General features: G+C 40.7%; 1 protein-coding gene across 4 annotated transcripts; it reads right to left on the bottom strand.

The window, feature by feature from the left end:
- Nucleotides 1-51,496: 51,496 nt before the first annotated feature.
- On the bottom strand, nucleotides 51,497-103,678 carry LOC131223647 (ubiquitin-activating enzyme E1 2-like). Of its 4 annotated transcripts, none has more exons than XM_058219100.1 (7): nucleotides 102,860-103,391; nucleotides 73,826-74,043; nucleotides 55,301-56,095; nucleotides 53,978-54,846; nucleotides 53,073-53,505; nucleotides 52,030-52,641; nucleotides 51,497-51,886 (listed from the first exon to the last, which is right to left on the bottom strand). In XM_058219100.1, the coding sequence occupies exons 1-6, from the start codon at nucleotides 103,308-103,310 to the stop codon at nucleotides 52,045-52,047; spliced, it is 3,363 nt and encodes a 1,120-aa protein (XP_058075083.1). In that variant the 5' UTR covers nucleotides 103,311-103,391; the 3' UTR covers nucleotides 51,497-51,886; nucleotides 52,030-52,044. The 4 variants fall into 4 exon arrangements, with proteins under 4 accessions (XP_058075083.1, XP_058075084.1, XP_058075085.1 ...); XM_058219101.1 differs by lacking the exon at nucleotides 51,497-51,886 and adding an exon at nucleotides 103,403-103,678 and having other exon boundaries at nucleotides 51,914-52,641; nucleotides 102,860-103,155; XM_058219102.1 differs by lacking the exon at nucleotides 51,497-51,886 and adding an exon at nucleotides 103,403-103,677 and having other exon boundaries at nucleotides 51,914-52,641; nucleotides 102,860-103,131.
- Between the last annotated feature and the right edge of the window lie 40,501 nt (nucleotides 103,679-144,179).

The following is a 144,179-nucleotide window of genomic DNA, read 5'->3' on the forward strand; positions in this document are numbered from 1 at the left end:
TACAGGTATTGAGTGGTCTAAGAAGGACGTCCAAATTTCTACATCAATAGTTTGACACCATCTATGGGAAGCGACATTGAAAGCCATTCCCATCACCTACAGTGATCCTGCGATGGCGAAAGGGAGAAAGAGAGCTCAGCCCGCTATTACTGCACACCGCCCTGCAGCGCGGAACAATCTGTAGACCATCGGGATTCACATTCCCAGCTTCAGGCTGATTCTGTGCCTGTAGGCCCATTGCGGCTGTCCCGGAACCAAGGAAGTTGGCTTATCTCCTTGGAGCATCAAGTCGAAGCATTAACTAGTAATATTGATCAAATAAGGTGAATATTAGAGCGACAGAATCCTCCTCCCGACCAGGGGGCTGAGGAGGCTGGTGCTCAGACAGCTAATGAAGTTTCTGCATCACCTCAAGCATATGTCAACTCCTAGAGGAATAAACAGACTCATGAGATACCAAGTTGTGCACCCTCCGATGCCTTAGGAACTGTTGCGCTGGATGCCTCCGAATTACGTCATACGTTGGAGATGAAGAGGCGCGTAAGACCCTCAAGATAGTGGCCGAGAACAAGGACCCCTGGGAAGTTGAACTCAACGAGTTACGATGTCAGATCGGTGACATACGACAAGGCTATCGCGCACATGCTCTGACCTCTATAGAAGATATGTTGGAGGAAACTGAGCCACCATTCACCAATGATATCATGCAAGTTCAGCCCCTATCCATATTCAGGAGGCCACATATTACTCTTTATTTCGGGTCCACCTAGCCGACTGAGCACCTAGAATCTTTCAAGGTGTAAATGAAGCATCATAGTGCCTCTACTGTGATGTACCGAGCATTCTCCTTGACTCTGTCAGGAGCAACTCGAAAATGGTTTCGACAATTGAAACCAAAGTCCGTCATCTCATTCACTCAGCTCAGCAAGGCCTTCATTACTGAATTCATTGGAGGAAAAGAAAGGCAAAAGCCAATAACTCACCTCCTCATCATCACTCAAAAGGAAGACGAGTTGTTGAAGGATTACATCAAACGTTTTAACTTAGAAGCAATGCAAGTAGAGGGCTACTCAGATTAGATTGTCCTAGCCGCTATGATGGCCAGCCTGAAGGAGGGGAGATTCCTCTTCTCGCTCAGCAAGAATCCCTCAACGACATTAGTTGATCTCCTCAACCAATCTCAGAAGTACTCCAATGCCAAGGAGCTTTTTAGCTCGCGAAAAGCCACCAGGAGTGGAGGGAGCTCGACCATGGAAAAACAGTCTATAAATGAACAAGCATCAGCTCCCAGCAATAAGTGTAGAAGAGACAATGATCCGACCAAGGGTCAAGCTCCGAGCAGATGACATGAGACCAAATTCTGCTCTTACATGCCCTCAAACTACGCCCAAGCAAGTCCTCATGGAAGTTCGGGACCGACTCCTCAAATAGCCAAACCAGAAGAAGACCGACACCGACAAGCGAGATAAACAGAAGTACTGCCATTTCTACCACAACCATGGCCATTCCAGCAACGATTGCTTTGACCTTAAATAAGAGATTGAGACCCCCATTCACAATGGACATCTACGGGAGTATGTCAGTGATTGCTTACCTCTAAGTGTGGAGGTTCGTAAGCAATATCCTGTAAATACAGGGTATCCCACAGGGAGATGAATTGCGAGAAGGAGAAAATCAAATGTAAAATAAACTAAGTAATAAAAACTAAACTGGTGATTTGATTTTGGAATTTTTGAATGGATGTAATTAACTGAATTAAAATAACACCTAAGCTTCAAAATTCCACACATAGGTTAATGTTTCAAAATCATGATGACTTGGATAACACAACTAGGATCTGAGCACTATGGTCAGCCTAATCAGAAAATAAAACAATTTAAATATTTTAATAAATGAAATAAATGATTAGAAAATCATGGATTTGCACCATTGATATATATTCTCAAGCGCCAATGATTTTAAGAATTCAATATCAATGAGATAATGAAAATCAAATAAATATAACAGGTTGAGAACCTCTCCTATCTAGGAAATCTAATTGATCTAAGGTAAGCCTATCCATCAATGTGGATCTCATATGATGGAAATAGAAACATATGGATCTCACATTAGGATAAAAAACTAAACCTAAACAATAGATAATATGCATACACCATTCTTCTCATCATTAAAACAATCAATCATCATAACTTAAAGAATTATTAAACCCATGTGTTTCCCTTCTAGCTTGGGCTAGAGGGAACTTAGAAAAACATAACTAGAATAGAAAAAGAAAGCAACAAGAAAGAAATAAATGCAAGTAAAAAAGATCTAAAAGGAAAAAAATAATTTATAAAGCTTAAATAAAATTGAAAACCCTCTAAAAATCCTAAATCTTGCTCTTGAATGCTTTGAATGATGCTTAGGAATGCCCTGAGAAGCCTTATTTATAAGTGGAGAACTCCAATTTTTGTACAAAGTTGAAAATTTCTAGAAACCTCCTCAAATTTATGCAGTTTTCTAAAATAGACTTCTTGCTGCACAGTTTGTTTAAATAGACTTCACTCTGTGTAATTTTTTAAAATAGACTTCAGAGTTTGAGAATACACTTTTTTAAGATGATTACATGATTCTTCACTTCAAATCTTTGATTCTCTTCATTCCTCACTTGGTTTTCTTAGATCTTTGGCATATAAATTCTTCAATCTTAGTCTCCTTAAGATTCATCCCTTACCTTGGTGATTCTTGAGCATCAAATCCATGCTTTTAGCACCCTTTTTCAATCCAAGCTCTTAAATTCACCTTGGAACACATACATGAGTAAAATATAACATTAAGCTGATTCATATTCATAAAACCAAGATATAAATGGGGAAAATTATGCAATATTTGAGTCTCAACAGTCAATTAGAAGGAAGAACGGTCGGATCGGAAGAACGAGCAGCCCAGTAATGGAAACAACAACGAGGCTATAGGAGAAATCCGCACCATCTTTGTTGGGTCTTCAGGAGGAGGAGACTCGAACCGAGTACGCAAAGCCTATGGTCGTAGCGTCAGCCATGGAAGTTCGGAACATCAAGTCCACCTCACCAACAGACCTTTACAGGAATAGAAAGTAATCCCCTGCGAGCTGACATTCGCTGAGGAGGACGCCCGAGAAATCCACAATCCCCATGACAATGCACTAATGGTGGCCATGACCATAGCCAACCGTAAAGTGTTTCACATTCTGGTGGACACAGGCAACTCGACCGACATCCTCTTCGCCAATGCCTTCAATAAAATGGGGGTTGAAAGGTCCCGACTCTGACCTGTCAAACTCCTTTCTTGGATTCGCAAGGGATAGAGTCACCTCTAAGGGATCCATACAGCTTTCGGTCACAGCAGGAGAGGGACAAAACTAGACAATGATGATGATTGAATTTCTTGTGGTTGATTGTCCTTCCGTCTACAATGTCATTCTTGGACGACCATCCCTCAATACTATGTGAGTTATAGTATCAACATACCACCTCACAATGAAGTTCTCGACTGAGCACGGTGTTAGATGGGTTAGAGGAGATCAGCTGGAAGCTCGACAGCACTACTCCATGACTTTAAGGACGCGGCAACGCACGATGGCCATCACTTCTCTTGATCCCCGGGAAGAGTTAGTCGAGAGGGGGTCTCCAGTGGAAGACCTCTTAGTTATCCTTCTCAGTGAGTCTGACCCAACATGCCACGCCAACGTATTTGCTTGGTCCCACCAAGACATGCCCAGTATCAGCCTGGAAATAATGGCCCACAAGCTGAACATTAATCCCGACCAGTGAGGTAAAAGCAACAAGCATTCAAACCAAAACGATATGCCATCATTGGAAAGGAGGTCCTCAAGCTCATGGAAGCCAGATTCATCGAGGAGATCTATTATCCCAACTGGATCGCCAATGTTGTCTTATTAAAAAATTCAATGGGAAATGAAGGGTCCATGTCAACTACACAGACCTAAACAAGGCATGTCCCAAGGATAGTTTTCCTCTTCTAAGGATCGACCAACTGGTCAACAGGAGCACATGGCATGACCTCCTGAGCTTCATAGATGCATACTCGGGTTACAATCAGATCGTCATGCACCCACACGACAAGCATAAGACCACCTTTATCACCAACAAGGGACTTTACTACTATAGAGTGATGCCTTTCAGACTAAAGAACGTTGGGGCTACATATCAGCAGCTGGTCAACAAGATGTTTACTCGGCAGATTGTGTAAGTGCTATAGTTTATAGCCCTTTTTATTGTCAAATTTGTGGTGCCAAAGACATTGTTATGTAGCTTGCATCTGTGAAAAACAGTGCTCTACTTAAGATCGGCTTTATTTGACAAGCACTATTCACAAGTCAAGAATCTCAAGAAGCTTTCAAGTTTGAGCTCCATCAAGACTTTAAGCTTTGCTACTTTCAAAAGTCTCTTGTCTCTAAGTTTCAATGTCCTTACTTCACTATTGAGGTATGGCTGACCTTAAGTTGACCTTTAGAGTAGGTCATTCTGGATACATAATTCATATGTTTTATATATGTGAGTTTAGGCTGTTCTAAGACTCGTCCTGGACTTTGTTCGACTAATCCTAGCACTGCTTCGACCTGTTTAAGAATTTCCTAGATCAGTCGTAAGTTTGTTACAAAATTCGGATATTCTCTGTTTGGCTTCGACTAGTCTTAGGGTTTGTTCGACTAGTCATATGAACAGTGTCGACTGTTTCTTTGACCTGTTGTAGAGCTACGACTCAATGTACAACGTTGAAGATTGGCTAGCTTTGACTAGTCATGTGAAACCTACGACCAGTCGAAGGGGACCTACGACCAGTCGTGAAACCGCCAGATCTTATCGCGCCCGAATTTTCAAATATTTGTTGGTTCTATGACCAATCGTAGAGGTCTTTAAACCAGTCGAAGACGTGATTTACTCACCTATAAATAGAGCACGAATCTCAAAATAAAAGAAAAAATTGAAGCTAATTTAATTCGGCCTTCTGAGATATAAGTCCGTGCTCCATTTTAAGTTAAGTGTGCATATTTAATATTCTCTTTCTTTAGCTTTCCTTATTTGATTTTGTTCTTGTATTCCAATCTTATTTGAAAAGTGAAATTGTTGTATTCCGTCTTTTTGGAATTAAAATCAAATAGAGCTACACCCAATTAGTTTAATTTAAAATCTGTTAGAACTTAGAACCATTACAAAGAGAGTATTGAACATTGAACTTTGACATTCAAATTTCTACTCTGACTTGGTTCTTCTGGGCTGCTACAACGAAGGAGAAAGTCAGGTATTTTATGTTTATGTAAATTACTTTTATTTGGTTTTCTTTTGGGATTTGCCAGAAAAATCTAATTGTATTGGTTATCTAAGGAGAGCCAGGAAAACTCAGAAGAGGGGTTTTTTTAATTGTGTAAGCCCACAGAGAAAAACACAATTGTGAAGGTTTTGGGTGAACCTGGAAAACCTATCTTTGATAGTGAACGCTGATATCCCCTATGTGAGGATATTAGGAGTGGAGTAGTGTTGTGTGGCTATTGTTGAACAGTTGGTGTACACACAGGCGAACCACTATAATTCTTTGTCTTGTGGTTTGAATGCTTGCTTAAGTTTTATATCTCTTTTCATTCAGATTTGTGGAATGTATGTGTGGATGTGAATGTTGTAAAATTTACATTTCAAGCATAGTGGGAATGTTGTAATAATTTAATTTTAAATTCCTGCAGTTTATTTCAATTCCTTGCTATTTATTTATTCCTCTCCGGTTTGAGTTTTTGATACAAAGGACATTCTAGAAATAAGGTTGTCCTGCTATAAACCTTTGGTTTTTATGGTGTAAGGTTGTCCTTAGAACTAAATTCGTATCAACCTCTCAATACTTGTTTAGTGATGTTGCTTTTATTTCAGCATTGTGATTTGATTTAGTTTATTTGGGTATCTATCTTTCTTTATTCCGCTGTTAAAGTTTTATTTTGGCATCGTCCTATTCACCCCCCTCTAGGATGTATAGCTAGGCCATTTCAAGTGGTATCAAAGCCTAATAGCTCGCTCTTATTACTTTTTATTTGGATTTAATTCCTGAGCTAATGATCTAAGCTATATATAAGATGTCAAATTTTGATAGCCTATCAGTCACTAAGCCTCCACCCTTTGATGGCTCCAACTATGCCTTTTGGAAAGCCAGGATGAGGATCTTCCTCAAATCAATGGATGAGAGTGTGTGGTAAGCCATAATGACTGAATGGAACCCACCTACCACTGAAGTGACTGGTATCGATGGTTCAAAATCAATGAGAGTAACTCCTTATTTCTCTTGGACCGCCCTTCAGAAAAATGAGAGTAGTGCCAATGCAAAAGCACTAAATGCAATCACTTGCGCACTATCACTGGATGAGTTCAAAAGAATCATATCCTGTGATACTACAAAGCAAGCCTAGGATATATTAGAAATGACACACGAGGGTACTACAATTGTCAAAAAATCTAAAGTCCAACTCCTCACAACTAAATTTGAAGAAATTCATATGGAGGAAAATGAAATGTTTATGGACTTTTACACTAAATTAAATGACATTGTAAACTCAATGTGGGGTCTTGGCGATAAAATCCCAGAAAGTAAAGTGTGTGTAAAGATAGTACGCTCACTTCCTAAACAGTTCAACTCTAAGGTAACTGCGATCCAGGAACTTCATAATACGGATAATATGAGGGTAGAAGAACTAGTTGGTTCTTTATAAACCTATGAGTTAAACTTTAAAGCTCCTAAAAGTAAATCTATCGTTCTTAAATCTTCTAAAGAAAACTCTGATTCTGAAGATAATATGGCTCTTTTAGCGAAAAAGTTTTACAAGATTTTCAAGAGTAAAAAGAGGGTTGATTTTCAAAAATCAAATGATAAGAAAAGATCAAAACCCAAATCTAAAACTTGGAAGTCTTTGAAAGATAGTCAATGTTACAACTGTTAAGAATATGGGCATTTAGTAAACAAGTGTCCTAAAAAGGACAAACCCGAAAAGAAGGGTATGTTGGCTACTTCGGATGAATCATCTAATTCTGAAGCTTCTTCTGAATCAGAAGATTCTGAAACCAAGCCAGGCAGTGAAGTTAAAGCCCTTATGACTCTAGCCAAATTCACTTTTTTAAATCATGATGATTCAACTAGCAAAGAAAATCTAAATAGTGATTATGAAAATGAAGATGATCTTCAAGATGCTTACAATGCCCTATACAAGGAAAGTTGTAAAATTGCTGTCAAACTTAAACTTCAAAAAGAAAAGTTTTTTAAACTCAAAGAATGTTTTAGAAAAATTCCAAATTTCAGAGTGTTTTGAAAAATCAAAATGTGATTTAGAATTCAAAACCTCCCTGATTGAAAATCTGAAATCTGAAAATGAGAGACTTAAAAATGAAGTATCTTCTCTTCTGAGTTTAAAGGATACATGGAAGTACGCCCAAGGAGATCCAAAGTTAGAAAAACTTTTATCTGGATCTAGAAAATGTGGCAACAGATCTGGGTTGGGCTATGATAAAAATGTTCTTCCTAAATAAAAGTATACTTCTCCTAAGTTTGTGAAATGAGAGTCCTCTAACTCAAAAGGGAAAAATACTAGTCAAGGTTTTTCTAAAAATACAAAAGCTTTTCAAAAACCTAGAGCCAGCTATGTCAACTTAAAAAATCAGAACAAAAACCCACTAGCTGAAAAGATAGTGGATTTACTCAAGGAGCTCTTAAAATCTAACTCAGTAGGTCATTCTTATAACAACAGTCAGAAGAAGACCAACTATACTCCTAAACCCAAAACAGTTCTGAAATGGGTTCCTAAAGTTGCCTGCTTGGTTGCTCACATCGCTTTCAAAGCAACAAGCCATTCAAAGTAGTACCTAGATAGTGGATGCTACAGGCATATGACAGGCGACAAGGCTTTATTCACCGATCTTAAATATATGACTAATGGGTCAGTTACTTTTGGTGATGGAAACAATTGCAAGATTATGGGCCAAGGTACGGTTCAACTCTGTAACCTTCCTTTGTTTAAAAATGTTTTGTATGTTGAAAGACTAAAACATAATCTTCTAAGCATATCACAAATTTGTGATAATAACCATAGTATTCGGTTTTCTAATCAAAGCTATGAGATTCTAAACAACAAGGGTTCAGTAATACTAACTGGACGTAGAACGTCTGAAAACTGCTATATTATTAGTGAATCCAGCTCATCTAATCAATCGTGTTACATGGTCCATACAGACGAGACTGATTTATGATACAAACTTCTTGGACATGTACACTACCAAAATCTATATAGATTGAGCAAACAAGAACTTATAAGAGGTCTACCCAAACTACAAAAATTAGATAAAATATGTGGTGAATGCCAGATTGGCAAACAAATGAGGAACTCACACAACAAGGTGAATTTCAATACCACATCAAGACCACTCAAGCTTCTCCATATGGATCTTGTAGGACCTACCAGGACGGAAAGTCGAGGTGGCAAAAGATATAACTTGGTAATAATAGATGACTTTACCAGATATACATGTGTTGTCTTCTTAAGGGACAAATCAGAAACCTTTGAAGAAGTGAAAAAGGTTCTTAAAAGGATTCAAACTGAAAAAGGTTCTCAAGTCAGTAAGATTTGTAGTGATCATGGATCTGAATTTGAGAATAGCGGTTTTGAGAAGTTCTGTAGCGACCAGAGAATATTAAATGAATTTTCAGCGCCCAAAACTCCACAACAAAATGGAATAGTTGAAAGGAAAAATAGAGTGCTTTAAGAAATGGCTAATGTCATGTTGAACAGTATGAAGCTCTCTAAGAATCTTTGGGCTGAAGCAGTCAATACAGCTTACTATATCATTAACTGAGTTTACACTAGTAAAGGTAATAATAAAACGGCTTACGAATTGTGGTTCGATAAAAAGCCTACTATCAAATACTTTCAAGTTTTTGGCAGCAAGTATTATATTTTACGAGATCGTGAATATCTGGGAAAGTTTGATACGAAGAGTGACGAAGGGATCTTTTTAGGATACTCTTTAAACAGTAGAGCTTATAGGGTTCTGAACAAAAGGACCGGTGTGATTCAAGAGTCTATCAATGTAATCATTGATGATCACTTAAACATACCAGTCTCAAATTCCATGCACAACAATGACTACAAAAAAAAATTTTCATTGATAAGAAAAATGCGTTTCACGAGTGCAAGAGGAGGAATACAAAAAGAGGCTAGTCCCCCGGAGGAGTTTGCTTGGCTTCCACTGAGGTCAACTACTCGATTTCAGCTAGAATTGAGCATTCGACTTCCGATTAGATCAGGTCCTGCTGAGGGCCAAGCTGATCATTACGGCCGAGACTGCCAAGTAGAGCAGTAGTGGCTCCCCTTGCTCGAGCTTGGCAAGCAACGGAGGTGATCCTCGGTACTGTTTGAGTTGTTGGAAGGCCAACTCACAGTCATCGGCCCATTATACCTTCTGTTTTCCTTTCAACTACTTAAAGAAAGTGAGAAACTTGTCAGTGGCTTGGGAGATGAAGCAATTGAGGTCAGTTATCCTTCTAGTGAGGTACTGAATTTCTTTCATCATCCTAGGCGAGCTCATATCAAGCAGATCTCGAATTTTGTCGAGATTTGCCTCAATCCCTCTTTGCCTTACAAGAAAGCCAATGAATTTTCCTGAGCTGACACTAAAGGCACACTTGCTCAGATTAAGCAAGCGAATATGTTTCTTCTAATCACTTTCAATGAGGGTCTCGACCACTTTCTTTAAGCAGTTGAAAGGAAAACAGAAGGTATAATAGACCGATAACTGTGAACAAGGCTTGCTCGTTCTTCTGATCCGACTATTCTTCCCTCCTACTGACATACTCCCGTAGATGTCCGTTGTGAATGAGGGTCTCAATCACTTCTTTAAGGTCGAAGCAATCGCTAGTGGAATGGCCATGGTCGTGATGGAAGTGGCAGTATTTCTGTTTATCTCACTTGTCGGCGTCAGTCTTCATCCGATTCAACCATTTAAGGAGTCATTTGTCCCGAACTTACATGAGGACTTGCTCAGGAGTAGCATTGAGGGGAGTGTAAGAGCGAAATCTACTTTCAGGTCGTCTGCTCAAACCTTGACCCCTGGTCGGATAATCGTCTTTTCTACGTTTGTTGCTAGGAGTCAATGCTTGTTCCTCTTTAGGTCATTTCTCCCTTGTCGAGCTCCCTCCACTCATGGTGGCTTTTCACAAGCTAAAAAACTCATTGGCATTGGAATGCATCTAAGCTCGATTGAGGTGATCGGCCAATGTCGTCAGGGGATTCTTGCCAAGTGAGAAAAGAAATCTCCCCTACTTCAAGCCTGTCATAATAGGGGCTAGGGCGATCTGATCTGAGTAGCCCTCCACTTGCATTGCTTACAAGTTGAAGCATTTGATGTAATCCTTCAACAGCTCGTCTTCCTTCTGAGTGATGGTGAGGAGGTAAGTTGTTGACTTTCACCTTTCTTTTCCTCCGATGAAGTTGGTAATGAAGGCCTTGTTGAGCTAAGTGAACAAGCTGACAGACTTTGGTTTTAACTGCCGAAACCATTTCCTAGCTGTTCCTGATAGATTTAAGTAGAATGATCAGTACATCACCACGGTAGAGGCACCATGAAGCTCCATTCACGCCTTGAAAGATTTTAGGTGCTCAGCTGGGTTGTTGGACCCGGAATAAGGAGTTATACGCGGCATCTTGAATCTGGACGAGAGCTGAGCTTGCATGATATCCTTGGTGAATGGTGGCTCAGTTTCCTCTAACATAGTTTCTATCGAGGTCGGAGTATGTGTGCGATAGGCTTGTCATATGTCGCTGATTTGACTGTAGCTCATTGAGTTTAGCTTCTCAGGAGTCCTTGTTCTTGGCTACTGTCTCAAGGGGCCTTACCACGCCTCTTCATCTCCAACGTATGACGTAAGTCAAAGGCAGCCAGCGCGGCAATTCCCTAGGCATGGGAGGATGCATAATTCAGTATCTCATAAGTTTGTTTGTTCCTCTAAGAGCCGATGGGTGCTTGAGGTGATGCAGAAACTTCACTAGCTGTTCGAGCATCGGCCTCCTCATCCCCCTGGTCGGGAGGAGGATTATATCACTCTAACATTCGCTTTATCTGATCAATATTACTAGTCAGTGCTTCGGCTTGATACTCCAGGGAGACAAGTTAACCTCTCCAGTTCTGGGACCGCTGCACTGGGCATGCAAGCGCGGAATCATCTTGAAGTTGGGAATGTGAATCCCGATGGTCCACAAACTATTCCGTGTGTGCATGGTTGTGTGTAGCAGCAGCGATCTGAGCTTTCTTTCTCCCTTTCACCATTACAGGATCGTTATAAGTGATGGGAATTGCTTTCAATGTCGTTTCCCACAAATGGCGCCAAACTATTGATGTAAAAATCTAGACTTCCTTCTTAGACCACTCGATACCTGTAAGAAAAGACAAAGATTGAGACCCTGGCTGTTGCAGGGGACCCTGTGATGCCAAAGTTAGACAGGCAAGCTAGGTCTAGTAGAATGTAGGGTTTTTTTGATGTGATTTGTACATTAGGTTATGTGTGCTTTTCACCACTGGAGATGCTCTTATTTATTGCTAAAAGGGGCGGTGGTGTAGATGGCTATCTCCCTGTTTAGTAGGTGCGCATTGTAGAAGGAATCATATCCCGATCGTGTCACAATTATCTTTTGAGATCTTCGGCTAAGATCTCGAGAAGATACGTGTCGCAGTTATCTTTCGAGATCTTCGGCTACGATCTCGAAGAGATCTCTTTAATAAGAACTAAGCAGTCATGTTTAGAGGAAACATGTATTAGGAGGCCAAGGTTGAGCATCCGAGGTGGCCTACATAGCCGTCCCAAAGAGTAGTTTGCCGACCTGGATCCTTTAGTGAGTTGTGGTTGAGTTCTCTCTCAACATCAGGCAAATCACCAACCTGCCGACCTGTATTTAGCAGTCGTGGTTGAGTTCTCTCTTAACATCAAGTAGTTTGCTGACCTGGATCCTCTAATGCAACTATATGCATCTAAATGTGACTAAATGATCCTATAGGACTCCATATGAGGGAAACTACACAACATTACTAAAATTCCAGCAACATAACTGCTCAAATAGTTTGTTAACAGAAAATCCAGCCATGAAAATTGGAGATTTTCTGACAACAGAAAATTCAGCAATCCATGTTGGGAATGGCAGGTCCTAAACATCCCTATATGATGAGATTTAATGCAAATTAAATGTGAGTAGACTAAACCCTGAACATGCAATGCAATCCCCTATGAAAAACCTAAGCTTTGATACCAAATTTGATGCAGGACAAGAAAATTAAATATGATATGCAAGATTTCAGGCTTTAGATCACACTAATTTTAGAACAATTACAAAAATTCTACATCCCACATAAAGTCAAGCATTCAATAAGGGGAATCTACAAGGGTATAAACCTACACATGTTAGGGCTTAATCAATTAAAATTATAGACCAAACAATACTCAAAGGAGAATAGATTCATCCACACAAGCAAAGGATTACTTTCCAATCCAAGGGATTCACATGTTTCAAATTGAAAAAATCTAGGATTTGCAAAAAAGTGGAATAGGACTTGGGATTTAGGATTATATAGGGTTAAGGTTAGGGAAAAAAGGTGATAGAGGAGTGAAAAATAAGAAAGAGAGAACCTGTAATCAGTCCACATGTGTGGACAGCAGGCTAGCATGACACGCGTGTGTGGATTATGTCGCACATGTGTGGGGTCCACAAACTCAAAAAGGGCCAACTAGTGCTTGGTCGGCCAGCGATGGGCCACCCACACACCAAGTTTCAGGGCAATCGAATGATTAGTTTGAGCATGGTGCTCCACCGAAGTTTCAACCCTCCTACAGTGCCTAATTCTGAAAATCTGCTGTAGAGAAGGATTGGCTGCAAAATAATGGTGGATTTGAAGAGTGGCTGTGGGAGATGATGAATTTAAAGGGTAGGAGGTGGGGGCGATTTGGGATGGATGTGGCTTCGCACCACGGTAGTTAGCCCTTCGAAGAAGGAAGGGTTTCGCACCCAATTAGATTTTCACAACTCAGATAATTAGAGAAGCAGGAAAATGTAAAATTTTATTAATAATCTTCAATCCCCAAAAACCTAAAAGGGGTTGCTTATTTATAAAAAAAAAATCTTATACCCCAAAAGTCGTGCCATGTGCACATACTATTACTTAGAGACGAAGTAATTAATCAAAAATAACAACTAATCAAAGTAATCTAAACCATTCATAATGTTCCTAATAATGATAATAAGCAAAACTCAAAGTCCTAGATCATCTATAGTAATGGGGCCACAATCATGAGATCCAATGGTGGGATCCACATGATGATCAGGTCCACCCCGAGGAACTAAAACACGGTCATTTAACTAGGAGGCCCTTCATGGACGTCGTTATCGATCCAGATCAAAGGTGGGGCCCTCCTTCTCCTCACATACGTGTGCACAAGATGTCCCCATCAACTCTCCCCGACTGCGAAGATTTTGCCACTGGCGAAACAAAACTCCTTAACTACTCTAAGATGTCAGGATCAACGCGTTAAAGCTCCTCCTCAGTGAGTCACGTACTATCTGAAGTTGGGCGTGACTTCCACTTAACCAGGTACTTTTGAAACCAGCCGTCCGACGTTGATACTATTTGATGGTCCAAGATATCTTCTATCTCCTCTCTGAGTGTGGAAAGGATAGGTATGTGATGTAGAGGCTGGAAAGAAGAGTCGGGAAGAGGTTATGGATTAAGAAAAATGTCTGGAGAATCAGGATGGTTAGGTGAGAGGCTGGACAATGTATCAAAGGTCCCCTGAAATGCAACTAGATCCTTCACATTGAATGTGGAACTAATTTCCATGGAAGGTGCAAGATCTACCACATACGCATTAAGACCATTTCATTTTATAATTTTGCATGGTCCAGTGTTATACGTGTGTAATTAAAGAACGACTCTCTGAGGGTACTGCTCTGGCCCGATGCGGACCATCACAGAGTCCCCTACATTGAATTCCTTGAAACGTTTATATTAGTCTACAGAAAGTTTATAATGTTCATTACTAGTAGTGATCTTTCACCTGATTTCTTGATGCAATGAATGAATATGATGCATAAAAGACTCTACAAACTCTAATGGCTTATGGGACAGTGACATAGGGACATGATCAATAGGCTTCTTTAGATTATAATCGATAACGACTTCAAAAGGACTTAAACCTATAGACCTATTGACAAAACTATTAAATGCAAACTCAATTATAGGTAATGTGGTGTCCCACGTCCTATTGTGCTCCCCTACTAAATATCTGAGCAAACTCCCTAAGTGTCATGCCCCGAACTCAGAAACTGGGCTCACAAAATTCTCAATCACCGAATTTAGCGCCGACAGCCTTCGTAGTACCCCATTCTCGGCTCCCGGCACCCATACACCAAGTTCCGATCCTGGGATGCTACAAGGAGGATTTTAAACATGATTTTAATTCTGTACAAGCATAACCATAAGCATAACCAACGAACAATAACCACAAGAACACCATCACAAAATCCATGTTCAAAAACTTTTAAGCATAATGTGTATAAAAGGGAAATACAAGATGATGATAATAACAGAAACTCCAAAAGCTCGACTGCACGCTCCAACTCTGACGAGGCTATGGCTGCGTCCTGGCGTCGCCTGCACGCATCGATTGTGCATAAGCTTATAAAAAGCTTAGAGGGTGGTGTAAGTGTGTGCGCAATATAAGCGTGCTCAGAATACAAGGTCAGAGTAATGCGAAATCATAGTGATGAGTACATGAATGCAATCAGCCGTACCAAGGCTATGCGGTGCAAGATATGAATGTTATTAGCCATAACACAGCCATGCGATGCGAGATGCAACTCAAGCATGTCAATCCTCATCATATATCAATACAGTTCTCATTTTAGATAATCATTGGGGTTTAGTACACTCCAAATGGCACTGCCGCTCTCCTAGTCGCACAGTTCAAGTGAGCGTAAGAAACCTCACTATCTGCTTGGCCAATAGTCTGCCAATACCTATCCAGCACGTCGATAGCGGACCCATTCACAAGCTGGTCAAACTCAGCCTAGTATTGCCCCCTACTCTCAAGTGAGTAAGGCCATACCCCTTTCCAACCGACCACGACACAATGGGAGACGCGGCCTCCTGGTATTCGACCCTCGTGCGCTCATATATCACTCGATCTCGACATTGGAGTCAACCTCTGGTACCATTGGGTTTGGGAATTTTCACCTAGGGACATCTATGGCACCCCGATGCTTAGTAACAATATTTTTGGTATCTGATCCTGCCATCCACGATGTGTCTGTGGAGGTCATAACCCTAATGTCGCTGGGCATATAGTAATCATGTCATACAAATGTGAAGTGCATGAATCACACTACCAGTCATGCAACAATCCTGCGCGTACCGCGCGCTCATGAAGGGCAATTCCGCCTATCAGGGAGCCCATAAATAATCTACCCAAAGGCATATGCTATGACCAGTCACTCCTCATATCAAGCATACATATGATGCGTATGAGCATCAATCATGGATCTATACTAAACAAGTTATGTGGTGTTGGGCTCTGTTCATAACGGAGATGGGCCTAGACGGCCTACACATTACAAGTATGGGTTTATCAATGGGCCCTAGGGAGAGTGGTAATGCGGACATTTAACCAACATTATCTATACAATGTGGACGTCAAACCATCAATGCTCCCAAGGTGTAGCCCGCTATAAATGTCAACACATATACCATGGTGGAATCACACTACAATGGGCCTTATGTTCATCCTATTGGGCCTCGACCCATGGGCCTCCAATACATTAAATGGGCCTCATACCATGGGTCTCATATATATCAAAGTGGGCCTCAGTGGGTGGGCCACAAATACATCAAGTCGGGCCTAATCACATGGGCCTTGCATATGTCACAATGGGCCTTATAACGTGGGCCTCATATCTATTAAGGCGGCCTCAACAACGGGCCTCATACAAATCAAGGTGGGCCTCAACAATGGGCCATAAATATGGTAAGTGGGCCACACCACATGGGCCACATGTATATCAAATGGGCCACACTCAAATATAAGTGGTGATAAGGATTTCCACCATTAGAATTCCCAAGGGTTTAATGGTGGACGTTCAAACCCACTGTTTCTATACTGTGGTCCACCTGATCCTAAATCTGTCTTTTATATATATATATATATATATATATAATTTTTTTTCCATCACAGGCCTTAAAATAATCTCCAAAATGATTGGACGGTTTGGATGAAACATATGCATCATAGTGGATCCCATAGGGATGGAAAGGATGGATGGCATAGATGAGGTACATACCTCATCGTGGGGCCCACACTACGGAAGGTGTGGATTACAGTACATACATCAGTGAGTCCCATGTGGGGCCCACCGTAACTTTTATTTCCCACCCAGCCTCTTGACAAGGTCACACAGACATGGAGGCCCATCATAATGTTTGTTTTCCACCCAATCTATTAATAAGGTCACACGTACCTGGGGCCCACCATAATGTTTATTTGCACCCCAAGCTGGTGATAAGGTCACATGGACCTGGGGCCCACCGTCATGTTTATTTTCCTCCAATTTGTTGATAAGGTCACATGGACCTGGGGCCCACCATCATGTTTATTTTCCTCCAATCTGTTGATAAGTTCACATTGACCTGGGGCCCACCTAATATTTATCTGCCATCCAAACTGTTGATAAGGTCACAAGACCTGAATGAATAGGAAAAATAAATTTCATATTTGATCCGAAACTTCTGCAACCCATAAGGGTTTCAATGGTAGGCATCCAATCCAACTGTTTCTGGTGATGTGGGTCACCTAAGCTTCACATGAAGCTGATTTTGGGGGGGGATCACTGTCCCAAAAGGGACCTACCCAATACACGGAGTGGATGATCCACAACCATCATGGTGGGGCCCACGGTTGGGACCGTGGGTCCCTACTAGTCCGTCCGCACGCAGCAACCGAACGCTGCTTAAATATAATTATTTTTTTTGAAAAATCAGTTTTTCTGTGGTTTTTCCATGGTAGGGCCCGCATCAGGGAAATCTGCCCCGCCCATTGGTCTCTATAGCTCAATACAAACCCATCAAGGCCAATATTCGATGGGTTTTGGTGTACAGAAAATCTCAGAGTGTATTTCAACAATAAAAGTACTATTCTCTATGTTATGGCCCACCAGGAAAAATCAGATTGGGTTCTTTTTTTGGCTCAACGCCTAAAATGATCTGAGGAAAAGGATGGTCGGCTTGGATTAAGTATATGCATTAAGGTGGGGCCTGCATGAGTGGCCCACCCCAAGTCTAGCTAGTTAGTACACACCCATGCCAGTACACGTCCTCCATGTTAACCACCCTAATGTCTTCACGTCCAGCGTCTAGGGATGCTGGACGGCAGAGATATAACACAAGCATCATGGTGGGTCCCACACGAACAACGTGGCCCACATGCATGTGTGTATAGTATATATATTACATATATTTTTGTCTAAGAGATGAGATCTCCCTAAAATGTGGTGGGCCACTCTGTCTGATGGATGGAGTAGATTTTACATAATTCGGTGGGACCCACTACATTCTAGGGAGAGGAAAAGGAGAGAGAAAGAGATATACGGTGAGATAGAGGGACCCCGCCACTATGGGCCCCTCTTAGTTAAATCACATGCATCAAAATGGGTCCCACCAACAAGTGGGCCCTAAAAATAAGAATAACGGTGGATCACCCACCTCTAAGCCTTCTCCTTGGTCCCTTAGCCTCCTTAGCTCCTTGCCTACACTTTTGATGGTGGTTGATGGGGTTTTGATGGTGGGGATGAGAGATGAGAGGGTCGGCCACACTTGTTATTTGGGAGAGAGGGAGCTTGGACGTGGGATGTTGCTTGGGAGATTTTTTTTGAGAAATGAGGGAGAGAGAGAAGTGATATGATGATAAGGATAGGTGATGGGTTGAGTGATGGGTTGTAAGAAAGGGATGGGTGGAGAGAGAGAGAGAGAGAGAGAGTTGACTTTGGGAATGGGAGAGATGGGTTGCTTGTACTTGGGTATGGCTTGTACTTGACTTGTACTTAACATGAGTGATTGATTAATTGATGGGACATGTTGTAGAGATTCCCTCGAAGTTCGCAACGCGTGGCGTTTCTTCAAAATAAACGCAGGGCCACATCTTCTAACCTGGGTATCGGTTCGATACACAAGTCGCGGCATTAGAACCGCGGCGACAACGCGGTCACTAAGATTCAAATCGAGCTAACATTGGTATGTAGGACTCGGCTTAGGATCGCGCAAATGTCAGATACGGGTCGAGGGTTGTCGAAATTCGACCGGGAGAACCCGCGGAAGCCTACGAAACCGTATAGACTGGGATACGGGTCTTACACTAGGCTCCTATTGACCACCTCAGTCTGACTATCAGTCTGAGGGTGGTAAGCAGAAAAAAATTGGAGCCTAGTATTCATCATATGTCATACTGTCTTCCAAAAATAACTCATGAATCGCACATCACGGTTAGACACTATGGTTTTTTGTAACCTGTGAAGTTTGACGACCTCACTAAAGAACAACTTTGCTACATGAGATGTGTCAGAGGTCTTAGAACAATGAATAAAGTGGGCCATTTTAGAAAAATGGTCCACGACAACAAATATAGAATCGTGTTTCCGAATAGTCTTGGGGAGTCTAAGCACAAAGTCCATACTGATATCCTTCTAAGGGATAAATAGAACTGGCTAAGGTGTGTATAGTCCTGTATTTTACTTATTTTGCTTTGCCAATTGACAAGTATGACATTGCCCTATAATTTTGGTCACGTCTCACTTGAAGCTTGCCCAATAAAACCTATCCTCCACTAAGGCAATGGCCTTGTCTCGACCAAAATGACCCACAACCCCTCTTGAATGTAATTCCCAGATAAGAAAATCATATGCATAAGCGATCACTCCTAAACAAGTATCCGTTTAAAATCAAGTACTCACTGCTAGCTCCTGACGGACTCTTTAACAATGATGCGTACACAACTCCAAAATCTGGACACTCAGAATAATCTTCTCTGACACACTCGAGGCCCGTGACTTCGACACTCATGGAATTAAGTAACGCGACTCGATGACTCAACGCGTCGGTAGGCTTATTCTCTACATCGGTCTTGTGCTTAAGCACAAAAGTGTACTCTTGAAGGAATTGAACCTACTTAGCATGACAATGGCTTAATTTCTTCTGAGAGTTCAAATATCTCAAGGCCTCGTGATTTGAGAATAAGACGAATTCTTGCTACAATAGATAATGACACCAGCGGAGCAGTGATTACACTACTGCATAGAATTCTTTGTCATAAGTGGAGTATTTTTACTTCTCCTCATTAAGTTTCTCACTAAAAAAGATGATAGGGTGCCCTTCCTGACTAAGTACTCCTCCTATGCCAACTTCTGACGCATCGCATAAGACTTCAAAAGCTTTCAAAAAATCCAGAAGTCGCATGACTGGAGCTTTGGTCATCCTGACCTTTATCTCCTTGAAGGCTTTCGAGGCTGCCTTCGTCCATTAAAACTCTCATTTTTTTTATGCGATCCGTGATGAGAGCCATAATGGAACTAAAACCTCGAATGAACTACCTATAAGAGGTGGCTAAGCCATGAAAGTCATGCACCTCATGAATATTGTGGGGTTTAGGCCAATTGACAATGGCTTTGACCTTCTCAAGATCTGCCAACACACCCTCAGCTGATATAACGAAACCTAAGAAGATAACACTATTAGACATAAATGCACACTTGTTTAGGTTGGCGTACAATTTCTCGGCTCTAAGGATCCCACAAACTTGCCTCAAATGGTTGAGGTATTGTTCTTTGGTCATGTTATAAATCAGGATATCGTCAAAGTAAACGAGCAGGAACTTCCCCTTGAAAGGCCTCAACACTTGGGTTATCACACGTATGAAAGTACTTGGGGCACTAGTCAACCCAAAAGGCATGACTAGCCACTCGTATAGCCCATCCTTCGTCTTGAAGGCTATCTTCCACTGATCACTAAGGCATACACGAATTTAGTGATAACCACTTTTGAGATCAATTTTTGAGAAGATAGTAGCATTGGCCATCATATCCAATATATCATCAAGACGCGGTATGGAAAATCGATACGACTGTGATTTTATTAATGACTCTACCATCAACACACATCCTCCATTTGCCATCGTTCTTAGGTGTAAGAAGGGCGAGCACGGCATACAGGCTCATGCTCTCTCGAATGAAACCCTTTTCTAGGAGCTCATCAATCTATCTTTTTAACTCTACATGCTCCTTTATGTTCATTCTATAATGAAAGAGGTTTGGTAGAGTCGCCCCAGGGACTAAATCAATGGCGTGTTGTATATCCCTCATAGGGGGAAGCTCATTTGGTAGATCCCGAGGAAGGACATCATGGAACTCATCCGCTACCGAAATGGCTTTAGTAGGTAACTCTACACTAGCCTCTGATGCACTCTCCCTATCCACAAGAGTGTACACCACCTATTCTGACTCAGTCTCTCTCTTAAAGTCTTTGACATTTAAAATATGGAGAGGCTTAGACTTGGACTTCAACTCCTTCAATTCCTTCGAGCTGCTCACACTACTATTTATGGTGGACTCCTTTCCAATCGTGTTCTTGGGTAGAAGTGGATTTAGCTTGACTCTCTTGCCCTCAAATCATAATGTACACACATTTGAACAACCAAATATGGTGATATCTCTGTTATAGAGCCAGGGCCTACCTAAAATAATATGGTCAACATCCATGGGAATAACATCACACCAAAATGTGTCTTTATATGATCCAAACTGAATAGGAACAAGACAACAGTGTGAGAGAAGGATTGACTATAAAATAAAGGTGCATTTGAAGAGTGGATGTTATGGGAGATTATCAATATAAAGGGTAGGATGTGGGGCGATTTGGGATGGATGTGGCTTTGTACCATGGTAGTTAGCCCTTCGAAGAAAGGAGAGTTTCACACCCAATTAAATTTTCACAACTCAGAGAATTAGAGAAGTAGGAAAACGCAGAATTTTATTACTAATCTTTAATCGCCAAAAACCTACAAGGGGTAGCCTATTTATATGAAAACCCTATACCCCAAAAGTCGCGTCATGTGTGCACACTATTACTTAGAGACGAAATAATCAAAAATAATAACTAATCAAAGCAATCTAAACCATTCATGATGTTTCTAATAAAGATAATAAGAAAAACTCAAAATCCTAGATCATCTATGGTATTAGGCTACGATCATGTGATCCAATGGTGGGATCCACATGATGATCGGGTCCACCCCAAGGAACCAAAGTCCTCTAATTAGGAGGCCCTCCATGGACGTCGTCATCGATCCAGATCAAAGGTGGGGCCCTCCTCCTCCTTGCGTACATGCGTAGGGCGCATGCATGTATGCAAGATGTCCCCTTCAGAAAAGGTACTATGCGCTCGACCGCATGTTACCTTCCTATGAGGTCAAGTGCTAGTGGTACGTTATTCATTAGATTTAAAAATTTTAAACAAACGGGGAGATTTTATAGGGAAACTAGAGAAACAAATCTACCCCTCCACCTCTATCTCTCGTGTATTTTCTGCAAAAGCCTTGCACCCACCGTTGAAACCTTCTTAAGGTCCACTATGATGTTTATCTAAGATCCAACCTATTCATAAGTTAAGACATACATGACAGAAGGGAAAACATAAATTTCAGCTTGATCGAAATTAAACTTTTGTGGCGCTTAGAAATTTTTAATGGTGGGCGTCATCCACTGTTTTCTTTAGTGGGTCCATTCGAGCTTTGGATCTGACTCATTCTTTATCTCATGCCTTAAATTGATATCTCTAAGTGAATGAACGGTATGGATATAACACATACATCATGGTGGGTCCCACAAAACTTGGTGACGTAACTTGTCCATAGTTAATCCGCGTCCAGATAGCATTGGAGGGAAGCAGATTGGCTAGTGTGCCACACACCAGCTATATAGCTGGTGTAGATACGTGTTGTGCAAAGACGAGCATCGACGCTCCTCGAGCTTCGAGTTGTACGAACGGTTCAAAGGAGATTAAAGGTACATGGGCCCCATAATGATGTATTTATTATATCCACATTGTTCATCCATTTTTCGAGATAATTTTAGAGCATTAGACAAAAAATGAATCATATCCAAATCTCAAATGGACCATACCAAAAATAGTAGCAAGGATAATGATTTTCACCGTTAAAAAATTCGTAGGGCCCACCAAAACGTTTATTTTCCATCCAATCTGTTAATAAGGTCACAAATACATGGATGAAGAGGAAAAACAAATTTCATATTGATCTGAAACTTCAATGGTAGATGTTCAATATTCCACTGCTTTTTGCAGTGTGGTCCAATTGAGTGTTATATCCGTCTTATTTTTCAACGCAAGCCTTAAGACGAGCTCACAAAATGGATGGACAGTTTGGATATAGCACATACCTCATGATGGGACCCACAGAACTTTCTGACGTCAATACACCAGCTATATAGCTGGTGTGTTGTACACCAGCCAATCCGCTTCCACGTTGGAGTCCATTATGCCTTTTAATATATAAGTGGATGTACACGGATTAGATACTGACAGGTCGAGTAGTGAGTCGGCTACTGAAGTTACATCACCAAGTTCTGTGGGCCCCACTATGATGTATGTGTTACATCCACACCGTCCATTCATTTTAAGATATCATTTTAAGGCATGATTGTTGAAGGTCGAATATTGCATATTATCCCCCATTTATATCTTAATTTTATGAACATGATAATGTTGCAAGGTGAATTTAAGAGCTTGGATTGAAAAGGGTACTAAAAGCATGGATTTGATGCTCAAGAATCACCAAGGCAAGGGATGGATCTTAGGAGACCAAGATTGAAGAATTCACATGCCAAAGATTCAAGAAAACCAAGTGAGAAATGAAGAGAATTAAAGATTTGAAGTGAAGAAAGGGAATCCTAAAATCGTCCTGAAAAAGCATATTCTGAAACTCTGGGTCATTTTGTGAAATTGCACAGAGTTAAGTCTATTTTGAAAAACTGCGAAGAGTAAAGTCTATTTTAGCAAACTGCGTAAATTTGAGGTGGTTTCCAGATTTTTCAAATCAGTTTAAAGACAAGAGTTCCCCACTAATAAATAGGGCTTCTTAGCGCATTCCTAGGCATCATTCAAAGCATTCAAGAGCATGATTTAGGGTTTTTAGAGAGTTTTCAATTTTATTAAAGTTTTATAAAAAAAAATTTCTTTTAGATCTTTTCTATATTCATTTATTTCTTTCTTGTTGCTTTTCTATTTTTCAATTTAGTTAATTTTTCTGGTTCCCTCTAGCCCAAGCTAGAAGGGAAGCACATTGGTTTAATAATTTTATAAATTATGATGATTGATTGTTTTCAATGATGAGAAGAATGGTGTATGCATGTTATCAACTATCTAGGTTTAGGTTTTTTATCCTCACGTGAGATCCATATGTTTCCATGATATAAGATCCATATTGATGGATAGGCTTAACCTGGATTAGTTAGATTTTCTAGATGGGAGATGTTCTCAACCTACTACATTTCTTTGATTCATTATCTCATGGATATTGAATGCTTAAAATCACTGGTGCTTGGAAATATATATCAATGATGCTAATCCATAATTCTCTAATCTTTTATATCATTTATTAAAATATTTAAACTATTTTATTTTTCGATTAGGCTAACCATAGTGCTCAGATCCTAGTTGTGTTATCAAAGTCATCATGACTTATGGAATATTAACCTATGTGTGGAACTTTGAAGCTTGGGTGTTGTTTTCAAATTAATTGAATTCCATACATTTAAAACCTTCAAAATCATTTCGTTTGTTTAGTTTCCAGTACTTAGTTAATTTTACATTTGATTTTCTCATTCTCATAAATCATCTCCCTATGGGTCGACCCTGTATTCACAGGATATTACTTACGAACCTCTGCACTGGGAGGCAAGCAATTAGTTTTTAGCACCGTTGCCGGAGAGAGACGGAATTAGATTAGATCTGTGCAACAAGTGTTATGGTTGTCCTACAATTGCTGTTTGATCACAAAGATCATTCGTTGCATTAATTTTACTTTTGTTGATTTATTTTTTATTTTTGTTTTGTGGATTGAACTCTTATGGTTGGCTCTGCTGCCTAAGTTGTTAATTTATTTTGCTTTGTGGATTGAACCCTCATGGTCGACTTTGCTGCCTGGGTTGTTGATTTATTTTAGTCAGCTATGCCGCCTAGGTTGTTGGATAAATTTTTATTTTTACTTTAAGTATCATACTCGGTATTTGAAGTAGTGTTTTTTTTATATGGTGTGGATGGTTTATGTCCCGTTGGAGTATAGATCAAAACAATCGACTCTCCTCCAAAGGTGGACTAGTCTCAGGCCTTAATCATTCACTTAGGAGAGGCAGTCAACACCACTTGGATTCCATGGCAGACCCAGTTGATAATGTAAATCCAAATCTACCATATCCAACTATAAACAGAGAAAATCAATGTAATCCTCCTCTTGAGGATGAGAATGAAGTTCATAGGAATGTGTTACACCAACCATGGACTTTACGTGAACATCTATACCCTGAGAGATCATCTTTACTATCTTGCATTATGTTCTCTGCTCACACAGGGAACATTGATTTTAAACCAGGTGTGATTCAATTGATTCCTAAATTCAATGGCTTGGATTCTGAAAGCACCTACTTGCACCTCAAGGACTTTGAGGAAGTAATTGCAACATTACAAGTAAACAATGGCAATAGGGATGTACTCAAACTTATGTTATTCTTATTTTCTCTAAAGGATCAGGCCAAAGCATGGCTCAACTCTCTAAGACCTCATACCATCACTACATGGCAAGCCTTAAGTAGAGAGTTTTTTAAATAATTCTTTCCTGAGCACAAAACAAATGCACTGAAACAGGAAATCACGTTATTCTCCTAAAAGGGGAATGAACTATTTTTCCAAGCTTGGGAGCACTTCAAAGATCTTCTACTCACTTATTCACATCATGGTTATAAACCATGGCACTTGATTGATGCATTCTGAAAGGGGCTCACTGTGGATACCTGTCAGTTCATAGAGATGATGTGTGGTGGAACCTTTCTTGATAAAGATCATAATGAGGCTTGGGATTTTCTAGACATGTTAGCAGAGAATACTCAGACATGGGATGTCTCTACTAAACCGGACCAAACTAGACCCATTCCTAGAGAGAAAGCGGGGATGTATGTCTTAAGAGAGGAAGACGACCTTAATACAAAATTCGTTGCATCGGCTAAAAAGGTCAAAGCCTTGGAAATTAGGAAGGTTGATGCAATTAAAGCAAACACCTCCTTAGGTAATTTTTATAGCATTTGAGGTGGTTTAGACCATGACATAAAGGATTGTCCAATAATCTCAGTTGTACAAAATATCACGCATGAGCATGAGCAAGCAAATGCTATAAATAACTACCAAAGGTCAGTTATGCAACCAATGGGAAACATGTACAATCCAAATTGGCATAACCATCCTATATTAGTTGGAGGAATGGACCACAAATTAATGCGCCCAATGTACCTCAAGGTCCTCCACAAAACAACTTCTTTGGGACACCTAACAATGCACCATATGTGCCTCCATCAAAGCGATTATCTGTGGAGGATGCATTGACCGCATTCATGAACTCTCAAGCTCAAATGAATCAGCCTCTAATCCAATCAAATCAGGAATTAAAAACAGCAGTGGCTAGGATTGAGACTCTACTAAATGCTAGGAAAAAATGCACCCTTCCTTCTTAACCTGTGTCAAACCCTAGAAATGCACATTTCATTGGAGACTCAAATCCAAACGAGCTACATCATGAACAAGCTAAGGCCATCATTACCTTGAGAAGTGGAAAAGAGGTCAATAACAAGATAATGCAACTGGTAGAAATAATGAAGAATGAGCCACCGTCTCAAGAGAATGATGAACCACCTATGGTTTAAGATCCGCAACAACAAAAGGATAAAGAAACTAAGTCACATGGGCCTCCAGTTCCGTTCCCATCTAGACTTCGGAACACGACTATCCTCATGAAATATCAAGGGGTGTTGAATGTGCTCTAAAAGATTACTGTCAATATTCCTCTGCTTGATGTCATTAGACAAATTTCTTCATATGTTAAATATCTCAAGGACTTGTGCACTATAAAGAGGAAATTATGTGTATAAGAAGGCCTTCCTCACTGAGAAAGTGAGCGCTATCATTCAGAAAAGGGTCGTACCCAAATACAAAGTCTCAGGAAGTCCCACTATTCCTTGTATTATTAGAAATTTTTAAATTGAGCATGCTTTGCTAAATTTGGATGCTAGTGTCAACTTAGTAACTTATTCGGTTTACTAACAAATGGGGTTAGGTGAGCTTAAACCAACCACAATTATACTCCAACTCGCTGACCACTCCATTAAGGTACCAAGGGGAATCTTAGAGGGTGTGTTAGTCCAAGTGGAGAAATTTTACTTCCCTGTGGATTTTATTGTACTAAATACTGAACCATGTATAAATGCTAGCGCTCAAGTTCCCATTATTTTAGGCCGCCCATTCCTAGCAACTTCAAATGCAATCATCAATTGCATGAATGGAATGATGAAGTTATCTTTTGGTAACATGACCTTATAACTAAATATTTTCATTCTATGTAAGCAGCCCATAGACAATAATGAGATCCATGAGTTGAATTTTTTGAACTGTTTGATAAAGGAAGAGGAATTGAAACCTAGCCTATCTAAGGAATTTATTAAAGTCTTTAGGCTTGAAAAAATCTGATTTAGAAAAAGTGCTTGCTGAAATTTATGATGATAATGAGTGCACTACCACCCAAGACATTGGTATGTACCAATGGAGACCGCGCAATCAAATCTTATCTATCAAGGACTCGCGACCTCTGCCATCACCAACCAATGTTTCAAACCTTAATTTAAAACCACTACCAAATGAGCTTAAGTACGTATACTTAGGTGAAAATAAAACTTATCCTATGGTGATCTCTTCATTTTTAGACAAGGATCAAGAGAGTAAATTGTTGAATATTCAAAGGGACCACAAAGGAGCCTTGGGCTGGACCATTCCTAACATTAAGGGTATAAGCCCTTCCATATGCACCCATCGGATCCATCTCGATGAGGATGCCAAATCAATTAGACAACCTCAAAGGCGTCTCAATCCAAACATAATGGAAGTTGTAAAAAATGAGGTGATCAAATTGTTGGATGTGGGAATCATCTACTCAATATCCGATAGTGTTTGGGTGAGTCTAACTCAAGTAGTCCCAAAGAAATCTGAAATAACTATCATGTAAAATTCTAATAATGAACTCATACCAACACGTGTCATCACTAGTTGGCGTGTTTACATTGACTATTGAAAATTGAATACGGTCACAAAGAATGACCATTTTCCTCTACTATTCATTGATCAAGTTTTAGAGAAGGTAGCAGGTCACTCCTTCTATAGTTTCCTTGATGGATATTCCGGATATAACCAAAAAGAGATAGCCCTGAAAGGCCAAGAGAAAACTACGTTCACTTGTCCACTTTGTACTTTTGCTTTCAAACGGATGTCATTTGAATTATGCAATGCCCCAGCAACTTTTCAATGGTGTATGTTAAGTATTTTTTCAAATATAGTTAGGAAGTTTCTTGAAGTTTTCATGGATGATTTCTCTATATTTGGGAGTGGTTTTGAAGAATGCCTCAATAATTTATCTCTTGTCTTATCTAGGTGTGAAGAAAAGAAACCTTATCTTAAATTGGGAGAAGTGTCATTTCATAGTTCAACAGGGAATTTTTTTGGGCCATGTTATCTCCAAAAATGGAATCGAGGTAGATCGCTCAAAACTGGACATTATTATTAATATACCTATTCCCCGAACTATTAGAGATATTAGATCACTTCTAAGGCACGTCGGTTTCTATAAAAGATTCATCAAGGACTTTAATGTCATTACTAGACCCTTGCCTAATCTTCTTCAAAAGGATGTCCCATTTAAGTGGACGAATGAGTGTGCAAGTGCCTTTAATAAAATTAAATCATCCCTTACCACTACACCAATCATGTGTCCACCAGATTGGATATTTCCTTTTGAACTAATGTGTGATGCAAGTGATTATGCCATAGGGGCTGTTTTGGGCCAAAGGAAAGATAAACGGCCCTACGTTATTCATTATGAGAGTAGAACTCTAAACTCATCTCAAGTGAACTACTCAACAACTGAAAAATAGTAACTTCCAATAATTTTTGCTTTGGATAAGTTTAGGTCTTACTTACTGGGATCCAAAGTAGTCATTTTCACGGACCACTCCACTTTGAAATATTTGCTATCTAAGAAGGATGCAAAGTCGAGACTTTTGAGATGGATCCTCATACTCCAAGAATTTGATTTAGAGATTAAAAAAATAAGAAATGATCAGAAAACATAGTGGCCGATCACCTTTTCATATTAGTATTAGATGATTCCACTGAGGAGATGTATATCCAGGATACTTTCCCTGATGATCAATTATTTGCGATCTCCAAATTGCTTTGGTATGCGGATATAGTGAACTATCTTATGACGAAAAAAATGTGATATCATTGGAAGTCACAAGATAGGAAGTGTTTTGAAACCGAGGTTAGGAACTTCTTCTGGGATGACCCGTATTTATATAAATATGGGACTGATCAAATTTTTAGATGTTGTATCCCAGAGGATGAAGTTCAGAGTGTTATTTCCTTTTACCACATGGAAGCATGTGGTGGCCATTTTTTTACTAAGAAAACTACTACAAAATCCTATAGTGTGGTTTTTACTAGGCCATCATGTTTAAAGACACACACGCTTTCTATGTTGCTTGTCATATATGTCAAAGATTGGGAAGAGTGTCCCAGCACAACATGATGCATTTATCTCCTATTTTACTATTCAAATTTTTTTATTGTTAGGGTATTGATTTTATGGGCTCATTTCCATCTTCTTTTAGATTTCTTTATATATTGGTTGGTGTGGATTATATTTCCAAGTGGATTGAAGCAGTTCCAAGTAAGACCAATGACAACAAAGTGGTCATACGATTCCTCAAGGAAAATATTTTTTCTAGATTTGGAACTCCAAAAGCCATCATTTGTGATGGCGGGTCTCACTCTTGTAATGGAAAATTTGAGGCTTTGATGAAGAAATATGGCATCAAGCATAAAGTGAGCAACCCATACCACCCACAAACGAGTGGGCAAGCTAAGATTTCTAATCAGGAAATCAAAAACATTTTAGAGAAAACTATAAGGCCAGATAGGAAGGATTGGTCTCTCATACTATCCGATGCTTTATGGGCTTATAAGACTCCTTATAAGATCCCGATTGGAATGTCCCCATACAGATTGGTGTTTGGGAAGGCTTGCCACTTGCCTGTGGAATTAGAACATAGAGCCTACTGGGCAAGAAGGAAATTAAACTTTGATATGGACCAACCAAGTGGACAAAGAAAATTAGAGTTGAATGAATTAGAGGAGCTGAGGAGAGACTCCTATGAAAATTCTTAAATCTACAAAGAGAGGAGCAAAGCTTTTCATGACAAAAACATCCTGAGGAAGAATTTTGAACCTCAGCAAAAGGTCCTATTGTACAATTCCCATCTCCAGTTCTTTCCGGAAAAGTTAAGATCAAGATGGACAAGCCCCTCTATTGTGAAGAATGTTTATACTCATGGGGCTGTCGAAATTGAGAATCCACGTAATGGCAATGTGTATGAAGTTAATGGTCAGAGATTTAAGCCTTATGTAGAAAACTTTCATTTAGGAGAGGAGTTTGTCCCTCTTCATGAGCCAGAATATTCGGATTGATGCTCCTAGTCTGAAGGAGCATTTGTGTAGGATTTGCATAATATTCATTTTTATTTTTTATTTTTTTGTCACTCAGCATGTGTGTTTCTTCATGGCAAGTACTATCCACCCTTTCTTTTATTTTTATTATTCTCTGCATTACATGTATCATTACAGTGGGGACAATGTAGATTTTAGGTTAGGGGGTGTAGATAGTCATCCATGTGAGTGTGAGTTTTTTTTTTTAGGTTTTGAGTTTCTTTTTTAAGTTTATGAGAAACTTTTTCAACATTTTCAAAATAAAATTTTTATATATAAGAATGTGAACATGATATTATGTGAATTCCAAAGGCAAAGTTAATACTTATTCTAAGTTGATAGTAGTCAGAATTCTAATAACTGAAAATTATAGACTTGAGTTCGATTATCTAATCACTAGTTTAGAGTGAGTTGTAATTTAATGTACTAAATTCACAATACACCCTAACTAACTAAGTGAGGAATATGATATATGAACTAGAATAACAAATTTTGATTCAAATAAGGTTAAATGAACTAGTACCATTAACATATGCTTTAAACAGAGAATAGAAAAAAAAAAGTGATGGAAAAAGAAAATTTTATGAATGTAATGACCATAACAATCATGTCACTAATCCGGAGGTAGTATCCATTACTGTTACTATTACAATTATCATACCTTAGGTTATGAAGCAAACCCGATAGGAATTTTCATATAAGGGTGGTCTATAATAATGAGGATATGTTGATAAAAGAAGAAATAGCATGAAGGAAATAAGATAACTAGAGATTTCATATTCTTGGGATGATTGAAAGGAGTTATGATAGGGAACATGCATATTTCTCAAAGTTAGACTAGTATCACTGAGCACATAAGTATATTGGATCATAATTATTTTAAATTTTGATTAGATCTCTGAACTCAAGGATGTAATGGATTAAGAAATTGAAATTCTAACTAACTTCAGACTTAGGACAAGCGTTGATTTGTTTTGTAATTCATATGATGAATGGAAGCATAATTGTACTAAATACTTAAAGTCACTGGCGCTTAGGAATATATATTAATGGTGTTAATCCATGATTCTCTAATCTTTTATATATTTATTAAAATATTTAAACTGTTTTATTTTCTGATTAGGCTGACCATAGTGCACAGATCCTAGTTGTGTTATCAAAGTCATCATGACTTATGGAACATTAACCTATGTGTGGAACTTTGAAGCTTGGGTGTTGTTTTCAAATTAATTAAATTTCATACATTCAAAACCTTCAAAATCATTTCATTTGTTTAGTTTCCATTACTTAGTTAATTTTGCATTTGATTTTCTCATTCTCATAAACCATCTCCCTATGGGATCGACCCTGTATTCACAGGATATTGCTTATGAACCTCTGCACTTGGAGGCAAACAATCAATGATCCAAAGAATGAGGCAGATAAAAAGCTATAGTGGTCCCCACCACAGAAAATAGTGGGGAGAGTGATTCCCACTGTTGAAACTATCCCAAGGCCCACCATAATGTTTATTTGAAATCCAACCTGTTCGAAAAGTTAAAAAAGACTTGAAATAAGAGAAAACACAAATATCAGCTTGATCTAAAACTTTTATGGCCTTTAGAAGTTTTTAATGGTGGGTGTCACTGTCCCCACTGTTTTTTGTGCTAAGGTCCACTGGAGGTTTGGATTTAACTCATTCTTTGCATATTGCCCTAAAATAATCTCTCCAAATGGATGGAAGGTGTGGATACAAAACATACCTCATGGTGGGGCCCACCGAACTTGGTGACGTCACTTCAGTAGCGAGTCTCACTACTCAACCTATCAGTATCTAATCCGCACCTGAAGTGGATAGAAACAGTGTGAATTGAACTTCTATCATTAAGAAATTCTTAGGTGGTCAGGGTTGCACTGTGTTCGGTAAGGGCCAACCATAGTGTTTGTGGGAAATCCACCCTGTCCATCAGTTTTTGGAGATCATTTTAGGACATAGGGCCAAAAATGAGCCGGATCCAAGACTCAAGTAGGCCGCACTAAAGGAAAAGGTGGGTAGGGAAATTCCTACCGTTGAAACCTCCCTAGGTCGAAAGTGATGTTTCAATTGCATCCATTCCGTTCATAGCAATATTCCTACTAAGATGAACAGAAAACACAAATATTATCCTGATTTAAAACTTATGTGGCCCCATGAATATTTCAACCATGGACGTTCAATCCTCACATTTTCAGTCCATTTGAGTCTTGGATCCGGCTCATTTTCGGCCTCTTATCCTAAAATGATATGGAAAAATGGATGGACGGGGTGGATTTCAAAAAAAAAAAATCACTGTAGGCCCCACCTAAGTTTCTAGCACAAGGCTTGTTGTAGAAAATACGCACGAGAGACATAGAGGGAGAGGGGTATTTTAATAACCGGTTTCACCATTTTGTTTATCCTGTTTCCCTATAAAATCTCACCGTTTATTTAAAATTTTTACCATCCGACGAATAACATGTTGCCAACACTCGACCTCATGGGAAGGTAACATACGGTCGAGCGCATAGTAACTTTTCCCTACCATCCGACGAATAATGTGTTGCCAACACTCGACCTCATGGGAAGGTAACATACGGTCGAGCGCATAGTAACTTTTCCCTATATATATATATATATATATATATATATGGGGATCAAGATCTTCCAATAAAGAAAAAGAATCGGCTTCTAGATGTAAAGAATTTAAAAGAAAATAAGTTTAAAGAAGATAATACCTTGAGATGTAAAGAAGGTGAGAGAATGAGAAGATGGAAAATCACTTCCCTAGGCCTCACGCCCTCTTCTAATCATTGAAAGTTGAAAACAAAATCATCCAGCCTTGAAAAAGAAAAAGCTCTCTTTTTCATAATCATAACATAGCATTACCCCCTTAGGTTTAGGGTAAAACATCCTTATAAAATTGAAATTACATTAAATAGCCAAAATACCCCTACTAAAAAGTTTTTAAAAAAAAATCGCACAAAAAAATTTGTGCGTGTACTGTCTCAAAACTCAAATAAATAAAATATGCATAAAATAAACTTAAATCGAAGATGTCGGATGGTCCCCAATGATAGCACAATGAAGGTGAGCCACGACGATCTATTGGTCCAAATATCTCCTCTAAGCAACTTACACATGTTACGAACACATGTGTAAGGTCTTCAACCTCTAAAGACCCGACCCATACCCGTCATCTAATCACATTGACACGAGTAACGCACACCTCATGCGTTGATATATTTTGAATGGTCTAATATCCATATCAATTCCCCTCGACTAAGAAGAGCTCAACTTCAACAAGATAAAACTCTTGTGCCTTTCTAACAAATTTAGATCTAGCCTCTGCAACTCCACTTACGTTAACCATGTATAGTAAGATGATGGTTTGTTCTTCCACTTCACCAAGTACCTCTGACATCCACCGTCTCAAGTGGAAATAATTTACTCATTCACAATTTCTTCTCTTTTTTTAAATATAGTAGGCATAGGTGGTGTAGGTTGGGAAGAAAATTCAGAAATCGACCAATGGTTTGGAACAAAATTAGGGTCTATGGGATGTCTTGAACAGGGCATTAAATCAAGCACATTAAATGTTGAACTAATCCTCATACAAGCTGGAAGATCTATCACATACGCATTGGATACAATCTTTTTCAGAATCTTAAATGGTCCAAAACTGCATGTATGTAACTTCTTAACAGTACCTTAAAGGAACCATTGTGGTCTCATCCTCACCATTACATAATCACCCTCATTAAACTCTTGAATTTTACGATATAAGTCAACTAAAATTTTGTATTGTTCATTAGTAGCATTTATTCACATCATAATATCTACATGCAACTCATAAATGTGATGGAAAAATGATCAGCTGACTCTAAGGGCCTCTGGGTGACTGACATAGGTAACAAATTTATAAGCAGCCTAAGTTTATAACCACTAACAATCTCGAATGGACCCATACCCGTAAACCAATTAACTGAATTGTTATATGCAAACTCAGCGACAGGCAAGACTAAGTCTTAAGTTTTAATGTGTTCACCCACTAAACATTGTAGTAGGTTTCCGAGACTTCGATTCACAACCTCAATTTGGCAATTAGTTTGAGGATGGTCGGCAAACGAGAACTGGAGTCTCATGTCCATCATGTGTTATAATATCTTTCAAAAATAACTACTAAACCGGGCATCCCTGTTAGACACTATGGTCTTAAGCAAGCCATGTAATCGAACCATGCCCTCAAAGAAAATATTAGCTATATTAGACGTGTTTGAGGTTTTTGCACACAAGAGAAAGTAGGCCATTTTGGAGTAGTCCATGACTACGAAAATGGAATCATGCTTTTTAATTGTCTTGGGAAGCCCAAGCATGAAATCCATACTAATGTCTTGCCATTGTGCATGTGGCGCTGGCAATGGCGTGTATAATCTAGTATTTTACTTCTTCTATTTTGCCAATTGACATATTCTACATCGTCCTAAAATTTTGGCTACATCTTACTTGAAGCTTGGCCAATAAAATCATGGTGATGGTCTTATCTTGACCAAAATAGCTAATTGTGCATCAACATGAAGCTCTCAAACAAGGAAATTCCACAGGGAAGTACGAGGAATATAATGTCGGCCTCCTTTAAAAAGGAAGCCATCTTTGAACAGGAACTCACCCGAACTTATGCTGGTCACCTAAGAGTGACACTTATGTTCCCCCAAAATCTGGACACATGGGATACTCGTATTTCAATTGCTTAAACTCAACAACTTCTACACTCAAGGAGTTGAGCAATGTCACTTTCCTACTAAGGGCATCGGTTGGTTTGTTCTTGATCCCGGCTTTACTACTTTTTTTTGGGTTAGCTTGTTAGTACACACCCCACTGTCAGCACACACTCCACTGTTAGCCCCACTAAGGAATCAATACCAAGACCTCAGTGTTGAAATGAGGGTATCTTCACTTAGTCTACCACTTAAGTTATGGATCAGGGTGCATCCTGGCTTTACAACTTCTACACTCAAGGAGTTGAGCAATGTCACTCTCTTACTAAGGTCATCGACTAATTTATTCTTAATCCCAGTTTTACAACTTCTACACTCGAGGAGTTAAGCAATGTCACTCTCCTACTAAGGGCATCGGCTGGTTTGCTCTCGATCTCAGCTTTATGTTTTAGGACAAACGAATATTCTGGAAGAAACGCTACCCACTTGGCATGCCTTGGGTTAAGCTTCTTTTGGAAATTCAAATATCTCAAAGCCTTATTCAAATACCTCAAAGTCTCATGATCTAAAAACAAATCAAATTCTTGCGGCAGAAGATAATGATGTCAATGATGTAGCAACCGCATTACCGCATAAAATTCTTTGTCATAGGTAGAATACATTTGTTTCACCTCATTCAGTTTCTCATTGAAATAGGCAACTAGATGACCCTCTTGGCTTAGTACTCCTCTTATACCTACACCTAAAGCATCATACACCAGCTTAAAGATTTTAGAAAAATCTGAAAGACACATGATAGGAGTCTCTATCATCATGCCCTTAATATCTTTAAACTCCTTAGCTGAGGCCTTAGACCATATGAACTCCCCCTTTTTAATGCAATCAGTAATGGGAGTTATAATAGTGTTAAATCCTCGAATGAACCGACAATAAAATGTTACCAAGTCATGAAAGCTTCTCACATCATATATGTTTTGCAATTTAGGCCAGTCAACTATGGTTTTCACTTTTTCTGGATCTGCTCACATCCCTACAAATAACACTATGAACCCTAAGAAGACAACATTATCAGACATGAACGAACATTTCTCAAGGTTCGCACATAACCTCTCCTCCCTAAGGACACTACAAACTTGCATCAAGTAGTCGAGATGCAGCTCTTTAGTGGTAATATATATGAGAATGTCATCAAAATAAACTATTAAAAACTTCCCCATAAAGGGTCTCAAAACCTACGTCAACACACGTATAAAAGTACTGGGTGCTTTAGTCAAGTCAAAGGGCATAACCAACAACTCGTACAACCCATTGTTCATCTTGAGGGTTGTCTTCCACTCATCTTGTGGGTCTATGTGTATCTGGTGATATCCACTCTTGATATCTATCTTGAGAAAAAATGGTGGACCTGACCATCATGTCCAATATATTATCAAGCCTTAGTATTGGAAACCGATACTTGACCATGATCTTATTAATGGCCCTACTGTCCACACACAGCTGTCATGTACCATCTTTCTTAGGCGTTAACAGCACTGGTATGGCACACGGACTCATGTTCTCCTAAATGAAACCCTTTCGCTAAAGCTCATCTACATGCCTCTTCAAATCTACATGCTCTAAAGGATGAGTATGTTCGATGATGAATACATGTCTTTCTTAACATAAGAATATATAAATAATGAGACGAATGAATCAAAGCTAGACTTATATCTTAAAAAGCAAATCATAAGGCGTCATGACTCAAGCTTCAATGTTTTAGAGTGGTGCAAGATGAGAGTCAGTGAAGCAAAATACTTTACACCATCGGTGATGGCACCGAACATATTATCAATTCTAATTTCAACAATGGCATCAGAATCTACTTTTAGCATGGGGAGGATGGTCTTGAACAAGCATCAAAGTTCCATTTCACCAAAAATAGTTGAAGCACTAATTTATACAAAAGATTGGTTTCATCTAATTTAATGAGGTAATAATTTTGATATTGAGGAGGAGTAGGAGAACGAATCGCAAGATGCAACTACACATGCAACAACAGCAACGTGAAGGAAGTTAAGTTAAAATTATTGTTAATTTGTTGAAACTTGAAACTAATGTAATGTATTATGTGTACTTAGATGTAATGTTGATGGAGGTTATAAGCGCAATGCATCAATGACTTTTATTTCATTTTCATATTATGCTTTTGTTTATATTATAATTCATATTTTGTTACTTTTTTTATTTATCATATTTCATTTTTTCATATTTTATTATTACCAAAATACTAATTTCTCCAATACATAGAGTGTATATATGCATCAATTGAACCATCAACTGACATGTGGGACTATGGTTTCTTAGTCCACTCTCCAAAGTGTAAAAATTTGAAGATTTTGTGTCATTTATGTGGGGGCCAAGTTTGTTAACAAAATTAATCAGCCCATGTTACACTTATCATGTTGGGGTGGAGATGCAAAACTGTCATGCCCAAAACTAGGGAATCGGGCTCACTAAATTTTCAGCCGCCGAATTCAATGTCGACAGCCTTCATAGTACCCCATTCTCGACTCCTAGCTGGCATACGCCAAGTTCCGATCCTAAGATCCTACAGGAGGATTTTCATGGTGAATTTTTTTTTGTAAAGGAGCATAACCACAAGTATACCCAAGTCACAAAACATCATCACCACATATCCACTAATATAATCTTTGAGTACAGTGTTGTAAGGGAAATACATGATATAACAAAAATCTGAAAGATCAAGCACATGATCCTTCCACAATGTTATTGCAGTCTAGCATAACCTGCACATAAAGAACGTGCGTAAGCTTACTATGAAGCTTAGAAAGTGTATGCGTGTGTGCACAATGTATGTGCCAAGCATACAAATGTCAGGGTAAGCGGAAAAATGGAGGGCTAAACTAGCAAGTCCATAAATGATGTTAGCCATACCAAGGCTATGCAATGCAAGGCCTACCTGGTCGAATGTCATATGCCATATATGCAATGCAAACATGTTAATCTCAACTAGTTCACATATCAGAACAATTCGTCGCTGGAAACATCACCGGGGTCTAGTACACTCAAACACTGGTTGTCGCCCGATTGCACACATGACTAGAGGTGTACACGAACCAAGCTAGCTCAGTTAGCTCGCTCGACTCGACTTGAAAAAGATCGATTCGACTCAATTCGAAGCTGAGTTCGAACCGAGTCAAGCTGATTTTTCTAGCTCGAAAATGAGTTCAAGTTGGCCCCAGCTCGACTCGACTCTGATCAAACCCAGCTCGAATCGAACTCGGATCGAACTAGTTCGGTGACTCGGTTACTTTGATATTGAGTTGCTCACCAAGTGTTTGATGAAATGACTTAAAGAAGTGTGGCTGGTGGCAAGGAAGGTATGTATATGAAACCAACACCTTTTTTTCTTGATTTTTATGTCGCTTAGAAGGTGTTTGATAAAATACCTATAAAACTATTGTTGTCGTCTCAAATACAGTGAGATTTTGAAGGTGTAATCCAGTGTTTGTAAAAATGCTGCAATGGCGAACTCGGCTCGATCTTAGCTTGAACTGGCCTAAGCTGTTGACCGAACTAAGCCAACTGGCTAGTCAGGCTCAAGTACCGAGCCGAGCCGAGTTCGAGCTGAGGTCGGCTAGTGGCCGAGTCGAGTCGAGTTGAGGCCAGCTCGACTCGGTTCAACTCGATGTACACCACTACGCATGACCAAGTGAGTGGAAGAGACCTCATTATCTACATTGCTAGTGGTATATCAATGCCTACCTGGCTCGTCGACAGCGGACCAATTTGCGAGTTAGTCAAACTCAACCTAGCTTACAGCTCATACCCTCAGGCGGATAAGGTCACACCCCTTTTTAACCGACCATGACAGAGAGGGAGACACAGCCTATTGGTATTTGGCACTCGGGCGCTCATGTTATCCACTCGGTCTTAATATTTAAGCAGCTTACTGGTACCATAAGGGTTTACAAACTTTCACCATCCTGAGCGCCCAAGTGTTAGAACAGATATTTCTAGTGTCCAATCAGTCATCCATGATATGCCTGTGGAGGCCACAACCCTGATGTCGTTGGGGTGTAAAAGTGATCGTGACATACATATACAAAATGCACGAGTCATATTATCCAAGTTATGCACCAAACTTGCGCACATCGCGAGATCATGGGGGGCAACCCTATCTCATATGGGGTCTCCTAAGTATCTCAAGTCGAAAGGCGTATGTTATGATCAATCATCATCCATAACAAGTATACAAATGATGCGTATGAGCATATAAATGGGCTTGATATCAATTATACTAGAAATGTTATCAATGTGTCCTATCATGTTAAATATACCAGATGTTATCAAACATATCATGAGATAATTGGCTTTAATTGGTACATCATATATAAAAAGTGAGAACCTAACGACAGACCGCATTAGAAATATAGAGGTATATGTGGTATGGCCCCATGTTAGACTAACATCGGCTCCTCATGTAGCCTATAAGGCATGGGTAAAATACATACACCAAGACGGGGTCCACTGGGAGTGACTCGGATGGATACCCACATGTAGAACATATGTCCCACTAGGCTACCAATCTATTTGGATACATGGCCCACTAATGATATTCCAAAACAATCAGATTATTAACGACATCACTATAATTACTTTAACAGGATGATTTGCACCTTCTAATCATTGCTAATATAAACCAACGATTACAGATCATTGGTTAGTCACTAGGACGTGATCCTAAGCTTATGGCCCATCTGAGTATTAGGATTTCATCATTTCAAGCAAAGTATATCCCCCAACAGATTAATACAACCATAGTATTTACATTACATACACCCACTAATTAGAGATTTAAATCGATTTAATATCAAACCTTTACAAGTATATTATGCATATCACTTTAGGATAATATGGATTTTGAATTCAGTATGCCAAAAATAACTAAAATATAATGGATCCTGAATCCAAAGATTTCTAAGTCCAGTGGACATCGATTCTAAAGTCCAAGAGATCCCAAGTCCAAGAAATCCTGAGTCCGAGAGGTTTCTACCCCTGCAGTTCCTATGGCCTGGCCCACACAAGATTTGGATTGGCCTAAACTTTGGGCCCTGGCTCAACATGATCGGAAGAAAATGATGAAAGGCGTAGATGGTACATAAACATCAAGGTGGGTCCCATGAGTGGGGCCTAAGTGCTGCCAAATGGCAACACTCCATGTCCCTTTAATGTCATTAGTTTGATCCACCTAAGATTTGGATCACCCTAACTTTTGGGCTCCTGACCTAAAATGATATGGCCAAGCGGATGAATGGTGTGGATGAATCACGTACATCATGGGGGTCCCATGAGTGGGCCCCACTCCCCTACTAGCGTCCGCCCATCTGGGCGCTGGTAACAGTGCTGCTAGCATCCAGCAACCTTTTTTTATTTGGTCACACTATCGAGGAGAGCCTCACTTGGATAATCTATTCCGTTCACCGCGTAGACCAGCTCGAGAGCGTCCAATGGGCTCTACTTTGGACTGAAATGGACTTAAAGGGACTCTACAGTGGACCTTGGAAGATTTCAATATTAGGAGTTTGTTTCCCTCAATGCAGTCCACTTTAGTCTCGGATCTGACTCATTTTTTGGCCTATGGCCTAAAATGATCTGGAGAAGTCTATGGTTAGCTTAGATTAAATATATACATCAATATGGGTCCCACTTGTGAGACCATGCTCGGCTAGGATGGGTTAACGCCCATGCATGGCTACTTTTCGTATTATTATATATGTATTTTTTTTTTGATACATTGTTAAGGTGGGCCCCATGTGGATGATCTACTCCGTCCATCGTATTGGCCAGCTCGAACAGAGCCCAATAGGCATGAACTTGAGATGGTTTGGATTATCAGGGACCCTACAGCAGACATTGTAAGATTTCAACGTACAGAAAATGTTCTCCTCCTTGCGGTCCATTCGAGACTCCGCATCTGCGTCATTTGTTGGCTCATGCTCTAAAATAATCTAGAGAAAATGTTGGACTATGTTGATTAAACAGATACATCACGCTGGGATTCACAAGTGGAGGGCAGCCGTAAGAGGCTTCCACCCCTCACGTCATGTGGCAGCAGCAGCGCCCAGATGTCTCTCTCTTTTTTTCTTTTTTCTTTTTTTTTTTTGTTTTATGAGTAGGTGTCCACAATTGGATGATCCACTCCATTCATCATGTTGACCAGCTCTCCGTGGACCAAAGGACTCCGGGATTAGATAGGTTTCATCCCATACACATAACAGTGCGCCCTATAAAATTTTAACAGTGAGAGTAATTATCACCACTATTTTCCATGGTGTGGCCTAGTAGAAACTAAATCTAGGTAATATTTGGGCCCTATACATTAAATGATATGGCAAAGTCGATGGACGGAGTGGATGAAACATATACATCATGGTGGACCTCACGAGTTGGTCCCTCCTTTCGCATACAAGGTCCAGCGTCGCTGGACTTCCAGAGTCAGACCCTGAACGTTGTAATCCAATTTTGTTTGTTAGTTTTTTAAAAATAAAAAAAGGTCAGCTTGTTAGTACAAACCCATGTCAGTACACACACTCCATACTAGCCACCCCCGCTAGGGATCGATACCAAGACCTTAAGTGTTGAAGCGAGGTATCCCCAATTTTGTTTGTTTGTTTGTTTGTAAATTAAGCCTAGGTGGGGTACGTTTTGGACAATCCAACCTGCCCATCATCTTTACCACCACATGGTGGGCACAGAGAGCCTTGGATTAAGTTGATCTTGATATTTTTTATCTGGATTTACATGATCCAATCAATATGTTAAATGGTAATTAAATATCACGGCAGGCAACACAAGGTGGTCCACGCTGTCATAGCATGCAAGGCACGCTGCCTCACAGCATGGCCCACTTGTGGGCCCTACAATGGTCCACAATCATCAAAAGAAAAGAAAGAGGAAAGAAAGAAGGGAGAGATCGGACCATTGAATGGGCCCCCGCCGCTATGTGTGCCTCCGCACAAATATCACATGCACCAAGTGGGTCCAACCCTTGTGGGCCCGTGAAAAATGAAAGAAATGAAAATTAGAGAGTTTATCCTCCCTTACACTCACAATGGTGGATGGACAGTTGGATTGGGCCGGATCGTCGATCGGACGGCTCGATAGTGAATCTCCTCCCCTAAACTCCTATAACCTTCCCTCAATCTCTAACCTCTTGTGGGTGCACGAAAAAATGTACGAAGCTTCCATGCGTTGATGAAAACTACAAATAATAAAGAATGGATTTTGAGAGATGAGAAGATACAGAGACAAAGAAGAAAGAACAAAAAGGATAGAAGAGAAAGGAAACTATGGAAGAAGGAACATATGAAAGAGAAAGAAAGAAGGGGTCCATGGCTTTGTGCCGAACTGCACAAACCACATTGATTGTGCGGGTGCGCACAGACCCCCTTAATCCATGGCATTGTGCGACCCGCACAAAGCACATTGATTATGTGGGTGCGCGCAAACAATCTAGCTGGGACAAATTGAAGGCTTTGTGACCCGCGCAAAGGCCATGATGGTGTTGCGCGCACCTACACAGAGGAAAATCAATCTGAATGGTTCGGACGGTTGAGATTTGATGGAAGGTGGGTTCCATGGCACAAAGATCGAGGGTTTACACGTGTGGAGGCCTATAAATACTCCACTCCCGCTCTCATTTAAGGGCAACGAAAATTACAAAGAAGGTCAGAGCTCCAAGAAGAAGAAGACTTTGAAGGTATCGAAAAGGGAAAGAAGATAGAGGGAGAAGGCTTTGTGCCGGTCTGCGCAACAGCATTCCGACTCCCTTGGGTTTATTGCCGCGCAACAGCATGAATCCAAGGGAGTCAGAATGCTACCGAAATGATCAAATGAAATCGATCTTTCTTTCCTATGGGGATATGAGTTCAAGAATGAGATATAGGAGGATCATATTCGCACAATATTCTTCTTAATGAGATGACCAAATCACAAGCTAAAATGCTGTCGGATTTTATATTTGAACTCTTTCAATTCTTGTATTTCGAATATGCTATCTTAGAATCAAGGAAAATCAAAGGATGTAAATGAACTCAGTATGAATAATATGATGATTGTTCTCTTTGTTATGATTAAATAAGATAATTTCTCAAACCAAATGCTTTCGTTTCTTGTCAAAATAAAATGGCGACTCTACTGGGGAATTCTGTCTTATTTAAGATTAACTTGGAAAATTTTTCGAGAACTTTATCGAAGCTTGGCGTCTTGCTGACGCCAAAATGGTGACTCTCAACGGAAACATCCTCCCTTTCATCTCTAAGATAGAATATTTCACTATCTAAATATTAATCTTGATTTTATATTCTTGTATGAAAGAATCTGAAGAAAACAAAACTTCAAATTACAATCAATGGCAAGCATAATGAAGAAGACGAACTTCTACTTCACAGCGACCAGGTTTGTAATAGAGCATGCAACGAATCAACTTATAAATCACAAAGCCCAGCTTATTACAAATAAGAATGACAAGCCCCAAGTTATGGCCAGAGTCATATCTGCTTCGCCATTGGCACAAGAGGATGGGAATGATTGGATCGTCGTCTCGCATCGAAGATCAAGAGCCCGAAATATAGTAACTGCCAAGATGAATTCATCTCCACGTAAGATCAAGGGACTGGTAACATGAAATATGGCCAAAAACAATCCTGAACTCGCTCCTCCGGCCTTGTATCCAGGGAGATCTCTTCCTTCTCTGACATCACAAGACTTCCCTGCACTACCTGTTATGAAGACTCGATGGACAAGAGAAGAGAAAGGTAAAACACTAATGAATAATGCGGTTTCTGTTTCACCTCAAGACATGCCTCGACAGGAAATCTCGCGGTCGGCCGAATTCTGCAGAAGTACAGGAAAATCGAATGAAACTCCTCTTTCGATAAGTCCCGTCATATCGTTATATTCCCAATCCACTCCAACGATAGCTTCATCACGGAGCAAAGAAGCCGTTGTGCATATGGCAGGAATCAGTCAAGGTCCCCCACCAAATGTTGATGAACGTATGGTTGAGATGGTCGAAGCTCAAAGAATCTTGATAGAGGAACATCGAAGCCTCCGAGAACCTTTAGCTACTCTTACTCATAACGTAGCTAAAGCGACGGCCCCGCCGGTAATGGCCGCTATGAATGAACAAGAGCAACAACCCAAAGGTTCATTGCCACATAGAGTAGGATCGCCCGGATCTGCTCCGACTACTAGGGCAATGACAAGAGAGAAAATGAGATAGATGGTTACAGAAGTCATCAGAGAGCGCAAACATACTAGGAGATTCTGATACAGAACGTCGTATCCGAGAGAGGCTGAAGATGTTCCTTTTCCAGCTAATTTCAAGCATCCTGATTTTCAGAATTTTAACGAAGACAGATCGCCGAAAGAATATCTAATGCATTTCATCACCAGCATGAGAAACTTCTCTACAGTGCCGCAATACTGTCTTCGATTGTTTGGTTCCTCTTTGACAAGCAAGGCATTTCGATAGTATTCTAATCTAGCACCGGAATCAATAAGAACTTGGGAACAGATGCAAGACGCATTTATATCCAACTTCTTCTCATCAGAGCGTGACGTCAGTGTTGCGGAACTGACCATTGTCAGACAAAGAGAAAATGACCTTGTGGAGAAATTCATTGATAGGTGGAAGACTTTTGGGGCTTCATGCAAGCAATTGCCAGAAGAGACGGAACAAGTGAACATGTGTTTGAATTTTATGGAACCGGGAATTGCGTTCGAGCTCACAAGTACTAATATAAAAACTTTTCGAGATCTCGCAACAAAAGCCCATGCATTAGAACTGATGGCTAGGAAAATACCAGCATTTCAAATCAGAACAGACAGACGAGGATCAAATATATTAATGGTGAATACCGTTAATCAAGAAAAGAAAAGGAATACTTTTTATAATAAGCAAGAAACAAGAAAGAGAGAAGATTTGGGTCGGTATATAGATCGAGTAAATGACAAGCAGACGCGATCGTACGACTACCATAAAGAATATGATTTTGAAAAAGAAAATGTCATACCAATAATGGAACAATTATTGGCTGTTGGGACCATTCAATTACCACAGCCCAAATGTCTAAATATAAGAGATATTGCTGTTATTATCATTATGTGGGACACCCAATGAAAAATTGTTTTACACTAAAGGACATGTTACAAAGGATAATAAAAAAAGGTGAGATGGTAATAAAAAAGAATGAGAAGTGAGACAAGAAAATAACTATGAACGCAATATTTGCAAAAGATCCTTTGAAAAGCTGGAAAGATAAAGGGAAGACCGTTGCGGCAAGAGAATGGCCAGCTACGATAGGTTCCATAAAAAAACTCTTGTTATAATTCACGATTTGTTGGATCATCTTCTGAAGAAGCCAATAATGACTTAGCTTCTATTCCCCAAAGAGAAGATGAACCGGTCAGAGAATTCATCAGTTAATGGAGAACCTTGGGGGCACCAAGCTTACGGTTGGAGAAAGAAAAAAGAGAACGAATCAAGTTATGCATAGAAAGCATAAAACCAAATATTGCATTGAGTCATATTGGTTTGAATATACGCACCTTTCAGGACCTAATAGAAAAGGCAGACAATATAGAAGAAATCACCACAAAAATAAAGTCTTATAAAAGTGAGATATTTCAAAATCTTAAAAGAACTTCAATCAGTATACGGAAGAAGAAAGAAGACGAAGAATCAACAAGATGAACAAAGGAAATTTGGTAGAAGGGACACGAATAAATATATATCCAAGAAAATAAAGAGAGAATTCAGACAGTCTAAGGATTATAGGGGGTATTCGTTTGAAGAAGATGATATACTTCCTATGTTAAATAAATTGTTGGCAGCAGAGAAGATCAAGTTGTTATGGCCAAAACATCCAAAAGAGATGAAAATAGGTGAAAGTGACTATTGTTATTATCATCGTCTCCTCGGACATCAAACTGAGAATTGCTTCAATCTAAAGAATATATTGCAAGGAATAATTGATAATGGTGAAATAATCATAAGGAAAACATACGATGTAAGAGAGGAAATAAGAGCATACAAGCCTAATTGAAGCGATTTTTCATATCTTCGTAATTGGGATGCAAGAGTATAAATATTCGCGAAATTGGGGACAATTCTAATCTCGGATAGTCCGTGCGCAATGATAAGGCATCAATATATTTGTCAAAATTCACTGCATCAAGATTATTGCCTCTAAAGATCACTATGATTTTGATTACGAAGATTATCAGTACAATGTTTCCTAATCAAAAGGGGGCAAGACAAGTAAAAAGAGATGAAATAGTTTCAAAAGGCGAAGTTATGTATTCGTCTCCAAACATGAATGAATAAAAAGGCAGATTTCCAAGCATATCAAGTTCAAACATATTATCGTCAAGCGCCGACATATTATTGCCAAGCTGATACTCCATTCTGATCAAATTTTATAATATCATCAACAGCAGCAGGGGCAATATATCAATTATCTATTTGCTATCTTCAGCAAAGTTTATACGGTCAACCATATATATATATATAAATATCACGACAACGATGGCAATTTATCATTTACGGCAGCATACCCAAGCCCATACGGCCAACTATGCATAAGACCTACCATCATCAGCAATATATATATATATATATATATATATATATATATATATATATATATATATATATATATATATATAAGAGAAGTAAATGAAATAAGATAGGAAATATCGCTACGATAAACAAAATATCAATTTAATGCACAAGGTCCAAAAAGTCTACAACAGCCAGTCACGCGTGAGACCAATGTCATCTATATAGCTTCCGACAGCGTCACGGGGAAGGAAAAAAATGTCCTCCAGTGAATGGGTCCGACCTTGGAAAAATCGGGCAGCAATGTGCGCTCTTTGGCCATTATCCATAGATAGGTCAACCATGCATAAGACCCCCCCAAATCCCTGGTTTGATTTCAGTACTAACTCATAAGGAATGGTTTTTAGCCTACTCATTGACGGACTGGCGGCCTTGGATTTGGTACCCTAAGGTAGCCTTGCGCGCCCCATGAACTCTAGAGAGTTATTGCGGCCAACCCTGTGCGTAAATCCCACCAAGTTCACTGCCCCGGTAGCTTCACTGGACCCCTCTAATGGATTGCAGTTTGTAAACTCCCCGGCCGCGATAAGTCCAGCGAACTCATGAGAGTTACAGCGACCATTCGTGTAAGACCTAACTCCAACATGAGTCTAAGAAACTGTGCTTGCTCCACTACTCAAAAGCTTAAACTGTGTGTGAAAAAGTTAAGTCCAGTTAAGTCCAGTCAAGTCCAGTCAAGTCCCGTCAAGTCCAGTTAAGTCAAGTCATATACAGTCAAAGTATGTTAAGTCAAAAGTATACTAGCTTGAGCTTAAACTATGCGTAACATCAAAATGCTGTAGATACATTGATATTGTGAATGCATATGTTCACCTATTTTACTTAAAATATGCTCAAATATGCAATTACATGACATAATGATAATAAATCAAGAAAATCTTAAATACCAATTAGAGAAACATATAGAAATGTATTTTTCTTGAAACAGGTACAAATTACAACGGTAAATACTTCCAAAATGTTTACAACATCATTCTAAAGTTACCATTCTAAAGTTAAATTCTTCAAGATCGACTACGAGTCTTTAATTATAATATGCTTATCCTTCCGAAGAAAATAACAATGTCTTCCTGTCTCTTGCTCTCCTGACAACGAAGGAAGGTTATCTTGTAAGATCTGTAAAAGTAGAAGATGAAAATATGAAGAATTATCATTCTCTTCTAGATAATCTAAAAATTCAAATGTATTCTTGGGATTCAACACCAAATACTATCCATCCTTCAAGAGTATCAACAAGCTTTATTTCATAAATATTATCTTCTAAAGAAATCTTTATACAAAGTTGACCTGGAGAGGGGCATGATCTATTTCTTCAAAGTAAATTCATGCCTTGGTCTTTCTGTTAATCTCTTATGCATGGCGGAGGAATCAATATGGCACAATCAACTGGCTAATAATTGTGCACTAAGTAATATTAATGAGCCCATCAACGCATCCAACTATAAGAAGTATGAACTGGAGAATTATAGTTGGAATTATGAAGCGTGATCCAGTATGAACGTTCAAAAAGTTCATGAGGATTTGAATAAGTTCTTTCAGAATCAGCAAATGTCAAAGGAAAATACACTCTTAGCCAGCCTATGAAGAAATGCCAAGGAGCACAAAGTAGAAAAGACTCGGTGGTTGAACCTTTAGAGCCAGAAATGACATCTCCGAAAGCACGATATAACAAGCAAAGGATGCAACAAATACAATGCAAAGCATGATGACAAACACAAAGACGGAATGACTAAATCATTATCATATTGCAAATATTATAATAATTCTAAAAGCTTTCAATATGTTTCAAAATTATCAATACTTTATTAAACTAAATTGGAAAATTATGATATCTTAAGATATTAATTCTGATTAATTTGGCAGGAAAGATTACCATTCGAAATCCTGAATTATACATACTATGAATAAAGGAGTTAATCGAAGAGATTGTTGCAGCAAGAACAGCATTAAAAAACAATTCCCTAGCCATGGAGTTCAAAGAAAAAGTCACTAGAATTGATCGAAGAGATCGTTACAGTAAGAGCAACATTGATGGATAGTTCTCTGGTCAAGTTACTCAAAAATAAAGTCGTTATAGTTGTCACAGCGACAAGTTTTGATGAAAAGAAAAGAATTGCACAAACAAAGGGAGTCAAAATTATGATGGATACAATTGCAGTCCTATTCGTGGAAGGACGTTTTATCTGATTGACTATTATGAAAATAGAGTGCTTTCGTTGCTGCTATTATTCTCTCTATCGAGGCATTCACTTAGCACTTCTGAGTGGGGGCATTCAATCTTCTCTTCGAGTGCTAGCATTCAATCTTCTGTTTGAGTGCAGACATTCAATCTTCCATTCAAACCATTCAGTCAGTCTTTCGTCCAGGCCTGATCATTCAGTCATCCTTCGACTGTAAATCATTTGAGCTTGATTCCTTTAAGCATGATTCATTTGATAGTAATCTGTTTGAGCACGATCTTCCGTCTGAGCACATTTCATCTGGCTCTCCTTCAAACTCGACTATTGAAGTTCTCTGTTCAAACGATCCTTCTCTAACATGTAATCAGCTCTACATTCATGAAGAGTCCTTTGCCGGGAAAGGATTTTTGTGCAAAAGAAGATCGATCGTCCATTTGATTTCGTAAATCAATCAAAGAAGGATCGAGGGGGCATCTGTTCGTACACAAAAAATGTACGAACCTTCCATGTGTTGATGAAAACTACAAATGATAAAGAAGGGATTTTAAGATATGAGAAGATACAGAGACAAATAAGAAAGAACAAAAAGGATAAAAGAGAAAGGAAACTATGGAAGAAAGGAACATACGAAAGAGAAAGAAAGAAGGGGTCCATGGCTTTGTGCCGACCCGCGCAAACCACATTGATTGCGTGGGTCTGCACAGACCCCCTTAATCCATGGCGTTGTGCCGACCCACGCAAAGCACATTGATTGTGCGAGTGTGTGCAAACAATCTGGTTAGGACAAATTGAAGGCTTTGTGCCAAACCATGCAACAGCATGGTGTTGTGCGCACCTACACAGAGGAAAATCAGTCAAAATGGTTTGGACGGTTGAGATTTGATGAAAGGTGTGCCCCATGGCATAAAGATCGAGGGTTCGCACGTGTGGAGGCCTATAAATACCCCACTCCCCCTCTCATTTGAGGGCAACGAAAATTACGAAGAAGGTCAAAGCTCCAGGAAGAAGAAAACTTTGAAGGTATCGAGAAGGGAAAGAAGACGGAGGGAAAAGGCTTTGCGTCGGTCCGCGCAACAGCATGATGTTGTGCGGACCCGCGCAACACCGCACAACACAAACCCAAGGGAGTCGGAATGCTGCCGAAATGATCAGACGAAATTCGATCTTTCTTTCCTACAAGGATATGAGTTCAAGAAGGAGATATTGGATGATCATATTCGCATAATATTCCTCTCAATGAGATGACCAAATCGCAAGTTGAAATGCTGCCGAATTTGATATTCGAACTCTCTCAATTCTTGTATTTCGAATATGTTATCTTAGAATCAAGGGAAATCAAAGGATTTAAATGAACTCAGTATGAATAATATGATGATTGCTCTCTTTATAATTCTCTTTGTTATGATTAAATAAGATAATTTTCCAAACCAAATGCTTTCGTTTCTTGTCGAAACACCTCTCTTAAACACATCTCTCTCTTAAGCACTTCCCTGATCTCTCTCTCTCTCTCTCTCTCTCTCTCTCTCTCTCTCTCTCTCTCTCTCTCATCTCTTTTCTCTGACTTTCATTTGCTAGGAAATTTTGTAGAAATGAGAGAGGTTTGAAAGCTTTTGTGGTAGAAGTTTTTGGATAGATAGAGAATTATAAAAAGAGATAGGTAAATGGGAAGGAAAAAAAATGATGGCTACAATAGGTAAGAGTATAGGTTGCATAAGAAAGGCATAGGCTTGTTTAACTAATGGAAAGAGAGTGACATGAGTGATGGATGGGTTAATTGATGGCTTGATTGATGGATCGATGGATTTGACAACCATGGGATTTGTACAAGGGTCTGCGCTACGTGTACATTGCGTAGCCCACCTCGAGTTATGCCAAAAACTAAAACTTATAATCTGGGTAACACAATAAGGTGTCACACGACGTTGGAATCATGACGCCCGCGCCGTCGTTAAGGTAAAAGTTTCGAAATATTACGGTACTAAAATAGGGTCACAATCAAAATTCGCCAATCTAGTCCATCGAGAATGTGCCAGCACAGAAAACAAAGCATACAGAGATTTAATTAAGGTATGAGTCTTAAAAAAACTGTCCTAAAGCCCTAAAGAAACTCTAACTTCTTTTTCATACCCTTATTGATTCAAATAAAAAACCTTCTACTCTCAGTCCAAACTTTCAAGGCATAGGAGGAAGCCTGATTATTAACATTAGAAGATGAATAATTCCAACTCACCTTGAAACGTAGTATAAAAAAAAAAAACTATTAACCATCAAAGATGTCCTCCAAGACAACATGATGTTGAAGCGGGATCAAGCTGTACGAATAAAAATAATAAGAGTAACAAACCATCCAAATTTCCCTCCAGTCTTGGTGCATTTTATGAGATGTTGAGAACTACATATAAATATGCTCACATAAAAAATTTAAACAATCTAATTTAAACTATATAAGAGAACTATGAAAAACTTCATCTACCTTCTGATTAAGAGAGGTGAACGAGTATGTATTTTTAAAATTGGATAACAGCACGTGCTTGGCAAACGTATCTCCTCTCCCGTAGTAAATAATAATAAAAAATAAAAAATAAAAAAAAAAACCATCTAATATTATTTTGAGTTTGTATTTTTACTTTTCGATTTGTAAGTTAATTTTTAATTTTTAGTTTTACCGTGTTCTTGATTGAATGTTATGTACAACTACAACCTAAAACTCGAAAGCTCAGCCTCGAACTCGAATTCGAATTCAACTCAAAAACTCAAACTCGGCTCAATCTGGCCTGACATGCTGACCAAGCCGAGTCAAGCTAGCCAATTGGCTCAGTCACCAAGCCGAGCCAAACTCGAGATAGGGGTGGCTGTTGACCGAACCGAGCCAAACCGAGCTCAATGTCCAACTCTATTCATAAGCTTACACATAGCTCATCAAAGTCATGCGAAAAGGTTGGCTCATCATGAATATCATCTGTAACTAAAACCAGGTCGATCCAAGCAATGGGTAGGTCATACCACTCAAAAGAATGTACAACCAACAATCCAATCCAAGATACAGTCATCCGGGGCAGATCGGCCAACCTTCAGCGCATACCGGATTTCCTAAACATGTAACACATTGGCTGGAAATGATACGCGGTTCCATAAGCTTATGGTGCTGGTGCCAATCCTATTCATTCATCTACACTCTGCAGGAAAAATATGCTCTTTAAAAAAAAAAAAAAAATTTCAAGACCACACCATTGCCCCGAGCAGGGGCCCCAACCCTGAAAAATGACGGATCATGGCCTACCATCTTGCAAGGAGTACTAAGCCGGATCGCTTCTTTCTTTGTGGTTCCTTTGACTCTCAATTGAGGCAGCCTAGCAAAACAAGGGGAGATCACATGATAATATCAAACAGTCGCTGTGGTTTCCCTTGCACATAAGAATTTGATAAATATCCATCTAGTACATGTCCTCGGTAAAATCTAAACAGAATCAACAGAGATAACAAGTTGCCAGACCTGGCTGCTGACTCTCTACCGGAAGTATATGGATATCAAGGGGATGTCGATGTCATTGTCTTCGTCATCCTCGCAAGCCACTACAACATCCAAATGGCACCTGTATGAAGGAACCTCAACCTTGGCGATCTCCCTGGCCAGGTCCACAACCGGCCGGTCCATCCTCTCCCTGTGCCTCGGGAACATGCTGTTGTAAAGCAAGCACGTCCCGCATGAGATGCTGTAAGCATTCAGGCCCTTTTCTTGCAGCCACTGCAGCAACTCCCTCAGCGTCAAGTTCTGCCTGATGACCCACCGGTCCCACACCGTCCAGCTCATGTCCCGGTGCTTGATCACCTTGGGCGGGACTGGCTCAGCCATGGAGAAGAGAGGCAGCGCCAGGTTGGCGAACGTGTTCCTATAGTCCTCCAGCTTGTGCCCACCCCCCAACACTTTGTACAGCTCAAGGCAGACAAGACCGGTGGCCATTGCCGTGGAAGTCGCGATGGCGGGGATGATCCTCCCGGCAATGAACTTGGCTTTCAGCTTGTCGACTTCAGGGATGCTGTAGTTCCTCGCCCGCATATTTGCAAGCCCAGCTATGAAGTCCATGTGGTAGTTTGTATCGTCATCCTGCACAGAGACAAATAAAGCATATAGAGACTGGATGATCAAACAGGAGTGTACATGATCCAGTTTGGAGAAAAAGCATTACAGGACCCTAAGTCTTGGTAAACATAAAATTTTGCTGATGCTTTCAATTCCATATATGCAAGCCCCGATAGTGATCCAGACTGTTGATCTGACGGACCCTACCATCCGTTAGGGATGCCCCAGAAGTATGGTAGATTGCAATGTGGAATTTTGCTGGTTCTGTCTTCACCATAATATGTTTTGTCGGCCCCTGATAAAAAGGGTTTAGGACCAACAAATCTAGGAGATTCTTGGGGCATTTCCCATCCACTGGGACCGCTCATATAAACGGAAGAGCTTCATAGAAATGAAAAGTTTGCTGATTGCTCAGGACTCAAAAAGTAATTCCTCTCTATGAGAAAAGGGTGAACCTTCTCAAACTGTATCGGTTTCATCCGGAACCCAGACGGCAGCTTCTTAGCACACTCTTCCACCTTGACAATCAGATCGTTAATAACAGCAGCATCATCAGCAGAGGCGGCAGTAATGCTAGTCGCTTTCTCATCAGTCTCAATCTTTACCCCTTCCCTGGGACAGAACTCAGGGACTATCACTTTATCCACAGCATCAGCCAATTTATTCGGGTTCTTGGCCCAGTCAGGTATAGGGATCCCGAATGTCTCGGCACGTAGTATCGATGCTGCCATGATGAAGTGAAGGTGGCCAGGATCAGATGACGAGAATTCAAGAGGTCGGGGAAAACGCTTGGGAGCTGACCAAAAAGGTGCCCCTGTGCTGGTGGCAGCGTCTTCAGGGAAAGTAAAAGTCAACTGCTTCACGCGGTTAGTGAAGTAGTCTTCAAACCTGGTTTGAATAAGGTTACAATGGTCAGTAACAGACAGTATTATAGAGTGAACAGTGTGCGGAGATGACTGCCACTGTATCACACGTCAGTAATAACGAATAGAAAATGAGTAGAAAATCTTTGCTAAATCCAACCTCTTGCTTGACGCATAGGCGCCTGATGCCTGTGTGGAACATCCCAACCTTGCATTAGATGGGCTTTCCCTGTCGATGATCTGGCCCGAAAATCAGGCCACTAAACCCATCAGGTAGACAAAACAATGAACTGTTTAAAACCAAAAAAAATAAAAAATCCGCCAATGCCCCTGCCTGATGAGTGGACCAATGAGATTTTTTAGCCAGGGTCATCTGTGAAAAGCCCAGATGTTTCACACAACATGCAGGTTGCCAGGTGTCAGATGTGTACGTTTAGAGGTGACTGTCGAATCATATGGGCTTAGCAAAAGACTTGTGAAGTAATCATATATTGTACTTTAGTCGGGCCCAGGTAATGCAGTCTTGAAATGCTTCACATCTCTCCTTGTCGAGGCACTCAATAACACGTTCCAAGAGATCCCTGGCCTGAGCATCGCCTGCAGTTCTCATTGCAGTAACATATTCACTTGGATTGGAAAGAAAGCTGTTTACTTCAGCTGGTGTTTTCTCGAGCAAGCCCTCAAACTCAGAGCGGGCCCATGTTAGGCAGTGATCAATGTTATGCGGAAAGGAGTGAACTGTGCACATGGGTGCCTGCTTCTCGGGTGGATCTCTGGAGGCCCCATAATTTTCAGTCAGATGAGGGATGACCATCTGCGTATTGCATTTGGCACCCAAAGTTCCAGACTCCAACAGCGGCTTCTGGAAATACAAGCACCTCATATCCATATAAATCCTGGCATTCACATTATCCAGTGCATTAACAACAGCATCAAGACTCTCCCAAAATGCATCATCAAACACATTTTCAGTCTCTGGGGATGCACGGTTTTGCAGGGCCTGTATACGGAGACGAGGATTGATAGAACCAGCAACAGAAGCAGCAACGGTTGACTTCGCCTGCCCAATATTCCAATCACGGAATAGAAATTGTCTGCTGAGATTACTCTTCTCGATGACATCATCATCCGTTATGGTTAACTTCCCTTCACTACTGCAACAAATGCCCATCAGAGCTAAATTCTTCAAAAACTCACATCCAAGCGCACCAGATCCCACAATGAATACTTTAGCATCTTCGAGCTTTTTCTGAAGCTTGTATCCGAACACTGAGATTTGTGCATCATAACGACTATTTAATGGCTTCAAATCGCCAGGTTCCAATGGCTCAGTTGGAAGAGACTCAACAGAGTCAAAGTAAAAGAACTGACAAGGAAAAACACATGCATGTAAGAAGAAGAACACAAGCAAATAGAACTTCCGGAAGAAACGTGAAGGATACTGGTGCCAAGACAGGAAAAATGAAATCAAAGGCACATTTGCAAGACCTGGGCCATTCATTGGGTGGGGCCCACCATGACCATGCCACAGCCCAAATATCACGCTAGTCCTCATCAGACAGGACATTCATGTATGAGAGTAATGGAAAGGAGCAGTGGTTCTACATTCGACATGAACGCATCCTCGCTGATGAGTGACCAGTTTTATTTTTTTTTTATTTTTTTACTTCATTTCTTTATTTTTCCAGGGTATTGTCAAGGCTGGTCCCACCAGGTGAATGGACAGGATATCCCAAAAGTGTGCTAGGTTGGCATGTGTGCCATAAGATCATCTTCATTAATCCTATCCTTAAAGAGTTCAGAAAATTTGAAGTTTTCACCTGAAAGAGTGGATGGAACTTCCCAGAGCAAGCTTTCACAACCTCTTGTCCAACAATACCACCAAACATGGCAGCCATGGGATTTAGAACTGCCCTGGAGCCATGTGCAAAATGCCGCAGAAGCTTCTTATCAATCTCTTCCAATCTACCATCTCCCAAGCTATCATTGATACTTGTAGCCAAATCTATAAGCCTCTCAGCATCCTCCTCTGACCCAGCAACAGGAAAACGTCCCATTTCACAAATAAACCTATCCAGAGATTGAAACGCTAAGTGTAGCAAAGGTGGACGGTCAAACTTGGAGAAGTCGCTGAGGAGGAAATCGCCAGGATCTTTGAGAGCGTCTCTTAAGGGTTTGAAGCACAACACCTTGGACTGCTTCACTTGCGTGACAATACCGCCTTTCGCATATGGACCAAAATTTGTCGTGTCTTCCTCAAGAGTAAATGCATATGGCCTCGCATTTTTAACCTTTCTTGGTTTTCCATCATTCAGCTCAGTCATGCCCTGAACCTCAGAAAATATAACCAGGTCCCCATCTTGAAACTCAAGCCGTTCATCATCAACACATGATACAAGAGCAGGATTGTCGTTGCTGATGGATGCAATTATACCTGTATGTGGTTCCTCACCATCAACATCAATGACAGTGAACTCAGGACCGAAGTCACAAAACACACTGCCAAAGAGACCTCGGACTTCAGATTTGATGAAGGAAATTGGAGGTTGGTGACTGTGACAATAATCATTAAACTCGATTGCTTTCTCTAGGCTGATATCAGTGAAAACTACAGCCTGCATGTGAAGATGTTAACGGCAGTAATTACGACATGAAATCAAAGTGACACATGCAGATAAATAAATTAAAAAATGCTTTGCAAGGGGGAAAAAAGGCTGGATGAGAGATGCATGAAAGGTCATCTGTTTACATCGTTTGCATGAATTTGAGGGTGCCAATGGATGCTGGTAAAATAGATGGGATATGTGCGCATATGAACAAACCAGGAAATGTTCAATTGGTAGACCAAAGATATATAAAACTTCATAGAAAGCTAAACAACAACATTTGCAACCAGCAAGCATGTTACATATAGATAGGATATCAAAATTATTGATACACATCATCATCATCATCATCATCATAACCTTTTGCCCAAGTCAACTGGGGTCAGCTTCATGAATCCTATTTCACCAATCATTCCTATCTAAGGCCTATCCTCTTCTCTTTTTTTTAGATCAACAAAATACTATTAAAGAATAAAGAATATGCCATAGGCAAAATGAGAAACAAACAGAAACAGAAACAAAACAAGACAAAACAAAAACAAAACAACAAAAGCCTAAAAAGTATACAACTCAAAGCTAGGGTAGTGAAAGAAGCCCAAACACTATAAGCCTAAAAAGTATACAACTCAAAGCTAGGGTAGTGAAAGAAGCCCAAACACTATAAGCCTAAAATGGAAAAAATGATACAGCAATCAGAGATCAATGGACATAACAATCACTCCGCAGCATCCCTGCAGATCATGGCCACCACCCGAGATAGAGAAGGAATTCTGAAAGCATCGACTATTCCTCTCTAGGACAGCCATGATAGCCAAGCACCAGACAGCCTTGTGATCTTTTCGAGAGCCTCCGCCATGCCAAGCAAAGAGCAGATCTTCAGCCGCAAGAGGCATTAACTAAGAAGTTTGAAAACAAGACAAGATAGAAGACCAGGCCCCATGAGAGAAGGGGCAAAGGACGAAAAGGTGATTTATGGATTCCACACCTTCCAGGCAGAGTAAGTAGACATTGGGAAGCACCATTCCACGGTAAGAATTCTCCCTCTAGCGAGAAGCCAGACAAACGTAGAAACTTTTGGGGGAACTTCGTAAGACCAAGCAAACGAGGGATAATTGTGCATATGGCGGCAAAGGAAAGGCCATTGAGAAGCTTGAACAGTGGAAAAACTGAGAATCTGCCTGAGCAATTCAGGGACCAAGACAGCAAGTCGTCAACTCTCGGGGAAGGACGAATTCCCTATAGAAGCTCCTGAAGACTCAGGAATTCTTCCAACTCCAAATCTGACAGATTTCTCCTGCAAGGAGGGCACCAGACCCCAAACCCCTCATCAGAGAAACAGTTAGCTACAGAAATGGACTTGCTTGAAGCGACCCAGGCCAAGCTGGAGAAAAGGGAGAGAGAAGGCCTATCTAAAATCCAACAATCCATCCAAAAACGGATGTGGAATCTGAAATTGCGGTCTTACCACTACAAGTGAAGCTTGGATATATGACTAATGTCTTAGAGGGGGGTGAATATGACTTTTCAAAATTTTACCTAGATAAGCAACAATCACTCACTTCTAATTACTCATATAAAACATAAAAACAATGAGTGGTTCTATCAACTCTACTATAGTGAAAACATCATTCAGGCATTCAGTCAAACATATTTGTTGCAGTAAAGATAGTCATTTGTAATATTCAGCAAAATAGAGCAAATAAAGGAATAATCATTCAACCCATCGCACACAATGTATAGCGGTTCGGCAACGTGCCTATTCCATTCCCGATTGTCTCACTCTCTCCTAGAGTGTACTGGATTTCACTATTCAAATGGTTTTAAATCAAGTTCACCATAAACCATTACAACTTACACAAGGCGTACATGATTTACATCCGTCGATGGCCTACACAAGGCCTTAGTGATTTTGGGTCTCAAACTCCAACAAGACAAACGTACTCTCCCGTCGGAGGCCTACACAAGGATCGGTTTCCAAAAACGATGGACTCAAATTAACTTTCTTTCCTAAAGTGGATGAGCCCCATTGAAGCGCCTTTGTTGAAAATATTCTCTAATCATGAAGCATCTTCGACTCCCTTGAACCGCAACCTTGATGTGTCTTTAAGGATAGGGTTAGGATTCCTAAGGACAAGCATTCAATGCTTTCTAGCATTGTAGCACCAAGGATTTGCCATTAAGGATGGGTGCTAGAGCATTAATGAATGCTGGAATTCATATTTCAATCCGAAGTTTAAATGCTCAATGAATGCCTTTAACACAAGGATTGAATGATGAACTCCATGAGGGAAGAGAGCTTGGGAGAAGGGTTTTTAGCTAGGGTATCACATACTCACAAGGCTCTCTCTATTTCTCACCAATTTGCAAAGAAATCCCTCCATGGTTTAAGTAAAGGTGTTTGCAACAGTAAAAAAAATGTACAGAAATCTATCAGCTTCAATGGCATCGAAGCTCCCTTCGATGGCATCAAGAAAGTCTGGTTTTTACTTGAAAGGTTACTGAACAGTTTAAGAGTCTCTACTAGATGTCATCGATTGTCTTTCGATGCCATTGAGGTGACCCTTCAATGTCATCAAAGGTCCCTCAATGTGTCATCGAAAGTCCCTCGATGCCAAAATCCGAGATTTGCTCATGAGCTTGCTGAACAATTTGATTGCATCTACTCAATGTCATCAAGTGGTCTTCAATGGCATCGAAGCTCCCTTCGATGGCATCAAGAAAGACTGGTTTTTACTTGAAAGTTTGTTGGACAGTTTAAGAGTCTCTACCAAGGTATTCCGTAATGGTAACGGTAGTTGTAACCAGTGTTCGAAATATCGATACTATCGGCCGATATATCGGCCGATATTATCGTTATCGCACCCCTGCGAGACGATACACTCGCGATAACCCCCGGAAGATACCAAAAAACCCAAAATCCAGATATCGGCCGATATATCGTCGATATCGCACGATATTTTGACGATATTGGACGTCATCATCCGAAAAAATTGGGAAAAAAAATTAGAGCGTGGATTTCGGTACCTGTAGAAGAGATCGCCATGATCGGAAGCTTCCATTTGGCGGGCCATTCGAATTAAAGCATCATTCCTAGGTTTCCACCAATAAAATCTCCGATTTTTGAGAGAAATCCCGAGACATCTTCGCCGATTTGGGAGAAATTTTAGGGTTCCAGCTTCCGGAACCCTTTCTGCTTAAAAAGTAAAGGTCGTTCGAGCCTTTTTTTTGACGCGGATTAGCTACTGACAGATTGAGTCGCGAGATCGCTACTGAAGTGACGTCACCAAGTTACGTGGGTCCCACCATGATGAATGTGTTATATCCACACGGTCCATTCATTTGGAGATATCATTTTAGGACATGAGTCAAATAACGAGGCAGAAAAAAATCTGTAATGGACCCCACTACAGAAAACAGTGGAGAAAGTGACATCCACCGTTGAAACCTTCCTAAGGTCCACCGTGATGTTTATTTGAGATCCAACCCGTTAATAAGTTTAAAAAAGATATTATAAAAGGGAAAAATATATATATTAGCTTAATCGAAAACTTTTGTGGCCCTCAGAAGTTTTTAATGGTGGGCGTCACTCTCTCTATCGCTTTCTGTGGTGGGATCCATTAGAGCTTTGAATCTTAGTCATTTTTAGGTTCATGGCATAAAATGTTCTCTCCAAGTGGACGGACGGTGTGGATACAAAACATACATCATGGTGGGGCCCACGGAACTTGGTGACATCAATTCAGTAGCGAGCCTCGCCACTCGAATTGGCTACTCCCCCTGACACCAGCCAATGGCTGGTGGTCGGTGCTATGTGGGCCACACCATGATGTATGTGTTTCATCCATGCCATCCATCTGTTTTTACAGATTATTTTACGGTATAAATCCAAAATTGAGATATATCCACATCTTAAGTGTACCACATTACAGGAAACAGTGTTAAATGAGGGTCGACCATTAAAAACATTTTGGGGGCCATAAAAGTTTTGGATCAAGCTGATATTTGTTTTTTCTCTTCATCTGCGCCTGTATGACCTAATCAACAGATTGGATATCAAATAAACGGTATAGTGGGCCATAGGAGGATTTTAATGGTTGATATCCAATCACTATTGTTTTCATGTGGTGTGGTCCACCTGAGAATTATAACCCTCTCATTTTTGCGATCAAGCAATAAAATGATCTTTAAAAATGGATGAACGGAATGAATGAAACACATACATCATGGTGGGGCCCACAGAGCACCGAACACCAGCCACGGAGATGGTGTTAGGGGGAGTAGCCAATCCGTTTCCATCCGCAGCCCTCGCACACCACCTAGCTGTGTGTTAACGTCGCCAAGTTCTGTGGGTCCCATCATAAGCTATGTGTTATATCCAGACCGTTCGTCCATTTGGCGAGCTCTTCTTAAGGCTTGAGCCGATAAATAAGACAGATCCAAAGATCAATTGGACCACAATGCAAACAGCAGTGGTAGATTGAACGTCTACGATTGAAACCCTTTTGGGGGTCACGGAAGTTTTAGATAATATGATATTTATTTTTCCTCTTCATCCAGGTCCGTGTGACCTAATTAACAGATTGGATGGAAAATAAACATTATGGTGGGCCCTTTGAATATATTAATGGTGAGAATCAGTCCCCCACTACTATTTGCGGTGTGGTCCACTTGAGCTTTGGATATGACTCATTTTTGGGTTCATGATCTAAAATGATCTCTCCAAATGCATGAACGGTGTAGATATAATAAATACATTATTGTGGGGCCATGTAACTTTGAAATATTTGTACAACTTGCGCCAAGGAGTGTTGGCACAGTACTAGGATTTCCTGCCAAAGCCTTCCTGTGCTTGAAACCTTAGTGGGGCCTATCATCGATGTTTGTGAGGAATCCACTCCATCCATCCGTTTTGTGAGATCATTTTAGGACATGAAATAAAAAATGAGTAGGATCTAATACTCAAGTGTGCCAAAAATGTATTCGTGGGGCCACATAAGTTTTGAATTAGACTAATATTTGTATTTTCAATTCATCCATGTAGGAATAATGTTATGAACAGTATGGATGGCATGTTAACATCATTGTCAACCCAGGGAGGTTTCAACGGTAAGGAATTTTCCTACCCACCTTTTCCTTTAGTGTGGCCCACTGTAGTCTTGGATCATGCTCATTTTTGCTCTCAAGTGCTAAAATGATCTCAAAAAATGAATGGACGAGGTGGATTTCTTATAAACATCACAGTGAGCCCCACCTAGGTTTTAAGTGAAGGAACTTGGCAGGAAATCTGCGTACGATCAGCGCCCCACCCCCAGTATGGTGGGAAGTGGATCCCCTAGTGAGTAGTGTACTTTGTAAACTTCATGGGCGCACTATAATTCATGTATTTTATCCACTCCGTCCATCCATTTTACCAGATAAATTTATGGTTTGAATGAAGAGAAAAAACTACTATTAGCTTGATTCAAAAATTTTGTGGCCCATTAATGGTCAATCACCATTGTTTCCTATGGTATGGTCTACCTAATTATTGGATCTGTTTTTTTTTTTTTTTGGATAATGTCCTGAAATGATATGGAAAAACGGATGGACGGGGTTGATACTGAATATAGTTGTCTTAGTTCAATCGGACAACGCATAACTTAGGACCCTATACAAAGGAAATCTATTATGTACACTTCTTTTTTGAAACTTTATGATTTAAAAGTGTGTATTAAGGGCCTTTTTAACAATCCCCAAAGTTTCATTAAAAAATTCAACCATTTTTCCAATGTTTCCCCATGTTTCCCAAAAAGTGCGATAAACTATGCGATACAAACGATATATCCCGTGCGATAACCGATGCGTATCTGTATCCCAAGGGTGCGATACATTGTGCGATACCGATATTTCGAACACTGGTTGTAACAGCCACCACCGTTACCTTTACGATACGGAGCATAATGGTTGTTACGGCCCCATAACAACCGTTACAGTCTCTCTTTTTTATTTTTTTTATTTATTGAAAAAAACCCTCGAAAAACATGTATCTGCCCTATAATATTGATTAAAAAATATGAAAAATATGTATGTCCCGTAATAGACCATTACGAGGCTATTATGGCCTTTATAGGGGACATAACGTGCCGTTAACGGCAATTATGGGTCATTTTTTCCATAACGGTTGTTACGGCCATTGCAATCCCATAACATGTAACGGTTGCCACCATTACCTTTACGTAATGGCCTTTACGGCACACCATAGTCTCTACTCGATATCATCGAGTGTCCTTCAATGCCATTGAGGTGACCCTTCGATGTCATCAAAGGTCCCTCGATGTGTCATCGAAAGTCCCTCGATGCCATAGAAAATCCGAGATTTGCTCATGAGTTTGCTAGACAATTTGATTGCATCTACTCAATGTCATCAAGTGGTCTTCGATGCCATCAAGGTGACCCTTTGATGTCATCGAAGGTCTCTCGATGCCATCGAGAAAATCATATATTTGTTCATGAGCTTGCTGGACAGTTTAAGGGTCTCTACTCAATGTCATCAAGTGGTCTTCGATGCCGCCATCGAAGGTCCCTCGATGCCATCAAGTTAGATAAAATTGTCAATCTTTGTTGGATATATCAGAAGTTTCCAGGCCATCAAGGACCCCTCAATGAGTGGTCGATGGGATCAAAACAGTCTGAATTTTGAAGTTTTGTTTTAAATTGATTTCTTCCCATAATTATGTACTAGCTTACAAGGGAATGGCTTTTCCCATTACGTTTGGGCTAGTTGGAAGGTCATGTTTTTAGGTTTAGTATAGGTTTTGAAGAGGTCATGGCGCTTCATCATTTCCCGGATTTTCCAATGCTTAGACGCTTATGATCTTTGAGTCTTAAGTCTTCAATCTTTCATGGGGCTATCCGAACTTGATGACTTACAACTCACGCTAATTGACAAATAGATTACTTACAATCTCCCCCTTTGTCAATTACATGACAAAACCTATTCTAACCATGACAACTCAAAATACAATACAACTTTACAAGACCTTACATTTTTCACATGATTTACAATTACAGCTTGACTCATAACCAACATTTACATAACTGACATGTATGCAATCTTCGTTGCTCTCCCTAAATCCCTATACCAAAAATGTCACCAAAAAGATACATCGCACTTTGGTGGGAGTTATGTTCTCCCCCTTTTTGTCAATGATTGACAAATAATTCGATATGATAATTCCATACAAAGAGCAAATATCATGAAGTTCATTGGAAGTTATCACACAAAAGACACACACACACACCCACACCCCAATTAAGCACGGAAAATATGTCGAAATAAGGCATAAAAGGACACACCCCAATTAAGCACGGAAAATATGTCGAAATAAGGCATAAAAGGAGAGAACGTTAGGCAATAAGGCACACGGGATGGGAACCATGAAATCTATGTATAATAAAGTAGCATGAAATGCTCAAAACATAAATCCACCACATAACATCCAAACTACACAATATCATCCAAAATGTACATGTATATCAATTAGCTCTCATCCATCGTCAAGTCAACAAACAAAAATATATGACCGAGATAGTCAGCTATGCCATAAATAAGTAGCTCCTCCAGAGTCCTATGACTCGACTCCCCCTAGCTCAATGGTCATGGTCCTGGTCCTGGTCCTGAGACGATGTTGCGATGACAAATCAGAAACGCTAGGATTTCCTATGGCATGCTGCAGTGTCTGCATCATCTGCTCCATCTGAGTCGGACGCTCACCGTGCCGAGCCTGCTCCACTCTAATCTATGTCTGTGCTGCAAGTAGCTGCTCCATGCGGTCCTCCTACTGGGATGAGGGCTCATGAGTCTGTGCATTGTCAGCACTCATCTGCGCAGGCCCTCCTACCTCGATGCTTCTACTTTAGCGTCGCGGTATACTTCTGCTGGTGGTTGAAGATGCATTTTCTTTACATTGTCGTTGGTGGTTGAAGATGCATTTTCTTTACATTGTCGCTGGTGATCTTTGTGGGAGGAATCGGTACATTAGTTGTAGGCAAAAAGCCGCAACACCTAGCCAAAAGGCAGATGAGATGACTGAATGGAAGAGTCGTCGACCGACTACCTCTCAAGATGTATGCAATCTAATGGAGGATGATGGTAGGGAGGCAGAGTCGAACATGCATCCCCAAGTTATAAAGGATATCGACCACGAACAGCGTCAAGTCGACATGATTAGTCCCTCTCGAATACACATTTGTGGAAAAGATTTTAGTGAAGGAGCCGAAATGGACTGGACATTGTTGACGACCAAAGGGCATTGTCGTTGATCCACGATTCATCACGCCCGTTGTACAGAAATTTGGTCATCCTGACCCTAACCCGGGGAGACGTCAGGTCATAGTCCGAATGGGTCTCTCTAGACACAGGGATACCTAGTAATGTGGCAACGCGAGCGGGGGTAACCCTAATGAGACGGCCACCGACATCTACATCAAAAGACAGGGGTCGAAGGGTTGGATTTTTGCATTTAGATAGAAACCTATATACACTTGTTTTTTCTGAACCATACCCCCAAACTTTAGAACATTTTCCCAACCTATGGACCGTAGCATTGCATTTACTCCATAAGGTTGAATACATTTGACATATACGCTCTGTTCATAAATGATTTTTTGACCTTCGTATTTAGGCGGTATCCTTTACTGGAGGTTCCGACACCAATGGCTCCGCGGACGATTCGGATGGACTTGAGGAGAGCTGAGGAGATCGTGATCAACAAGTTGCACAATTAGCCCTCCTCGGTGCCAATTTCTCCGTGCGGATTGGCCGAGACAGCCTGGCATCCATTGGCGCCTTGCCTTTGTTATCCTTGGGCATGGTGTTGAGTAATGGAATCACAAAGCCAGTAAGATAACCCTCAATCGCATAACCAAAACCCTAAAAATGGGGGTGGGGGGAATGCAAATGTGGCAAGGATAATGTTTGGAATCTAAGTTTTCTAACTTGTAAGCACGAGTTGTTGATGATTCGCACCATCAATTGAATAAAAAAAAAAAAAAAAAGGTGAAAATGTCAACGAACAAAAGAAACTTAGAATGGCAAGGAAAGAAGACACCCACCGACCAAGAAGGGATCCAATTGGAGTGAGGTTGCTAGGGGGAGGGGAAAGATCTGTAGCAAAAACCCTTGATTTGGAGCTTGGATTCAAGCAATCCTTCCTTTCTCGTGCTGTTGTTAATGGTGAGAGCAAAAACCCCAAAACTTGAAATATAAATATAAAATGTCGCGCGCGGTTTTAACTTGTTGCCTTGATACTTCGATGGCATCAAACAGTTTCTTCGATGGCATCAAAGCTTCTCGTCGATGTCATCGAAGACAAATCGAAGTCCCATCGATCAGCAGAGTTGGAAAATCTACTTTCCAACTTTGTAAGGGACTAAGGCTTCAACTAGAGGGAGATCCTAGTTGAAGCCTAAAAATATGTCTAGAGAGGGTTCCAACCCTATATGCTCGAGGGAGATTCTAGCTTTCTTGAATGGTCATCCAACTTTGTTCTTTTTTGGCATCAAAGAAGGTTCCTCTTGAAGGGCTTAATAGCCTAGAGGGAGATCCTAGTTGAAGCCTAAAAATATGTCTAAGACTGAGGGAACGTCAGTCTCAAGACCACCACTTTTTGACAGATCTAACTATGCATATTAGAAAGCTAGAATGTGTATTTTTCTTAGAACCCTAGATCATGCAGTTTGGGACAATTGAAAATGGGTGGCAGGCACCAATGAAACAAATAGTATCTAACGATGGTGCTGCCACCTCAAGACCCAAACCTCAAACAGTTTGGACCGATTATGATAAAACCGGGTCCAACTGTGATGCAAGAGCATTGAATGCAATTTACTGTGTTGTGGCCCAAGAAGAATTTAAACAAATTTGCATGTGTGAAACTACTAAAAAAGCATGGGATTTATTGGAAACCACCCATGAAGGGACAAGCACAGTCAAGTGCTCTACACTCCAGCTCCTTACAACTCAATTTGAAACATGAATATGGAGGAGCATGAGATATTTATGGAGTTTTACACCAAACTAAGTGACATATGTAACTCCATGTGGGGGTTAGGAGAAAACGCCCTGATACCACATTTGTAGGTAAATCCTGAGATCACTACCGGAGCAATTCTCCTCCAAAGTCACAACCATAGAGGAATGTAAGAACATTGACGATATGATAGTAGAACTATTAGGTTCCCTACAAACATATGAACTACATTTCAAAACTCTCACAAAGTCCAAAAACACTGTTATAAAAGCCTCACAAAAGAGACATGAATCTAAGGAAGACAGTGATAAAGATGAAGAAATGGCATTGTCGGCCAAACGTTTCAAAAAAATCTTCAATAAGAACCAAGGAAAAACCTTCTACAAAAATGAGAAGAAATATGCCAAAATTGCCAAACAAGTAAGGTTATGCAAACGGTAAAAAGATCCCCAGTGCTACAATTGTAGAGGGCATGGTCACCTTGCTTCTGAATGTCCCACTAAAAACAAATCCAAAGGGAATGCAATGGCTGCCACATGGTACGACTCAAAGGATTCAAACTCAAACTCAGATGAATCCCAAAGTGATGGAGACCAAGGCTCATTGAGAATACTTATGACCTCCACCACCATAGATGTCCCAGAGGCAAGGGACAAAGGAAACAAGGATGAGCATATGGAAGAAAAGTCTTCTTCAGATGAAGAAGAGGAAGAAGTTGACAATACCGGTCTACAAGAAGCCTATGACCAATTTTACACTGAAAGCTTGGAAGTTCTTAGAAAGCTTGGTCAGGCTAAGACCGAAAATAAACAATTGAGCATGGAACTTGAAGAAGCCAAGGTTGATAAGAAACGGTTGGCTAATGAGATTGAAGAACTCACCAGATATAATGCCAACTATGCCATGGAAAACGCCTCTCATGAAAGCGACTTGGCTGAATTAACAAAAAAGAACAAAGACCTAGAAACTGAACTAAGGGAAATGAAAACAGTTAATCAAGGTCTAAAATTAGAGCTCGAGTATACACACTCAAGTATACACAAGAAATTGAGGCTTTGAATCCTCAAATTTACCAATAATACTTAGAAAGCTGATGGATAACTATGATGCACACACCCTGATGGGCTTTTGGAGATCTCCAAATCGATTTGCGTCTAGGGGTTTTGTTAATATATCAGCCAATTGCCTTTCAGTAGGCACATAATCCAGTGAGATGATATGCTCCTCAACGAGCTCTCGAATAAAATGGTGCCGGATATCTCTGTGTTTAGACCTAAAATGTTGAACAGAATTCTTGGATATATTGATGGCACTTGTATTGTCACAAAATAGTGTCATTGTAGCTTGTTTAATTCCGTAATCCGTCAACATTTGTCATCCATAGAAGTTGGGCGCAACAACTACCTGTTGCAATGTATTCGACTTCGGCGATGGATAAAGAGATGGAGTTATGTTTTTTTACTATGCCATGACACTAAGCAATTTCCAATGTAAAAGCACCCGCCGCTAGTCGATTTCCTATCATCCATATTTCCAGTCCAATCGGTATCTGAGTACCCGGCAATTGTTCTTGAGGTGTCAAACGAGTACCACATGCCAAAATCCATAGTCCCAGCTACATATCAAATGATTCTTTTCACAGCACTTAGATGCGACTCTTTAAGGTCAGCCTGAAACCCAGCACATGCTCCTACACTAAATGCTATATTAGGCTAACTAGCTGTGAGATAAAGGAGGCTGCCTATCATGCTTCGGCACAGGTGTTGATCTACACTTTTTACAGATATATCTTTAGATAACTTCAGTGTGGTACTCATTAGCGTGTGATGAGTATGACCAGACTCAAGTCCAAAACTTTTTACCAATTCTTTCGCATACTTGGTCTAACTCACAAGAATGCCATTCTTGAGTTGCTTGACCTATAAACCTAAGAAAAAATTCAGTTCTTCCACCATGCTCAACTCAAATTCTAATTACGTCAAGTGGGCAAACTGACGAGCCATCTCCTCACATGTGGAACCAAAGACCGTCATCCACATAAATCTGAGCAATGAGAATGGAATCCCTAGTCTTTTGAACAAAGTGTTTTATCCACACTACCCCTAGAGAATTTGTGGTCGATCAAAAATTGAGTCAACCATTCGTACCATGCATGAGGGGCTTGTTTAAGAGCATATAGTGTTTTCCTTAGCCTGTATACTTGATTAGGATATTTGGGATCAACAAACCCCTTTGGTTGTTCTTCATAAACTTCTTCCTCAAGTATACCATTCAAGAATGCACTTTTCACATCCATTTGAAATAATTTAAATTGTACAGTGCATGCTATGGACATGAGGATTCTAATAGACTCAAGTCACGCAACAGGAGCAAATGTCTCGTCAAAATCAATTCCCTCAATATGAGAGAAGCCCTGCGCAACCAGCCTAGCTTTTTTCCTAACAACATTGCCAGATTCATCGGATTTGTTCTTGTAAATCCACTTGGTTCCGATGATATTGGTATTTTGTGGCCTAGGAACTAATTGCCACACCTCAATCCTTTGGAATTGTTGTAGCTCTTCTTGCATAGCCTGTATCCAAAAATCATCTTGTGGAGCTTCTACAACATTCTTTAGTTCCATTTTGGAGGTGAAGCAAATATGATTGTTTATGGTCTCAAGTTGTCTTCTGGTTTTCACACCGGTACTAGGATCTCCAATGATTTGATTGAGGAGATGATCCTTGATAACCGTAAGGTCAACCAAAGGCTGAGACACTCTTGGAGGGTTTTTCATTAGATTTACCTATCTTGCTTGGACCCTTATCTTCATCCATATCAATATCAGGACCAGAGTTGCCAGTGGGTTGGTCATCAACAACCACATTGACTGATTCTTGAATGACTAGAGTCCTAAGATTGTCAACCCTATATGCTCGACTATTCAATGAGTATCCTAAAAAGATTTTGTCGTCCCTCTTAGGGTCAAACTTGCCCAAGTTTTCATGGTCTTTGAGAATGTAGCATTTACTACCAAAGATTTTGAAATACTTGACACGAGGTGGCTTTCCATGCCACAATTCATATGTCATTTTATTTAGCCATGCTCTTAAATAAACTCTATTGATTGTATTGCAGGTTCTGCTTACAGCTTCGGCCTAGAAACTTTTTGATAAATCTTTGCTATTCAACGTGACTGAGGCCATTTCCTGAAGCACCCTATTCTTCCTCTCAGCTACTCCATTTTGCTTAGGTGTTATAGGTGCTAAGAATTCATGCTCGATTCCAAAATCTTAGCAGAATCTTTGGAATCGGCCATTTTCAAATTCTCCACCATTATCACTATGGATTCTATCATGAACCATTTTTCATTTTGGAGCCGCCTTACAAGCTTCTTGAATTCATCAAATGTATCTGATTTTTCTCTCAAGAAGGCGACCTAGGTGAACCTGGAATAATCATCCACAACTATTAAGAAATGTCTATTACCGCCCTTACTCTGTACTCTGGTAGGATCAACAAGGTCCATGTGTAAAAGCTCGAGAGGCTTAGATGTTGCCATAGAAGTTGTCTTTTTGTGGGCGACCTTAATTTGTTTTCCTTTTTTACAGTCCCCATAGGCAATTCTAGGCTTTTCCCAATCTTAGGAAGACCCCTTATCAGATTTTTGGAGCTCAGGTGAGACAGATGACTATAGTGGACATGGCCGAGTCTTCGATGCCAAAGTTCAGTTTCATTATCTCGAGCCATGTGGCATACAACTGGAGAGGCAGGTTCTCCACTACTCTCAATAACATAACAATTATCACCGGTGCGAAGACTCTCATAATCAGTTTGCCTATAGAGTCCGAGATCTCGCACATTTCTTCTGAGAATCTTACCGAATGTTCTTTGTCACAAATCTAAAATATGCTTAAGAGGTCATGCTTTAATCCCTCTACACAAAGAGCATTCTCAATCTTGGGCCTTCGGCCCAAACCCAATAGGAAAAGCCATTCCCTTATAAGCTAGTACATGGTCATGGGAAGAAAATAGTTTAAAACAAAACTTCAAAATTCAAACTGTTTCAATGCCATCAACCATTTATCGAGGGGTCTTCAATGGCATTGAAGACCGCTCGATGACAGAGTAGAAACTTCATATATGACTAGCAAAGATTGACAATTTTATCTGACTTTCTCGATGGCATCAAGGACCACTCGATGACATTGAGTAGAGACCCTAACTATCCAGCAAGCTCATGAACAAATATTTGATTTTCTCGATGGCATCAAGGAACCTTCAATGACATCGAAGGTTAACCTCGATGGCATCAAAGACCACTCGATGACATCGAGTAGATGCAATCAAATTGTCTAGCAAGCTCATGAACAAATCTCAAATTTTCTCTAGGCATCGAGGGACCTTCCATGACATCGAAGGGTCACCTCGATGGCATCGAAGGACACTCAATGATATCGAGTAAAGACCCTTAAACTGTCCAACAACCTTTCAAGTAAAAACCAGACTTTCTCACAATGCCATCGAAGGGAGCTTCAATGCAATCAAAGCTAACAGATTTCTGCCCATTTTTTAATCATTGCAAACACCTCTACTTAAACCATGGAGGAGTTTCTTTGCAAATTGGTGAGAAATAGAGAGAGCCTTGTGAGTGTGTGATACCCTAGCTAAAAACCTTTCTCTCAAGTTCTCTTCCCTCATGGAATTCATCATTCAATCCTTGTGTTAAAGACATTCATTGACCATTCAAAGCTCATATTGAAAAATTAACTCCAGCATTTATTAATGCTATAGCACCCATCCTTAATGGCAAATCCTTGGTGCTAGAAAGCATTGAATGCTTGTCCTTAAGAATCATAACTCTATCCTTAAAGACTCGTCATCATAAGTTAGGATTCACCTACCCTGACCCGAACCACGGCACTTTCAAAGGCATATCACACCAAGGTTGCGGTTCAAGGGAACTGAAGATGCTTCATGATTAGAGAAGATCTTCAACAAAGGTGCTTCAATGGGGCTCTCCGGACTCCATGACTCACAACTCACGCTAATTGACAAATAGAGCACTTACAGAATCCGTTACCAAGGTCGAAGGAAAGCCCTTCCTAAATATTGGGCTTCAAATTAGCAATGGACTTCCACACGTCTACTGACGTGCTTCGTCACTATTGACCTATACGAAACCAACAGTTAGGGGAACCAGCTTGTACAGCAGAAGCCAGAGCCCGAAAAGAAACTGGCATGCCCATCCAGTTCAGCACCTAATAACAGTTTTCACGTACTAGCAATCTTGTCTGCCCAGATTCCACTTGAACCAAGATGGAGTGCACAGTCTGATCCACTTCTAAAATAACTGTGTCCACGTGTTTTTTTTGTGGGGGATGAGTGAGAGAGAGGCCTTGATTGAGCCAGGCTACACAGATTTTTGCACTTCAAAGATGAATACAGATAGGTTGTTAGTTCCGAAATCCAAAGATTTGGGTGCAGGGAGGAGTGATTTGTGACTCAATGCGGGCTTCCTATGCCGGTTTGCAGGCCCTCATCATCTTGCTGATGCATGAATGATGAGAAATGAATTTCTGTTGTTCTACATAACTTTGCCATGAAAACATCAGTATTGGCATAGAGACAAGGTATTGTATTACACGTCATGGAAGACACCTTGATTGAACTACGTGGGTGAAATTCAAGTGTAGGAGCAGGAAGTGGCAATTCTAAAAATGACAGGTGACAGGAGCATGTATAGGAAAACTAGAAAATTCATGACTTCTAATCAACGTGTTACAACAAAACAAATCAAATCAGTCCATTTCACAAACACATACACACTGTGAAATGCTCCAGTGCTCTCAGTGCCTAGGAGTTGAATCTCAGAAAAAACAAAAGAGAGCTTCCCAGGTTTGATGGGGACATCAGAGGACCTACTCGAGTGTACCAGAGATGGAAACAACCACCCACATCAGCGCAGCTTTCTTTGTGAATGAGAAATTGAGTCCAGATGGGGAATGCCGAGCCATTTTGAAGACCCCACATGCATTGGACGTGCATCAGGAAGACCCCACTTTGGGATGATGCATGTGGGCTGCTTAGGAGATCATTTTAGTCATAGGATTTCTATTTTGTGTCGATCTGACCCTTGGATCTTGTCGATCATGCCATCGGCCACCAAATCTTTTTAGATCTGGACCCGTTGGACTTTGATCTTGCTTTCTTTATTTTTATTTTTTTGTTATTTTTACGAGTTATTTGATGGTTGAGATTGATAACAAATGTTTTAGTTTTCTTATTTTGGATTATGGATGGTGGGCCACTTCACTTGAGTGGCATAGTTGTTATTATGCTAGATTTTTAATTCTGAATTTTTAATTATAAAAGCACAGAAGGGGTGAAGTTCCAACCCTAGTTGAGATTTGAGAAGGAAAAAAAAAAAGGAATAAGAGAGTTCTCTTGTGTGAAGGAATTTTCCTCCTTATTTTCTAGGATTTTTTGAGAAACCTTCCCTTCCAATTAAATTGTAGAAGGGTAGAAGCTTATTTGGTGGTAGATTCCCCAAGATACATCATTGCTCTCTCTTCTGCGAAAGGTATTCTTTTTCTTCTTCTTCTCGTCTTTCTCTTTTCCCTTTCATTACAACCTTCTAAACCCTAGCTCTTCAATTTCCTCTTTTCTCCAATTTCAAAAAACCCTAATTCTAAAATCCCCAATTCCCATGAACCTTAATTTACCAAATTTCAGATTTTCTCAATACTAACCCTAATTATAAAACCTACAAATATATCCCTTGAGTGTGGAACGTGCCTATGCTAAATTGGAAGTTCTATCCTTCCATCGAGCCTAGTTTTAATTGATTTATGTGATTTCGTAGCATGTGGGCATGTAATTTAAGTTAAATCAAATTTTATTTTATATTTTTTACTCTTAATTACTTGGTGGGTTAGCATCTTTTGTTAATTGAATTACTTACGGACTCATAATCTCCATGTTGCATACTAACATTAAATCATGTGTCTTACATCAAGGTTTGTCTCCACCTTTTCGAGGCCAGGACATAAGAGTCGATGGTGTCTCCTTCGACAATGATGGGGCCCAAAAGCTTGGCCCTTTTCACTGCATTGCCCCAACCTGCCAGCCCTGAAAAAGGTTCACTGAACCTTTATCGTCTCGGACCAGACCCCATAGTTACTCTACCCTGGATTCCCAAACTGAAGACATAAAAGGGCGACTGTCTTCAAAAATCTGTTGTATCTTTCCTTCCATACCTCCCAACATATGGCCATATGCAAAATCTAACGCAGCAATTTCCACTGATTTTGAAGGGTGGCTGCTCCTAATTTCAAAGCATTTCTACAGCCAATCGACCATAGAGGGACCACAATAAGACGTCAACAACACTTTAAACAGCGGAGAAAGCCTAAACTTTAGATCCCTTGTGCCTTCTAGGGTTTATACTTTGAAAGAATGGATTGTGGCCTGTTCTTAACTACACCAGATTGTCGGCAAGTAACATCAAACACCCTCTTAGAAAAGGCTAACCTTCTCTTTTTTGGTGAAGGTGGATGGAGCCACCAAGACTTTATTGATTAGAAAAAGACATCCTTGATAAAGCTAGCACCTATTTACTAATCTATGCTGAAAAGCTTACAAGCAAACGAAGAATTTGGGAACTGCCAAAAATCCAATTAACAAAAGATGAAACAGTATAGTACGCATGTAAAGAGATTTAAAAGTATAATTATCACAAATAACAGACCTGGAAACCAGAGAGTTGTTCCTTCAATAACTCTGTCGCTAAGGTTGATATCACCACAGCGCTGTTGAGCTCTTGCAGCTTATGAACACAAGCAAGCGCCCGGTTCTTCCCTACATCATCCTCCGAGAAATAAAAATTGCTGGATAAGTCCCACAGCTCAACTGTCCCTTCATCATGCAAAGTGACAGATTTGACACCTGCAAGAATGAGGTTCTTCGCTGCAAGAAGAAACAATACATTTTTTATATCAAACACCTCTATGACTAGAGCAAATAAAAAAGATACAGAATCAAGAGAGGAACAAAAACCAACCACTACAAATACATGCCACCGTCTAACGAAATATTGTCTACCACATTGACAACTGGGGAGGATAGAGAGGGAGGGTGAAGCCAAAGAACTGCACTACCACAAAATATTGTCTACCACATTGACAACAGAACAACCACACATCATTGCACAATCAAATTGAAGAACAATGAACCCTTTCCTAGCCAGCTTATCAGTAACCGCACTAGCTTCCCTCTACACCTCTAAAAAAGTATCATTCATATTAGCAACTCTATCCTAGATTTCTTCCAAAATATCAGCTAATCTCCACGGAGAAAATTGGGAGGACAACCACTGGAAAAGTCAGAAAAACACCCTCAATTACAATTTACCATACGCCCAGCCTGTAAATCCTGATATGGATGAATACCAATGGAGAACCAAGTGAACCTACCCAGTATTCATGGTTCTGAATATCGGTTTCGGCAGCATATCAATATCGGGCTGTAACAAAAAAAATTATAAACCAAAAACATGTATGTGATGTGGCGTTGCATATCGGTATCGGTCCCATATCGGCCCGTAACTCTTTTGGCAGGGGGGAGGAAATTTTGGGATATCCAAGAATCTATCTGTTTCTATGGTTTTAACATGTATCCAATGATATATCAAATCATTCTTTGGTAAGAATGTTGTTTGCTGTTGTAAGTTGTGCATGCGATGTTGTCTCTTTTGGCTATAAATTGTTTGTATGTCATAAACTAATATGATATGTTATTAATATGATATCTATCAACTATTGAACTATCATCATCATTAATTTGTGCAACAGATTAATAAAATAAATAATATACACAATTCAACAATTCGACAGAGATTATTGGATTTAGATTAGTAGATAGAGTAAGCCTGTAATAGTACTACCAACAATGAAAACAATACCAACTACAAATCTACAATTCTACTGCTACCCTTTTTTCTTTTTTTTTGAAGGACGATAATTTATTAAAAGGAGGCAAAGCATAAAGAATTCAAACGAAACAGAAAGCAAACAAAAGAACCTCCATAAACAAAACCAAGAACCCCACCCCTCACCCTGAACACGGGCTGCGGGAGACTCCCTCCACTGAAAGAAGAGAGATCTAGCAGAACAAAACACCCCAATGAGATTGTTGAGGACATCCCTAAAGCATTTGAGGTTTCTAGCCTTCCGAATGGACCACAAGCCTGCTGTGAGAAACAGCCTCCATTCCCTAATAACTTATCTACCAAGACCCCCTCCATGCAAAAGCGTAAAAAACCCCTCAACGGACTTCGGGAAGACCCAAGCAACACTGAAATACTGAAGAACAAAAGCCCAGACCTCCCTAGAGAAATCAAAATGCATAAATAAGTGGCCCATTGACTCCTCATCATTCAAGCAAAGGGGACATGCGTTGATAATAAACACGCCCCTCTTGCGTAAACTATCTATAGTTTATACTTTGTTCCACCCCACTAGCCACGCAAAAGTTGCCACCTTGGAACATGCACCATAAGGCCGTAGGAAGAAGGTATGCACCTTAACATTCGAATACGACTCTCCTCGATGAGCTCCAACAATGTCATGGAAGGACTTGACCGAAAACTTTCCGGATCTCTCCACGAGTCATCGCACTGAGTCGCCCCCGACCAAAGTACAATGTGTTGTCGCATAGGAGTCCTCCACAACTACTCATCTTAAGTCGGGTATAATTGGTTTTACATCTTCTAGGAGTGTTCCTTAGGTTATTGCCTATAAACCTTTCGATCAAAGACAACTAGTAAGGACAATGCGTTGTCTCGGTCAATCAAGTCTTCATCCATTTCCTCTGTGACATTAGCAAATGGTACGTTAACCCGTGTGTCCAAGTTGGGTAATACTCGCCCCACCCCATCTCTTTCATTATCGTCAGTACTTTATATTCCTAAATTTCCTTTAAGCTTGTTATCAGTGAGTAAGCTAACCAAATCCTTGAACGGTTTTGTCACATTTTATCCCTCCTATTGTAAATTTCAGGATCTAACGACGAGGAGGATGATAGTTGGAGGATAAGAGGTAAATGGACTCTATTACCTCGACAATGGAATAACTGGAGCTGTATTGTGAACAAATCTCCCTCATCAGTGGCATTTTAGGTTGGGTCGCCCTTTGTTAAGTAGTTTAAAGAGTCTTGTCCCGTTGTTGTCATATGTAATTTAAAGAGTCTTGTTCCGTCATTGTCATATGTAATTTAAAGAGTCTTGTTCCGTCATTGTCATATGTGCCTACGTTAAGAGTGAAGCTTGTGAGTTAAGCAACCATCAAAGGGTGTCGTTTCTTCCTTGTATAGACAAAAGAAGTGATAAACTTTTCTATTTGATGCATTTAATACTTAAGTGTATATTCTGTGTTCAGACAATGATGGGGAATATGTATTTCATTATTTTAACCCATATCTTTCATCTCATGGCATTATTCACCAAACGTTGTGTGCACGCACAGACTATAACCCCACCAAACAAGAGAATATGTGCTTTTCTCCTTCAACCACATGTTGTGAATATTGGAAACAAGCATATCCTTTCTTTTCTAAATATATTCATTGTGATGGCTTCATTAGTTATTGCGGTTCATCAAAACACTTCTACTCATGTGGGGTGCACATCACTGCCCAAGACCCCTCAAACTAGACTGGTTATTTAAGATCACTAGAATGCCCAATTACCTTTAAAAAAACTCTTTTATGAGAAAATCTCAAACGAACCAAAATGTGCCTCTCCACAATACGAAGAAAGAAAACACACCATGAAGTTCTTTCATCATCTCCACCTTATAATCCCACAAATTCAACAAAAAACAACAAATAAAGCCAACTCTAGGGACTAAAAAATCATCTACTCACTCCTTCAATGATGATGGTAAGGAGAAATGAAGAAATAGGATCACCTTAGCAAAAACTCCGTGAAGCGCAAGAGAAGCCTTTTAGAGTTCCATTTATCATCATTGTCGTCGTCAAAGCCTTTTCCCAAGTAATTGGGGTCATCTAAACAAAATCTAGTGACGCCATTCCACTCCATCATAGACCGTATCCTCATTTAAGCAGATAGGTCATCATCATGTCTTTTTCTTGTTGCCTCCACCATTCAACCCATATCCTTTTGGGCCTTCCCCTGCCCTTTTAAGGGTCGTTTGGCAACACTGGTTTGGGTGTATTTAAGTGCATTTGGTTTCCAAAAGTCATTTGGCAGCATGGATTCGGAGGCAAATGAAATACACAACGTTGGTGTGTTTTGAAATCTCGTTGTTTTGTTGTGATTCCAGTGTACTTGGAATGAAATGATTCCTTTAAAAAAAAAAAAAAAAAGGGAGTGAAATGCCTTTTTTTACTGCCTTTTTAAAGGCAGGAGAGTTGCTCATATAACAAAGGTATTGCTAGGCTACTCATCCATTATACACATACCACGGTGATGATACCACAAACCAATCCAATTACAAGTTGCATCACTACAGTCACATCAATAGAATGATCCAAATTGTGTAAGCATTGGCCATGTAAATCAACAATCAAAAAACGTTGGCAAATCACTCGTTTGTGATCCTTATGCTTGTCACCCACCTGAGACACGGAATTTCATCATTTTTTTTTCCAAAGTATATCTTTCAATGGGCTAATTACAATCATTTTGTCCAATCACATACACTAATTTGGGATATTACAGTTGATTTAGTAATCAAATTCAAGTTCCTATAAATATATTACAAAATTTCAATCCATTCCAATTACAAGTTGCCTAACACAACTAAGGATTCAAATCACCTTGATTCAGGTATAATTGTGACTTGGATTCTACTGCATTCCAAATACAAGCTCCCAAACAAGCCCTTAGAGCCTTCAACTTGAACCAACTCCCTAACCAGACACAATTCTTGGTCTTCGTTGCACATGACAAAACCATCTTACTCTACTTTTCATCTTATTATCTATTGGTGCTACTCCTAAGTTCCCTTGAATGCATTCATTTCTATGTATATCCTTCCTCTTGCCACGCATCCATAGCTATGTTCAATTGTTCATCCTTCAAACATGTTGCTTTTTAACTTTCCAACATTTTGCCTCATAAAGGATGATCACATAAAACTCCAAAGGCACAATTCCATTTCTTCTACCCAACTTGAATTTTGGGGGTATCTTTCTCAATCTCTATGCTCTTATGAATTATCAACCCCAATGTTTTTTGTATCATTAACTTTCCAACATTTTGCCTCATAAAGGATGATCACATAAAACTCCAAAGGCACAATTCCATTTCTTCTACCCAACTTGAATTCTAGGGGTATCCTTCTCAATCTCTATGCTCTTATGAATTCTCAACCCCAATGTTTTTTTTTTCATTATCTCATTATATATTGCACACTTGGGATAAGGATACATATCGGTTATCACATGGGGTATATTAGTTTTATTGCGTAATTTATCACACTTTTTGGGAAACAGGGGGAAATATTGGAAAATTAGTTGAAATTTTCAATGAAACTTCAGGGATCGTTTAAAAAAAGGCATCAATACACACTTTTATTAAATCAAACATCACAAAAAATAGGTGCACATAATAAGTTTCCTTTGTATAGGGTTTGATGAGGACATTCGAGCACATTATAGGTTATACCAGAGGAGGAGATTAGCTCCAATTTCACTTTGGCTTGGTGACCACTACATGGGCCCAGGTGGGCCACATCGAAGACCCCACATACATGATTGTGCATCTTCAAAGACTCTACACTAGGAAGATGCATGTGGGTTGCTTATTGAGGAGTTTGGACCACTGGATTGCGAGGACTCATCTATCAGATGGTTGGATCTCGAGGACGTTTTAATCGGATAATTGGATCATTGTGAACCTCACATTGATCGTAGACTTTAGTATGCTTAGATTTATTTCTTTTATTTAGTTGATTATTCATGTTGGATTTATTTTGATATTTAGTTGAGATTAGGGAGTTATGAACAAGTTTTCTTTCATTGAGCGTCTTAATGAGAGGATTTTCATCTGAGAGCGCCTTTTTGTAACAATTCATCATTAAGCGCCTTAATGTGAGGATTATCATCTGAGAGTGCCTTTTTTTTTGTAAAAAGTCCATTTTAAGACTATAAAAAGCTTGGGCATCTAGGCCTAGCCCATTATTGACTATTTTGAAATTATATATATATATATATATATATATATATATAGCTCTCTTGTTTTGAGATAGAAAATATCGTGAAAGTAGATTGATGGTGTGAAGCCTAGGTGTGAAGCCTAGTTGTGAAGCCAAATGTATCCTCTTTGTTATTCTTTGAAAATGAATTTTCTCTTGTCCTTCTCACCTTCTTATAAAATCCTTCTTTTCTTCTCAAAACCCTAAATCCCTCTACTCTTTCCTTCTAAACCTAAACCCACTTCCCCAAACCCATCCTTTCTTATTCCTCACTCCACCAAACCTAACCCATCACCATCAGCCCCTCCACGTATGGACAAGGCCGTACTATTGTACAGTCAGCCCCTTCTCTATGTTTTCTTCCCTTTCTTCAATCCATCTTCCTATTTCATAAATCCTAGCCTAAAACCATAATCCCCAATTCCCTACGAAACCCTAATCCTCAATTCCATATAAAAACCTAGATTCCCATATACCTAACCCTAGAAAGGCTAAATCAACCCCTTTGAATTAAACCTAAACCTATGCTCAAGGGGGAAGTTATACCTTCCAGTGATCCTTTGAAATTTCATGTTTTATATGATTTAGTTTATTGTGGGATTATGATTTAGATTGAAATCTGAATTTTATTCTTTATTTGATTTCTTAGATTTGTGGTAGGTTAGTATATCTTATACTTTGAATTGCTCTTCAATCCATCTATAATTTCCTTACATTATATCTAGCTTAGATCACGCGTCCTACATCAAATTTATACCATTTTGATAGAGGACAGCTGACCAGCGCACCAAAAGCTCCAAAGCTGATGAGGAAGGACCGGTTTATCCCTACATGCAACCCTCCTAGGCAAACCCAGGCGAGACCTCCCTGTGGGCAACCCCCGCCTCGCACGGGTCCTCCAATCGCACAGTCCCATAGTGGGCCCCACCTCATGGCCATTCTGCATCTCATAGACCCCAACTTGTAGACCACCCCACCCCAACGTGGAGATATGGTGCATCCTTGGAATCACACCAAGATGCCCTCGCATCATCCACCCACGCCGGTGAGGAGACTCGAACACTGGGCTCCCGCTCCAATACCATTTTGATAGTGGACAACCAACCAGTGCACCAAAAGCTCCAAAGCTGATGGGGAAGGACCTATTTATCCCTATATGTAGTGGAGGCCCTCCTAGGCAAACCAAGGCGAGACCTCCCCATGGGCAACCCCCGCTTTGCATGGGTCCCCAAATCGCACGGTCCCACAGTGGGCCCAACCTCATGGCCATTCTGCATCTCACAAACCCCACCTCATGGGCCACTTCACCCTAGCGTGGAGATACAATGCATCCTTGGAATCACACCAAGATGCCCCCGCATCAAGGTCCTAAGCTATGCATTATCTGACTAAACTAATGCAAGTATGCAACTATATTCAAAGTCAATTCATATAATTCAAAAATATAAGAAGACATTTATGGAAGCACAGCCAACACATCTAAAAGCAAAATAAGTAGAAATTTAGAAATATACTTGTGAATGATGTGGGTGGTTGTGCTCAAACCCACAAAGAGCTACGCGGTAGCTCAAAATCATTGTCTTCATCTCAACAGGCCTGGGAATAATATTGTCGCTCCACAAATCAACAGTATTGTACCCAAGTCATAGAAGAATGGCACTAGCGAAGATACTATCCGACATAACGTTAGTACTCATCCCATTTGAACTAAACCAGTAAGCCCATCTGTGGGTAGCGTAATCATCATAGTCTGTGGCTGATATGGATCTGGGGAGGGCACATGTAGCGCTGCCCTCAATCTCAAAATCAAAAGTTGAAATCCTTCCATGCAAAACATGAAGAATCGTGCATTTCTAACCATTTGGCACTGATTTGATATGATTTAAACCAATAAAAAAAAAAATTTGATTAAAATGCGAAAATACTCACTGAATCGAAACTGGCCCCAAATCGGCTTTGATCTTGATTCCAGCTAGAAGAAGTTTTTCTTCAAAATGATTCAAAATTATGGACAGAAATCCACTTTATATGTGTTTAGAAGAGGAAAGAAAAAAAAAATGGAGTTTTTTAGGTTTTTCCTCCCCCAACCTCAACTCCCAAATGATGCCGATGTATATGTCGATATCGATAGATATTGTCAGCAGTGTTTTAAATAGCATGTATTGTATAACGTGGCGTTTGGCCCTCTATAGCATGTAGCATAAGCTACACAATCCTTAATATTTTTTAATTAAAATAATAGAAAATATGATAAATTTTACAAAATGCATAATTTCTATGAGTTATTGACAACAAATATGGATCATCAACCACTTATTTCCATGCAAAATCTCTCTCTCTCTCTCTCTCTCTCTCTCTCTCTCTGCCTTTAGACATCTCTAAGTGTGACTTCTTTTTTATTAAAACATCACAAATTCATGGTATAGAACACAATTTGGATAGTCCAGATTGATCTAAGTGCTCTATCCACGATATGGACCACAATTTGGACCGAATTAGTTTAATGTAGTGCCATGTGTCGTAGATATAAGTCATCACCATTTTAAAATGGGTGTTAAACTAACATAGAAAACACAATTTAAAAAATGAGATTTCAAGTAGCTTACGCTATCTACGTTACGCTACATGCATTGTATCTTATGCTACCTACCCTGTAGCTTACGCTGCCAAGGAGTTACGCTACTTGCGTACACTACATAGCGTTTTCACTACACTACAGCGCTACTGAAAACAGTGATCGTCAATATTAAAGGGGAAAAAGAAGAAGAGGAGGAGGAGGAGGAGGAAGGTGAGATATATTGCAATAACTGCAATACATTGTGATATCACGCAATAAATTGCAATATTTTGACTAACACCCTGGATTTTAGATACTCTGGAGGTGTAACGTATCGTTGGTTTGTGATAACACAATACTACAAACACTGATCAACACAAGATATGAAAAGTGGTCATTTTGGTATATTCTTAGCCAACAACCTTAACTAAGTCCTTGTTTCCACTCCTACTATTACTAAAATTGCCTCCATATACCCTATGTTAGTCCAACTAACAAATCATTTATATTTTAAAGCTCTAGCGTCGTGTTCATGATATTCCTTGTCTTGTCAATCAAAACTACGTCATCTGCAACAACATACACAATGGGATCTCTTCCTCCAAATGCATCATTAACTCGTCCATAACCAATGCAAGAAGGTAAGAGCTCAATGTCAACCCCTAGTGCCAACCTACAATAATCAAAAACTCTCATGTGGTCTTCACATTTGTTACTACTCCCTCATACATATCCTTAATCATGTCAATAGATCCTCTTAAAACTCATTCCTTTACCAACAACCACCAAATTAACTCTTTACGGACCCTATCATATGCTCTTTATGTAAAAATAAAAATAAAAAAAAGGACCGTGTGGAGATCGCCTATTTCTCCATCAATTGGCTAAGTAGGAAAATAGCTTCAGTGGCACACCTCCCTGTTATGAAACCAAATTGATTTTCTGATATATTCATCTAATGTCTCAAGTCTTTTCTCAATCACTTTGCCAAAGTTTCCTAGTATGGCTATGTCTAATCCCACAATTAGAAGGGATATCAATAAGATCATTTGCACGCACAATTCGAAGAATCTTTCTTTTTATTTTCTTCTTCTTTTTTCTTTTTTTTTCTTTTTTTTTTTTTTGGGGGAAGTTTCCTAGTATGGCTACGTCTAATCCCACAATTAGAAGGGATATCAATCAGATCATTTGCACACACAATTCGAAGAATCTTTCTTTTTATTTTCTTCTTCTTCTTCTTCTTCTTTTTTTTTTTTTTGGTGGTGGGGTTGAAGAATCTTTCATACTCATCAAAGTTTCAAACTCCAAAACTTTATTAAAGAAAAATGGCTAGTACAAAGATCTCCCCCCACATCCCTTTCCTTTTCTAAGGGTAAATCCGTGGGACAAGGAATAATGACCTTGAAAAGCACCCACCTATCATAGTTCACCGAGCTTAAACAACACACACCTCTCTACTTAACTTTTATTTTCTTAACTTGCCTACTTCAAATGACGTCCCCCAAATAGATCTCCTTGCCAATATTGAAAATGTATTCTTTGGCTCTTCAAATGTCCATCAAAAGAAAAACCCAAGTTCATACCCCAACTCACTGAAAGGGCATCCTTGTATCACTTTAAAATCTTCCAGATGAAGGACTTCATTTGGGAAATGGCACTAGTGAGAGGGTTGCCAAATCTCCTTGTTGCCCTAGCAAAGTTCTCGTGGATGGATCTAACTGGAGTGGCAGCACCAAGACAGACAAACAAAGAGACAGAGAAAACGAGAGAGAGATTACGATTATTTTTTTTTGAAAGATCACTAAAATTCAAAGAAGGAAAGAAAAACAAGACAGGAAAGAGAGAAAAGAAAACAAACAGAAAACAAAGAACAAAGCTGGACCCAGCAATAGAGACGGTCCACCAAGAAGGTGGACCTTACAGCACAGATAAAAAGAAGAAATCAAAATTTCTGAAACTATCGTGAGAAGCTTCCCACTCAACGAGCAAATGCTTAGCAAAAGCGATAATACTGTTCACCGGATGAGATATGTTATCGAAGCATCTGCTGTTTCTTTCTATCCAAACGGCCTACCAAATTGCGAGAATCGACATCCTCCATAGCCGCTTTAGCTGCTTGCCCAGGCTGACCCCATACCAGGCGTGGAGGAGAAGATCAACTGAACCCGGATTACACCAGCTTATCCTGAAGCAATGCAAAAAGTGCGCCCACACAGGCGCAATGAATGGACAGTGGAGAAGGAGGTGATTGATAGATTCCTCGTCCTTCATGCAACATAAGCAGATGTTGACCAACGGCAATCCCCTTTTTCTTAGATTACAATCGTCAAAATTTTTGTGTGCCCCACTAGCCAGCCAAACACCAGAAATTTTGGGGGAGCCCCACATCTCCATATGAGGGAAGACGGAGGATAAAGCGTGGTAGGGGAGGAGGATAGCTGCTGATACAAAGACTTGACAGAGAACGCACCCAATTTATCCCATCTCCATTTTATACGATCAGCAGAAGAAGGATCCAGCTTGATACTCTGAAGATTTTGTAGGAGATGAACATAATCGGAGGCATCCCAATCCTGTAAGTGCCTTCTGCAATTCACATTCCACACTGAATCTTCGCCAGATGTTGTAACGCAGTTGTTGATGGAGATGTCGTTAGTCGGGGCTAGCTGGAAGATAGAAGGATACTATTCTTTGAGGGGCGCATCTCCCAGCCAGGTGTCTTCCCAAAACCGAACTCGATCTCCCTTCCCTGGATCGAATATGACTCCTTGAAGCACCTGCTTGCTCATTGACAAAATTCCCCTCCAAATAGCTGAGGCTCTGTAGGTAGAAGAGGGCTTAGACCACCAACCCCCAAAAGAACTGACATAGTTGTATTTGATTAGTTGATTCCACAAGCTATCATCCTCAGTCCCAAGTCTCCAAGTCCATTTTCCCAAAAGAGCTCCATTCATCGCCTTGAGGTCCCTTATGCCTACTCCCCCATTTTGAAAGCTACAGCACACATGCTTCCACTTCACAAGATGAAATTTGCTTTTATCAAACTTGTCGTTCCAGAAGAAATCCCGCCTCAGCTTGTCGATCGACTTCAAGATAGTAGAAGGGCATCTGAAGAGTGACATGAGGTGCACAGGCAAATTGGATAGGGCCACCTTTATGAGAGTGAGCCGACCGCCGCTTGAGAGAAAACGACACTTCCATTTGGCCAAATAGGATTCGATACGATTGATCACCTTGTCCCACGCAGATTTAGGGGGGGCCCCTATACATAGAGGGAGGCCAACAAAGGAGGAAGGGAGGGAAGCTGCTGCGCAGCCCATCTTTTGAGCATACTCAGACACCTTGAGCTGTAAATTTATACCGCATAATTTAGTTTTTGCCAAATTCACTTTCAAACCCAACACCACCTCGAAGCACCGAATAACAGAGTGTAAGTTATCCACCAGCGCAGGATCCACCATACAGAAAATAAGAGTATCGTCCGCATATTGGATGTGAGATATAGCCTTTGGCATGCCTTTAATTCTGATTCCACTAATGAGACCTTCCTCTTCTCCATTATTCAGCATTCGGGAAAGAGCCTCTCCAATGATAGAAAATAGAGGTGGGGATAGAGGATCGCCCTGCCTCAGGCCACGCGAGCCTTTGAAGAAACCTTTGGGAGAGCCGTTTAGAAGGATGGAAAAGTGAGGTGAGCTGATACATTCACCCATCCACTGTCTCCATTTTGCACCGAAACCCATCCTTCTAAGCATGTACTGCAAAAAATCCCAATCGACATGGTCGTAAGCCTTTTCGATGTCTAGATTGCACAGAAGAACTTTGGACCCGGCTTTGTACGCAGAGTCCAAACATTCATTAGCAATGAGGGCTCAGTCGACAATCTGCCTACCTAGTATAAACGCACTCTGATTGCCCGAGATGATCTTACCTATAACCATATTCAGCCAAGAAGCAAGCACTTTAGCCAGGATTTTGTAAGGGCTCCCAAGAAGACTAATGGGTCTATAATCCTTGAGCGCAGCAGCCCCTAAAGCTTTTGAAATGAGCGCGATGAAAGAAGCCCCCAGACCCTTCGACAATCTGCCTCTCTCATAAAACTCCCTCACAAACTCCATAAGATCTTTCTTGAGAATGTGCCAGAAAACTTGGAAGAAAAGAATCGGGAAACCGTCCAGGCCCGGGGCCTTGTCTCCAGCTAGCGCCGCCACAGCTTTCCGCACTTCCTCCTCGCTGAAGGGGGCTTCTAGGGTACAAGAGTCGGTATCAGATACACTTAGCATATACAGATTGTCCAAAGTAGGTCTGCCCCACCTCTCACCTTGAAATTGCGCTTTGAAGTAACGGATCGCTTCTTCAACAATTTGCTCCCTGTCTTCAATCCAGATGCCATCAACCACAATACTACTTATTTTGTTTCTTCTAGCATTCATACTGGCAATAGCATGGAAATATTTCGTATTACTGTCACCCTCCTTAATCCATCTAGACCGGGATTTTTGTTTCCAATTTATTTCATCTTCAAGGACGCGGGCGGATAAGGCCTGAATAATCTGTATACGTCTAGACAGGAAATCAAGAGGCTTATATCCTGCTTCAACGTCAGCATCAAGCGCTTTTAAATCTTTTAGTAAGGCTTCCGATATCGAATTCCTATTTTTGAATTCCGACTTCTTCCAAATCTTGAGCTTCTCACGCAACATCCTCGGCTTGCAGCCAAGCCTATACCCAGCAAAGCCTTCCACAGAGAAGTTATCCCACCAGTCAGCAATCATTTGCGAGAAACCTTCAATTTTGGTCCACGATATCTCAAACTTAAACGGTTTCGGGCCCCAATTTTGGTCGTCTAACGCAAGAAGGATCGGGCAATGATCCGAAGTTGTTCTCGAGAGAGCAGTCTAGGACACTAACGGGAATTGATCCAACCATTCTAGGGAAATCAGGAAACGGTCCAACCTGGAAAAGATCGGATCTGCTCTATCGTTAGTCCACGTGAATCTGGCACCGAGAAGAGGAAGGTCTAGCAATTCTTGATTGTTGATCCAGGAGGAGAAAGCATGCATCGAGGGGGATGTCCTGCGACCAATAGATTTTTCTTCCACATTTCTAACTACGTTGAAGTCACCCGCAAAACAACAAGGGCCCACAAATCTCTGCCTGGACCTTATTAATTCTTCTAAGAAATCCTGACGATAAGTCCTGCGTAGGGCCATGAACCGACGAGATGAGGCAGCAAAACGGGGACGCTTTATCCTGGAGGATAATCTAAACAGAATAAGTCCCAAACCAACTATCAAGCAGCGACCATTGGGCTGATTTCCACGCCACAAGAATGCCTCCCGCAGATCCAATCACGTCCAACATGACCCAAGAAGCATCCGTCGCATTCCAGAGCGATCTTAAGAGCCGAACGTCAAATTTCTGAATTTTGGTTTCCTGAAAGCAAATAACATCAGGATTTTTCCTCCCACACGAGTCCTTGATGAGTCTGTGCTTCTGAGATGAGCCCACTCCCCTCACATTCCAAGAGAAGATCTTCATGATATCACCACGCTGCCCCGAGATACCTGGTTGGACGCCCTGAAGACGATATTGCCAGCTGAGGGAGGTCTGTCAGCAAGCCTTTGAAGCTCCCTGTTGCTACAGGATTTAGACAGATGTCTAGTGGGGGTTCTGGACTCGGAGATAGGCCTCCCATGAGTTTCCACACGGTGGAACAGGGCAGCAAAGTCTTTCGGGCAATCACCGAAAGAGAGCCTGAGCGCCCTTCCCACGTGACTGACGGCCTTTCTCACCCATTCTTTCTGATGGATTTTATCAACAAGTTTCGCTCTAGCCCCGTGCTCATCCGTCTGCTCCTTTGAAGTGCCATCCTTAACTGGCAGTGAACCAACGCACATTTGAAGAGGTTCCGCATCAAGAATATCTTCTCCAATCCCATCTTGGAAGAACGAGGATAGATCTTGGTCAGATAGAGCATCCCTAACAGCCAGAGAAGACGACATCCCAGAGGTTGGCGATGCGGGCCCATCCAAATCCCATGAAGAATAGTCAAACTCAGCTTCATGAACCTCTGCCGTCTGATGTTTCTCCTTCACTTTCTTTTGGCGTATTGGGGATCGTCGACTTTTGAAGACGCAAAGGGTCGGATTTAGAGTTGGAGAGGTTTGGACCGGAACGAGGCACCGATCGAAATTTAGGTCGGCTTGGGGGGAAAGATTTGATTGAAAGTGCTCAGGCGAGAATGACCTTCCATACCCGAATCGATCGGCAGGGCTGGATCAGAATCGCTGATCCTGCCATAGCTGTTGAAAGAAAGCGCAATATCAACAGCTGCAATGCCAGGTGTCCTGCCATAGCTGTTGAAAGAAAGCGCAATATCAACAGCTGCAATGCCAGGTGTCCACTTTGAATTTGCATGCGACACATTGGAGACTTCTGCCGACCCTTGTTGACATGGCGTAATCTCAGGAGATGAGATGGACGATCGTGAGTGTCTCGAGCCCCGCACATAGACACACGTCGCCTTCGCAGGAGAGAGGTTGACAATTCTGACACCAGACGACTCCCCTCGCGTGAACGGCACGCCTGAAGTAATGGGATCGTGAGATTCGCGAGGAGAGTCGTGCGAGACAAGCGCGTGCGTGTCACACCGAGCAAAACAGGCGCCACGTGTTGCAATCGGATGGGTCGCACATGGAATCGGGGATGCACGACTCTCGCTCGGAGGAGAGACTGCACGCGAAACCCGAGCAGCGTCCACGGGAGGGACACGCGTCTGGCAACCGCGCAAGTCGGGATGGACATGCGTCTGGCAGTCATGTAGCTCACGCGTGCGAGAAGACTCTCGAATCACGCCAGGAGAGAAATGTTCGGTGTTCCAGCGGAGTATGGAACATGAGATTTTGCCGAGACGACGCCCGCTTGAGGTGGAGGAGAAGCAGTCTCCTTCAACTTCCAAAATTCTCCCCACCTAGGGTGGAGCTCCTCCTTCGTCTCTCGAAGGATCGGCAGAACCACCACTCTATCTTCCACCGTAACCTGCAGTTGAGATGGCAATGGGTCTCCCTTTTTTCGTCTGATTTGAGCTCGGATAACTGCCATCTCCTCCCCCATTGTTGTCTTCTTGTCAACCTGAATAAGAGTACCGATCCTGTTGACTGCTTCGATAAAGAAGTCGTTATACCATAGCTCGAGCGGGACCCCCCAGATGAGGACCCAAAATTCTTCCATCCCAAATATGGAGTAATCGCCCCATTTTTGAACCTTCAGAATCAAATCATCGGAATGGAGGGCTCCAGCCATAGTGATAAGTTCCGGGTTTATACCCGAGCAAACCTTAATCCACAAATCATAATATCCTATTGGCTTAATAGAATAGTTCGTCGGACTCAAACCACAACACTCCGTGATCCACTGGCAGACTCGAGAAATCGAGGCACCGTCCCGAGTTGTCACCACTACCGTATCCTGCAACTCTCTTTTTGAACGCTCCAGACGATCGATGCTAATGCTGATGGACCGTAGATCAGGTGTGGTTGAGACCTCGAAACCAATATCTGGACGTTTCTCCGGAAACGAGGGGAGATTGGTTTGAGGTCAGATGTGAATGGGCTGAGATGAAGTTCCCCCGGAATTGATCAGAGCTTCCTTGAATGAAATCCCGCGGCGATAATGGGCAGTCGAGGCAGTCCTGCCAGGCCCCGCCACATTCCCTGGCGTCTTTTTTAATATCTTTCACATTGTGGATGACTTCTTGGGATCCATCCTTTCTGGGCCGAATCTAGCGCTTTGAACAAGTTGGGTATGAGGCTCTATTCTTCACCCTCCTGACCACCTCCCTGCATTTCCCACCTTTCCTATCTACGGTCTGCCACTGATAATGATCGTCATCCCGATGAAGCATTTCCCCCTCCTCCAAATCCCTCTGTACGACGTCTGCCTCCATGCAAACCACCCTCCGCAGAACTTGCTACCGCTCTCCGCAAACTTGCTACTGCTCTCACCGAGAGAGATTAAGACTATTGTACCAATCAATGCACAATAAAAGGGCAAATATGAAGAAGCAACCTTTTGCAAGACAATCAATCGAGTTTCAATTGCCTTTTGAGTTCTGCTTGACCTTACTTCCTAGTTGGACTCCAAGATAGTGAGCTTTAGGAATTCTACAAACTTTTCTAACATCAAGAGGGAAAATACAATAATCTGGCAACCTCCCTAGTCTTCACATCAAATTTAAATAAATTGTCTAAATCAACAATGGGAGAAGGGCAATCATTGGATACATCTGACACCATTCAAATTAGTCATGGTCACTGGACTCATCCATATACAACTTTGGACTTGCCCAAATCATAAAACCGCATATTCAACAAGATTAGCCCCTCAGACCCTCTTTATCATGTGGTATAACCCTCTGTTTCATAACTTCTTAGATTGTGCACAGTGTAATCATTCTCAAGTCCAAAATATTATTCAAACTAAAATTACCGCCTTTCATTTTGAAAATTAAAATAAAATGTTATTATGCAGCCCCCATCAACTTTTTCGCTTGATGTGTCTTAACTCACCCCTTCCCATGACCCAATGCATACCCAACGGGTACCTAAACCCGATCAGCTCGAGTACCAAGTACTGTATCTGTAGGACTTTACACAAACCCGACCCATTCACAACCCCAATCAAACCAAGAGGTGGAACTTGTTGGAAAGAGTAGCATAAGGTTGTTGGAACTTAAAATACCACCTTTTTCAAGAGGAGATCCAGACTCTTATCACCGATCAATATCATCCATCAAGTGGGTCCCACCTAACGTTTGCAGTATCATTGATATTGGCCAATATATCGGTCGATATTATCGTTATCCCATACCAATGATACAATAGACCCCTTGAGTATATGAAATCCAGGGTGTCTGTCAAAATATCGCAATGTATCGCACGATATCGCAGTTATCGCAATATATCATGCATTCCTCTTTTGTTTTTCCTTTAGTATCAACAATATTTATCGATATCAACAAATTATCCTCAACACCGTTTGCAAGTTGGGGCTAGATGAAGAAAAACCTCAAAAAACTCCAGTTTTCCTCATTTTCCAAATTTCTTTCATCTTTAAACACATCTAGAGTGGATTTCGATCCATCCTCTTGGATCATTTCAAAGAAAAACGACATTTTCGAGCCAGAATAAAGATTAAAACCAATTTGAGGCTGGTTTCAATTCGATGAGTATTTTCGCATTTTGATCCTTTGTTTCTGATTCTTCTTCTTTTTCGTCTTCTTCTTCTTCTTTGCTTAAATCATACCAAATCGGTTCCAAAATGGTTAGCAATACATGATTCTTCATATTTTGCATGGAAAATCAAGAATTTCAACCTTCGATTACGAAATTTGAAGGTAGGTGGTCCAATATGATTACTCCAAAGATATATACATGCCCACCCCCTATCCATATCAGCCACAGATTGTAACGATTACACAATACCCACGAATGGACATACTGGTTTAGTTCGGAGAAAATGAATACTAGCATTATGTTAGAGAGTATCTTCACTGGTGTCATTCAACTATGACCCGGGCACAGTATTGTCAATTTGTGGAGCAACAGCATCATTCCCAGCCCCGTCTAGATGGAGATGATGATTTAAAGCTACCACGTAGCTCTATGTGAGTCTGAGCCACAGCCATACACATCATACAAAGGTATATTTCTAAATTTTTACTTTATTTTGCTTTTGAATGTGTTGGTTGTGTTTACATAAATGTCTTCTTATATTTTTGAATTATATAAATTGACTTTGAATATGGTTGCATCAATTCAGTCAGACGACACATAGCTTAGGACCCTATACAAGGGAAACCTATTATGTGCAATTGTTTTTTTGTGATGTTATGATTTAAAAGTGTGTATTAATGTCTTTTTAACAATCCCTAGAGTTTAATTGAAAAAAAAAAAAATCGAATAATTTCTCAATGTTTCCTAAAATGTGTGATAAATTACATGATAAAACTGATATATCCCGTGCAATAACCAATACATATTCGTGTCCCAAGGGTGCGATACATAGTGCGATAATGATATGGAAAAATTGGTCCTGCCTTTGGTCAAACAACTACGTTCATGGTGGGTCTTACCCATTGTTCAAAGTATACCCGATACCATACATATCTCCAACTCGTCGATTCCGATAACACTGGTAGTGATACCGATAACACTAGTAATATCAAAAATTCCAAGTATCGGCAATGTGTCGCTAAGTATCACCAATATATCGATATTACCAATGTATCGCCAATAATTTTTACTATGTAAATTCCAAGTGTCGCTTCTATTGTCAATGTATCGCCAATATTTTCAATTGTGTAAATTCCACGTGTCACTTGTATTGTTAATGTATTGGTGATATTATTGAAATATCACCATAAACCAGTTTACTAAAAAAAATCCGTTTAAATTTTTTTATGGGCACATGGTTGTACACAGTGTTCAATTTGTCGATGATAATATCAATAACATTGTTTTTTTTTTTTTGAGAATTGACAAGAATATATTAAGAAAAAAGAAGGATACAAAGCTAAAAAACAGGAAAAACAAAGGAAACAGCAAAAACAAGAAAAAATAATAAGAGGACTAGCGCTGAGATAGCACTTGCCACTCAGTAAAAAGAGACGTAAAGTCGACTTCCCTTAACGCATCCGTATAAGTGGCCCATTCAATCACTAGATTAAGAGCTTTGAAGGAGACTAACTCAGCTGAGGAGGAACAGTTTCTGAAACACCTATCGTTTCTCTCTAGCCAGACGAACCACTAGATGGCGAGGATTGACATTCTCCAGATCTATGTCTTCAACTTCCCGAGCTTGATACCGTGCCAAGCCTCAAGCTGGAGGACCACAGAGCCGAAAATGCACCGGTGAACATTGAACCGCCCAGCAAAATCAGCCCATAAAACTGAAATGAAAGGACAGTGAAGCATTAGATGGTCGATGGACTCCGCGTTCTTCATGCAGCAAAGACAAATGTTGGGGAGAACCATTCCTCTTTTACTCAGATTGTTGATCGTGAGAATTCTCTTGTTAGCAACCAGCCAGGCGAAAGCCACTACCTTGCGCGGGGGGGTGGGAATCTAAAGATGCCGGCTGGAGAGAGCAGAGATGGGAGAAGAAAGATCTCACTGAGTAGGACTTATCTTTCTTCCATATAATTCTGTCGTTATCTTCGAGGTTGGGATTAGCGTAGGAGACGCATTCGAGGAGATTTGCAAAAACAGGAATCTCCCAATCCTCGAGGTTCCCCCTGCAGCAGATATTCCACACCGGTTTACCTTGAATGATAGAGAAATATTCAACCACCATTATATCCTGATTGGGGGTCAGCCGAAAGATAGGCTAGAAAACGTCTTTAAGAGGGGCATCCACAATCCAGTTGTCTTTCAAAAAGCGGATCCTATCCCCTTGACCTATCTCGAAACCGATACCCTTTAAGACCTCATCTTTAAGGCGTAGAATACCCTTCCAAATCGTAGAGGCCCTATAGGAAGACGAGGGATTGGTCCACCACCCCCCTATGGATCTACCGTATTTGCATTTAATGACTGAATTCCACAGACTGTTCTGCACCGAGCCAAGCCTCCAGATCCATTTGTTGAGCAAAGCCCTATTCATCTGCTTGAGGTCTCTAATACCTAAGCTACCTTCAGAAATATGCTTGCAAACTTGCTTCCAATCCATAAGATGGAACCTCTTCATGTCTTCTTTGCCATGCCATAAGAAATCGCGCCTGATTTTGTCAATGGTATTGAGGACAACAAAAGCGCAGCTGTACAGCGACATAAAATAGACTGGGAGATTCGAGAGGGCAGATTTTATGAGAGTCAAGCGACCCCCTAATGAGAGAGATAATGACTTTGCCACTTAGCGAGAAACCTCTCAAATCTGAGGATGACCTTGTTACACACCGATTTCGGGGGGATGCCTAAAGGGAGCCCAACAAAAGAGTAAGGAAAAGAGGCCGCACTACAACCAAAACGCTTCGCATAAAGGAGAAGTTCCTCTTCATCTAAGTTAACCCCAATAATATTGGGAGATTACCTTTATTGCAACATGGTGATATTGAGACCACAATCTTTCATTTCCCTTCAAGTTGTCGACGATTTCTCAGCATAATATCACATGTTGTAGATATTCTGAAATATTAATGGATGTTTGGATGGAGGGTTGGATGGACATATGAGGTGGTTAGATGGATAGATGGGATGGATGCGATGGTTAGACTGATTTCTTACGACAACACATGCTTTTAGGACCCCACTAACTGGAAACTATTTATGTATGCATTCTTTTTGCAATTTTCTAATTCCTAAATATGCAAATGCGTATTTTAGCATCTCTTGAAGTTTCACTGGAAAATTCCACCGTTTTCCCCATGTTTCCCCGCATTTCCCATTATTGGCGATATTATTGGTGATATTGATATTGTTTCCATATCCTCGGCTAGCGAATCTTATAGCGATACCGATACTTAGAACACCAGTCCTACCTTCGGTCAAACAACTAGGTTCATGTGATCATTCTAATTTTTATCAATGACATTTAATGGTTGGGGCTTTGGTCCACCTAAAAGGGAGTGCGGATATCATCCATGTATCTAACAAGGGAGGGAAAACCTCTTCGAAGGAGTAGCCCAAAGTTGCTAGAACTAAACCTGCCACAATTTTTCAAGAGGAACTTCAAGTTCCACTTTTCTGGAACCTTTTGGAAAATGAAAGCAAGAGTTCCTGAGAGAAACCAATGAGCTTGACCCAACTGAACTACCTACTAATCAGGCATGTACTTCTAGACCTAACCGTATTAAGCCAGCCTAGGAACCTAGGCCTAAGACCAACCAACTACGGACTAAGCCTGAAAGTACCAATAGCTAGCTCAACCCCTTTACCACTTCAATAACATACAAACTTTACTTACTAAAGGGCCCCCCTAAGGTTCTTGTTCTGAGGCTCCTTACCTGACCTCCTACCAATAACCAAGTTCCCATCAAGAACGGCTTTCTTAAAGGAAGACCCGCATACCATGGATTCAGCTTCAAGCTTCAACCTAAGCTTCACAGAAGAGCTTCTTTCGTACATAATCAACACCTTTCTTATATGCCATGATCAAACCTCCAAGTCCCTCCAAGGCACCAAGTTGAGAACTTCCTGACCATATTAGGCTATTAGCAAAGTTGATTGCCATCCTTGCAAGCAAGCAACATCCTACCTCTTCAGATTCTCTATTCTCTTCGAAATAAACAAAAGCAATACCCCACTCAAAGCAAATTTTCGTTCTTTGATATTGCCACATGGCATCCACAGATTACCAAACTTCCCATAATGTCAATGAAAATTATTAGTTATTGTTCTTCAAGGAATCTTTCCACAAAAATGACAAACAATTCCACTGGTCACCTTTGCCTCAATTGAAACATCAATGTTCTTTCAAATACCAATACATTTGCTTGAAACCCTACATCCTTAGAATCTTTCTTTTGGTTATTAACATGAACCCAATCTCCACCCAAATCTCACGTGGTAGATTTTGTTGTTAAAAAACCGTGTTGCATAACACGATTAGGTTCATCATACTCTAATTTGATTCCATCAAACAAAGGTGCTCCATTCACAAATCCACTGCTTGTGAACTTGATCCAGCTACTATTAAGGTTGTTAATAGGCACCAGGGTCGATTCAGCAAAAGCAGATTTTTGAATAGGCATGGCCCAGTCTGACCAATTCAAAGGAAAGTCCCTTCCCTTTCGGTGCACAACATTGTCCACATAAGCTAAAACCACGCAAGTTGCAACCATGTAGGTCATGGGTTGAGAGTGTAACAATAAGATCTTGGTGGAGGGTTTCAGCGGTCATATATGTCACTGAACATGTATGTAATCTACACGAGGACCAAATAGCTAACAAATGTTTGTAACACATGCATATGTGCCTGTATCACACCAATGTAATGCTCATGCACTTCCATTGCAGGAACTCCACTCACTCAAGTCTTGCCGCAGAAACACATTCAGAAAAACAAAACCCACAACCTGGGTCAGAGATTCATCAAACAATGGCTATAATACTAAAATCCCAACAAAGGCTCTCACTGATAGCAGAAACTGAATTCAGACACAACAATATGTGGATCTTGAAATCTAGAAACTAATATCACCATCATCACAGCTTGTCCCTGCCATGCAAGGTCAGCAAAATCTAAAAAGATAATAATGCACTGAAAAGCAAAAATCTAAAAAATCTAAAATATGATAATACATCTAAAAGCAAAAATCTCAGAAGTCAAAGCCGATGAAAAATGAATATATGAACATCTTTCATAGAGAAAGGCAATAAGAAAATCCCATAAAAGCTTGCAACATTCAATTCATCAATCATCATCAAAACAACCACGAAGTATAGCCAAAAAATCATAAATTTGAGATAAAAGAGAGAGAGAGAGAGAGAGAGAGAGAGAGAGAGAGAGAGAGCAGACAGACCAAGCTGATCTCTGCTGTGGAGATCAATGAAGCTGCCATTGAATCTGAAAAGTTGGTAAAGGATATTAAACTAAGAGGTGTGCCTGTACCCCAAATATGGATATTTTGGCAGAACCAAACGAGTTCCTTTCAGGGATGCTTTTAGGGCAGTGGGGAAGAAACCCCACTATGCAGGACCGTGTTCTTTGGATTTTTCTCCAACCCAAATTAGTATCCATTTCCTTTCAGTGCCTGAAAGGGAAAGAAATTGTTTTGGGTTTGGGCAGTAACGTACACTGCCCACTTTATTGACAACATACTTTTAAACACACCCCGGAAATTTTTTGCCCAACCCAATTCGTAAAATGATAATCTATAGCAATTTTTAAATTGCAACAACCAACTATTCATCATTCCTCAAAACAATCATGAAGTTCTAGCTGGACACATCCCATCAGTCCTTGGGCTCTTGGCATATTGGTTAGGTTCTTAACATTTGGCATCAGAGAAAACACTATGTACTGTGTCGAGTTACAAAAGGACAACCTGGACCACAGTGAAAGCCACCGCAACATAGCAACGGCTACCTGGACAACTAGAGTGCAGCAGCATTCCCTCTCCAGGTTTCCAGGTGGAAAGGAAAGAATGGGTGCTGCCAAAGATATAGGCTTTGGAGCGCCGTGGCATGGTTTGATCCAATTAAGGGTCTAGCTTGACACACACCATAAGTCATAGGGCTTTTGGAGCATTGGTTAGGCCCTTAACAAACATCACAAAACCATTCACATGGAAATTTTGAGCAAGCCTTGGACCATTCAACAAGTGAGCCCTACCATGGACCGCCAAGAGCTTAACCATCAAATGGATTATTGGACAATCCTAGCTCTCCTATTGTCTGCATGCACATGTTGGGTGCCACAGAAGCAAACCCCAAATTCGAATCACACGAACGATAGATAAACGCAAACAAATCAATCACAGAGAACACGCAAATTTACGTGGAAAAACCCTTGCGGGAAAAAACCATGGCACAAAGCAACAATCCACTATGAAAACGAATTAAAGAGATAAAAATCGACTTACAAATGTGAAAAAATAATCTCATAACCCTAGCTCTCCTTTAGAACAAGTCGTCGTTCACTTAGATTGCCCTAATCCCGCATTACACCCATATATATAATGTTACACCCGGAATAGGAAACAAATCACGCAATTATACAAAACCACGTGTCGTCGATCTAAGTATCGATCGAGCCTCCAATCAAACATGCTTAAAAGTATCCGAAGAGTTAATTTAATTTTTCCAAATCTTCCCGATCGATCAAACCCAGACGGTCGATCGATTTGGGTTCGATCGATCAAAACCACCAAAAATTGTCCAATGAGCAAACTCATATATTCGGGGTACTATCGATCGATCGAACCAAACTATCGATTGATCGAAATCCACTGTTCCAGCATATGTTGGAGACACCAATTTCAACAATCCCCATCGTGGTTTCAATCTTCATGCTCCATTCCTTCAAGTTGTTATCACCATCTCTAATCGTCTCCATCATAGTATCAACAACGTCGTCACTTTTCGTGCACACTCCGTCTTCATTACACCTTTGTCAATCCCAGAGAACTATAACAGAATTTTAACTTCTCTGCAAGAACCACTTTCCTAAACATATCCGCCATATTCATGTTCGTGTGGATCCTCTCAAGAGTAACATTGCCTTCCTCAAGCACCTGCTGGATAAAATGATGATGAACATCAATATATTTAGTTCTAGAATGGTAAACCAAGATCTTCGCCAAAGTGATAGTGCTTTCACTGTCACAATTCACAGGCGTGATCTCTTGCTGAAAACTCAACTCATGCATCATTCCTCTCAACCAAACACCTTCTTTGAATGCCTCCATCACTGCCATATACTCAACTTCAGTTGTGGAAAGAGCAACCACGGACTGAAGCTTCGACATCCAACTGATCGCTCCACCTACTAATACAAATGAGTAACCAGAAGTCAACCTTCTATTGTCCACGTTTCCTACATAATCAGAATTCACATAACCTACAAGTTTGTCATCTGATTTTTCAAATGTTAAGACGTAATCCTTCATACTTCGTAGATACCAAAGTAGTCATTTCACCACCTCTCAATGTTGCTTGTCAAGATTTGACATGTCCATTCTCACAACAACGACTACATGTGAAATATTCAGTCTCGTAAAGACCATGGCATGCATCAAACTGTCAATTGTGATCGAGTAGGGCACACAAGACATCAACTACTTTTCTTCATCTATAGTAGAACATTGCTCTAAAGAAAGCCGAAAGTGAACATCATTGGGCGTGCTAACCGGTTTAACCTTGTCCATCCCAAACTTGACCAATACCTTCTCAAAGTATTCTGCCCGAGACAATTGTAACCTGCTCCTATCCCTATCTCTGTGCATATCAATGCCGAGAAACCTTTTTGCAGCCCCCAGATCTTTCATCTTGAATGTCGTTGATAATTGAGCGCTCAATATGTTGATCTCATACATGTTGTGACTGACAATAAACATATTATCAACATACAATACCAATATAATGAATCATTCATCACTCAGTGATCTGAAGTAGACACAATGATCAAATTCACTCCGAATAAACCGCTAACTCACCATGAAAGAATCAATTTTTTTGTATCACTACCTAGGCGACTATTTCAGGTCGTACAACAACCTCCTCAACCTGCAAACCTTATTCTCTAACCCTTGTACCTCGAACCCCTCTGACTGTTTCATGTAAATCTGCTCTTCTATTTCCCCAGGTAGGAAAGTTGTCTTCACATCCATTTGTCCCAATTCTAGATTGTATTGGGCAACTAACACCAACACAAATCTGATAAATACCTGCTTGACCACAGGTGCAAAAATCTCGCTAAAGTCGACACCCTCATTTTGTGCATAACAATTCGTTATGCCTTGTATCTATCATGTTTCTTCCGATAGATCCACTTACATCCGATCGCATTACGCCCAACGGGAAGCTCCATTAGCTCCTACATCTCATTCTTGTACAAACAATCCATCTCATCCTCCATTGTCGCCATCCACTTCTCAGCATCTATCTTACAATGCTTCCTAAAAGGTAGATGGATCACCCTCATCCATAATAAGAACGAATGCAACATTTGAGTAATCTCTATATCCCGCTGGTAATCTGCAATCTCTCGGTGGATTTCTCATCACAAGTGGACGCCTCACCTACTCTTGTACCTCTTCCTACGGCTTGGCTTCTACTTGTGTCGCACCACACTGACTTTTATGTTTCATTGTGTTCATCATTGCGGAACAAGGAATACTCATCAAACATGACGTCACTGCTTAATCATAATCTTCCGTATGACTTGGTCATACAGCATGTATCCCTTCACACCATCACCATAGCAGACAAAGATACACTTCTTCGCCCTTTGTTGTAGCTTCTCTTTCTCAACAGACCATACATGAGACTAAGCATCACAACCAAATACTCGCAGCCCTGAGTAGTCTACATAATGACCACTCCACACTTTTTCTGGAATTTTACAATCTATGGCCGTAGATGGGGACCAATTTCCTAAGTAACAATTCGTATTGACAGCCTCAATCCATAGTTCCTTGCCCAGTGCAGCATTACTCAACATACTTCAGACTCTCTCCAAGAGAGTTTGTTTCATACGTTCCACCACACCATTCTACTCTGGTGTACGCCTCATTATATCTTACCTCACTATCCCCTATATTTGCAAAATTGATTGAATTTCCTAAAAGTGAATTCTCCATCGTTGTTTGTCCTTAGTATTTTCAACTTCCGTCATATCTGCTTTTCCACCATCGCCTTCCACACCTTAAAGGTGGCGAAAACATTGAATTTATGCTTCATGAAGTAAATTCAAACTTTACTAGAGTAGCCATCTATGAATGTGACAAAAAATGATGACATCCCTCCATAAACAACAGCCGACAGCCCCCATACATCCAAATGCACATAATCAAGCAAACCTTTACTTATATGTTTTCTAGACTTAAAAGACAATCGTGATTGTTTACTATATATGCAATACTCGCATACATTAAAATCAACACTTTTAAATGTAGGAATCAAACAATAATCAAAAAGTACCTTCATATCGTGCTCGCTCATGTGGCCTAGATGCGCATGCCACAAAGGTGCCAATGTGGACTCTGCTACAGATGTTACAGCTCCACTGGATACAGTATTCCCGACCAACTTGTAAAGGTTACTGCTCCGTTGTGCTTTCATATCAATGGGTGACCCCTTTGAAACCTTCAAGACACAATCAAACCCGATGAAATTGCATCCAAGTGCATTGAGGGCCCCCAAAAATATCAGATTCTTCTTTAGATCAGAAATGTGTCTCACATCTGTTAGGATACATTTCTTTCCATCAAACATCTTGACGTGCACTAATCCAATACCAACAACCTTACAGGCAAAGTCATTGCCCATAAATACCATGCAACAATCATACTCGTTCTATGTGGTAAACCAACTCTAATGAGGGCACATGTGATACGATGCCCCCAAATCTAAAATCCACTCATTATTGAGATACCCGAATTTGGATGCGGTTGATACGTCACAACCACCTACTTCCTAACTGGATTATGCTGCATTGGCCTCCCTCAACGAATCATTTGATTTATCTCCCTTCTGAGCTTTAGAGTTCCGACAATCCTTCTTCATATGTTCATGCCTACCACAATTCCAACACTTCAACTTCCATTTGCCTTTCGACTTGGACCTCGATCGTGATTTCCCTTTTTCTTGCTTAGACGCTCTTCCGCTAACACTAGCACTCCCGTAGATGTACCTTCCCCACCATTCTTCCTTCTCAATTGCTTTGACTGCAGCCGTGCAGCGATAAGATAGCGGTGTCAAGGTCCAAGGTGTCTCTACCATGGCACAAAATATCAACCAGATTCTCGTAAAAATCCGAAAGGGAAGTCAACAGGATAAGGGTTTTATTTTCTTCATCAATCTTTACCTTTACGCTCGTCAGTTTCTAAATTAATTTGTTAAAGGCATTGATGTGCTCATCGAGATTCAACCCCTCCACCATCTTTATATTAGAAAGTTGCCTCTTCAGATATAGATGGTTTGGAAGAGATTTTGTCATGTACAAACTCTCTAACTTTGTCTAAGGCCCTGCAAACCAACATCTTATCAAGGGCATTATAAAGGAGATTATCGGATAAATATAATTGAATCGAAGTAATCGCCCTCTGATCAAGTTCTTCCCACTCTTCATCGTTCATAGTTACAAGACGCTTCGCTATACCAAGGAGTGCTTGTTGCAATCCTTGTTGAACTAGAAGGGCTCTCATCTTCAGTCTTCACCTTCCATAGTTCAATGTTATTTTTCCCGGTGAACTTCTATGTCTCATACTTCACGTTTGATCCCTTCATCATCATGTCTCATATTCAAACACGAATCCCAATGTATATCTCTAATACCACTTGTTGGGTGCCACGGAAACAAACCCCGAATTCAAATCACACAAATGATAGATAAATGCAAACAAAGCAATCAAAGAGAATACACGACTTTAAATGAAAAAACCCATGCGGAAAAAAGAAAAAAAAAAAATTTAATAACCATGGCACAAAGCGACAATCTACTATGAAAACAAATTATAAGAGATAGAATCGACTTAAAGATGTAAAAAACCAATCTCAAAACCCTAGCTCTCATTTAGAACAAGTTCTCGTTCACTTAAGATTACCCTAATCCTACATTACACACATATATATAGTGTTAGACCCAAAATAAGAAACAAATTGCGCAATTACGCAAAACTGCGCGCGCCGTCGATCTAAGCATCGATCAAGCAACCTTCGAACGATCGAACCTCCAATTGAACATGCTCAAAAGTGTCCAGAGAGTTAATTTTATTTTTCCGAATTTTCACGATTGATCGAGCCCCCAATCGAACATGCTCAAAATGGTCAATTGATCGAAACCACCAAAAACTGCCCAGCGAGCAAACTCATATATTCAGGATATTATAGATCGATCGAACTAGACTGTCGATTGATCGAAACCCTCTGTTCTAGCATAGATTGGAGACACCAATTTCAACAGCAAATGGCCACTGAAAACAGAAGAAGAAGAGGAATAAAGACAGTCTTTTGTCTGGGACCAATCGGTGTGATATTATGTGCAGCATCCTGTAGGGCCACATGAATGGTTTGGACATCCCATGCTTGTGCCATGTGTGTGGTTTTTCAGAAATGGAATTGTGTTCGTTTGTGATCGTTACCACTGAAATTAAACAAAAAAGTGAAGACCGAGAACATAAAAAGATGGTTCAATGCTATACTCATGTCAAACCTTCCAATCCATCGTAGGACACAGCTAGGTAGCCATAAAATCATATGATCCAGATAAGGGAGAGTGAATAGAAAACAATAAGGATCAAGATTTTTATAAAATAAAATAAAATAAAATAAAGCAACACAGCACGTACCAATCTCAACACCGAGACCTTGCATCCCAGAGACAAGGACATTGGATGCAAAGAGCCTCCGCATCGTCTCTCGTCCATAGACAGCAAGCTGCCGGCTGTGCAGATCCTCATCGATCTCGGGTGGGTTGCCGTTGGAGTGTGCCATGTGGTTTCGGTCAGACGACGAGGGCAGAGGCGAGACCAAGTTGTCGAGGCGCGGCTTCTTGGGGGAGATTTCAGTGCAGTTGCTGCTGGAGTCGTCGTCTGCTGCTGCGGCTCCGACGGCTCTCTTTCTAGGAAGCATAGAGTGGAATAAACTGCTCAAAAGACCGCCGAAGCAACCCATTGCGAGAATCAACAACAGCGAGAGAAGAAAGGAATTGAGATCGGGAGTAGTTTTAAAGAGAAGAAATCCGGTTACGATTGACATGGGGACGAAAAACCCTAACCCTAACCCTAGTTTTAGAACCATCAGCTTTGGAATTTTCAAGGGAGAGAGGAATAAAGCGAGAAGGAGATGAAATAAACTAGAGAAGGGAAAGAATAAAGAGGGAGAGAACGTACCAGAGAGGGCTGGTGATGAGGGAAAGAATGGGATTCGGAAGACTGCGAGGTAGAGGGGCTTTTCTTATGTGGGATGTTAGGGCTATGCTAGTGCGGTGCCCCTAGTTTGAGCTGGCATTTTTGACTGTCCTGTAGAGAAGGAACGTGTTTGTGTGGGAAAGGTACATGGCGGGGTAAGGAAGACGGGAGGGTGGGCAGCGGAGCGGCTGGGGCACACGTGCAGAAGACCCTGCCACCCGTGCAACATTGAGCCCGTTCATCGGGCTATTTTCGCCATGGAATGTTGGTCGTTAACTACGCGGATTGCCTACAACCGGTGGGCTGATTGGTTAGAGCGACGTGGGCCTGTGAGACATGGCCCTGCAGTTAAAAAGACAAATCATTTCACTGAGGAATCCTATGTCTCACATCTCGCATGCTTCTGTGGCGTTTGTTTCATCGGGTCATGCTAGGGTTTTGCAATCGAGAGTCGCAGCAAATTTCAGTGGAGATGACACAAGCCGTGACAATTAAGAGATATTAACCACTGATCCTAACATTGTACCCATGTTTGGCTCGCTTAGATGATATGGAGGTAGCCTTTTGGGCAAATTTGATCCTATAGATGGGTTCATCACTGGCCCGCAAATGTTTTAGGTTTGGGTTGGGTGCGCCTTGACGTGGACCAATAAAAGCTTATCATGTGTTGATACTATAGGGCTAGTGCTAGCAGAAATCCTACTCACGGCGGTAAGTATCTCGGTTTGTGTTGGGCTTAAAAGCAGCCTTGTATCAAATCAAATAATACAATCAAGAAAGAAAATTTTAAACAACCATATATAACATAGAGATTTTACATGGGAAAACTCTTATAAGAAAAAATCATGGCCCAAAGTAGCAATGAATCCACTGTAATCAGAAAAATATTAAAATAGATTAAACAACTTACAATAGAAACCTTATCTATCCCCTTTAAAACCCTTGGGTCTCCCTTCGTCTCTACAAATGAATCTCTCAAGCTCTCCACACATGGACTCTCTTAACCCTAATTGTGATTAGAAAGATATATATACTACTATACACAATTAAAACAAAACCCGCACTTACACATACAGACTGGTCAAATCAGATATAACATTCGATCAGACTGGACAAAAACAACATTCCTTGGTCGAACCGAGTGTCAAGTTGAATGAGTACAAAACATCACAGCGAGTAAAGAGACAAAACCAAAATTTCTGATCAAACCGACATAGGCTTTGGTCTAACCGAAAATTTCATGTTTGCATCAGATTAAAGGCACCCGATCAACGATCTCTACCATGGCTTTAATCTTTTAGCTCTACTGTTCTAAGTTGTTGTCACCATCTCTAACCATTTTCAATATTAACACCATTATCATTGCTTCTCATGCACACTACATCTTCATTTCTTCTTTGCCAAGACTATAAAAGTCGAATAAAACTTGAAATTCTCTGCATAAACAACCTTCGTAAGTATGTCCGTCAGATTTACATTGGTATGAATCTTATCAAGAGTGACACCTCGTTCCTCTAGCCTCTGCCGAGTAAAATGATGACGAACTTTAATGTGTTGAGTCCGGGAGTACTACACAAAGTTATTAGCCAAATTGATCGCCCTCTCACTATCACAATGTACAGGCACGGCTTCCTGCTGAAGCCCCAACTCATTCATCATCTCTTTCAACCAAATAGCTTCCTTGAATGCTTTCATCACTACCGTAAATTCAATTTCGATCGTGAAAAGTACAAACACATACTAAAGATTAAATATTCAACTAACACTCACTGATACAAACCAGTAATTAGAAGTCAACTTTTTATTATCCAGATTCCCTGCATAATTCACATCCACATATCCTACAAATTTATCCTCATAATTTCCAAAAACTAGTACGTAGTTCGCCGTACCTCATACGTAATAAAGTAGTCATTTCACTACTTCACAATATTTATTGGTGGGGTTTGACATATATCTGCCCACAACACCCGCCACTTGTGAAATATCCAATATAATACAGGCCATGGCATACAAAAGACTGCCAGTCGCACTTGAGTAGAGCACAGGAGACATATATCGCTTTTCTTCATCTGACGCAGGACATTGTTCCAAAGAAAGCCAAATGTGAGTAGTGTGGGGTGTGTAACCAAGTTTAGCCTTTTCCAGTTCAAACTTAACAAAGACTTTCTCAAGATACTCCTTACGAGACAACCATAGCTTGCTCATTTCCCTGTCCTCATGCATATCAATGTCGAGAATCCTCTTAACAGTTCCCGTATATTCCATCTCAAATGTCTTTGATAACTGAGCCTTTAATATGTTGATTTCAGTTATGCTATTGCTGGTGATAAACATATTATCAACATACAACACCGGAATAACGAATTCACTATGACTCAGTGATTGAAAATAGATACAATGAACAAATTCAGTTATGATAAACTGCTAACTCAATATAAAATAATCAAACTTCTTGTATCACTATATAGGAAATTGTTTCAGGATGTACAATGACCTCTTTAACCTACAAACTCTATTGTCTTATCCTTGCACCATTAACCCTTCAGGCTACTTCGTGTAGATATGCTCCTTTTGTTTTCCATATAGAAATGTAGTCTTCACATCTAACTATTCCAATTCCATACTGTATTGGGCAACCAAAGCCAATATAAATATAATAAATACCCGCTTGACCACTGTTACAAATATCTCATCGAAGTCGACACCCTCCCTCTGAGCATGACCCATTGCTACCAGTCTGGTCGTGTATCTATCCATATTTTTCCAGTAGATCCACTTGAAACTAATCGCTTTCCGCCCAACGGGTAGCTCCATCAACTTCGACATTTCATTTTCATATAAAGAGTTCATCTCATCGTGCATTGCTGTCATCCACTTTTTAGCATCTCCGTCTTCAAGTGCTGCCTAGAAAGTAGACGAATCCCTCTCATCTACAATGAAAGTAAATGTAGCATTTGAGTCATTTATGTATCTTAATGGTAACTTGCAATCCCTTAGTGGATTTCTCCTGACAGGTGGTGACTCTACGTCTTCCTGTACCTCTATATACGGCTCAATTTCTTCAAGTGTTTCACATTTACTTATTTTCAGCATCAATCATTGATTTATATAATTCATTATGTTCATCGTGCTGAAACAAGGAACATTTATCAAACTTGACGTCCCAACTAAATATGATTTTCTTTAAAACTCACTTATACAATTTGTATTCTTTCACCCCATCACCATAGCCGATAAAAGTACACTTCCTGACCATTTGGTCTAGCTTATCTCTCTCATCTGACAGTATCGAGAGTAAGCATCACAATCAAATATTTGTAGCATCGAGTAATCAACTATATAAGCACTTCATACTTATTTTAAAATTTTACAATTGATAGTTATAAAAGGAGATCGATTTACTAAATCGCAAGCCTTGGAGATGGCCTTAGCCCATAACTCCTTGCCCAACTCAAATTACTCATCATACTTCGAGTCATTTCCATAAGAGTCTAATTAATGCGTTCAGCCACACCATCCTACTTTAGTATATGCTTTACTATGTTGTACCTCATTATCTCATAATCCTTACAATGTTGGTTTAATTCCCTTGAAGTGAATTATCTGTCATTATCTGACATCATAATCTTTACTTTCCATTGTCTTTTTCTAATCATTGCCTTCAAAGCCTTGAAAAGTGTCAAACACATCGAATTTATGTTTCAAACAATAAACTCAAACCTTTTTAGAGAAGTCGTCAATGAATGTAACAAAGAATGACGACCCTCTTCCAAAAATAATAACTGACAACCCCCACGTATCTGAATGCACATAGTTTAGCTAACTTTACTAACATATTTTCTAGTTGTAGAGCTTAACCTTAATTGTTTCCCATATCCGCAATGCTCACATATATCTAAATCAAAACTTTTAAATTTGAAAATTAAACTACGATGTATCAGTACCTTCATACCTCACTTGCTCGTGTGACCTAGGCACACATGCCACAAACGTGTCGATGTGGACTTCGCTATAGACATTGTAGCTCCACTCGATATAGTATTTTCAATCAACCTGTAAAGATTTTTGTTCATCTATGTTTTCATAACTGTAAGTGCTCATTTTGAAACCTTCGAGACACCTTCATAACTGGCAAACTTGCACCCAATTGCATCTAAAACTCTTAGAGATATCAAATTTTTATTCAAATACATAATGTGTCTGGCATCGGTCAAAGTACTTTCTACCCCATCAGACATCCTTATGCGAACTAAACCAATTTTGACCATCTTACATGCATGATCATTGCCCATAAGAACCAGGTCACTATCATACTCACTATATTTGGTGAACCAATTGCGATAAGAACACATGTGGTATGATGCCCCAGTATCCAAAATCCATTTATGATAAAAGCAATTGGTCTTGGACATTCGCAACACGTCACAACCACTCGATCATTCACTTGATTCTGTTGAATTGACTTCCTTTGATGAATCATCTGATTTTTCTTATAGATTTTGGGATATGTACAGTCCTTATTCATATGTCCCACCCTTTTTCAATTTCAGCACTTCAACTTGCCTTTGCCATTCAACTTGGACTAAGATCGTAACTTCCCATTATCTCGCTCCGATGGTCTTCCCCGAGCAAACAGTGCATCTATGTAAGTACCTTTGCCTCTACTATTCCTTATCAACTGCTTCGACTGAAGGGCTAAGATATTTGCATCAATGTCCAAGATATCCCTACCTTAGCACAAAGTATCATCCAGATGCCAGTAGGACTCTGGGAGAGATGTTAACGAATTTAGGAATTTGTCTTCTTTATCGTTCTTCACCTCGATGCTTGTTGATTTGCAAACCAATTTGTTAGAGACATTATTATGCTCAAAGAGATCCGACCCTTCCTCCATCTTCATAATATAGAATTGTCTCTTTAGATGTAGACGATTGGTGAGCAATTTCATCATATAGATGCTCTCTATCTTTATCCATGAACCTACAGTAGTCATTCCATAAATGACACTATAAAGAACTTCATCGGGCAGGTACAATTGAATTGTATTAATAACCCTCTGATCAAATTCATCCCTATTATCTTTTTTCATAAATTCTATATGATTCGCTTTCCCAATGAATGCATGTTGCAGTCCTTGTTGAATTAGGAGAGCTCTTATCTTCAACCTCCATAATTCAAAATTATATTTTACATGCGAACCTCTCTGTCTTGAATTTCACATTTGATCCCCTCGATGTCATGGTTTCATATTTAATATAAAACATCCAACGTATGCACTCATACCACTTGTTCTGTGCGAAAGCAACCTCAAATCAAATCAAACAATGCAATAAAGAAAGAAAAATTCAGGCAATCACATAGAACATGAAGATTTTACGTGGAAAACCCTTGAGGAAAAAAACTAAGAACATGAAGATTTTACGTGGAAAACCCTTGAGGAAAAAAACCACGGCACAAAGCGATGATCAATCTACTATAATCGGAAGAAGGTTCCAAGAGATGGAACAACTTATAGTAAAAACCCAATTTTCCCCTTTCAAAACCCTTAATTATCCCTTTGTCTTTACAGACGAACTCTCTCAAGCTCACACATGGAACCTCTTGTAACCGCGATTAAAAGGACATACATATATACTTTTGTACACAATTCGAAACAAAAACCCGCATTTACGCGTACCAATTGGTCGAATCATATATAATCTTAGGTTAGACCAGACAAAACTGACATACCTCGGTCGGACCGAGTGTCGAACCGAATAAGTGTAAAAAATCACAATGAGTAAATGGATAAAACTGGAATTTTCGATCATACCAACATAGGCTTCGATTGAACCAAAAATTCCATGTCTACATCATATTAAAGGCACCCAATCAACAGTTTGATCTTCCTTTAGGATTATGCATTTCGTTATTAATGTGGAGGCATGGACCCTTACACCCGCCTTTAGGAGAACGAATCGATCGATGTCACACAACCACATTTATCGTGCCAATTAACGAGGTAGTGTACTTAACATATCTGTAAGAAACCCATTGAGAGAATGAATCTTATCATGTATTTAGCAATGATACGCTTGAGGAAGCCATCTCTCATAATCCTTCCAAAATGGGAGATATACCCAGTGACGTTTGGAGAGTCTATGGAATTCAAGAAGTCTTTGAATATTGGGAAATCGAACCGATATCTAAGCAAATCCAACTATGGTTCAGGCCCAAATCGGGAGGAAATGGATAGCGGCTGGATCAGACCCCAAGATGTACATTGATCGGAGTTAAAAGAATGGGAGACCTTGAGGATTCGATCCCCTGGCCGTAGTTTAATTGCGATTAAGAATTTAGGAGATCACGATGTAATGGATCATTTCCATCTCTCTCCAAGCAATCCAAACTATCAAGGTATGAAGGCTGATGATTAAATGCAAGAAGCAGTTCGATTGGGTCCTACATATGCATGAACAACTTCAAGTCTTGGATCGACCCCGATTTTCTTCGCGGGTCACTGATATTGGCCTAGTTATCTTCACTAGAAGGATTTTAATGAGATTGATCCCGAACCCATTTAGTAGGCCGCGAAGAGCTCTATAGCGGGATCAACTACGAGAGGAGAATCTTAAAAGCAGGCGTATTCGGATCTCTTGAGGAGATTCCATTATTTAGAATGTGCGCCGTAAACATGGAGGATCCAGGATCAACAAGGAAACCGAGTGAGGGTTTTACCACCTTCACAAGCTATAAAAGGAGGACGCAAAGAACAACTCAAGGCCCTACACCAAACGCTTCTATCTACTTTTCAATTTATCTTAGCACAGCTTAGTCTAGTTCTAGCATAAATCACTACTACCTAGCGGCTTCCACTACAATACCTTAAGAGTATAATTAAATATCTGCAACCTTAATTTGTAGGATCATGATCAACTAAGTTCCAATTTTATTCACATACTGTTGACCATCCTCCTCCATCTCTTGTTTTGATAGATGAATCATGTATCTATCTCATTTATTTTATTTATTTGGTTGTTTGATACTTTGTCAATTGTAATGGGCCATATATTCAAATATCAATAAAATCAACATTATACAACCTTCCTCTTCTTCTTTTTTATATGTACATCATTATTCGTTTGAGAAATATTAAAATAAAGTATAGGTAAGAGAATAAGTCCCTTAGTCCGTAGACGCAAGTCTATTGTCACAAAGTAGAAATAATCCATTTAAAAGGGCCAACCTTTCATAGATTGCCTAAACGTTGAGCGCAACAGATGGTTGAGAGGATAACTAGATCCTGCACTCAATTTTTAATCAGTCCAACTCAACACAGGGGAACAACAACAGTTCAATCAAACCTTGAGTTGAGTAGACTTTGGCATACCCGCACATCATACCCACACACGAAAACTAAATACAGACCTTTGTTCACATGTATGGCCTTGTTTTATTGAATTGGTGGCAACGAGTCGGTCTAGGTATACCTCGTCAGTTGTATTGTGCTTGGCTACTATAGCCTCATCAGCCTTCGGTTAGGTCTAACAAAGTCTACACACCCCACTTGAGATTTTGAATCTATATATGGGATTTGGGCATCCATTTGGTCTTTATAACTCAAGTCAAGTTCAACTTTAGTCCAAGTTATGGACAATGCAAAATCTTAGCCATGAAATTACATGTTGAGAAAAAACCTGCAAATATTGTAGTAGCCTTTGTATAAAATATGTGATACTTAAGCATGGTCCGACTTCTTATGCCTACGTTAATGGATTACTATACATGCACATCATACTACGAGACAATCCAAATTCCCATTCCAAAAAGTTAAGTTGCGGGCTCACAGGAAGTTCCTCTAGTCAAAAGCTACATGGGGCTCACCAAGATCCCCCATGAAAATCTGCCCTATCTATCAATTTCTCTAACTCATGTTAGGACATCATCCTAAAAACATGACAAATTCGAAATTGATGTGGACCATGTTATAGGAAACAATAGAGATGGAATGCCCACTGTCAAAACCTTAATGGAGATTGTAGATACCTCACCCAAAATGAGACTCAAACTACTCTTTAACTTCAACAAAAAACATCTACAAGAAATCGACAAACATTGTAGGATGATGCAAGGTAGGCGAGATGCATTTTAGGTAGGTATGGGAAATGTCGGTAGGATCAAATCGACCAATCTAAGGGTCAACCAAACAAATGTTGTCCGAATCATAAGGATCCCTCAAAAAGCTAGAAAATGAATATTATAAATAAGATAATATTCGGGCAACCAAAAATACCTTAGAAGCTCGAACAATTCAACTAGAAAAATATCTTAACACAACCTAAATGTGATTACCGAGTCAGATGGGCATGCCCATAATTTAATTTGCGAGACGACGACCGATCTCTCGAGATGTCCAAATATGTCAAAAGCCTAGAACAAACGATAAAGTGACGTTTCGCCACTCCAACGACAGAAAAGGTTCATGAAAACTAAACCAAAGGGATCTTGGTATCCCATGGAGACAATCACTAGACTTGATTAGCTGAGATTCAAAAATTGGAGATATACGAAGCCCCGACAACCTTAAAACATCCAAAAACAACAACTACGGTACACAAAGTGAGAAAACTCTCACATAGATACTTAAGGTGCTAGTTGTAAAAGCAACACCCCATCATGGTAATAATACCCTACTCCGTGTGGGCTGTCACGACCCTAAAGCTAGTGTTGGTAATCCATGATTACAGGACACCAAATTTTGGGTTGACAGCCTCCGTAGAACTCCGATTTTGGGACTTCCAACTATTACATCCTAAGTCCCATAAGCGGGGCTCTACAAGGAGGATTTCTGAAAGTAAAGACAACAAGCATATATGTCTCAAAATTTCATCATATTCAACATATATTATTGTGTACAACTGAGCATATCAAGGCAAAAACAAAACATAAACCATGTCATATTTACTATACCTGATGCACATATTCAGGGTATTACAAAAAAATATATATACACTGATATGTATAAAACAAAAAGGACAACTGGAGTCTGTAGCCTCTACTCCTGCAGCTCCCTACTCTCACCTGTAACAAAAAAAATAGAAAGGAAAGCTTGAGCTACTAAGCCCAGTGAGTGCGTGTGTGCAGTGAAAATGCATGTTTCATGTCATGCTCCTCTAATGCACATGCTTTCTGGCTCGATAACAATAAAATAAAGATACAATGCCTACTCTTTCAACGTTTCTACGACTTTCCACATTTCTCAATTGGATCACCAGGGTCTAAAACAGAGGTGAGACTCGCATATGTTTACTACCCACTTGTGTAGACTTTTTCATCGTGGTCAACTACAGAGGTGGGACTACATAGTTCACGGGCTGAACTAGTCTAACCCACTTGTGTTAAACCTCACTATCTGCTGAACAGCGAGAAGCAATAAGTCGCCTGGCAAAACGATGGTAGACAATTTACGATTCGTCACACATAACCTATCTTTGCTTGCCCATAAGCAGGTCAGGTCAAACCTCTTAACCAATCGACACACGTCGGTGGGAGTCGCTACTTACTTTGGTATTTCGGCATTCCAGCGCTCTGTTCTTCCACCCAGTCTAAGCATTGGTCGCTCCCAATGGTACCAATCGGGGTTTAGGGACTTTCACCCACGGACCCTCTAATCATGTCCCGTCGAATTACACATTTCCGGTGTGGTGTCCAACTCAAGTTATAACAAAGTATGTTTCATCACATTTACAATTACCATATACATAAGTCCACATACAAGCACAATATGTCATGGTTTTCAAGGCAAACATAGGACGACCTTCCTCATGTGGTCTCCTCATACATTTAAGTTCCACATTTAAATTCCTCATAAGGGTCTCATGTAATACATCATGTATCTAGACGGTTTACATACTCATCATAGACACATCGTGTGTCGCACCACAACCCACTATGATCACCATATCATGATATAAATCATTCACTCTCAAGTATACAATGATACAACAACTATGAGTCATGCATATGATATGCACATGACTTAGCCAATCTAATTCCAATTCAGGATTTATTCTGCTATAAGACTTCATGCTACAAGCATGCTTTTTCTCAAGAAGTAACTAAAAGATGTAGGATATTTCTTTGAAACCATTTGTCAAACAGGTAGCGGGTGGATGTAAGGGACAAAGAGAGAACCCATTTGTAAGGGACAAAGAAAGAACCCGTTAGAAATACGTATGACTTTCATCTAATCAGCCCTTAATAACCTAGTCAACTAACGTAGAAAATCCACTTTTATCTAATCAGCTATAACCTTAAGAAAGTCCAGCAATAACCTAACGAATTTAAATCAGCAAAGCTAGTCTTCTATAGGGTTTTGAAAGAAAATCCAGCAATCTATTAACCCTAAATACAAATCCAGCGAAAACCTAACTCTAAAACAGACAATCCAGCAATTATTTAACCTTAAAACAGAAATTTTAACAATTTTTTAACCCTAAATAAAAATCCAGCGAAAACCTAACCCTAAAACAGAAAATCCAGCAATTATTTAACCTTAAAATAGAAATTTCAGCAATTTTCTAACCCTAAATAAAAATCCAGCGAAAACCTAACGCTAAAACAGAAAATCCAACAATTATTTAACTTAAACAAAAATTTTAGCAATCTTCTAACCCTAAATGAAAATCCTTCGAAAACCTAACCCTAAAACAGGAAATCAAGCAATTATTTAACTTTAAAACAGAAATTTCAGCAATCTTCTAACCCTAAATGAAAATCCAGCGAAACCCTAACCCTAAAACAGAAAATCCAACAATTCTCTAACCTTAAAACAGAAATTCCAGCGATAGGGTTTTGAAAGAAACCTCAACGGACACATATACGTGCTCCTAATCTATACACTCACCTGTAACTATCAAAGGATTGACTTGTAATCTCAGCTTCTATTTCCTTTTCTTCTTCTTCTTCCTCTCAACTTCACATTCAACAAGGAAGAGTGCTGAAAAATAAAATCCTGCAAGAGGGTTTTTATATGTGTGGACTTGAAATTGGTTTTAAAGGGTTATGGGATGTTTTGTGAGGATTTTAAAAAGTTTAAGTATATAGTAGCAATATAACGATGTTATTTAAGTAGTTGGAACTAACGTATTCCAAGGAGTTTAAAAACATCGAGGTCATTTGAGTATATTTTCTCAAAATATACATGTACATGTCTATGCATAACTTACACTCCGGGTGTCCTATTGACATGTCGTTTTCGCCATTAACTCCGTAACTCAACTACGGTTACAACGGTTAGGCTCTCGGACCTAACGGATTTTGAAACCTCGATGGTGGGGCTCCGCCAGATAAAATAAGGACATAATTATCATTTCTCAGATTGTTTAATTTTAAGTCCATATTTTAAATTCGGACATCAGGTTGAAATATGGCTTACGACTTGATAACAGAACAACATTATGATCAAGTCAAAACATTCTCGAGGCCAATGCACCTATAGTCAATGGCTATCCAGTGTACAAACTAGATTTCGGGGTCACGGGTCTTATAACTCTTCCCTCCTTAAAAAATATTGTCCTCAAAATTTTAAAACATATCCAGTTATAACAATACAATACAACAATACAACAATAACCATATCATATTTATACATACGTAGGAATCAAATAGATGAGGGTAACGACTGCGTATCTCTGCTTCCCGTTCCCAGGTTGCTTCTTCTAGAGAATGATAACCCCATTGAACTTTAACTAAGGGAATGACTTTAATACGAAGAACCTGTTCTTTTCTATCCACGATACAAAATTAGCTGCTCGATATAGGATGCATCTTCCCGAACTGTTAAGGATTGCCAGTCAATAACAGGTGTTATTATTTTCGGATCACATTTACGAAGCATCGAGACATGAAAAACATTATGAACTCCAGATAATTGGGGTGGCAAAGCGAGACGATAAACTACGGTGCCAACTCGTTCAACAATATTAAAGGGCCCTATAAACCTCGGGGCTAGCTTTCCCTTAACACCAAATCGTACTACACCTTTCACTGGTGAAACTCGAAGCTATACACGGTCTCCCTCAACAAACTCTAAGGGTCTACGTCGGCAATCTGCAAAACTCTTCTGCCGACTTTGAGCTGTAAGCATATGTTGTCAAATAAGATTAATCTTTTCAGACGTTTTCCGGACAACATCAGGACCTAAAAGACATCGCTCACCAATCTCAGTCTAACAACTTGAGGACCTAAAAGGTCTACCACATAACGCCTCATAGGGTGCCATGCCAATAGTAGCCTGAAAACTATTATTATATACAAATTCTACTAATGACAAGTGGTCGTCCCAACTACTAGAGAAATCTAAGGCACATGATCTGAGCATGTCCTCCAGAATCTGGTTAACTCTTTCGGACTGCCCATCTGTTTGTAGATGATATGCTGTACTAAATCTTAAAACCGTCCCCATTGCTTTTTGAAAACTCTTCCAAAACTTTGATGTAAACCTTGGATCTCGGTCAGATACAATCGACACAGGTACATCATGTAATCTAACAATTTCGTTTATAAACAAAGCTGCGAGCCGATCTGTAGACCAAGATATACATATAGGAAGAAAGTGAGTTGTCTTTATTAAACGGTTTAGAATAACCCATATAGCATCATGTCGACGTAAGGTTCTTGGTAAACCCATAATGAAATCCATAGTTACATGTTCCCACTTCCATACTGGTATCTCCAAAGGTTGCAATTCCTCTGCCGGCTTTTGGTGCTCTGCCTTTACTCATTTGCAAACGTCACACTCTGACACATGCCTAACAACTTCACGTTTCATTCCAGTCCACCAAAATTGCCTTTTCATATCCTTATACATCTTCTTAGAACCTGGGTGGATAGTAAACTGAGTGCGATGTGCCTAATCCATAAGGCCCTTCTTCAATTCTGAGATATCTGGAACATATAATCTACCGTGAAACCGAAGTCCACCATCCAAACCTATCTACCACTTTGGTTGACTTTTTCCTATTATCACATCTTTACAAAACAACGCCCATTGATCAAACTGTTGGGCTTCTATTACTAGGGATATCAAAGAGGGCTGAATCGTCAAGTTTGCTAATTGTACAACTGAGGACTGTAGAGTCATCTCAAAATCAATTTCAGCTATATCTTCTACCATTTTCCACTCTCGCATCATCAATTGTTCCACATTTAAATTCCTCATAAGGGTCTTATGTAATACATCATGTATCTAGACGGTTTACATACTCATCATAGACACATCGTGTGTCGCATCACAACCCACTATGATCACCATATCATGATATGAATCATTCACTCTCAAGCATATAATGATACAACAACTATAAGTCATGCATATGATATGCACATGACTTAGCCAATCTAATTCCAATCCAGGATTTATACTGCTATAAGACTTCACGCTACAAGCATCCTTTTTCTCAAGAAGTAACTAAAAGATGTAGGATATTTCTTTGTAACCATTTGTCAAACAGGTAGCGGGCGGATGTAAGGGACAAAGAGAGAACCCGTTTGAAATACGTATGACTTTCATCTAATCAGCCCTTAATAACCTAGTTAACTAACGTAGAAAATTCACTTTCATCTAATCAGCCATAACCTTAAGAAAGTCCAGCAATAACCTAACGAATTTAAATTAGCAAAGCTAGTCTTCTATAGGATTTTAAAAGAAAATCCAGTAATCTATTAACCCTAAATACAAATCCAGCAAAAACCTAACCCTAAACAGACAATCCAGCAATTATTTAACCTTAAAACAGAAATTTCAGCAATTTTCTAACCCTAAATGAAAATTCAGCGAAAACCTAACCCTAAAACAGAAAATCCAGCAATTATTTAACCTTTAAAATAGAAATTTTAGCAATTTTCTAACCCTAAATAAAAATCCAGTGAAAACCTAACCCTAAAACAGAAAATCGAGCAATTATTTAACTTTAAAACAACAATTTCAGCAAACTTCTAACCCTAAATGAAAATCCAGCGAAAACCTAACCCTAAAACAGAAAATCTAGCAATTATTTAACTTTAAAACAGAAATTTCAGCAATCTTCTAACCCTAAATGAAAATCCAGCGAAACCCTAACCCTAAAACAGAAAATCCAGCAATTCTCTAACCTTAAAACAGAAATTCCAACGATAGGGTTTTGAAAGAAACCTCAACGTACACATATACGTACTCCTAATCTATACACTCACCTATAAACTGTAACTATCAAAGGATTGACTTGCAATCTCAGCTTCTATTTCCTTTTCTTCTTCTTCTTCTTCTAAACTTCACATTCAACAAGAAAGAGTACTGAAAAATAAAATCCTGCAAGAGGGTTTTCATATGTGTGGACTTGAAATTGGTTTTAAAGGATTATGGGATGTTTTGTGAGGATTTTGAAAAGTTTAAGCGTATTGTAGCAATATAACAATGTTATTTAAGTAGTTGGAACTAACGTATTCCAAGGAGTTTAAAAACATCGAGGTCATTTAAGTATATTTTCTCAAAATATACATGTACATGTCTATGCATAACTTACACTCTGGGTGTCCTATTGACATGCTGTTTTCGCCATTAACTCCGTAACTCGACTATGGTTACAACGGTTAGGCTCTCGGACCTAATGAATTTTGAAGACTTGATGGTGGGGCTCCGCCAGATAAAATAAGGACATAATTGTCATTTGTCAGATTGTTTAATTTTAAGTTCATATCTTAAATTCAGACATTGGGTTGAAAGGGTTGAAATACGGCTTGCGACTTGATAACCGAACAACATTATGATCAAGTCAAAACATTCTCGAGGCCAATGGACCTATAGTCAATGGCTATCTAGTGTACAAACCAGATTTTGGGGTCACGGGTGTTACCTGGGCCCTCTGTCAAAGCCAAATACAAAAGACATAGACCCTTAACTGGTGTTGATCAAGGGTTTACATAAACCCCATCATAACTGACAAGAAAAAGGAAAGGCGGGAGAGAGAGCTGGTGAGTTATTTATGGATCAACTGTATCCACTCTTAGAGATTCGAGGTTGTTGGGATTTGATGAACAACCACCAAAATGAAGTTTGCCTCGACCTGACAATCCTGATAATGTCTTTCATTTTCCCATGTGAGAAGCGCGTCAATTTAAAGTTGAAAAAGATGTTGAAGGCATAAGAGTAGGGTTGGGATCGAGGACAGTTTTCCCCTTTTCCTTCTTGCATCTCCAATCGACCGATACTCCATTTCGCATAGTCTAATACGCTCGCAGAATACGCATATTCACGCACTTTTCTTACACTCTCCTCTAATTGCTTTTCTTTACTTTTGCCTACCCAGGGTCTTAACACCCTGTGCAGTATGGCTTAATATAGTGATATTGAAGTTCAATTGAATGTTAAAAATAATAATAATATCTTGTAAAGTAGAGACCATGCGTCGCATGGGTGGAAAATTGATGCCTAACCCCTTCCCTTTTTTTATAATCGATGACCCGATTTAAAATCTACGGTGTAGATCAACCATAGGAGTCACGTGAGTTAGGGAGTTAACAATTTTTTGGCCCACAAATGACTCTTCAGTTTCTAGTTGACTATAGATTATGAAATACATTTTGCTAGCGGTGACTCCGGTAAAATCTTATAAGTCCAAAATGTAACCCCTTAACATTAAACAAATGAGGCAACAAAAGTAATTCCAATTTATAAACCATCATCCAAGCAAAAAGAGAATGAATCACAAGCATGCTAAGTGCGTCCGCTCATGCATGAGGGCATTCACAGGGACAAAAGTTTTGGATTGGGTTAATATGTGCGCTTTTAATTCATTTGAATTACAATGACCTTATGATTGGTTTGGATAACATAAAAATATCATTATGGGCCCCAGGGACAATTTAAATTGTGAGCATTTCCATTCGCACTATTTTTATGTGACGTAGTCCCCTTAAGTTTTAGATATCACTCATATTTAGGATCATGTCCCAATGTGAGTTGGGGAAACTAAAAGATGTCATGGATTTCTCACGAACGTCTTGGTGTACCTCATGCTACTTTTGACTATAAGAACTTCCCACGAGTAGGGGGGCACAATTCGTGTGTGTTTATTGGTATTCATCAACCTTGTAGGTGAAAATTAGCAAAAAATATAAATAAAAATGAGCCCAACGTCCCCATCTAATATGTAGGTCCACAAATAATGTGGTGCATTTAATGGGAACTACTATTTTATCATGACCCATTTATGATTATAGTCATTTGATGAATGGGCTACGACACAACTCATGCAATGAGTGGTTTGGGGTGAAATTTGTCTTGTTTTTGCCTGATAAGATTCATCCATAATGAACCTTGTGAAGCCCAACCCTCCACGGTGAAGCTCATCTCACTTGACTACATAGGACTTGACCCTTGTTGGAGTTATGCTCTGAAAAACCAATGTACGTGTTAATCCACTGATCCTATGTATTTGATGGATTCGATTTCAATTGCTGATTATGATGACCACAAGTTCTTTGAAGGCAATGTAATATCCTTTAACTAATACATAATACACGGCGTCACTTTATACTTTCATTAACATATGTGATGTAATGAGTGATTCTTCTGTAATCTTGGAAAATTGAGATTGGACACAGTATTTATCGATGGGGGAGAGTTGTGGTACATGAATCTTAATATCCCAATGTGCCACGACCGTCCAATATACTTAGGATGGGTCTATGGACCACAAACTATGAGAAGTACGACCATCTCATGTGAGAGGACTAACTTAGGTCAAGATGGACTGTCTCCACCATCGAGAGCCGACCTGATGTTGGTCATGCACACCCTACATGGAAGTGTGGGTGTGCCATGGACATAATATCCCAGTGTTAGACCTTTAGATACTTGTATTGAATTATCAAGTTCAAGTCAATAATTTCAAGGCTAATTACCTAAACTATAAAATATATGATCGAGGACTTCATGTTTCATGAAAGATTATCAATTTTTATATAAACTATTGTTTCTTGTGATGTCAAACGCAATGCAATGAAGATAACAAAAAAAAAAAAAACAAATTTTAAGATTTATAATCACCATCCACGAATGAACCATATTTCAAAACATGAAATATATATTTTATAATGCACACTTATGTGTGAAAAATTCACCTATTTTTTGTTGTTGGTCTCTTAATGTAGAGTCTCTCTTAGATCAATTACAAGTTTAGGAAGATGACAAGTGGTAACAGATCCTCTGGTAGGGGCCAAAGGCCAACTAGAGCCATCCAAGAGTAGTTATATACCCCAAGCATATATACATGTGAAAAAAAAGGGTGACATTGCCCCCCTTCCCTCGACAGTCTATGATACTTAGGACACATCTATGGACAACAAACTATGAGATGTATGGTCATCTTGTGTGAGAGGACTAACCTGGGTCAAGATGTGTAAGACCCATATCTTAGCCCGAAATGTTCCGTAGGCTTCGCCGGTCATCCCGGTTGAATTCCGGTGACCCACAGTCGGTTATCGCCGTTTGCGCGCGACCCTGGGATGTGTCCCGTATATCTGAGTTGGCTCGACCCGAAACTTATACCATTGCGACCACGCCGACACCGCGATTCTAACGCCACGTCTCGTGCGTCAATGCGACGCTTAGATCATGAGATGTAGCTCGCGCATTGTAATAGCTATGGACCTCACATTTGCAGGGCCCACATATCACAATGGCACCATTTTCTAAGTTATCATGGGGTGATGTCATCACCCCATGCCAAGTAATAAATGCTTACAAGCAATTATGGCATTTATTTTCCCCATGAGTCAACCCTAGCATTTATGGCCTTACATGAATTAATTACTCTCTCTCTCTCTTCTTTTTCTTCTTCATTTTTTTCCCTAGCAAGAGAGAGTGAAAACGTCCATGGCAGCCCTCCTATTTCTAGCCACATTTACCTTAGATCCCCTTCAATCCCACCATTGGAAGTCCATCTCCACCGTTGAAGGTGCCTCATTGGAGCTTTGGAGCACTACGGAGGAAAAAGAAGGAAGGTTGGTGCATCTTTAGGGTAGATTTCTCCATTTCTATGAGGTGGGTGCTTCTTTCTCTTTCTTCCCCCTCCCTCTTTCAATACTTTGGGGTGATGATGTAGGTGTGTGGTCCACCCGGATGTAACTCACCTTGGTGTATTTGATGTCCAAGCCGTTCCTCAAATGGATCCCCACGGCCATCCAAGTGAAATGGGCCCTACTTAACGGTGATGAGAAAACATAAATATCCAACGATCAAGTGAGCCACGCTCGTGTGGGACCCGCCTTGATGAATATGCAACCGTCCAGCGTCCAGGGACGCTGGACGTTATTAGTGAAGTGTGGAGACAGTGGGGTGTGCTAACAAAAAAAAAAGGGAAAGAGAAAGAGTGGTTTTGGGTGGGCCACTTCTACAGGCCCCACCTTGATTCACTGATCTAATCCACGCCGTCCACCCTGTTCCTTGGCTCATTTTAGGCGTTGAGCCGAAAAATGAGGCCAATCAGATGATCAAGCGGGCCATACCATAGAAATTTGTGCTTTCTTACGGTTCAAGGATGTTAGGACCCACCCTACTATTTCTATACACCAAAATGCTCGAGTATTGGACTTCTTAGGTGTGTTTTGGGCCCTAGAATCCATTGGACGGAGTGGATTCTCAATACGTGGGCCCCACATATGAAATATGCGGGAAAATAAAAAAAAAATAAATAAATAAATGATGCAGCAGCAGCAGGCGCTGCTGCTGTCAGAAGTCCTACACACTGGCAGACGGACGGACAGGCAGCAGCCCACGGGCCCAGTCGTGGGCCCCACCATGATGTATGTTGATTATCCACACCTTCCATTGGGTGGGCCACTTCCTAAAGTGAGGCCCCTCCGAAAATCGACTTCATCCATAACTCGGGTGGCCCACACAGTAGTAAACAATGGGGTTGAGCGTCCGCCATTGAAAACCTTGAGGCGCTGAAGTTTTGAATCATTCTGAAATTTGTTTTTCCTAATCACCAGGGTCCGTGGGACCCACCCTATTCCATGCCGTCCACCCACTTGGTGGGCCACACTGTGGTGCGTGTGGAGTGGACCCACCTCACGTGTGGGGCAGCACCGTAATGTGTGTACTGTCCAGGCCGTCCATAATATATATCATATTATATTATATTATATTATATTATATTATATTATAATACATGCTACTGTGGTGGGCCCTACGTGGGACCCACCTCTGTTTTGTCTCAACAAAAAAAAAGAAAAAAAAAGAGCCACGTGTTGGTTTCTCTCTCTCTCTCTCTCTCTCTCTCTCAATGTCAGTTAGTTCTGCGGGTCTCATCTATTTCACCCACGCCGTTCATCTTGTTGATCTGCTTCATGCGCCCCACCATGATCTTGTGCATTAGATCAGCACCGTCCAGAGTATCAGAGAGTCTCTGGACAGTGGCCTTCTTCTATATGCCATGTTATATTATAATATAATATATCATATTATATTATATGGTATTATATCATATTATAATATATTATATGATATATGTTATAGTAGGCCACTACGTGGACCGCACCATGATGTGTGTGCTGTATCCCTACCGTCCATCCATTTGATGATTGGCCTCACCATGATGTATGTGATGTATCCCTATTGTCTATCCATTTGGCGATCTTGTCTCCTGGCTTGAGACAAATAAATAAATAAATAAATAAATAAGTAGATAAAGCAGATCCAATATCAAGTGGACCACACTGTAGAGAACAGTGGGATAAGCGCCCACCATTGAAAACCCTTTGGGACTATGGGGCTTTGAACTAGTATGATATTTGTTTTTCCTCTATATCCAGGTCTTTGTAACCTTATGCACAGACTGGATGGAAAATAAAGACTATGGTGGGTCATTGAAATTTAATACCATTGTCATTTGTGGTATGGTCCAAATGGTCATTTGGACATGATTCATTTTTATGCTCTTCAATGGTATCTAACGGCGTACTTATGGTATATTGGACTTGGCCTATTCGACTTGGCCCTTTTAATTCGGTCCATTTGAATCGGCCTATTGATCCGGTCCATTTGAATCGGTCCATTTAACTCGCCCTATTTGACTCAACCTATTCGACTCAGCCCATTCGACTTGGCCCATTGGAGTGACCCATTTATAAGGTCCATCTTGATGTATCTATGGCCATCCGTTGAGGCCCACCTTGATATATATATATATATATATATATGAGGCCCATTGTAATGTAATTTCGGCCCATATAATGTGGCCCATATGATGTATTCGATGCCCATGTGATGTGGCCCATAGTGATGTATATTAGGCCTTTGTGCGAGGCCATGGGCCCACTTTATGTTCACCTCTATGTGGGCCACTCCTTAGGAGTAATGTTGGTTTAATGTCCACTTTGATGGGCGATGATGGTTGAATGTCTATATTGTGACCTTCCCATAGGCTATGTTCGACCAATCAATGAGGCAAATTATCGTGATCGATTACCGATTATGATTATCATGGCCGATTGACTGATTACCGATCGAGGCCAATTATCGTGACCGATTACCAATTATGATTGTCATGTCCGATTGACCGATTACCGATCGAGGCCAATTATCATGGCCGATTACCGATTATGATTGTCATGGCCGATTGACCGATTACCGATCGAGGCCAATTATCGTGGCCGATTACCGATTATGATTGTCATGGCCAATTGACCGATTACCGATCGAGGCCAATTATCGTGGCCGATTACCGATTATGATTGTCATGGCCGATTGGCCGATTACCGATCGAGGCCAATTATCGTGGCCGATTACCGATTATGATTGTTATGGCCGATTGACTGATTATCAATCGAGGCTGATTATCGTGGCCGATCGATGAGGCCCATTGGGGTGCATTTGAAGACCAGGCTATGGAGCCCATTATGATATATGTTAGGCCCATGAGAAAGGCCCATTGTGATGTATTCATGGCCCAGGATGCATGACCCATTTGATGTATTCGAGACCCATGTGTAGGGCCCACACGTCATGTATTTGAGGCCCATGATCAGGGCCCGCTTGTTGTGTATATGTGGCCCTTGAGTAAGGCCCATTGTGTTGTATATCAGGCCTTTGTGTGAGGCCGTGGGCCCATTATGTGTTTGGCTCTATGTGGGCCATTCCTTGGGGGCAATGTTGGTTAAATGTCCACATTGTCAAGGTCGATTGTCGATGCCGGTTGTTGATACCGATTATGAGTATGTGACAGCATATCATCATCATACATGCCCATATGCATCATCTGCAGGTTGTTATGAGACTCCCTGATATGCGGAGGTTATCTCACATGAGTGCATGGTACGCGTACGATTGATGCATGACTGGATTGTACGACTCATGTATCTTGCATTGTGTGCCCTAGTGACATCAGGGCCGTAGCCTCCACAGACATATTGTGGATGGTCAGATGGGACACCGAAAATGTTTGGTTCTAACATACGGGCGCTATAGATGTCCCTAGGTGAAAATCTCTAAACCTCCGAGGCCAGGAGACGCCCCAACGTCGAGACAGAGTGGATACATGAGCGCTTGAGTGCCAAATACTAGGAGGCTGCGTCTCCCACTGTGTCGTGGTCGGTTGGGAGGGGGTGTGGCCTTACCTGCCCGAGGGTAGGGGGCATTACTAGGTTGAGTTTGACCAGCTTGTGAATGGGTCCGCTATTGACATGCCGAATAGGTATTGGTAGACTATTGGCTAGGCGGATAGTGAGGTTTCTTACGCTCACTTGGATTGTGCTGATAGGAGAGAGACAGTACCATTTGGAGTGTACTAAACTCCGGTGATGATCCTAGAAAGGAACTATACTGATATGTGGATTTAGTGAGCAGGAGTTGCATACTCATTCATGCATTCATTCATTCACTATCCACTCGGGTTGATGGTGCACAACTATTTGTTACGTGTGCCCTTGCAATGGCCAGGATTTCGGTTGGGGCGCGCGACTAACCTGAGATCAGGAGTTTACTACATTGAGTCTGACTATCCAAATTTAGGTATGAGACTGGTTTGGATAGAAGTCCCTTGTGATGGACCCCATAGCCCGCGATATTACGTACTACCATCCTGTCTTCACACTCCAGTATGGTCATTCCATTCGCACCGCATATTGCATGACATTCGCGGCATACAACATTTTGGATTATTGTGTCCCTGCATTTGTATGGTCTAGGTACGACTGACGCTATTTGTGTTACTCATCAGGAATGTATATTGTATTACACCATCTGCATCTGATATTTGGCTATCTAGGATTCCTCGTTTGCATAGTTGTTCTACATTGTATATTCTGACATTGATTGACTCATGTACTTGTCCGTATTTTCGCTTACTTTGTTATTGTATAATTTATGATCTTGTCAATATTCTGTTTACTATGATAATTCATGCTCTTGTCAGTATTTCTGCTTATTTCGACATTATATAATTTATGAATTACCAGTACTTTCGATATTGTGTGATTTATGACATTGTATCCTCGGCATCTAATATTTGGCTCGCTTTGACTCCTCATTTGTATAGTTGATTTTTGTTGTGTACCCTGATATTGTATGATCCATGGACTTATCAGTGCTTCCGCTTAATTTGATTACTCTGATATGGAATACTTGGCACTTACCTTGTGCACACACTTACACCACCCTCTAAGCTTTCTATAAGCTTATGCACGATCGATGCGTGCAGGTGATGTTAGGTTGCAGCAATGTTGAGCTTGGAGTGTGCGGCGATCTTCTGGAGCTTGATTTTTTTTATTTATGTATTTCCTTCCAGCATTGTACTCAACTAATTATATTAGTGGATATGCAATGATGATGTTGCCTTTATGAATTAGGTAATCTTGTGGTCATGCTTATTGCGAGTTAAACAAAAAAAATCCTCCTTGTAAGATCTCAGGATCAGAATCTGGCGTATGGACACTGGGAGCAGAGAATGAGGTACTACGGAGGCTGTCGGCACCAGATTCGGCAATCGGGATTCCTATGAATCCGATTTTCGGATTTGGGGCGTGACAAGATGGACTGTCTCCACCATCAAGAGCCGACCTGATGTCGGTCATGCCCATCCGAAATGGAAGTGTGGGTGTGCCAGGGACATAATATCCTAGTGTTGGACCTTTAGATACTTGTATTGAATTATCAAATTCAAGTCAATAATATCAGGGTCCATTACCTAAACTATAAAATAAGCAATTAAAGACTTAATGTTTCAGGAATGGTTAACATTTTTTAGACAAACTATTGTTTCTTAAGATGATAAACATGGTGCAATTTAAAAAAAAAAGTTACAATTTTCAAGATTTATGATCACCATCCATGAATAAACCATATTTCAAAACATAAAATATATATTTTATAATGCATGCCCATGTGTGGAAAATTCACCTATTTTTTTTGTTATTAATCACTTAACGTATAGTCCCTTTGTTGGGGATTTGTGCTGCAAAATCACACAGATCTAGATCTAGGATAGCAATCCAATGACACAAGAGAACACAACGATTTTACGTGGAAAACCCTTACGGGAAAAAACCACGGCACAAAGCGATAGAATTCCACTATGAAAGCATAAATTACAAAGAGAGAGGACTTACCCGATTCGAACAACCTCGAATCTCACCCTTGCTTCACCCTTTAAAAACCCTAAAATCCTTTTAGGAACTCTTGGAACCTCTTTAAAAAGCCTTAGCATTAAAAAGCCCTAAGGACCCTTATTTATAGTTTAGAAAACACCCCTTACACACTTTCTAAAAAACCGACTCAAATTTATGCAGTCCACACAAAATCCATACAGTATCTACGTAACCCTCGACTAGTCAAGACAGGGCCTTGACTGGTCGAAGGGCACCCTCGACCTGTTGAGCCTGACCCTCGATTGGTCGACCACCACGGGATTCCAAAAAACTTCGCCGTTGGACTTTGAGTTGAGCGAGCCTTGACTAGTCGAGCAGCGCAGGCAAAAACAGATTTAAGACATCCGATTACAACAATCTCCACCATATCTTTAATCTTCAACTATGTAGCTTCTTGACCTCTTCTCTTATCTCTGCATCACATCATATCTTCTCGTGCACACTCCGTCCTTCTTTTCCATCATCGCCAAGCCCAGAGAAGTTGCACATAACTTAAACTTCTCTGCATGAACGTTCTACATGAGCATGTCTACCAGATCAGAATCCACGTGTCTAACCACCTTTGCTCATGTTTTCTCAAAAGTAAAGAAATAATATTCTTACTATCTTACCGCTACCCAATATTGCTTGCCGGAGTATTTGCTCACAACATCGATAGCCTGTGAAATAACCGGTTTAATCCAGACCATGACATACACTGCCACCATATTTGAAATAAGGCTCATGAGATATCCTGCTTTTCCTCATCTGTTTTGGGACATGTCCTGAGAAAAACTTGAGGAGAGATGCGTAGGGAACGCTCTCCAGCTATACATGGTCCATCACCTCCTTGATCAATACCTACCCATGGTATTCTATCTGAGATAACTAAAACCTACTCCTCTTTTAGTCTTAATGCTGAGAACGATCTTTGCACCCCCCCCAGATCCTTCATCCTGAATGTCCCACTTAATTTCAGACATGTCATAATTGGCGACCTATATGTCATCAACATAAAATTCCTGACTCACCATGAAGGCATCAAACCACTTGCCTAGGCGACAGGTCTAATTAAGACCTCTTACAAACATTTTTCTCAGCCCCTTTAGCTTCGAACCGCTCTGGTTGCTTTATGTAGATCTGCTCTTCCAATTTCCCATATAGAAGTGCAGACTCCACATCCATCCTTCCACCTTAAGATCACATTGGCCAACCAACACTAATCACGGATCTAATAGACATTTGCTATACCCTCGGTGCGAATATCTCTGAGAAGCCGATTTCTTCTCTCTGAACATAACCATTCGCTACCAACATCGCTCTGTATCTATGTTGTATCCTCCTGAAGATCCACTTGTATCCAACCGCTTACCGGCTCACTGGCAGCTCCACCAGCTCCCATGTATCGATCTGGTACAACGAGTCCATCACATCGCCCATAGACACCTTCCACTTCTCAGCACCAGTGTCACGCCCCAAACTTGGAAACCGGGCTCACAAAATTCTCGATCACCAAATCCGGTGCTGACAGCCTCCGTAGTACCCCATTCTCGGCTCCCAGCGTATATACGCCAGATTCTGATCCTGGGATCCTACATGGAGGATTTTCCAATATACATTTGTCTCGTAATGAGCATAACCACAAGATTACCTAAATCATAAAGGCAACATCATAATCACATATCCACTAATATAATCGTTGAGTACAATACTGAAAGGAAAATACATATATAAAATAAATCAAAGCTCCAGAAGACCGCTGCATACTCCAGGTTCAATGCTGCTGCAACCTAACATCACCTGCACGTATCTATCGTGCATAAGCTTATAGAAAGCTTAGTGGGTGGTGAAAAGCTTATAGAAAGCTTAGTGGGTGGTGAAAGTGTGTGCACAAGGTAAGTGTCAAGTAAGCAATATCAGAGTTATCAGAGTAAGCGGAAATACTGATAAACGCATAATCATACAATATCAGAAACATAGCAACCTAAAATGCTAAGTACTACGAATGCAATGTGGTATGCGGTGCGAATGAAATGACCATGCTGGAGTGTGAAGTCGGGATGATAGTGCGTAGTATCGCAGGCTATGAGGTCCACCACCAGGGACTTCTATCCAAACCAGTCCCATACCTAAATTTGGATAGTCAGACTCAATGTGGTAAACTCCTGATCTCAGGTTAGTCGCGTGCCCAACCGAAATCCTCGCCATGCGAAAGTACATGTAACAAATAATTACGCACCACCAGCCCGAGTGGATAGTGAATAAATGAATATGCAATTCTTGCTCAATCAGTCCACATATCAGTACGGTTACTCTCTGGGAAATCACCGGGGTCTATTACACTCCAAACCGAGTTGCCGCCCCATCGCGCGCAACAAGATGAGTGGAAGAGACCTCACTATCCGCCTGCCAATATCGGGCCCGGCTCGTCAATAGCGGACCCATTTCTCGAGCTGGTCAAACTCAGCCTAGCATTACCCCCTTCCTCTCGAGCAGGTAAGGCCATACCCCCTTCCAACCGACCACGACACAGTGGGAGACGCGGCCTAACGGTATACGGCCCTCATGCGCTCGTGCATCCACTCGGTCTAGACGTTGGAGCAACCTCTGGAACCAAGAGGGTTTAGGGACTTTCACCCAGGGATATCTATAGCACCCCATGTAGAACAGATTTCCGGTGCCCCATCTAGCCATCCACAATACGCCTGTGGAGGCTACAGCCCTGATGTCGCTAGGGCACACAATGCAAGATGCATGAGTCATACAATCCAGTCATGCATCAACCCTGCGCATACCGTGCGTTCATGTGAGACAACCTCCGCCTATCAGGGAATCTCATAACAATTTACCTAATGAAATATGCAATGGTCAATCACATCTCATAACAAACATGCAGATGATGCGTATGGGCATGTATCATGATGCTATGCAGTCACATACTCATAATCGGTATCAACGACCGGCATCGACAATCGATCTCAACAATGTGGACATTTAACCAACATTGCCCTCAAGGAATGACCCACATAAAGCCTAGTATATAGTAGACTCATGACCTCACACAAGGACCTAATATATAACACCATGGGCCTTACTCAAGGGCCACATATACACAACAGGTGGGCTCTGCTCATGGGCTTCGAATACATGACATGTGGGCCCTACACATGGGTCACGAATACATCAGATGCGTCATATATCATGGGCCTAATACATATCATAATGGCCTTGCCCACAGGCCACGAATACACCACAATGGGCCTTACCCATGGGCCATGAATACATCACAGTAGGCCTCGACTAAGACAAATCAAAATCAGTAATCGGCCTCGATCGATAATCAACACTCGACAAAGACAATTCAGAATCGGTAATCGGCCTTGATCGGTAATCAGTCTCGATCGGTAATCAGCCTCGATCGGTATTCGGCAATCGGCCAAGACAAATCAGCATATAAACAAGGCGGGGTCCATTGATGAACAACCGATCATCCGTAATGTAAAGATTGGCCCTCGGCCGTGGTTATATCAAATCCAGTAGCACGGAGCCATCCGTCTATGTGAATGGGGCCCACTTATCTGGGTTAACCCACAAGATAATTATGACAATGGCCTAATAAGGCCTAAGGGAAGGTCACAATGTGGACATCCAACCATCATCGTCCATTAATGTGGACATTAAACCATCATTGCTCCCAAGGCATGGCCCACCATAATCATCATTACCTACATCGTGGAGTGATCACACATCGCAATGGACCTCATATATATCGAGTCAGCCATATCACATGGGCCGCACCAGTGGGCCTCATATACATCAAGTGGATTGCGTCCACGGGCTGCACTAATGGGCCTCATATGTATCAAATGGGCCACGTACCCGGGCCTTATATACATCAAAGGGCCACGCGTCATGGGCCTAATACATAACACAATGGGCCTTGCCCATATGCCACGAATACATCACAATGGGCCTTGCCCATAGGCCTCAAATGCATCACATGGGTCTTACCCATGGGCCTTAGGTTCAAGTAGGTGGGCCCATCATATGGGCCTCAAATATACATCATGACGAGCCTTATCATATGGGCTTCAAACACAAATAGATGGGGCCCATTACATAGGCCAAAAGTACAAATAGGTGGGCCCCGCACATGGGCCAAAATATATCATGATGGGCCGCATGGATGGGCCACACCAATGGGCCTCAAATGGGCCTGGACCACGCCAAAAAATCATTTTCATAGTTGTAGGTGTGACATGTGTGCCATTGTACACTATCATAGGGGTACATGGCTTACTAACGTGATCGGCACTGTCCAAACATTGTCCATGTACATCAACATTGTCCGAACATTGTCCAACACCATCCAGCACATCTGGACGGTGTGGATGAAATAAACACATCAAGGTGTGACCCACGTGGCAAAACAGGTAGACGGCTTGGGTCTAAGACACATCAAAGGTGGATCCACAATGCACAGACGGTCTGGATGAGTCAAGGTGGGTCCCACCGTCCGGATGCTGGCAGTGTGGATGAATCACGTACGGCATGGTGGGCTCACGTGAGTTTGGACGGTCGTATGCACTGCAGCTGGCCTCTCCAGCTGGATAAAACAAATACATCAGGGTGCTGTTCCACCTCCTACGGCTGGATAAAACAAATACCTCACGCGTGGGCTCCACATGCTGGACAGCATGTGTGTACAACACACACGTCAAGGTGGGGCCCAGCGGATGGCAGGCGTGGACATACGACACATACATCAACGGTGGGATACCACTGTCCACGTGGCCCACCAGATTTGGACCTGCCTCGAGTTACCTTGAAACAATATATCCAAATTAGATGGACGTTGTGGATACAACACATGCCCCACACGTGGGCCCATGGAACTATGGGCACCTAAATCACAAAAGGATAAATACAAGATCACCCACCTTAGATCTCCTCTTCCTTCTTCCGCCAATGTATGCTAGAGCTCCAAATGAACAATTTCTACGGTTGGGATCAAAGTTGGATGGTGGAGATGGGAGATAGAAGTGGGCCACACAAAGCTTCTCCCATGGAGAGGCATGGACGTGGGTTGCTTGGGAGGAAAATGAGAGAGAGAATGGAAGAGAGAGAGATGAGAGAGGGATTGAAAGAGAGAGAGTGATGGGATGAGTGATGGGGTGTGTAAGAGATGGGATGGGAAAGTTGACTTTGGGGATGGTATTGTGTACTTGGGGATGGGATAGGGTACTTGACTTGATGAGTTGTGTACTTTGATTGATTGATGTGATTGATTTGACATTTAGTAGAGATTCTCTCGAAGTTCGCAACGCGCGGTGTTTTCCTCGAATTGAAAGCAGGCCGACATCTTCTAGCCTGGGTATCGGGTCGGTGCATGAGTCGCGGCGTTGGAACCGCGGTGACGGCACGGTCGCCAGGGTACAGGTTTCGGGTCACGCCGATTCTAATATACGGGACACGACTCAGGATTGCGCGCAAAATGCCGACAACAAATCGCGGGTTGCCGAAATTCGACCGGGAGGACCGCAGAAGCCCACGGAATGGTATGGTCTAAGACACGGGCCTTACAACCAGGCTCACCTAGAGCCATCTGAATGAAAGACAAATCCCCTGTGATATTTGAGTCATCCATGTACCTCGCCGATATCCCGTGATTATGCCATGTGATTCTTCTCACAAGTGGCTGCTCCACCTGCTCTGTATCTCTATCCGCGCGTCACAGCCTTCTTGTCATGCCCACTTTGTGGCCATGTCCAACATGCCACACACGTGTAGAGGAGGAATCCGCTACTTCCACTGCAGCTCCACCTTTTGAAGTGCTCCGGATCAACCTATACATGTTATCGAATCATTGCGCTTTCATGATTACCCGTGCCCCCTTAGATACCTTAAGAGCACCATCAACACCTGTGAACTTGCAGCCCATTGCCTCAACTACACCAAGAGAAATCAGATTCTTCTTCAAATGAGGAACGTGCCTCACATCAGTTAGGGTACGCTCCACCCCATCAACCATCTTGAGGCGCACCGAACCAACAAGCACAACATTACAGGCAAAGACATTGCCCATAAATACCTATCCACCATCGCATTCACTATAACTGGTGAACCAACTCTGATGAGGAGTCATGTGAAAAGATACCCCTATGTCTAGGATCCACTTGTCCTTACGATCATCATATGGCCGTCTGATCGTAGACACAGACGAAACATCACCATCACGTCCACTTGATCCATCTGACGTGACAGCATTAGCCTCCTTGTACGAAGCTTCAGAATCTTCTTTCTTAGATTTAGGATTTGCACAATCCTTCTTCACATGTCCTTCCATCCCACAGTTCTAGCACTTTACCTTTCCTTTGCCCTTGCCCTTAGATTTGGACCTAGAACCCGAAGAACCTATACTTTGTTCAAAATTCCTACCCCTTGTAAGTAGTGCCTCAGAAGATATCTCCATGTCGACGTTAAGCTTTCTCATAGCCTTCCCTTGAAGGGATGAGATAACGATGTTGACACTCAGAGTTTTATTCGTGGAGTACATTGTGTCCTTGAATGACTCATAAGACGCCAGAAGAGAATTCAACAACATACATGCTTGTTCTTCATCTTTCATCACTTCCTCCATATCCAGCAATTTGCAAACCAATCTATTAAATTTGTTGATGTGAGCCTCCAGATCTCCACCTCTGCCATCTTGAAGTTATACCACTGTCTCTTCAAGTGTAGGCGATTTTCTGAGGATTTTTTCACATAGACATTCTCTAACTTCGCCCATAACTTAGATGTAGTTTTCTCCTTCATGACGTTGTAGAGAACCTCATCCGTGAGATATAAACGAATTGATGATGAAGCCTTCTTATCAAGAGTATTCCATTCATCATCAGTCATAGTAGACTTTCGCTCCTCAAGAGCACCATCTTCGCCTTGCTTGATTAAGGAACTGATCATCTTGATATTCCATAACTCAAAATTATTTTTCCCCGAGTACTTCTCAATATCATACCTTGCGCTTCTTATTGATGCTAATCCCTCAGATTCAGATCTGTGCCCTAATGACTGCTCTGATGTCACTTGTTGGGGATTGTGTTGCGAAATCACACAAATTTAGATCTAGGTTAGCAATCCAATGACACCAAGCAAGCACAAGACAACACAATGATTTTACGTGAAAAACCCTTGTGGGAAAAAACCACGGCACAAAGCGATAGAATTCTACTATGAAAGCATAAATTACAAAGAGAGAGGACTTACCTATTTTCAACAACCTCGAATCTCATCCTTGCTACACCCTTTAGAAACCCTAAAACCCTTTTAGGAACCCTTGGAACCCCTTTAGAAAGCCTTATCATTACTTAGAAAAGCCATAGGGATCCCTATTTATAGTTTAGGAAACACCCCTTACGTACTTTTTAAAAAACTGACTCAAATTTACGTAGTCCACACAAAATCCACGCAGTATCGACGTAACCCTCGACTAGTCGAGCTAGGGCCTTGACTGGTCGAAGGGCACCCTCAACCGGTCGAGCCTGACCCTCGACTGGTCGAGCACCACAGGATTTTAAAAAACTTCACTACTGGACTTCGAGGTGAGCGAGCTTCGACTAGTCGAGTAGCCCCTCTACTGGTCGAGTAGCGCGGGCAAAAACAGATTTAAGACATCCGATTACAACGCTCTCTTGGATATATTAGTTAGAATGTCCATTGGGACCAGATGTCCAAGGCCCCTCTATCTCGCAACAAGATCTTAAATAGGAGGTCGAGATTTTTTATTTTTTTCGATGAAACTAATGAAGACAACCAGTTTCCCTCGCTTTCAATAACCGTGGGTAACCTCATAAAGGGAGGCAAAGTGCTAGCAATCAATCCATCTCGGCCCACACATCATCAGGTGCAACGATGTGATAAAGCTAATGCAAACTACAAGCATCATTCCAGCTTAGACATGATAGGCCTTCCAATATAGAAATTTACGAACAACTATGTTGATGTGAATGACGAAAAATTATGATCAATGGAATCATGCATGACACACAAATACACTGATGGAGGCTATCCATCTCGACATGAAGTTAGTACCCTCGTACAAGATGATAGTCACCCATCAATCAAGGAGAGTCTTAATACTTTTATGGTCATTCCCATGACATTGAGATCCATAGATCACATTTTCTCTCCCTTAGCCAATGACCAATATGTCCAATATCAATGATGCCCAAGGACTCAGAGAAGAAAACCTTACAGACCCAAGTAAATAATAAACACATCAATATGCAATAACTGTACATAGAGTTGTACATGAAATTACGGTAATGACCGCTCTAGTAAAAGTAGGAATAGGTTAAAGTGTCCTAAAGGGGGGTGAATAGGACTTTATAAAATTTTACGACAATTTAAAATCCTATCATCATTATCTTGATCTAATATAATAATTTATCAAGATGTCTTTAACTTAACTCCAATGGCTTCCAAGCCAAATAGAGGATCCAATCAAAAGACTATTCAATATCTAAACAATATATAAATTTAGTCTATGATTGATTGAATGAGTGACTATGTGTGGAATGTGATACTTATCAGTTCTAAATAGTCATGTCATCATGCATCATGTGAACATTCAAAGTAAACACAAAGAAGTAAAGTGCAAATAACAATCCCAAACACAGTCATATATAGTGGTTCGGCTACTTGCTTACTCCACTCCTGGTGGACGCACTCAACCCTTAGGTGTACCAGATTTCACTAACGGAGGTTTCAAATCATGTTTACCTCAAACCAATACAACCTACACAAGGCTGACTCTAGACCTACACAAGGTACCTAACATGTCTCCACGAGACACAAGTTTATGCCCCACACAGGAGCAAGGGTCAACACACAACACCCAGATTTTAGGCCACACAGGCCAAGGATCCACACAAGGAACCTAAAGTTTATGCCCTACACAAGAGCAAAGGTCAACACATAGTACGCACACGTATTCTCTCATTGGAGGCCTCCTATGAGGACTTGAAAGGGGTGAGAATCACTTGTGACTTAATCTAACATAAAGGAATGATCAACAGGGTCTCTGGACTTTAATGACTTATAGATAAGTAGATGAGCCCCATTAAGCATGTTGATGAAGATCTCCTCCTTTGATGATGAAGAATCATTAGTTCCCTTGATCCGTAACACTTATGATGCTCCAATGTAAGGTGATGGGTTGGGTCAAGGTTATGTTGGAATCCTACACTATTAAATATTTTCATATTTTAGACACAAAGTGATTCCAAGCATCTAAGCATTCAACGTATCCCAGCTTGATGATTTGTCATTAAGGTGGTAGCTGGATAATCCTTTAATGCAAAAGTTCATTCCCCAATCCACTCTATTGAATATCAATGATGAGGGTGTGTTGGAAGATGAACTCTCATAAGAGAAAAGGGCTTAGGGTAGGTGATTTAAATTAAACACTCAAAAGCTCTATCTATTTTCTCTACAAACAACCTAAGGCAAGCTCTCATTAAATGGGCAAAAAGACCTAACAGAAATAAAATAGTCATATTTTTTATAGAGTTCGATATCATCGAGCGTATACTTTCGATAACTTCGAATGGCCGCTCGATGACATAAACTCAGTTTGTCAAATGCTTTTGAACCTTTTTGCCAACTGATCGAAGATATCGAACATGCTTTGATGTCATCGAATTTCGAACTCCAATTTCATCGACCTATGGTTCGATTTCTCGACATTTAAAAAACATGAGAGCAGACTTGCCTTTGGAGCTGAACAGGCATCAATATGATCGAGCATTCCTTGATATCATCTAGTTTTGAATATCGATGATATCGATACCAGTTTCGATTCATCGATCTTCTCAAAGAATTTTCTTATAAACTCGCTGGACAGTATTGTGTCCCAATTCGATGACATCGACCTAATCTCGATATGATCGATCTTTGAATGTCGATATCATCGAGTGATTCTCGATATCTCGATCATTTAAAAGAACTTACTTGAAAGCTTGCTGGACAGATTTGTGACCTATTCCGATATCATCAAAGGTTCACCGATATCATCGAGATTTGAAATTCGAAGATATCAAGGCTCTCTTCGAGACATCGAAAATCACATGATTTTCCTTAATTGCTTCTAGGCACAAACTGTCCAGATGTCGATTTTATCGAGCCGTTTCGATGAACTCGAGATTCAAAAGTCGATGATATCGATCATGTCATTGATTCATCGAGAATTCAGTCCAAGATTCACTTTGGTTGCTAGACATCTGAAGTCCTCATTTTGATAATATCAAGTGAGTTTCGAGGACATCGATAACAGAGTCCGATTTCATTGAAGCACTGTCAATAAATCGACAAAGGCTAAAAACTTAGAGATTTTCCTAATTTTACAAAATAGTCTTCACACCTTAACCCCCTATGTTGTTCTAACCATTTTTAAGGGTTTTGTATACCTGATGTTTTGGGTCATGGGATGTGAGGCTAAGTTTACCTTTGTGGAGATCTGAAGCCACATCCGATTGAGGCAGACTCTTGAACAATCTTCCTATCGGGCTCACTTGTCTTGCTAACTCAACTCTCATGCTGATTGACAAACCAGGGCACTTTCAGTACACGAACCAAGTTAGCTTAATTAACTAGCTTGATTCGACTCAGTTCGAAACTGAGTTCGAGCCGAGTCGAGCTAATTTTTGGAGCTCGAAAATTTTTTGAGTTGAGTTTAAGCTTGTCCAAGCTTGAATCGACTCGGATCGAACCTCAACTTAGATTGAATCTGTTCGGTGACTTGGTTATTTTGCTATTGACGTTGCTCACCAAGTGTCTGATGAAATGACTCAACGAAGTGGCGTTTTGGGTGCATACATTCTTTGCAGGATCGGTTAGTGGTGAGGAAGGTATGATATGAAACAAATCACTACAAAAAAATTTACATGATAAAACTACCCTTGTATTTTGATTTGGATGTTGTTTCTCGAGTGTTTGATGAAATGCCTACAAATTGTTGCTGATGTTTTAAATATTGTGAGAAATTGAAGGTGCATTCCATGTATTTGAGAAAATGTCGCAGAGGCTCGAACTCGGCTTGAACTAGCCCGAGCTGCTGACTGAGCCAGTCGAGCTGGCCAATCAGGCTCAAAGACTGAGCCAAGCTGAGTTCGAGTTGGGGTCATTTACTAGTCGAGCCGAGTCGAGCTGTGCCAAGCTCGACTCATGTACAACTCTAACTATACATACGAATAAATAACAATCCATGCATAACCAAGTCAATAAATGACAAGTCTAAGTAACAACATAAAATGTTGGTTCTCCAAGGCTTGTCCCTAATAATTTTCCACTTGCCCTAAAATCAATCAATCTCTATGCGGACCCATACTGAGAACATAAGCATTAAAAGGGCAAACCTATAACGCCTTGGTTTTCGGAACCCGAGTATATGACTCGCATCCCAAAAACCCAGGAGTTAACAAAATAATAATGGTAACTAATATATAAATTAAAGTGCAAATAGCGGAATGAAACATAGTATAGATATGACCCAAAATGTGAACAATATCCTGGCCCACTCAGCTAGGAGCGAAATACAAAATCCTCAATGTAATAATCCCAAACAAACTATCATAAATGAAATCTACTAGTTGAGGTTATAATATGCAGCTGACTCCTGATACGTCTCCTCTTCATAAGGCTCCTCCTCGACTGCAGTCACCTCCAGGTTCACCGCGAGTCCATCACCACCTATATCGGCGTCCTCTGTACGGTTGAACATTGATGAATGAGCGGCCAGCTCAGTGTGATCTCCCCTTAAGATTACACACCGCCACCCTAAACAGAAATAACATAAAACATACAAGCAATCCAAAACAGAGTAAGTGCAGTCTTATTATGTGCATGGATGCGTGAATGAAATCATCACCCCGGGGATGCTCATTCGCGAGGACAGTGGGCTCGTCACCCATGCAATCATTGTCCCAAGGAAAACATCTAAATGGACAAATACGTACATCACGTGCGATAGTAATAGATATTGGTATGTGCCATGTATGCATGATTAGCCAACCCATTATTAGTTCAATTACAACCAGCCAATTTACATAAGCTTAAAGATCATTAAGGGGGCTAGTTGCCAGCGTAGGCCGACAGCTTAGGCATAAGTCCCCTACCACCATCCCGACTCATGAGGCTACTGCCATAGGGTGTGCATAAAACCCATCAACATGTGGCCAATCAATTCTCCAGATAAGGGGACCACCACCATACGCTGACTAGGAATGAAGTGTTGAAATCATTTAAATATAATGACTAAATGAGGCGGTATGTGTGATTCAAATACGAGTAAACATCGGTGATGGCAAATGTCGTAGGGTTCATTCCTTAGTCAGGTAAACGGAATCACTTCATGGATGGTGAACCCCCTGAGTCACATGTCACGAATCATAGCCCCCATGTTAAGGATTAAATCTCATCACAATCAGTTCGGTTACACCCTAAGCATGAACTCTCTTTAAATAAGAGTTTTCATAGAGAGATTTCAAGTAATGAATGTTTTAACCAGTACAACCTTATAGAGATTCAGACATACTTTAATATTTGAAGTAAACCTCATGTATATAAACAGTTCAAGAATTCTATAGTCCTAACTTATCAAGTTCTAAAGCATGCATCTCAATTAAACAATCAAGTATTCTAGTAATCCAAGTCACGCATCCAAGTTAAATTAATTAGTGATTTAACCGGTTCTAGGAGCATGTGAAGGATTGGTCCTATGACAATATAGTTTTTGATCCATTCTAAAAATATGCATACAATCGTTAGCCCATAGTAACTAAACTAAATATCTAATTAAACAAGTTGAATGATCACCCACTCCTGACAAATCATTAACAACTATAACAAAAGACTATTTCTAATCTAGTTTAGAGATGGAAAGCTCAAGGGGAAGAAAATCATCACTAGATAAGTTGTAGTGTGTGGCCCTTGATACGAATTCCCTTGGGAAGTTAGCGGTCCCACGTTGCTCGAATAGTTCCCTAAAGAAGTTTGTTCGCATTAGACAGTAAGTGCTTAGAACTTCAAGTATATGGAAAGTTGGTGAGGTGTAGAAGGTTTCATGGATGTGGCTATTTGGGCCTGTCTTAAGGTAACTGGGCCCATTAGACTCTTGTTGAAATCGGTGGCCTCGCTTTGGGCCCAACCCATAATTAGTCAAGGGCTGAACTGGGTTCTATTTGGACTCAGCCGTTAGGCCAAACTCGGGCCCAAGATGGGCCGGATGCCTTTGTGATAGGGTCCACAACAATGTATGGTGAGGCCCACTGCTTGGTGCGGCCCACCGAAATGTGCAGTGTGATCCACCTGCTGGTCACACGGCCCACCTGTTTCAAACAGGGTGCGGCCCACATCTTCATGTGGTGAGGCCCACCTGTTTCAAAAAGGGTGCGGCCCACAGCCATTCTGGCTCGAGGGTGAGGCCCACAATTATGTGTGGTACGATCCACCTGAGTTTCACACCTAGTGCGGCCCACCTGTGTTTCACACATGGTGCGGCCCACTTGGCAATGCAACCCACTGAGAGTTTTTCTCAGGTGCTGCCCACCATTTGGGGGTATTTTTGGTGCACTGCATGGCCTATCTTTACCTCTGCCCGGGCCCACAAAAAGATTGGCTCCAGTCCCGATTTTCTTATCTTGATCAAGGCTCCCTTTCTCCCAGCTACATGGCCTAATGGAGGTCCATATTCCGGCCTTATACTTGGCCAGATTTCGACATGATTCAAGGCCTGTTCCCAGTCTATTACAGAGCCCTGTTAAGGGTCTGTCTTGGGTTTGTTGCAGCTGAGTTTGAAGCCTGATTGTAATGTAGATCAAGGCCCTGTCCGAGGGTGGTTTCAGTCCATCCTTCAGGACTGATTTCAGCCCAAAATGTGGAGCCATTTCAGCTTGTTGCACGATCAGATTTCGGAACTGAAGACGGGTCTAATCCCTATCCCGATTGAGGGTGCTCTCAACCCATACTCCTGGCTGATTTCAGCCCAAGCAACAATCCTACTGAAGGACTATTTTCAGTCTGGTGTAGGCCTAGGTTACAGCCCATCTAGGGCTTGGTTTCAGCTCAGTTTTTTAGCCCAATGGGAGCCTGTTTTCTGCCACAATCTTGGCCCAGAATTCAGTCATTAATTGGCCTGATTTCGGCTTGAAACAAAGCCATGTCTTTGGCCTGATCCAGGGCCCAAGTTGAGGCCTAGTTAGGAGCTATTTTCAGCTAGGTGGAAGGCTTATTCAAGGCCTGTTGCAGCTAAGCTTGAGACCCGATTTGTAGCCCATCTCTGGCCCAAAACACGTCCATGGTTTGGATCGGTTCCTGCCTTAAACGGAGCCACCACTCGGCCTGGTCTCAGCCCAAAACAGAGCTACAACTCGGTCTGGTTTCAGCCCAAAACACAACCATTGTTTGGCCTGGTTTTGGTATGAATCTGAGCTGCTTCCTGGCCTCATTTTGGGTCTGAAACACAGCCATCATTCGGCTTCTTTTTTGCCCGTGCAAGTGCCGTTTTCAGCTGGGGGTAAAAGCTTCAAAGAGTGGAGGAGATGGGTTACCTGACTCGGTCGGGTTTGAGCTGGAGGATAGCAACGCACCCCCACCTTGCTCCCTCACTTTTTCTTTCTCTCTTTCTTCCTCTCCCTCCCTCTGACCGTGAAGCTACAAGCCCTACACTGATCCAACTTGGTTCGAGCTTGCACGGACTGGGTTAGAGCAGTGAGAACTGAGTTCACTCGGCCAACTCGTTGCTCTCTCCTTCTCTTTCTCTCTGTCTCTTTCCTCTCTCTCTCTCTCTCTCTCTCTCTCTCTCTCTCTCTCTCCCCTAAGTGTGAATCCCAAGAGCTACAAGGCTCCTTCTATAGCAGTGGGAGAGAGAGTTTAAACGGATGGAAAGACAACCCATGTTTACAACGGTGGCGATCAATGACAGTCGTGCATGGGGCCAATCCTTGCCTGGGGATGGACTAATGGTGTCCCGGCCCATCAAGAAAGTGAATTTCCTAGGTGTGGTGAGGCCCACTCGTCATCTCTTTTGATGGTTTGTCGGGGAAGATGATCTGACCATTAATGGTGGATCATCACTTGATGTATTCAGGCACGATCCGATCTGTTTGGTCGGTCCAGATGAAGTCTATGATCAGTGTGAGGCCCACTTTTTGGGCCCTAAACGTCAGCTTGAGAATATCTCATGAGATATTCCGATTCTCACCATTTTCTAGTTAGATGGAGCAACTTCTCTCCAAAATCTCGCCCTGCTTCGTAGTGGATGGTCAGGATTTCTCCACGTGGCTAGGGGATGGCCGAGATCACGCCAGTACTGGCTTTCCCAAAGGGGAAAATCCCTTCTTTTACTTTTCCATATGCAGGCCTTGCCTGGCCATTTCTGGAAAAGAGAGAGCATGGCTCTCCTTGGTGATGGACGGATGGGATGGCCTGATCAGGGCGATCACGGGCCACCCATGGGGTCCTATATGGGTCCCACCTCACAGATATCCGCCACGTGCAACACATTGGATGATCGCAACTTATTTACCATGTCCCTTTACATGGGCTCAAAAACCTATACCATTTTGTTAAGTCAGGGCCCACGAGAATAATGAACGGTTTAGATTGTTCGAAAAGTGCCCAGGGTGGGCCACTTTGGAGCTCAAAGGCTGTTAAATTCAAACAGCTCATTGGTTAGAGAGGAGTTTTGGTTTTTTGGTGTTTTGGCACGATCAAAGTTGGTTTGACCAACAAGTGATGTCAAGTGCACTTTGTGCACTAGCACTAGGGTGTACGTGCACTTCGGTTGGGGTCCACTATAATGTTTGTGACCAAATCTATATCGTCCAATTGTCTTGGGGACCTTATGTAGGGATCTAGGCCCAGTTTTAGGCCGATGGTGTGACCCAGGTGGGCCATATAATGCCCTTCGGGGCTCCACTTGGCCCATACATCGCAACCCAATGGTCGGATGGGTCTGAGACTGTGTTGTGATGGCTAAATGGGGATTTGAGGGGCATTGAGTGCCTCTTTGGTCACTAACTAATCCTCAAGTGTTGATAACAAGTGTGTTGTATCAGTATCCTTTGATATAACGGTTTTCATTTGGAGTGTTCGGATAACCTCACCTTCTTGACTAATGTAAGGTGTGTTTCGGCTCCTAGAGACCCTGATGGATGGCCTCAATGTCAACCAGAAGTCCTAACCTGCATCGATTTGATTTATTAGTTGAGTGTTGGTACCCTTAGTTACAATTTTAAACAGTAACACCCGCGTACCAAGAGTGCGGGGTGTTACAAAACCAGCAATGTCCTTATGAGAGAATTTGCTACATTATTTGTCGATGCTACCTGTAGTACCTCAATTCACCTTGTTCTTAACATATTTCCACACAATGTGGTATTTTCTATCAATGTGCATAGCCTTGCCATGATAATGAGGTTCCCTGCATTGTAAAACCACTTTAGTTTTGTCATAATAAATAAGTCATGGCCTATCTACTTTAAATATAACACTTTACTTTGAGGCAAATTTCCTCAACCAAACGACTTCATTGGATCCTTCACTAGCGGCCACATACTCTATCTCCATCATAAAATTTACGTTGTAATTGTACTTGGCGCTACATGTTCACAACCCCAAGTGTAGGGTCGCGATGTAGTAATAATCTCGGTGAGACTGAGGTCAAATTCACAGGGACTGAACTTGTGTGTCTTCTGAATTTAACTAGAACTAGAGCTGGGCATCGGATCGAGTTGGATCGGATTAGGTCCAACTCGATTCGGTCTGAAATCTACATCGGCTGACCCGAACTCGATCCGATCTGGGACCGAGTCCGGGACATCTGACTTGAACCAATCTAATGCACGGTTGGTCTGACCCGAACCGTGTCTAACTCGATCAGGGAAACCGAGTCGGATCAGGTTGGGTACGGTTCAGATTGGGTTGGGTCTATGGGTCAAACTATAAGGTATGTGTTATATCCAAACCGTCCATCCATTTGGAGAGTCCGTCTTAAGGCTTGAGCCGAAAATAAGACAGATCTAAAGATCAATTGGACCACACTGTAAAAAAC

This window comes from Magnolia sinica, chromosome 13, assembly GCF_029962835.1.
Source record: "Magnolia sinica isolate HGM2019 chromosome 13, MsV1, whole genome shotgun sequence".
Lineage (NCBI taxonomy): Eukaryota > Viridiplantae > Streptophyta > Magnoliopsida > Magnoliales > Magnoliaceae > Magnolia > Magnolia sinica.

Excerpts from the sequence above, each read along its gene's own strand:
- LOC131223647 (XM_058219100.1), bottom strand. The coding sequence starts at position 103,310 with ATGGTTCTAAAACTAGGGTTAGGGTTAGGGTTTTTCGTCCCCATGTCA. Across the intron at positions 56,096-73,825 it reads AACAACTCTCTGGTTTCCAG|GCTGTAGTTTTCACTGATAT; the intron begins GTCTGTTATTTG and ends CTTCACATGCAG. Across the intron at positions 52,642-53,072 it reads AACCGATACAGTTTGAGAAG|GATGACGATACAAACTACCA; the intron begins GTTCACCCTTTT and ends GTCTCTGTGCAG.